General features: G+C 39.8%; 4 protein-coding genes across 4 annotated transcripts in view; 2 read left to right on the plus strand and 2 right to left on the minus strand.

Moving 5' to 3' along the window:
* Nucleotides 1–13668: 13668 nt before the first annotated feature.
* Nucleotides 13669–88640, minus strand: pgbd5 (piggyBac transposable element derived 5). The gene is made up of 7 exons (XM_034184688.1): nt 88161–88640; nt 71867–72297; nt 66358–66492; nt 51237–51411; nt 17693–17890; nt 15710–15815; nt 13669–14149 (listed from the first exon to the last, which is right to left on the minus strand). The coding sequence occupies exons 1-7, from the start codon at nt 88516–88518 to the stop codon at nt 13954–13956; spliced, it is 1599 nt and encodes a 532-aa protein (XP_034040579.1). The 5' UTR covers nt 88519–88640; the 3' UTR covers nt 13669–13953.
* A 5769-nt stretch (nt 88641–94409) lies between these two features.
* Nucleotides 94410–112301, plus strand: cog2 (component of oligomeric golgi complex 2). Its single transcript, XM_034184866.1, has 18 exons — nt 94410–94565; nt 96688–96849; nt 99330–99395; nt 99486–99566; nt 100858–100961; nt 101408–101516; nt 102344–102523; nt 103427–103551; nt 103854–103980; nt 104088–104227; nt 105686–105747; nt 105820–105971; nt 106129–106314; nt 106503–106575; nt 108281–108423; nt 110732–110871; nt 111160–111343; nt 111562–112301. Exons 1-18 carry the CDS (start codon nt 94509–94511, stop codon nt 111658–111660), a joined length of 2190 nt encoding a protein of 729 aa, XP_034040757.1. The 5' UTR covers nt 94410–94508; the 3' UTR covers nt 111661–112301.
* A 1053-nt stretch (nt 112302–113354) lies between these two features.
* On the minus strand, nt 113355–120404 carry agt (angiotensinogen). Its single transcript, XM_034185558.1, has 7 exons — nt 120289–120404; nt 118348–118815; nt 117825–118191; nt 117623–117747; nt 117292–117443; nt 113922–114078; nt 113355–113835 (listed from the first exon to the last, which is right to left on the minus strand). The coding sequence occupies exons 2-7, from the start codon at nt 118780–118782 to the stop codon at nt 113659–113661; spliced, it is 1413 nt and encodes a 470-aa protein (XP_034041449.1). The 5' UTR covers nt 118783–118815; nt 120289–120404; the 3' UTR covers nt 113355–113658.
* Nucleotides 120405–125279: 4875 nt separating this feature from the next.
* cuzd1.2 (CUB and zona pellucida-like domains 1, tandem duplicate 2) overlaps nt 125280–138058 on the plus strand; it is a 47251-nt gene continuing 34472 nt past the window's right edge. The window contains exons 1-6 of the mRNA XM_034185480.1: nt 125280–125373; nt 127542–127583; nt 128979–129020; nt 129550–129648; nt 129746–129793; nt 137811–137909. Of these exons, the coding sequence (XP_034041371.1) occupies nt 125322–125373; nt 127542–127583; nt 128979–129020; nt 129550–129648; nt 129746–129793; nt 137811–137909 (382 nt within the window). The 5' untranslated portion in view covers nt 125280–125321. The remainder of the gene's footprint in view (nt 125374–127541; nt 127584–128978; nt 129021–129549; nt 129649–129745; nt 129794–137810; nt 137910–138058) is intronic.

Here is a 138058-nt window from a genome sequence, read left to right on the forward strand (position 1 = left end):
GCACAAAAAAAAAAACAAAAACAAAGAATCGGTGGTTAATCATTCAACATCCTCAAGAATCAGACATGTTCTTTGCCAAATAAATTATATATATATAAAAAAAGCTTTTTTCAAGACACAACAGTGTGTGATTTAGAACAATGAGGCGTCGCTGCAGGTGATGCTTCATGACAGAGGAGCTAATAGGTCGATATTAAAAGAAAATCTTAAATATAATCATTAGTGGAGTTGCTGAGAGTGCTGATTACAACATAATGACATACAGAAGAGGTGTGTGTGTGTGTGGGCTGAGAATGTCATAATGACCTTGTACACATGGGTGGAGACTGCAGACATTGTGGAGACACACATGATAAAGCTGGGTAAGACTTTTGTCACGGAACACCATTGTGAGTCCGCTTTTATATTCATGATGACTAAAGTTTTACAGTGAAAACTGTTAAGTAAGTGCAAAGAACACTCATGCTCATGGTTCACTGTAAAATTTATCTTCAGTCAGTCATCAATCAGATGAGACTTGTTTTTATTTAAAAAAAAATCTGAATAAAAGTAATAAAAAAAAATGACTACACATTAGAGGATTCTGGGACCATTGTAGAGCTAACATTAGGGGCACGTGACAGTGTCTGTTTAACCAGTAACTTAAGTCATGTGATCACTACTGGAATATATATATATATATATATCTATATCTATATATATATATATATATACACACACACACACACACACACACACAGTACTGTGCAGATGTTTTAAGCACATTAATGCATCATAAAAGCATTAGAAATATGAAAACATGATGAATATTCATAAATAAATGAAATGTGTGATGAATTTCAACTTTAATCCATTTTGCCCCACTGGCACCAATTGTTGCCGAAGTGTATAACGGTCATTTTCTACTCACAATAAAAAAATCTCAAAGGTACTAATGCAACTTTTTCCACTTATAGAAAAAAAAAAAAAAAAAAAAAAAAAGAATCGGGGCAGAAATGGGTTAATCACAATCGATATAAAAATTGGATTCTATTTACATGTGATTTTTCGTTATAGTATATAAATCGCAGGATCGCAAAAACTATTTTAAGGCAACATGACTTAATGTATGAGTATTTATGTTTTACAATCATTTTAATATTGCATGATCCTTTGCATCTGTTTGTGTGGTATTCCACTGGCCAGTACACTTACAAATAAATTATTGTTGGAACTGATTTCGTGTTGCACAGTACTGTATATTTTGAGTTACAAAAGTATGTTTTTGGATAAAATGTATTTGTTTTTTTATTTGTCACTATTAAAAAGCTTAAAATGGCAAACATGTTAGGTGAAACAGCAGTCTGTTAGAAGATTTGAAGCATTTTAAATTTCCAAATGCTTTGATTGCACCATGGAACCGCCCTAAATCCCTATAGTCTAGGACCTAGCTTTGGCTGACTCGACTGATCCAGACTAAAATGACCTCAATGAAAAACTTGGGATATGTGCCAAAATCTCTGTCCAGGATGACCAGCCCGGAAATGACCACACCCTTTTTTGTCCCGAGTGTTACTTCAAATACAGCTGTATTTTTTTAAACTGCAGGTATTCAATATGTTCAGAATAACCAGCACATACTTAGAAGGGTCATAGAAGAGTGTAAAAGTTGTAATTTGATATTTCAAGAGAAAACCGCTAGAAAACATTAGGGCAAATGTCCTACATTCAGTACGGAATCGCCACATATTTAGTAACTTAAACTTTCTGGGCTTATTGGCTGTTGGGAAATTTCTTTGATAATCTTTAGAACATTTAAGGTCTCTAGATACTGCTGTCTGCTAAAGAAACAAGTTTTGTTTTGTATTTTCACTTTAAATCAATATCCATTGATAACAGTATGACTGAAAATAAAATGTCATATTTGGAAAATGTTAATTTTCTTTCAATGTGCAATAATAAGTTGACCCACTTATTTTAGCCATTTTTTCTTAAAATATCAAACTAATAATTTTACACTTTTCTATGACCCTCCCAAACATGTACTGGTCATTCTGAACATTTTGAATACTTTGGAAAATCTATAGCTGTTGCAGTTTAGAAAATACAGCTGTTTTTGAAGTAACATTCAGGACAGAAAAGGGTGTGGTCATTTTCGGGTTGTTTGTCTCGGATAGGGATTTTGGCACATATCCCAAATTGCTCATTGGGGTCAACGTAATGTAAAGTGTTGCCACTGTGCATGTGAACATAACATCAATAGGAGCTGTGAAGTTGGCAAGAGAGAAAGGAATACTCTGCGTGTTCCGAGAGGGGCCAGAAGTGCAGTGACCTCGCCCACTGTGATGTCACAAAGCAACAAGGTGTATATTAGAGGTATAAGAAGATGAAGGAGGATACATAGCTGATCTGCTGTCATCCTGTTCTTTGCTGAAGACGTTATCGACTGTTCTGCTGAAATGGACAGCAAAAAAGCATAACAGAGCCTTGGAATTAGAGGAATGATCTCTGACACAGTGGTGACTACACTGGGTGGGTGGCGGGGAAGCGGGGGAGACAGCTGATGAGCAGTTGCCCTTAAGCAGTGGGACTCTTTATTTCTACCATACTGTATTCTTATTTTAGACTTCTCAACTTCATAGATATTATTCATCACTAATGTTCAAAAACTTTATTCAAGTTTTTCTAATTCCTTAAGCTCAAATCAGACGAAAAAAATTGGATGGTAAATTTCCAACCATAACATACGGGATGGATGGCAGGTCAACTATCTCTGTGTAAATATACTCAAGCTCTGACCAAAAGACTATTATACCAACATTAATAGTAAATGTACATCAGGTGGAGATATTGCTCCATTTCATGAACCTTGAGTACAGCCTGCTGTGGGCCACAACCTGTTGCTTATAGTAGTAAATATGCTGCAAACACATTTTTTTAATTACACAAGTGAAAACAAACTATTCAGAAAGTCAAACCTCATGACTTAAGAAGGTCAGTCATTTCAGTTAAATAAAGTAAGCACGGTTTAAATTTCAACATCAAGTATTCAGCTACTGGTATACAGTATTTCCAATTGACTGGTTTCACAGTACTACAGGTTGGTAAAGATAGGGCAAAATATGCAGAGCATCATGGGAAATTGAACTGTTGTGATGTGTTTACTGTGTACAGAAAAGTCACAGCTGCAGTTCCAACAAAGTACCAGACATTTATACATATTCGTATTTAGACAATTTTCATACTTTTTTGAAAAATGATGGAATAGTTTCCATTTGCAAATCGGCTCATTGTTAATTCTAGTTGTCTCACGTACTCTCTCTGTCTTTGCAAACCATGGTAATGCCAGCGTTGACACCCAAAGTGTCTCTCACGAAGGACCACCAATGGTGCACTCTATTGTTAATCTTCTGAATTATGGCAATGATGCACTTCCATACACACCTGGATGCATTATCCGCACCCCTCAAACCTCCACACATACATACACTCGGACCTCACAAAGTCTGAGTGAGTGTAATTACTTCTACTTCTTCTCAAGGGCACCATCTCCACTTCCCAAATGTATCCATATATCTGCTGCTATGATATGCACGTGTCAGCTTGACCTTCTCCAGCTGCTGGGATCCTCAGCACTGATGCACCTGTGTGTTGGATCATATTCGGAGAAAGACGCCATGGCCACAGTGTGGTAGCTGATGTTTGACACAAAGGGTTTGCCTGCAGGCTAGCTGTGACATCCAGCAACTTGTCCTGCAGGACATCCTGATCAACCAAATAAAATGCTTAGCAAAAGACAAGAGCCTGCAAAGAAGCACTGCACCTGCATTCAGAAAATACAGAGGACGAGGTCGACTGTTGACCTCTTGTGGTGAAGCTGCTTTAGTTACGTTTCACAGAAAAAGGTGGAATACTGAGTGGTGATTTAGAAAAAGAAAAGCGTTTATGACACTCATGAATTTTGAATATTTTCCCCATCAGGAAATGATTAGGCTTCATATAGTGAACAGAAGCAGATTTGCAGAATGACATTTTGTTAAATTGTTTTGTTAAAAGTTCTCACTCTGTTACGGTGAAAATCTCCAATATGGTTCCAGAATAATAAAATTATTTAATCTTATTTTGGTGCTGAAAATTTTTATAGGGCAGCACAGTGACTTAGTGGTTAGCACTGTTGCCTCACAGCAAGAAAGTCATGGGTTCACTTCCCACCTGGCCCTTTCTTTGTGGAGTTTGCATGTTCGCCCCATTATTGTGTGGGTTCTCTCTGGGTGCTCCGCTTTCCTCCCACATCCAAAGACATCCAGGTTAGGTTAATTGGAAACTTGTCCATGGGTGTGTGTGCGAGGTGTGAACGTATTCGTTTGTGTATATGTCGAGGTTGTACCCTACCTCACGCCCTATGACTGCTGGGTACAATCCAGCTCCCCCTCGTGAAACCTTCACCTAAGCAGGTATAGAAACTAGATGGATTCTTTTCAAATCTGTTTATCCATTATGTGTGATCAATAAACTGACAGCGACTTCCATGTGTAGAATTATGCTGCCCTCTGTTGGTTATCTCTTCTATAACAGCCATATTTCCTTTTTGAGACACAGTACACAGGACTGTCAAAGTGCTGTCATTCCAAGTCATGACTCTGATTAGCTTTGCCTACTTAACAATTATGATATCTCAAAAAAGTGCCGAATTATCTCCTGTTAGATTTTTTTTTTCTTCAGTTACCTAAAGGTTGGAGAAGCTGTTTTGTAGTCAGAAGGATGTAGGTTCGAGCCTTTGACCAGAAAGGCACTGTCAACATGGGGTCCTTGAAAAGACCTAGAAGTAATTCCAATATAAGCCCTGAGGTCCACTGGTTCCGGTGCACGTTCCAGAATTCCATATTATGAAGCAGATAAAAGTCTATCCATGTGTCCAAATACTAGGTGCTTAACACCAGTTACCATATACTACTCAGTCATTACTGTAGTACTTACTAGAAGTAACCAAGTAGGGACACAATTCGGACGTACTATGCTGCCTCCATCGTACCTGTCCGATGCATTTACCCACATATACTGTAAGAAATGCCTATTTTGCAGTGGTCGACTTTTTTGATATGGCTCCTGATTTGCCCAGCACCACAGTCTGTTGGATGCTGCTACCATTTTCATGCATTGTCGTTCAATTTTCCTGGGAATTTCTTCTTCTTTGGTTATAAATCTCCAGCTGCATCATGGGATAAAATGGTGTCAGAATCAGTGGTTGCTCCCCTATACAATGTCTACTGGATTGCTGCTAAAAATCTTGAGAACCCTAATTTTTGTGAAATTTAGGATCATACAAGGGAGCATGAATTCCCGTCAGCAAAGAAATGAAAATATGAAGAAGCAAAACTGTGAATGGACACAATGCAGTCTGCAACCTAACCACTAGATGGCACTAAATTCTGCACACTGTAGCTATAATGGTTGAACTGATATTAATATCAATGCAGACAAGGTACAGTTTGTTTAATTTCTTATGCAATTCGTTTTACTTGTTGGAAAGTACAGATCTTCCTTTCAGGATATCAACAACTGAAATATGACACAAAACGGCACCATAGAAGCATCTGTGACTGATCAATACAACAGGCTGAACACAATTATAATCAATAAAATATCAACACTTTGGATTTTTGCTCCTATTTTTGACAAGTTGAAGTAAGACTTCTTCTATGCACACAAAAAGTTTATTTTCCTCAAAATGTATGAACAAATGTCATTTTGGCAGACCAAGACCAGTCCTGTGCAATAATCATGCTGCTTAATCAGCATGTTGACATGCCACACCTGCCAAGTGGATAAATTAGAAAATTCCACAAGACTGTCACGTCTGTTGCTGCTTTCAGTGATCTTGTTGTGATGTAGAAACGTCTTATTCTGAGTAGGATGAAGAAATAATGGACAAGCCATAATTCTCTGGGACAGCTAGATCACAGCAGGGTCACTGAAAGCACTAAAGGATGTAACAGTCTGATGGATTTGCCAAACTATATTAGCACAGTTGTAGTGCTCACAAAGAAAGATTTTAAAAAATTTGTGGACAAAAATTGATCTTTACCTTCAAAGCATGAAAAATAGGAAGGTCACCCTCAGCCCTCCTCTTTTGATAACTGATCAAAAGGGAGGCCACGTAGAGCTGATTCTCCTCAGATCCAACTGAGGTTGTAATAAAATTGGCAAGAGGGCAGAAAATCTTAAATTCTTCCTCACATTTCATGTGTTGACCTCGCAGTGTGTGATTTTCTCTCATTTGTGGTCTGGGCCAAGAGATATGAATGCTTCAGAACCCCGACAGGTGTTTGGGACACTTGCTTCAATCCATCAAAGAATAAATTGAATAGACATCGTGTAATGCAGTCCATCAGGCTATTAAATGCAGGATTTAATTTTCTGTCATATTTGGTGTCTGTCAGCCTGTTTCATGTATTTTTGCTTCAGTCAGCAGTAACTGCATCCACGACCCTTACCCACACTGCAACATGCCTTACAGCCGCCTCAAGCTGAAACCTGCTGAGGTTAGACATAGGGGATGGTTTTTATTCCCGATATTAAAATGAACTGTTACAGTGATACAGTAGAGTGGATTTTCCCTTATAACAGTACAGAGGTTAAGGGGCAGAACAGCTTTCTGTCATGGCTAAAGGCAGGGGCATAAGAGAAATACATTTTAGGAGGGTCCCACTGTCCACCAAATGTTGCAAAGTACTTCAAAACTGAAGCGAACAGTGAAGATTATGGTAACACCCTCAAGTATTTCCAAACAATCATTTTTCAGATGCAATAGAGGCACTTGAGTTTTTCAGCTTTTCAAATGAGTAAATCATTTTCTGAAGCAAAACATTTTGTTTTTCGAGCCTTTCAACCCTGAATCATGTTCAGAAGTATTTTGTGTCGAGTGTTTCCAGACAGATTTTTCAAGAGTGATTTTTCTTTTTTGGGTGTTTATTTTAAAATGGTAAATTATTGTCTGAATCAAATGGGTTTTGGAATTCTCAAAATGGTGAATAATTTACTAAACTAGGGTGATAACACTATTATTTACTTTTTAAAATTAAAATGGTGAATCATTTTTCTGAAGCATTTAGTGTTATGAGTGTTTCAAGAAACTGAATTATTTTTTATACCAACAGTTTCGTTCACTGTTTAAAGCGTTTCAGACACAAACTTTTACTGAACTAGGAAATCCTGCCATCTAATAGTTGTCACCAATCAATTGCATTTTGAAAACCTTTTGAAAAGCACTTGGTTCATTTAGTGTTCAAACGCATCAAAATGGTGAATTGTTTTCTAAAGCATTTAGTGTGAGTCGTGTTTCAAGAAACATTTTTAAAGAAACCCTCTCTACTACGTCATCACTGAACTGCCCAAGCATTACAAAACTCTGAATCATTTTCTAAAGCAAATGGTTCATGCAGTATTTCAAATTATTTCACAACAAGCACTACAGTGTTACCACTTCTTGTGAATGTTTTTTTAAGCAACTGTTTCACTCTACTATTTTGAACATTGCGAGCTAATTTTTTTTTTTTTTTTTTGTATTTTCTAGGCATTTAAAAACTGAAACATTGCCATTATTATGTTTGGAGAATTCCAAAACACTGAACTGTTTTCTAAAGGACTCGTTAAAAAGTGACTGATTTTGTAAAAGTAACTGTTTTGAGCATTTTGAAATAGTTACTTTTTTAAAACAATTGTTTCATTTTGTTCTGGGATCATTTCAAAAGTGAACCAAGAAATCCCCATGCCACCAGTAATTACAGCGCTCATAGGCTTTCAAAACACAGAATCACATTCTAAAGCAAGTGGTTCATTGTGTTTCAAAATTTTCAGAAGTTTTTACTATTTTGACCACTGCTGATTAATGAATTACTTTCGGAAGCAATGGTTTCAGATAATTTTTAAAAGCATTTCAAAACTGAAATAAGATATTTCCACATCACCATTATAGTGTTTGGAGCATTTCAAAACACTGAATTGTTTTCTAAAGGAATAGTTTCAAAACAGTGAATTATCTTCCAAAGCTTTTACTGGTTTGAACGTTTTGAGAATTAGGTTAATTTTGCTAAAGTTTTGAAAGATTTATTCACTGCTTTGAACCATTCAAGAGTTGTTTTTCCTAAACAATTGTTTCATTTTGTTTTTAGTGTGACCAGAGGACGTATCTTTGTGGCCGGGACGGCGATGGGATCGAACACCAGACTGCTCGAACTGAAGACCAAAACTCTGCCAGGTCAGTCAAAGGGGAATTCCCCTGTTAGCCAAGCTAGCAGGAACATCTTTTTAATCTGGACTTCACCTTGCTACATTAGGAACCTTTCAAAATGGTCCATTTTTTTAAGCAATTGGTTCATATGGTTGATAGTATCAAAAGGTCATTTCTGCAATCGGTAAGTGTGGAGGATGGATTTAAATCAAACTCCACCTTTGGCCATAGATCTTCATGTCAATAACACCACCCAGTCATTTTCATACTCATGTGTCCATTATTAATATAAAATGTTGTATTAAAAAGAGGTGCCGACAATTACATGGCATGACAGGAGCATTTCCTGAAATCAGCAGTGTTATTAGAAGTGAACACATGGCGAGAACATTCCGTGGTTAACACACACTATGACAGCATGAATGTTTTGGATTATTGAAGAAAAAAAAAAAAAGCTCACAATTCTGCGTCTCAGTGACAAAGTGATTATGTTCATACAGTCATCTGTAAACAAAATATACACACCTACATATATTACACATCAACTGCACTGTGAAAACATTTTCTGCTTTACTTATCATTTTCTTAGTTCATATTTATATAGAATCCATTTATTTTCTATATGTATATATTTACACATTTTATGCTTATTTATTTTATTGAATTGGTTTTAACACTAAAAGGCTCATACAAACGTGGCGCTGACTTTACAAATTTCCTCAAAGTGCAAGACTGCAGCGAGGAAAAGTGCCTGAGTCCTCAACAAATCTGGAAATACATAAAGAAATCACCATACAGGTTGTGTTATTTTTTTTTTTTTCCTTTTCACACATTGAGCACAAAAAGACAAAGAATGTGATTCCAACATGTCAGGAATGCAAGCGGGTAACACGTTAAGTGATCATTTTTAAGGGTCGGACAGGCGGTGACGGTGACAATACCAAAACCCCCCAAAATAAAAGCTCTCAGGGAGTACTTACCACCAAATGAACACAACGTTTTAGACAAAACTCCCCATCTGTGACCTTGGCAGAGGTCAAAATGACCAAAACATAAAATTTGATGTGACAAAAATGCAGAATGCTATTTTAAGTAATATTATCTCTCCAAGCAAAATTATTCAGTCATCAATTGTATAAAACTAAATATTCCAATTTTAATACTCATAGTGTGGAGAATTAAGGGTGTAAGGATGGCACTCAAATCAAACCCCCCCCCCCCCCCCCCCACACACACACACACGTTGGTGTTTTTGAGAACCCTCTGTGTGAAGCGTCCTTATCTTCTCAACCTAATTGCTTGTTGCATAAGAAAAATTTAAAGGGATTGGCCACTAGGGGGTCTGGTTAGGTTTATAACGCCAGCTTTTGCTGGCTTCTGTTATTCTTCTCTACAAGAGTCAAAACAGAAGTCAGACTACCAGAGCAAGAATTTTAGCTGAGGAAGCTTCTGCGATTAGAAGCGAAACGTCCTCGCGTCAAGCAACCCAGTCCAGTCGAAGATTCAAGCTTCTCTACTGTGGAAACCACCTGGACAACTGAGAGCCTACACAGAAACAAAACTCAGACTGTATATTGGTGCGGCTGGGTACACGCCCCTTGCGGCGAAGTAGCAAATCCGAAGGGAAGAATTCGTACTTCCGCGGCTGGCCACTCGGTGAAAACAGGCTTGCATTGTATGCTGTTCTACTGAAACCAGCTGGTTCTGTTTTGTCTCTAACTTGCTTCTATCAGCCAGCTGATAGGAACAATGAGATTTATACACCAAGCTGACCTGAAATGAACCAATGTACATTAAATTGACTTTACTGATGAGTCTGATGCCTTTGAAAAGTGACCAAATTAAATTAATTTCTACTGAGTTAGGCGATGTTTTCACTGACCATAAATGGCCACCAGAGGGCGCTGAGGTAACTGGACAAACCATGTGTGATCTCACCCACAGGTTTTTTTTTTTTTTTTTTTTCTTTACAGAGACCCGGAACAGCCGATATGAACCCTGTATCTGGGTGGGGCCATATTGGTAGCATTGGCAGTACTGATTCTGGGTATGTCATGATGAACCCATAAATGGATAGAGGTGGAGTGTGTCTGTGTGTGACAGAAGCCTGAACACACCGCTCTCTTTGAGTCCGAACCAGCTAAGCTAACAGGCTAACCTCAATTGGGTGTTAGCTAAATCATATCTTTGGGGATTGTGATTTTCATGACTGTTTGCTGTGGTGGCACAAAAAGTTATGACCTGCTTATTTTAAAGGAACTTAATGGATCAGGCTATCGATAGCTGCTAAAAGTGCTAACAATTATTATGCAGCATTAAATAAAATGAGGCTATATTGCGGCAGGAACATCTTAGATGATCTATTATTACATTTCACCACACAACAAGTCATATTATTCCAGGTATTCGTCATAAAATGCTCAAAACAACAACACGCAGCCCTCCACAACAGTTAGCTGCCACATTGAGTAGACCATGAGTTACTGACATCATGAGAGTCACCATCAACTCAGCAGATGGCACTCAAAGCAATTATACATCACTTTATGGATTAAAGAATCTTAAACTAAAAAGTAAGTGAAAATTCACCCGTACAGTTGTCACAGAGGAGAACATTATCTATAGAGTCTGGAACATGTTTATTTCTGCTATGGACTTTAAAAGGAATCTGCTTGGTTTTGGATCCAGCCTCAAGTGGCCAGTCAAGGAACTGCAACTTTTTCTTCTTGGTGGGCTTCATCTGATCCCATTGAAGCTTACTGCTTGCCAGAAGTGCACTGTCTGTGTATTTTGGTGTTAGTGGCACGCACCAGGTGGCATGGCGCGATATAACCACTCCCAACTTCACCTCTTACAAGTTTCAAACATTCCATTAAAAATAATATGTCAAAGTTAAAAATCATTAAAGATAAATGAGACAGACTTTTCAACTGCAGCTATATATACACATATATATGTGTGTGTAAGGTTGTGGTTCACTGGGCAGCACCAAAGTACACTAATAAATAATGCATGTTTGTTCAATTTTGGAACCCCCTCTTGGCCACTGTGTTTAACGCACCAAGTTTTTTTTTTTTTTTTCCCAGATTGTTTTCTTCTCTCTGTTTGAGGTGCGGCTGCATCCAGAGATGGGTGTGGTGTCTGCTTTGGAAAACCTGATGTCCTGTGCACATTTCCTAGATATTGTATTGTGAATTGTTTTGTAATTTGTGTCTGTAGCATTGCCCAAGCAGAGGGTCACCCCTTTGAGTCTGGTCTGTTTAAGGTTTCTTCCTCAGAGGGAGTTTTTCCTCACCACTGTCACCTGTGCTTGCTCTGGGGGTTGGTAAGGTTAGACCTTACTTGTGTAAAGCGCATGAGGCAACTTTGTTGTGATTTGTTTTTTGGATGCAACCTTTGTCCAGGTCACCACTGGGAACTGAGTCCCAAACTTTATGTATGCTAATTAGGTGGGAGGTACTTCCTGTGACCCCAGGTTTGAGGTGCTCACTGACACAGTCTAATGCAGTGTTGGACATTAGGGGGGGGGGGGGGGGGGGGCTCTTAATAAAGCCACAAACAGCAGTGTAGACTATAGCAGCTGTAAGTGCATTTTGCTGGAGACAAATGTACTAATTTCCACTTTCTGGACAAGAGACGGCAGTTTTCAAACCTGGCAAGTGTCCAAAATGTGTTCACGCTTCCATTTGCAATTAAGAATATTCCTAAACACACTGTAGATACCATAAATGCTCTCAATAGTCACCTTTTCCAAATTAATTCAATTTTAGGTAGTTTTGTTCACAGATAACAGATGGTAGTGTTTGCTTTAGGGGTTGTCATGACTGCATGGAAGAACAGGAGAATGTGAGAAAGTAATAATCAGACTTCTCTGAAGCTCTGCGTCTGCAATAAGCCGCGTTACAACATTTACACTTCTGAGAGATTTACAAGCCACCAGTGATTCAGTTTATTCTTTCCGGGAATAAATCTCGCCAACAAGTATGATGATATTAAAAATATTATTGCACACTGGTCAAAAACGTGGCAAGGACATCTGGGACATATTTTGCCTTGCAAAGCCAAAGCAACTGAATATATGGAAACATATTTGTGTCTCCATTCTGAATCTCACAAACACATTTACTGGACAAAACAATTTTGCTTGTTTGATTGGTAATGCCAATTAATTACAATTTCTCTGCAAAATTTAATTCATGTACACGCACAAACACCCTTTTGCTATGTGCAAAATGTCTCCCACACTCCGACATGAGGCACAAATTTAACTCCACAGATGTGTGGGCGGGGCCATACTGCTGGGTGTGGCTTTAAGTCATAGTGAGAATGCAGCAACACACGTGGGTCACAACAGGCGCACATTTACATCCTCAGCGTTCACATCACACATCAAATGGCAGTTTTTCTTGCTAAGTATACACACACACACACACACACACACACACACACACACACACACACACACACACACACACACACACACACACACACACACACACACACACACACACACACACACACACACACACACACACACACACACACACACACACACACACACACACACACACACAGCAGTAATTTCAAAACCCACCTAGAGCAGAAATCATGTTCACATTAGACAAGAGAACATCACAATCCGGATGCTTCGTGCATGCAGAATGTGACATGTGGTTTACTAAGGTTTAGTTCCAGGCTCTCAGAGAACCTAGAAACTGACATCATTTAGGACCAGTTTCCCTGTTTCAAGGACAAACTCACATTTTTAACATTCATAGTCATATTAAAAAGTAGTTCCAGTCAAGTCTCTGAGTGCCAAACATTCCTCTGAAAGGTGTTTAGGAATAACTGAAGCTACGGCAATTACAAAAATCCACTAGATGATCAAATTTTGAAGGAAACTACACAAGCATTATGGTTTCTTTACAGTCGATGTCCTGCATGGATCTTGTGCTGCAAGTATTTTTTTTTTTTTACTTTATCACATACTGATCATGCAGTACTGCAACCAACAGAATAAAACCAAAATCCAGCAATAAAAATAACAGATACAACATAAAATATGTTGGGAAGCTCGCTTGAAATGTGAATACTAGCTTCCTATCAGGCAAACCAGCACAATTAAATACAGCAATGATGTTAAATTTTAATAAGTTAACAGTATGAGTACCACAAGTACGTAATTAGTAATTAATCCATGTAGACCTCCACTGCAGACACCCCATTGGTACCAGGGTTATTTCAGCATTTTGAGGAAAAAAAACTCATTTCTCTCATGATGCAATCGTGAAATGTGTGTGGTGCACTCAGCATCTCAATTGTAATGTTTTTAATATGATTAAGGTTGTAAAAAAGTGAACTTGTCCTTTAATTCTCATTACACTGGGCTTTCTAGACAGCCTGCTTCTCTATTTTTTATTCCAAATAGCTCCTTCTGATGCAATCCTTAGTAAATCTCATCTTTTTTAAAGTTTGCTATAGATGCATGTGAAGTGTCCCATTGCTCATGGTTCTCTGTTGTGTAGTGTGCAGTTGCGTGTTAATGGATATTTACAGCACCACAGCAAACACGTGAGAATGACAAACCTTCCATGCTCCTTTTTTTTGTCACGCAGGATTGGCAGCGCTTCATAACTTCGACACAAACCTCAGTGTTTGCACAATTAGGATGACTTAACAATAATACGTGAGGATTGTGTTGCATGTGTTGTGTACTCCCGCTGTCTTCTTCCTCCTCCTCCTCCTCACTGAGTGGGAGAGCAGTCATCCAGATCCAGCAGCTCTCTAACAAGTCTCTCTCCAAACTGCGCCCGGCTGTAGCGTTTGACTGTGTAGGCGTCGGACATCTTGTAGAGGATGTACGCGTTGTTGATTGCAATGCTGATGCTCAGCCAGAACACCTGTTGCCAGGTTTTATTTGGTTTATGAAAGATAAAGTACCTAAAAGACAGAAATATTGATTGCAGGTTATTTATTTCATGTTTTTCTCAGTTGCTGGAATCAGTGAGGTTATGCTTAAAGGGGTCGTACTGCACACCCACTATTTGTGTCCACCGTTTTGAGCTACATATGAGTGGGGTTTCATGTTAAATGCCCCCAAAGTCTCACAAATTTATGACTTTGCATGTTGAAATTTTTCAGTTTTAAAGCATAATTTACACTTGAAATTGCTTGTTTAAGACTTCTGCGACATATGTTACAGAAGTCCATATCTGGACTTCATGAATGCCGTGTGAGTCGGCCTGTGCTCTGTATGACACACCCACAAATTCTGCAGGAGAGAGCGGCAATCAGCAGATTTTCAATTTAAAGCAACAGATACAGAAACAGACTTTAGGAGATCTGAAAAATCGTAGTGTGCGTCATGCAACCATAAGATGGGGCATTTTTGCTGACAAGCTTTAATATCTATTTTTAAGCCACCTGGGTGGAAATCATATTATAATTTGAAAAATGTTTTTCTCTGTTTGTTCCCTTACTTCCTCCCAAGTCCAATGGCCAAATTCCATCAAACCTTATATGCGGATGAAGGTCCACAAATGACGGAGTCAAATGGCAAAACTTTAGACTATCATTCTGATGTCCACCAAACTTTGTCCATATAATGTATGAGGGTGGGTTCTGGAATTGCCCAGGCAAGATCAAATTTACTAAATGTCAATCACTGAGGCATTGGCGTCAATGCCAAAATTGAGGTTTTTCACTCTCATTTGCACCAAACATGACACATATGGAGGTGAGTTAAGGAATGGACCAAAAAGGTAAAAATTGCTAAAGGTCAACCATTAGGATCATGGTTATGTCTGCCTGTTTGTTGGCCAGTCCTCACAGGTCCCTTTACTAATTTCTGTCAAACTTGGTATGTCCATAAGGGTTGACTAATTTAGGCAAAAGTCAAGGTTAAGGAATTTGACTGCCAGCACAATTTGGGTCGGATATGACACACACTTAAGTGGATTCTCGAACTGACCTGGCAAAGTCATACACCGGTTTGTCATTAGGGGTTAAATGTCACTAGCCGTTACTGCCTTCATGCTTTCGACTACTATTACTTAGAGGTGTATAATATGAGCTCTTTCAAGATAAGCAACAGGGTCCAATACAAGGATGTGAAGCTAAAATTATCCAGAGGCCACTGGTTAGATTGTTTTCTAATACAGAAGAACCTTATACATAATAATAATAAATAACATGAAATAAATAAAACAATCTTGCCATCTGTTTCAGGTCAACTTTCAGTTACAGATGCTGCTGATTATAGCAAATCAGCTTAGAGCCCCTTTTTCCACAAAAAACTGGCTGAATTTATTGAGAAAACTATCTGGCAAATGTCAATTGTAACAGGTTGCAACAGGCTTCTCAAAAAAGACTTTGAGTTTGTCCAAATATACATATGTGCAAACCTTTCTGTCAAGTTATATCCCACTAAACAGGAATTGATTAAAACCAGCAGAACATAAAATGTGAGGCGATTGTCATCGTGTCATGTGTAGCACGTACTTGCTGTATTTATCGTCGTATTTGCAGATGTAGCTCAGGTGTGCAGCAAAGGCCTCAACAGCCAAAGGACATGGAATCTCCCCACTCTTCCTCTTAATGATCAGACCTGCCACATACACACATGCAGTAATCTGAGTGAGAGAATGGCACTGAATGGAAATGAGTTTTGAATGGACTTGAGTGTTATTGACAGCCAGTGCAGAGGTCTGCCAGACTCAGCAGAAACTAAGTTGATGAAAGTCGGGCAACGCTGAGGTCAGTCATGATCCTAGAAAATTTTTCAACATGCTTAAAATCTTTGTTATTCATATTAAAATGCTGGCAAGAGTTGAGCTCCACTACCACTGTCACCTTGGCTAGAACATTTGCATGGCTAATGTTTTCTTATGAATTAGTGGTCTCCCAGTGACATGCAAAGTTTGACATCTGGATGACAATCTAAATGATTATCACTTACAGTAGTGTTCAGAATAATAGTAGTGCTATGTGACTAAAAAGATTAATCCAGGTTTTGAGTATATTTCTTATTGTTACATGGGAAACAAGGTACCAGTAGATTCTCACAAATCCAACAAGACCAAGCATTCATGATATGCACACTCTTAAGGCTATGAAATTGGGCTATTAGTAAAAAAAACATAGAAAAGGGGGTGTTCACAATAATAGTAGCATCTGCTGTTGACGCTACAAACTCAAAACTTATGTTCAAACTGCTTTTTTAGCAATCCTGTGAATCACTAAACTAGTATTTAGTTGTATAACCACAGTTTTTCATGATTTCTTCACATCTGCGAGGCATTAATTTTGTTGGTTTGGAACCAAGATTTTGCTCATTTACTAGTGTGCTTGGGGTCACTGTCTTGTTGAAACACACATTTCAAGGCATGTTCTCTTCAGCATCAGGCAACATGACCTCTTCAAGTATTTTGACATATCCAAACTGATCCATGATACCTGGTATGTGATATATAGGCCCAACACCATAGTAGGAGAAACATGCCCATATCATGATGCTTGCACCACCGTGCTTCACTGTCTTCACTGTGAACTGTGGCTTGAATTCAGAGTTTGGGGGTCATCTGTCAAACTGTCTGTGGCCCTTGGACCCAAAAGAACAATTTTACTCTCATCAGTCCACGAAATATTCCTCATTTCTCTTTAGGCCAGTTGATGTGTTCTTTGGCAAATTGTAACCTCTTCTGCACGTCTTTTATTTAACAGAGGGATTTTGCGGGGGATTCTTGCAAATAAATTAACTTCACACAGGTGTCTTCTGTCACAGCACTTACAGGTAACTCCAGACTGTCTTTGATCATCCTGGAGCTGATCAATGGGTGAGCCTTTGCCATTCTGGTTATTCTTCTATCCATTTTGATGGTTGTTTTCCATTTTCTTCCACACGTCTCTGTTTTTGTCCATTTTAAAGCATTGGAGATCAATGTAGATGAACAGCCTATAATTTTTTTCACCTGCGTATACGTTTTCCCTCTCCAATCAACTTTTTAATCAAACTACGCTGTTCTTCTGAACAATGTCTTGAATGTCCCATTTTCCTCAGACTTTCAAAGAGAAAAGTATGTTCAACAGGTGCTGGCTTCATCCTTAAATAGGGGACACCTGATTCACACCTGTTTGTTCCACAAAATTGACGAACTCACTGACTGAATGCCACGCTACTATTATTGTGAACACCCCCTTTTCTACTTTTTTACTAATAGCCCAATTTCATAGCCTTAAGAGTGTGCATATCATGAATGCTTGGTCTTGTTGGATTTGTGAGAATCTACTGAATCTACTGGTACCTTGTTTCCCATGTAACATTAAGAAACATACTCAAAACCTGGATTAAACTTTTTAGTCACATAGCACTACTATTATTCTGAACACTACTGTATTTGCCCCACTGTGACTGAAGTGCAAACATTTGCAATCAGCAAATAACTCAAAGTAAAAAAGATCCCGGTGAATCACAGCATGATTTACCTTGTTTTGTTGGAGTGTAAGCATTGGTAAGGAACCTAAAGTGTCCCTTATTGTACCAGCTGATCAGGGACATGCTGCCTTTCATCATGACTCGTGACTGGCCGCGCTGTGCTGGCGTAGAGCTACAGACCAGCATGCACTGGGGTAGACCTGTACAATCGCTTTTCCTGGTGCTCAGCAGGCCACAACAGTAGATATCTGGAAACATCAGGTTGAGGATAAATAAATAAATAAATCTTTTTTTAAAAGATCTTTTTTACACTTTCCATTAGCTTTGAAAACAGTTGCTTAATCTACACAGCAAAATAAAGAAACTATTTTCATGAGCTTATTAGATGTTCTGTGAATACTTTCATACTTATAGTATTAGTATTTGGACAGTGACCGCTGACAATGACCATTTTTGTAATTTTGCCTCTTTACATCGCAACGGATTTGAAATAAAACAATCAAGATGTGCTTGCAGGTCATGTGTCATTGTAGAGTTCTGGCAGTATCTTACCTGTGTAACGCTCATCGCCGGTGCGTCCACACCATTGTGTCTTTTTCTTTCTAGACTCCAAAGGTTCAATCAATGGAACATTCAAATTTCATCAGGGGTGTCTCATGTGGACTAGAAGGTGCAACACAAGCGTCACGTTGATGTTTGCACTAATTGGCATACCGATTTTGGAACTACATGATTATTTGTGAACCCGTAGAAATGAAGTGTGAAAAGTTCAGATTTATACGATGTGTATCTGATGTGGAATATATGTTTCAACATGAAAGCTTCTATGCTGTTTCTTAAATTTATATACTAACCAGGGGAGCTTAATGTTGTTCTCTGGCAATATCTGTTACGTAGCAGTCTAAAGATCAATCCACATTTGTATTTTGTAGTTGTATCGTGGTATGGATTCATTTTTGCCTTCCATACACTAATACCTCAAACTATCATAACCAATAACACCACTGTACTCCCATGGAAAACATGCACATTTCTGGAAATCACTCATCTTGTTGAGATGCTTTGCAGCCCAAGTGCCTTAGTTTACATTTGTGTACCTTTCTTTCTTTATTTCTTATCTATGTGAGTGCAAAAGAAACACTGATACAGCTGACTGCTGCTGATCTGGTGCTGCTCTCGATTTAGATAATATTTTAACAATGTGTGTGCACACTGTTATTTCTGCAGATAAGTGCAGAGCAACTCTGCTAATTAGTCCAGCATGATGAGTTGAATAAGAAACAATAGACAATGTTTTCACACGTTTGGCGCAGTGTTTCTTTTTTCCAGATGAATTCCTCCCTGATTTACAATCAGGATATACGAATATACTACGGATATACTCGTACTCACAGTGTCTTTGGGCCAGTATGTTTTTCACACATTTCTGACTTACTGTAAAAGCGTTTGCTATAAAGAGAACAGTAAATCCTGTCGGCTGCTCTCTTGTTTCAGGGTCTCCACAGCAGAACCTAGGCGGATCTGCATGTTGATTTGGCACAAGTTTTACAGCGGATGCCCTCGGTGATGCAACTCCATATTACGCGGGTTTTAAACTGGGAGCCTTCCACACTGGAAACAAGCGCGCTTAACCACTCAGCCACCACCCCTGCACTTGTTATAAACAGTACAAAAGTTTTTTTTTTTTAATTTTCCAAGCTGTAGTTATAACTAAATCCCTTCGGCTGCCCCCTTGTTTTCACTCGGGGTAGCCACAGCAAATGCGAGGTGAATCTGCATGCTGAATTGACACAAGTTTTAAATTGGATGCCCTTCCTGATGCAACTCCACACTACATGGAGAAACATGGCAGGGGTGGGATTTGACTGTGGTCGTGTGGTCACTTTGGTCTGACGAAGGGCATCTGCCCGAAATGTAACACTTTATTTTTTCTGTTAAATAAAACTTTTTCTGACTGAGAGCACTGTGGCTGTGCGGATCATTTGGATTTTTCATTGTGATATGCTGTTGATCCTACACGCTCCTTCAGATGCTTTGGATGTGCGTGTCTCCACTGCATTAGGGGTGAGATTTGAACCAGGAACCTTTGGCAATGAAACCTAGTCCGACAACCGGCCCGGCTATGAACTGGGCCAGATACTGGCCTCCATCTTGCAGTGGGATTTCCCACTCCTAAACGACCAATAGGAAAGCAGTGCTGGAATTCCCACTCCTGAACGACCAATAGGAGCGCAGCACTCACGCCACATCAATGTGAGGCTGATGCATGGGCTGACATCAGCATCTTGGCCGCCAACCAATCACAGGCTAGGAGAGATGCCAGTATCTGACCCAATTCAGCCCCGGTTGTCGGGCAAAATGAAACCAAGCGCACTAACCACTTGGCCACCACCCCTCTGAGTGTACTAATAATGATGACTATTTTTCAACCCTGCATCCATGGTGTCAATCTTAAAGAACACGACCACATTGTCCGTATGTACAATTGTCTAAAAAAAAAAAAAAAAACACAGGTCACTGATGGAAACTCCAAAGTGACTCAACCTGCAACAACTTCGTCACTCTTTCTTTTCAAACACTGAATCACAGAGTTGCTGCTCTGAGGCAAATCACTGGAGACAGAAACCAACATGCAGAAAATAGCCATCTGTTAACCTGACATTAACATGTGTCTTGTATCCAGATTGTGCCTCTGTATGAATTTAACCTGATTACACTGACACCTGGCACATGTGTCTGCAGTGACCACAATGAAATATGATTAAGATTTGGAGGTCTGGCGGCTCACATCACACCTCCGCTGGCTTTTGTGTGGGCGGAAAAAAAAATAGATGGTGATTGCGTTATTGTGGTTTCAGCTTTTGAAAGTGGGGTAGAAGCTGATATCAACCGCGGGAAGAAGAGTGCGCTGATTTAGGCAGCTGCGTTAGAGGACAATCGGGATGCACATGCAAAAGGACGAGGGCGGTTTTCACAAACCTGCATATGCGCTGGCAAACTTTCTTGTTTTTTTAAATTGTGGAAGACTACTTTTGATGGCATCCAGAAGAGACACAACATACACAGAAAAACCCAAAGGGTGCAGTGGCCATTTTCAATCCCGACCATGCAGTTGTTAGAAGTGTATTGAAAACACATTTTAATTTACGCTGCTGTTCAATATGGTCACACTGTGTCACTGACCACTTCCGGAGGTGATTTTGGCGACTGGATCACTTCAAGCACTATCTGCCTGTAATCCGATCACCAAAATCGCACTTTAATGCCCAGTGTAAAAGGGGTCAGAGGTGAAGAGTTCTTAACCTTTCTTCCAGCCTGGACTGTCCTGGATATAATGTAAAAAGATATTAATCTAATTTCTTTTGTCATCTCCCATTTTGCTGAGGGTTGTCGCAGCACGCCTTGATGTGGAAGAACAATTAAGGCAGAAGTTCCTGACCATTCCAAATGTATAAGGAGAATAACAGCAGGCCACAGCTGGCCTTGAACTGGGGACCTTCTTGTTGGGAGGCAAGTGTGACAACCACATGCAGCACGGTGCTGCCTACAACTCCACCAAAAACCTAACAAAAAGTTAACAACAAGCAAGAAAACCTGGTTGGAAATTGTCAGTCTTTTAAAGCATTTCCGAGTAAGCATTCACTTTGAGGCATATTGATTTTTTTCTGGCGTTACCAGGCTAAAAACTCCCCACTGAATCCCACATGATAATGTGAAAAGAGAAAGTCTATCGCTGCACAGCTCAGTGTTGTTGGTTCATGAACAACACCAACAACAAAAAACCTCCCCTTCCCTTTGACATGACTCATTTCACTCATTCTCCATGTCCTGTTTTTCTTAAAACAGGAAGAACAATCATCATTCTATTTGTATTCATTGGAGTATTGTTTTTTTTTTAACTATAAAAAGGATTTCCTTTCATATGGCTATAATTCTGATCACTAGTATTCAAATAAAGGTTACATAATCTCATATTGCCTGTATGATCAAAATTACCCTGATGTGGAACCAATTTAGAATTTTGACCCAGTTGAGTTAAAATACAGCAAAGAGACACCATGACACACTTTCTGTAGTGATGTCAGTGATGACATGGGGGTAATGTCATAGATGATGCAGGGAGGGGTGGGGGTCCTTCCCCTCTAAAGGCATGCTGGGAAGCGATGCCATTCAATGGTTGAATGGCACTGCTACAATAGGCATGATAGCATTAAAATCATGGAGCCAAACAAAATGTAGTAGACTTTCAACTGTGACTGAACGTGCCAAAAAAAGATGTCAAATTGAAGCCTGAAGAGAACAACTGACACAGCTAGTAAACATAGGCAACTAGCGAGCCAACTGGGAAGAAATCATCATTAAAACCGGACATGCGTGACAAAAATATTTGGCTGGATATCTGCTGGACAGGTATCACAACACTCACACGTCTAGTGTGCCAACATAATTTCATTAGACATTTTCACATTTTCCATTAATATAACATGAACTTCAAACCTTGCGAATGTGTGTCATCTGCAAACTGCAAAATATTTGCAGTTGAATCGCCTCCAAATAAATACTTTACCAGGAACAAAAATTAGCTGTAATTTTGCCATATAGTACCACAGAAATAATGGTACTTTTAATTAATAGTAGAGACGCTTGAATCTTCGACTGGACTGGGTTGCTTGACGCGAGGACGTTCCACTTCTAATCGCAGAAGCTTCCTCAGCTAAAATTCTTACTTTGGTAGTCTGACTTGTCTTGACTCTTGACTCTTCTCTACAAGAGTCAAGACACAAGTCAGATTACCAGAGCAAGAATTTTAGCTGAGGAAGTTTCTGCGATTAGAAGTGTAACGTCCTCGCGTCAAGCAACCCAGTCCAGTCGAAGATTCAAGCTTCTCTACTGTGGAAATCACCTGGACAACTGAGAGCCTTCACAGAAACAAAACTCAGACTGTATATTGGTGCGGCAATTCATTACGCATGCTCAGAGGCAAGTCCCCTCCGGTGCGCACTTTTTTTGGGGGGGGGGGGCCAACCCCGCCCCCTGTGATAAACTCATCGCCCCTTAATATTTTTTTTCTGGCGCCGGGTCTGGTTCCGGGTTCAAATCCCACCCCTGCCACATTTCTCCATGTAATGTGGAGTTTTGTCAGGAAGGGCATCCGGCGTAAAACCTGTGCCAATTCAACATGCAGATCCACCTTGGATTTGCTGTGGCGACCCCGAGTACAAACAAGGGAGCAGCCGAAGGGGCTTACAGTAGAGTCAGAAGCTGGGGACCTCCGGCTAAGAGTCACAGCAGCACTCAACAGTGCTAAGCCTCCTCCTTCCAACATCACAGGAGAAGAACGGAAAGCTTTGTCAGCACTGCAGAAGGACCAAAGCATCATTATCCTGCCAGCGGATAAAGGCAGACGCACGGTGGTCCTGAACACATCGGACTACGAGGCCAAGGTCAACAACTTGCTCAGTGACTCCAATATGTACAAGCGTCTGAAGAGAGACCCCACAAGCGGCTATAAGAAGAAAATCATTAACTACCTCCAAAACCTGGAGAAAGAGGGACTCATCGATAGGCAGGCGTACTACAGACTGTACCCTGGGGACGCCACTCCATGGATCTATGGCAGGGGTGGCCAAGTTCGGTCCTCGAGAGCCACATTCCTGACACTCTTAGTTGTCTCCCTGCTCCAACACACCTGAATCCAATGAAAGACTCATTAGCAGAGTTTTAATGAGCCTTTCATTGGATTCAGGTGTGTTGGAGCAGGGAGACAACTAAGAGTGTCAGGATTGTGGCTCTCGAGGACCGAACTTGGCCACCCCTGATCTATGGGATGCCCAAAATCCACAAACAGGATGTGCCACTCAGGCCTATTGTATGTAGCACAGATTCCATCACTTACAATTTGGCCAAACACCTCAAGTGGATTTTGGCTCCTCTAGTGGGTAACTCAGACCACCATGTGGAGAACACACAAGATTTTGTGAATAAGATCAAGGACCTTCAGCTGGAGGCAGATGAAACTATGGTGTCATTCGATGTGACATCATTGTTCACCTGCATCCCCACTGCTGAGGCCGTCACAACTGTGGAGCAGAGGCTGCTGGAGGACGCGTCTCTCCTTGTAAGGACCAAATTTACACCAGACCACATCTTCCAAGTCTTGGAGATCTGTCTTAACACCATGTATTTCCTGTTTAGGGGGTATTACTACAGGCAGATCCATGGTTGTGCGATGGAGTCTCCGGTATCCACCATTGTGGCCAATCTGTACATGGAGCTAGTGGAGAAGAGAGCCTTGGCGTCATTCATGGGCATCTCTCCCAGTCACTGGTTCAGATATGTTGATGACACATGGGTTAAAATCAAGCAACAGGAAGTGGAGGCCTTTACAGAGCACATCAACTCGGTGGACTCCAATATCAAATTCACACGTGAGGATGCCAGAAACAACCATTTAGCCTTCTTGGACTGTGATGTTACGATTGGAGAGAACACGCAGCTCCAGACAGGGGTTTACAGAAAACCCACTCACACTGACCAATATCTGCTCTTTGGCTCAAACCACCCCTTGAACACAAGCTCGGGGTGATCAGGACTCTTCAACACAGACCCCTACAGGTGCCCACAACTACAGAGGGAAGGGCTAAAGAACAACAACATGTATGGAAAGCCCTCACAGTATGTGGGTACCCACGATGGTCCCTGGATAAAGTGCAGAAGTCCCAAAGAACAAAGAGACCAGACAGACAGGAGACAGAACCAAGAGGAAGAGGAGTGTCTCTCCCTTATTTAGGAGGAGTAGGGGAAAAACTACAGAGGATCTTCAGACAACAGAAAATCCCAGTTTACTTTAAACCTGTTAACACCTTGAGACATAAATTAGTTCACCCTAAGGACAGGATCCCTAGTTACAAACAGAGCAATGTAGTGTATTCTATCAGATGTCAGGAAAACTGTAACGAACACTACATAGGTGAGACTAAGCAGCCGTTGCACAAAAGGCTATACCAGCACCACAGAGAAGGCGTCGGTAGACCTCAGTCTGCAGTTCATCTCCACCTTAAAGACACTAACCGCACGTTTGAGGACAAGGGAGTTAAAATCTTAGCCAGAGAAAAGAAATGGTTTGAGAGGTGAGTGAAAGAAGCATTGTATGTGAAACACTTGAAACCCAGCCTTAACCAGGGAGGTAGTCTGAGACATGCTTTGTCCCCTGTTTACAATGGGGTACTCAGGTCAAAGCAGTTTCAGTCTTTTGTTCATGGTAATCAGTCATTCACGTTGTCTGGAAAGTCATCAGGAGAGTTGTCAGGAGAGGCGTCAGTCCCATCGTTAGGAGGGACAGCTACCCTGTCATTAGGAGGGTGCTAACTAGCGAACAATAGGTGCTAATTAGACGAATTGTTAGTCACTAGCCAATAGCAGTCTGTCTCTCGGTAGGAGGGGTCTGGGTAGGTTTAAAACTTCAGCCTTTGCTGGTTTCTGTTATTCCTCTCTACAAGAGTTAAGACACAAGTCAGACTACAAGAGCAAGAATTTTAGCTGAGGAAGCTTCTGCAATTAGAAGTGAAGCATCCTCGCGTCAAGCAACCCAGTCCAATTGAAGATTCAAGCTTCTCTACTATATTTAACAGTTTAGTTACAACTAAATTTCATCCATATGCACTTTTTTCCCCATTTAATTACAGTGCATCTGGAAAGTATGCACAGAACTTGACTTTTTCCACATTTTGTTATGTTACAGCCTTATTCCAAAATGGATGAAATTAATTTTTGCTCCTCAAAATTCTACACACAATACCCCATAATGACCATGTGAAAAATGCTTTGAGATTTTTGCAAATTTATTAAAATAAAAAAAAAAAACTAAGAAATCACATGTACATAAGTATTCACAGCCTGTTTCCACTGATCATCCTTGAGATGTTTCTATAACTTAACTGGAGTCCACATGGGGTAAATTCAGTTTATTGGACATGATTTGGAAAGGCACACACCTGTCTACATATAAGGTCCCACAGTTGATAGTGCATGTCAGAGCACAAACCAAGCAAGAAGTCAAAGGAATTGTCTGCAGACTTCCAAGACCAGACTGTCTCAAGGCACAAATCTGGGGAAGGGTACAGAAACATTTCTGCTGCTTTGAAGGTCCCAATGAGCACAGTGGCCTCCATCATCTGTCACGGAAGATGTTTGGATCCATCAGGACTCTTCCTATAGCTGGCCACATGTCTAAACTGAGCAATCAGGGGAGAAGGGCCTTAGTCAGGGAGATGACCAAGAAGCTGATAGTCACTCTGTCAGAGCTCCAGCATTCCTCTGCAGAGAGAGGAGAACCGTCCAGAAGGACAACCACCTCTGCAGCAATCCAACAATCAGGCCTGTGTGGTAGAGTGGCCAGACAGAAGCCACTCCTTAGTAAAAGGCACATGCCAGCCCGCCTGGAGTTTACCAAAAGGCACCTGAAGGACTCTCAGACTATGAGAAACAAAATTCTCTGGTCTGATGAGACATATATTGAACTCTTTGGTGTAAGTGCCAGGCGTCATGTCTGGAGGAAAACAGAAACCATTTCTATAGGTTCATACAGCCGAGGAAGTACTAAGATGGCGCCAGCAGTGTGCACAGCGAAGTGTCTCCCAGCTGTACTTGGAGTTTTATTTGGCATTTTACTTATTTGTTGTAACAGTGTTTTGCCACTTATCATTTATGATCACCAGTCACTACTTGATATCTGTGCATCACTAGACAAACTTCAGCTGAATCTTAACTTTGAGTATTCATCCTCTGACCTGCCTCCCCTGTTGCACTCTGCTATACCGGTGTGTTTCTGTGCAGAGAGCCTTTCCTTGGGAAGAAAAGCCCAAGGAAAAGAGGAAAGCGAGGTGGCCTTTTGGTTAAACAAAGGACTTACCAGCAAGCATGTGGATCCTGTCGTGGCTTTTCTGTTGGAGTTCACCTGAGGGATCGATGGATCTTTCCCATGCCCATGTCTGGTCTCTGCGGCAGTGTGGATCAGCTGCTGCCTCCGGTGTGGTGCCTTCAAACCAGCTGGCAGCGCGGAGTGGACAGGAGGAACATTCGCCAGCTAGCATGTTGCCGTATTTTGCATACTAACGTCACAATTCTTTGCCTTGCGCTGATAAACACCAGATCGCTTGCCAACAAGACTTTTTTGCTCAATGACTTCTTTACTTCTCACAAGCTGGATTTCATGTTTATGACAGAGACATGGCTATGTCCCGATGAGTCAACTGTGCTTTCTGAACTTCTCCCTCCCAACTGTGCTCTTCAAAGCTCTCCTCGTACTTCAGGAAAAGGTGGTGGAGTAGTGTCCGTATTTAAATCCTGTTTTCACTGCAGACAGCTTCCTTCAGCCATATATTCCAGCTTTGAGCTGCAGCCGTTTGAAGTGCAGTTGTCTTTGCCAATGCTGTGCGCCATAACATACCGCCCTCGTAAGTTTAATAAAAACTTTATTAAGGAATTCTCAAACCTTATGGTAGAGATTGTGCCTATCGCTGATCGACTTTTAATAGTAGGTGACTTTAGAATTCATTTGTGTTGTGAGGCTAAACCTCTGGTCAGTGACTTCTTAAATCTAACTGATGGTTTTAACCTTACGCAATGGATATGTGGAGTCACCCACGAGAAAGGACACTTATTGGATATCGTCTTAACGTTTGCATTGACGAAATGTGTCAGACTAGCATCTCTGATCATATGCCGGTTATTTTCAGTCCAACTCTGCCGCCTTCTCAACCTAAACGGCTGCTCCTCCACAGCATAAGCGCGCGCTCTTGGCTCAACTACTGCGGCACTATTCACTGAGGCCTTTAATGCGCCGATGAACTAACAAATTTGCTACATTTAAAGTGTACCGACATCCTGGATTCTTTTGCTCCTTTCAAGACTGTTTGAGATAAGCCGTTGGCTGAACCCTGGCTCAATGAAACTACTCGCGCGCTAAGATGTGACTGTAGGTGTGCTGAAAGGACATGGAAAAAGGACAAGCTTCATGTCTCACTGAAAATTCTTAGAAACTGTTTAGCAACATATCAAAGTGTAGTCAAGACTGCTAAAGCGCAGTATCTTTCCAACATTGTTTCTAATAACAGTCATAGGCCTTGGGTCCTTTTTACTTTTTTAAATCCTGTTGAGTCTCCCAGCACTGTGTTGTCACATGTACTGTGTGTAAATTTTTTAAACGTTTTTGTGCACAAAATATCTGGTATTAGCGCATCAACTGACATTCCCTCTAATGTTGTTTTATCATTCATCAGTTTGTGTTCTGCAACTTTCAATGAATTTGACCCCTGTATCACTTACTGAACTGAGCACTGTCATGCAACACTTGAAACCGTCTGATTATCCATTAGATGGCATCCCTTCCAAGCTTCTTAAAAATGTGTTTGACACTGTTGAGTCTCACCTGCTGAAGGTCTTAAATGTTTCTTTGTCTTCTAGTTGTGTCCTGGCTGCCTTCAAGCATGATGTTGTGCAGCCTCTCCTCAAAAAGTATAATCTGCAGTCTTGTCTAATTATAGGCCCATATTGAAGCTGCCTTTTTTTTTTTAAATCTAAAATTCTTGAAAAACTTGCCTATGTTCAACTGCACGCTTAAGGCCCCCTGACACGAGCATGTCTTTGATTCACGCACTAGCACACACGTCGTCATGATGATCCCACTCGCTGTGTTCCCAGATGGACGCCGTTCTTTGTTCTACCGGCTGCCACGTGCTCTGCGCTATACACTGTGTATCTAAAATATTTATTTCACATCGGATTAATCATTTTCTCTGCAAATTGGCCATTGAAAACGTCTGTAATTGCTTTTTGAATCACAGCGGGCTGCCCCAGCTTCAGCTGTTCGCGCGCGCCTAACAAGCTGCAGAAAGCATTTTGAGCCATGTAAAAAGGTAATTATTTGTCATGGCTTGGTAAAACAGTTGTGCGCACTTTCCTTCTTGTCTGCAGCTGTTAATGTATGTTTAACAGATTTAACTTGTTATAATCGTTCAGACGAGCTGCGCTCTGATGCGATCCACTGACATCACAACTCGCTCTGTTCACTTCTTCTTTACTCCACTTGATGAGCTGCACATCGTGTTAGCGATTAGATCACACCACGTAACAAGACATTTATGCGTGAAGGATTTTTTGAACATTTCAAAATTCTCTGTGTGCAATAGCACGCACCAGTGCCCCTCTCGTGTCCTGTCTGCGCTCATTAAAGACAAGTCCACTCTCCAGCACGACACAGGTTGTGCTAGTGTGTGAGTCAAAGGCATGCTCCTGTCAGGGGGCCTTTACCTTGATGATAACGGCATCTTCGAAAAATTCCAATTTGGCTTCAAAGCACTGCATAGCACGGAAACTGCCCTCTTAATAGTTTTAATGATCTCCTTTTAACAGTTGATTCAGGCCACTCTGCATCCTCTCTAAATGTTTTTAAATCACTGAAGACCAATTTCTTTGCACAGGCCTTCAATACCTAAGCGGAGTTGGACTTTTGTATTAAAATGTTATTGTATTTGTTAACGCTTGGATTCTGTATTTTGTATTATTGTATTTTTTATACTTTTTTATTCTGTACCTGTGACACACTTTGGGCAGCTTTGGGTTGTTGTAAATGTGCTATATAAATAAACTTGACTACAGTGAAGCATGGTGGTGGCAGCATCATGCTGTGGGGATATTTTCAGTAGCAGGAACTGGGAGACTAGTCAGGATTGAGGGAAAGATGAATGCAGCAATGTACAGAGACATCCTGGATGAAAACCTGCTACAGAGCGCGGTTGACCTCAGACTGGGGCGATGGTTCATCTTTCAGCAGGAAAATGACTAAGCACACAGCCAAGATATCAAAGCAGCGACTTCAGGACAACTCTGTGAATGTCCTTGATTGGCCCAGATTGAACACCTCTGGAGAGATCTGAAAATGGCTGTGCACTGACGCTCCCCATCCAACCTGATGGAGCTTGAGAAGTGCTGCAAGAAATGGGAAAAACTGCCCAAAGACAGGTGCACCAAGCTTGTGGCCTCATATTCAAGAAGGCTTGAGGCTGTAATTGCTGCCAAAGGTGCATCAACAAAATATTGAGTAAAGGCTGTTAATACTTACGTACATGCGATTTGTTAGTTTTTTTTAAATAAATTTACAAAAAAAAATTTTTTTTTTCATGTTGTCATTATGGGGTTCTGTGAGTATAATTTTGAGGGAAAAAATAATTTACTCCATTCTGGAATAAGGATGTAACATAACAAAATGTGGGAAAAGTGAAGCGCTGTGAATACTTTCCAGATGAACTGTATAATAAACTCAATGATAGAAACATCTGTATTAACACATTTGAACAAAGTTAAACAGTTTCCACATGAGGTTTATGATATTCAGAACGGGCTGGAAGTCAGTACTGCAGAGTTGTGTAGTTTAAATATTAAACACTTTGTCTTCCTCTCCGTGTTGTGTAGCCTGGAGATGTTATGTGAAACAGTAACAAAACAGCACAAAGCGACTGAGATAAGATGAAGAGGGCGATTGTGAGCTGCACATAAAAGGAGAACAGGGTGGAGGACAGCCTGGAGACGACAGAGGAGGAGTCGGTACAATGAAGCATGACGACACAGCAAAACGTAAATGAAAACAGAAGCTGAGGTGTTTTTGTGACAATGACAAGACTCGAAGAGTGACAGAGGCAACACTGATAAAAGAACAACAGTTTTCTGCTCTTGCAGCTGGTGTACACACCTTGTTTGCTGAATTCTGTGAAGAGGCTGAGGCTGGTGATGGATGGCCCTGTGAAGATGATGGCGTTCTTGCCAGAGATGTTCTGGCAGAGCTGTTTTGCCACCAGGCTGTGCAGCTGAGGCTTGTTTTTCAAGGCGGCCAAGCCGTCCGTCCCTTCCTTCAGATGGACTGAGATCTGCAGTGTGGGGAAAGCAGGTAGAGATGAATGCAGTCGCCAAAATCAACGTTAAGACCAGGAGAACAAAATGTACAACACTTACATGATCCTGTTCTTTTTGGGGGTGGGGGGGAATTGTTTCCTCCCCCTCGATAAATAGAAATCAGCGGAAAAAAAAGCACAAAGAAATATTTTGTACATAATCTTCAGATAAAACAAGGCAAAACTTAATCTTACCGTGTACTGTACGGTTTATAACTGGACAGAGAATTGCAGAGCTGTCTGTTCCTTCTTCTAAATCTACAATGTTCTAAACCCAGACTTTAACATCAAATAAATAATACATCTTCAAAAAAAAAAAAAATGCCCGTTTTAAACGTTCAACCTCAGTGATCTCCCCTTTTGCTGTATCTGTCTAACTACTGAAGGTAGACAGCTGCTGCTGGTCACAAACTATTCTGATAACCCGAGTTTGGAAGCTTTTCCCCAAAATTTAAGCTTTTTTCCCCCCCAAAACCCCAAATTACAGAGCATTTTTCTGCACAGGCTTGCAATTTTAGAAGAATTTGTCAAAATGATATATATGTGTGTGTGTCCTCTGTAGAGAATAATAGTTTAGTAAATGAAGTCAAGCCTAATGAAATGGTGCCTGCAAGTAGAAATATTTATGCACCAGTAGAGTAAAGACATCACGAGCAAACTTAATGATGATGTGGCCTTTAGTTATATTCTAGTGATGAACAAGGCAGACTGAGCATCAACGCAATTAGCCAAACTCTACATCAGGCCTGCAGCTATTACTATAAGTGGTCAGTGTGTGTCTATGTGCTGCCTAATGGATCTTCATCCATTCACTCCGTTAGCTTATTTTATTTCTCAGTTTTGGTTTCCCTGCCTTGACATGCTTCATTGACAGAGGGATTATGTCAAACTGGACACACCTCGGCAGTAGTATGGAAAATAGCGAGAGGCTAACAATGTGTATCATCAGTGTGAATGCTCATTTGTGAATGAGTAGGGGTGTCATAACGCATCATGAATCGTGATAATCCTATCATAAAGTCTGTATGAAACAGTAATTTTTTTCAGAAATTAGTATCATCATACAGTGTAAAGTCAACTACTGCATGAAAGAAATGACAAGCTATTGCAGGAGAATCGTAAATGATTTATGAAATATACAAATAAACGGACAACAGCATGGATTACAATTTGTCTAATTATTACTTCAAAATTATTAGTTTCTTTAAAGTTAAAGCATTCACCACAGATTACTTTCTACATAATTAGTGGGAACAGTGATGTGATTATGTATCGAATTGTGATAGGTGTATTATGATATGCATCGTATCGTGGTGCTAACGTATTATTACATCCCTACAAATGAAATGGAATAACAAACTTTAACTAATACTTTCTAGTTATGCCAACAAGTTGGAGGAGGTTATGTTATCTCCCCTGTTTGTTTGTCTGTGAACAGCCTGGAGCCCAGAATTTGTCATATATCATTATGCCATTTTTACTGAAGATTCATATCCTGATAGAAGTGATTAAAATTTCTAGGTCAAAAGGGCAAATCCCTATCTTTAACACTGAACGAATTTTCAAAAATTCATAACTCAAAAACAAAAAGATCACATTTCTTTCATATTTGACAACATTATGTGGAATGGTATCCATTATCGACTGACAAAGTCTGATCTGGATCTGATCCAGATTACAGATTTTGTGGCCATTTAAATTTCAATCAGTCAATCAATTTTATTTATATAGCGCCAAATCACAACAAACAGTTGCCCCAAGGTGCTTTATATTGTAAGGCAAGGCCATACAATAATTACGTAAAAACCCCAATGGTCAAAACGACCCCCTGTGAGCAAGCACTTGGCAACAGTGGGAAGGAAAAACTCCCTTTTAACAGGAAGAAACCTCCAGCAGAACCAGGCTCAGGGAGGGGGCATTCTTCTGCTGGGACTGGTTGGGGCTGAGGGAGAGAACCAGGAAAAAGACATGCTGTGGAGGGGAGCAGAGATCAATCACTAATGATTAAATGCAGAGTGGTGCATACAGAGCAAAAAGAGAAAGAAACACTCAGTGCATCATGGGAACCCCCCAGCAGTCTAAGTCTATAGCAGCATAACTAAGGGATGGTTCAGGGTCACCTGATCCAGCCCTAACTATAAGCTTTAGCAAAAAGGAAAGTTTTAAGCCTAATCTTAAAAGTAGAGAGGGTGTCTGTCTCCCTGATCCGAATTGGGAGCTGGTTCCACAGGAGACGAGCCTGAAAGCTGAAGGCTCTGCCTCCCATTCTACTCTTACAAACCCTAGGAACTACAAGTAAGCCTGCAGTCTGAGAGCGAAGCGCTCTATTGGGGTGATATGGTACTATGAGGTCCCTAAGATAAGATGGGACCTGATTATTCAAAACCTTATAAGTAAGAAGAAGAATTTTAAATTCTATTCTAGAATTAACAGGAAGCCAATGAAGAGAGGCCAATATGGGTGAGATATGCTCTCTCCTTCTAGTCCCCGTCAGTACTCTAACTGCAGCATTTTGAATTAACTGAAGGCTTTTCAGGGAACTTTTAGGACAACCTGATAATAATGAATTACAATAGTCCAGCCTAGAGGAAATAAATGCATGAATTAGTTTTTCAGCATCACTCTGAGACAAGACCTTTCTAATTTTAGCGATATTGCGTAAATGCAAAAAAAGCAGTCCTACATATTTGTTTAATATGCGCTTTGAATGACATATCCTGATCAAAAATGACTCCAAGATTTCTCACAGTATTACTAGAGGTCAGGGTAATGCCATCCAGAGTAAGGATCTGGTTAGACACCATGTTTCTAAGATTTGTGGGGCCAAGTACAATAACTTCAGTTTTATCTGAGTTTAATAGCAGGAAATTAGAGGTCATCCATGTCTTCATGTCTGTAAGACAATCCTGCAGTTTAGCTAATTGGTGTGTGTCCTCTGGCTTCATGGATAGATAAAGCTGGGTATCATCTGCGTAACAATGAAAATTTAAGCAATGCCGTCTAATAATACTGCCTAAGGGAAGCATGTATAAAGTGAATAAAATTGGTCCTAGCACAGAACCTTGTGGAACTCCATAATTAACCTTAGTCTGTGAAGAAGATTCCCCATTTACATGAACAAATTGTAATCTATTAGATAAATATGATTCAAACCACCGCAGCGCAGTGCCTTTAATACCTATGGCATGCTCTAATCTCTGTAATAAAATTTTATGGTCAACAGTATCAAAAGCAGCACTGAGGTCTAACAGAACAAGCACAGAGATGAGTCCACTGTCTGAGGCCATAAGAAGATCATTTGTAACCTTCACTAATGCTGTTTTGTACTATGATGAATTCTAAAACCTGACTGAAACTCTTCAAATAGACCATTCCTCTGCAGATGATCAGTTAGCTGTTTTACAACTACCCTTTCAAGAATTTTTGAGAGAAAAGGAAGGTTGGAGATTGGCCTATAATTAGCTAAGATAGCTGGGTCAAGTGATGGCTTTTTAAGTAATGTTTTAATTACTGCCACCTTAAAAGCCTGTGGTACATAGCCAACTAATAAAGATAGATTGATCATATTTAAGATCGAAGCATTAAATAATGGTAGGGCTTCCTTGAGCAGCCAGGTAGGAATGGGGTCTAATAGACATGATGATGGTTTGGATGAAGTAACTGATGAAAATAACTCAGACAGAACAATCTGAGAGAAAGAGTCTAACCAAATACCGGCATCACTGAAAGCAGCCAAAGATAACGATATGTCTTTGGGATGGTTATGAGTAATTGTTTCTCTAATAGTTAAAATTTTATTAGCAAAGAAAGTCATGAAGTCATTACTAGTTAAAGTTAAAGGAATACTCGGCTCAATAGAACTCTGACTCTTTGTCAGCCTGGCTACAGTGCTGAAAAGAAACCTGGGATTGTTCTTATTTTCTTCAATTAGTGATGAGTAGTAAGATGTCCTAGCTTTACGGAGGGCTTTTTTATAGAGCAACAGACTCTTTTTCCAGGCTAAGTGAAGATCTTCTAAATTAGTGAGACGCCATTTCCTCTCCAACTTACGGGTTATCTGCTTTAAGCTGCGAGTTTGTGAGTTATACCACGGAGTCAGGCACTTCTGATTTAAAGCTCTCTTTTTCAGAGGAGCTACAGCATCCAAAGTTGTCTTCAATGAGGATGTAAAACTACTGACGAGATACTCTATCTCACTTACAGAGTTTAGGTAGCTACTCTGCACTGTGTTGGTATATGGCATTAGAGAACATAAAGAAGGAATCATATCCTTAAACTTAGTTACAGCGCTTTCTGAAAGACTTCTAGTGTAATGAACTTATTCCCCACTGCTGGGTAGTCCATCAGAGTAAATGTAAATGTTATTAAGAAATGATCAGACAGAAGGGAGTTTTCAGGGAATACTGTTAAGTCTTCAATTTCCATACCATAAGTCAGAACAAGATCTACGATATGATTAAAGTGGTGGGTGGACTCATTTACATTTTGAGCAAAGCCAATTGAGTCTAATAATAGATTAAATGCAGTGTTGAGGCTGTCATTCTCAGCATCTGTGTGGATGTTAAAATCGCCCACTATAATTATCTGAGCTAAGCACTAAGTCAGACAAAAGTTCTGAAAATTCACAGAGAGCCTCACAGTAACAACCAGGAGGACGATAGATAACAACAAATAAAACTGTTTTTTGGGACTTCCAATTTGGATGGACAAGACTAAGAGTCAAGCTTTCAAATGAATTAAAGCTCTGTCTGGGTTTTTGATTAATTAATAAGCTGGAATGGAAGATTGCTGCTAATCCTCCGCCTCGGCCCGTGCTACGAGCGTTCTGGCAGTTAGTGTGACTCGGGGGTGTTGACTCATTTAAACTAACATATTCATCCTGCTGTAACCAGGTTTCTGTAAGGCAGAATAAATAAATATGTTTATCAATTATTATATCATTTACTAACAGGGACTTAGAAGAGAGAGACCTAATGTTTAATAGACCACATTTAACTGTTTTAGTCTGTGGTGCAGTTGAAGGTGCTATATTATTTTTTCTTTTTGAATTTTTATGCTTAAATAGATTTTTGCTGGTTATTGGTGGTCTAGGAGCAGGCACCGTCTCTACGGGGATGGGGTAATGAGGGGATGGCAGGGGGAGAGAAGCTGCAGAGAGGTGTGTAAGACTACAACTCTGCTTCCTGGTCCCAACCCTGGATAGTCACGGTTTGAAGGATTTAAGAAAATTGGCCAGATTTCTAGAAATGAGAGCTGCTCCATCCAAAGTGGGATGGATGCCGTCTCTCCTAACAAGACCAGGTTTTCCCCAGAAGCTTTGCCAATTATCTATGAAGCCCACCTCATTTTTTGTACACCACTCAGACAGCCAGCAATTCAAGGAGAACATGCGGCTAAACATGTCACTCCCGGTCCGATTGGGGAGGGGCCCAGAGAAAACTACAGAGTCCGATATTGTTTTTGCAAAGTTACACACCGATTCAATGTTAATTTTAGTGACCTCCAATTGGCATAACCGGGTGTCATTACTGCCAACGTGAATTACAGTCTTACCAAATTTACGCTTAGCCTTAGCCAGCAGTTTCAAATTCCTTCAATGTCGCCTGCTCTGGCCCCCGGAAGACAATTGACTATGGTTGCTGGTGTCGCTAACTTCACATTTCTCAAAACAGAGTCGCCAATAACCAGAGTTTGATCCTCGGCGGGTGTGTCGCCGAGTGGGGAAAAACGGTTAGAAATGTGAACGGGTTGGCGGTGTACACGGGGCTTCTGTTTAGGGCTACGCTTCCTCCTCACAGTCACCCAGTCAGCCTGCTTTCCCGGCTGCTCGGGATCTGCCAGAGGGAAACTAACGGCGGCTAAGCTACCTTGGTCCGCACCGACTACAGGGGCCTGGCTAGCTGTAGAATTTTCCACGGTGCGGAGCCGAGTCTCCAATTCGTCCAGCCTGGCCTCCAAAGCTACGAATAAGCTACACTTATTACAAGTACCATTACTGCTAAAGGAGGCAGAGGAATAACTAAACATTTCACACCCAGAGCAGAAAAGTGCAGGAGAGACAGGAGAAGCCACCATGCTAAACCGGTTAAGAGCTAGTAGCTGCGCTAAGCTAGCGGATTCCTAAAAACACACAAAGTGAATAATGTGTAAATAATTTAGAGGTGATTCAGCAGAGGGAGTGCTTTAGTTAAGGCACGTGAAGATTACACTGTGAAACAAATCATTATCTAGTTAACTAGATCAATCTAACTGCGCAGATTAAACAGCTAACAGATACAGCAAACACTGCTGTGCTCCGGAACAGGGAGTGATACAATACCGCAGTGAGAGCCAACCACCATTTGAAATTAATATTGAAAAGGCTATTGGTGTATAATTTGTATTATATCTCAATCAAAAGTGCCCGAATCACTCTCATTTGTGACAAAGAGGTGTAAACTGGCACTTTCAATGAATAGACTAAGACCACATCTGAGTCATATTGCAGATTTAACGAATATTTGATTCTTTTTAACATCAAAAAGCCCTTGTTTTGACCCATATTTTGTATAAAATTTTAGCTTATGAAAAGCCACTTCTAACAGGACGATGACCTTGAAAATTTTTTCCAAGGTTAAAATTTGTGGAATTGGAAACTAGTGTTGGCCGAGGTTTGCGCTCTATGAGCGCAGTCCTCTAGTTAAAATTTGCTATTCTATATACTGTATGACGAGTCATACACAATGTTATTCTATGTGATGCAAACTGATGGAACTGATTGTTCCTCTCAACTCTAAAATAATTTTGGACAACACCAAAACTACAGAAAAACTACAGGAGAGTTTGTTGACTAAAATCTTATGATATTTAATTGACTGAAACTAAAATAATTCCGATGACTAAAAATAAAGATTAGGAATAAATATGCTGTTAAAATTAATATGACTGGTCACTTCTCCAGCTAAGCCCAGTATCCATTTCCAACCGGGTGGCTTGACACAATGCAGAATAGGTTTCATGACCAGGAACATAGGCAGGTAGTGTGACTAGGAATCAAAGCTAGTTCTACATACCCTCTTAAGCACCAAATTGAAAATGCACTCAAGGAAAACATGTATTTTGGAAAGAAAAACTCAAATGTTACAAATGGCAAGTGGTTCTTCAGGCAAACTGAAAAAGTGTAATGAAAACACTTCTTTTGTTTCTGCTATTACAGGTGACATGATGTACAGTCTGCGTCATATGACATTCTATAATACACGGTGTGGTACGTGTGGCTGAAGTAAGAGACGACCAGCTTGTTAAATGTTCTAAGAAATGATGATAAGCAATATTGGAAGACAATACTTGACAGTACTGACCCCTCCATTACCATGACTCTTGGAACTGCAGTTCTTGTTAAAGCCTTGCTTGAATGACAGTTATATTATTACAAGAAGAAAAACCCAGCAATCACATTCCATCAGTGAATGGAAACGCTATCATTTCACTATTGTGCTTTGTCAACATTCTGAAAACATTGCTCAACTTTCTCCAAAATCTGTAACAGAAACCCAGGAGCAGACAGAGGTGATTTAAGTTTTAGACCTCCTTAGTGAGGACAGTGGTGGGCCGTGAGGATGTTCCTCCCTTTGTCAAAGGATCACTTGAGGATTAATGCTTCACTTTAGCAGAACTGAATGATGTCATTGTGCGGCTTCACAAGAAATATATTTGTGCATCTGCCCATATATGTGATAGAGGACATACTATCCCCATATTTATACGGCGTCAAAATAATCATTTAAACAGATGCATTGTTCAGGAAGAAGGATGGCACAAATAGTGCCAACTTAAAAAGGTTCACCGAGCAACAAAACAAAATTTAAGAAAATGCACCACTTAGGACTGGAGAGACATTTACTTGAAGAAAAAAAACCAATGCTTTTCTGAATTTTTCAGTTAACGAGATGACACATATTTCTGCTTTAGATACTTGAGAGCTCAGTATCGTGTAAGGAAACAAACATGTCCCACCTGTTTATTTCAATTCGGTTTCATCAGAAAAGCTCAAGTCAAAGTAATATAAATGCTGGTGTTATTAGTCTGTCAACCGCAGGTCCTCATCTGACAAAGTCTCGCTCTGATGACCACTGTGCCATCAGTCATGGTATGAGACGCATGAGGCCAGGCAGACAGCACAGTGGCTGCTACTAGTTTGTCCACTGTGCAGGCATCTCAGGCTGTACAAGTAAGGGAGTACAATACATTTACCGAAGATCAAAATTACCGTACCCTTTTTTCAGAATTTTATTTTTTCCTTTTGGGGGGGTGGGGGGGGGGGGGATTAATGAAAAACTAAAAATCCTGCAAGAAGCTTCTGCAATGTCCAGTAGAAGAGAAAGCTCCTCCCCTCGGCACACAATATATATTAAATCAATTGAATTTTTTTGTGCAGTGCTAAAGCACAGCAGAAGTTGCTCAAGGTGCATCACAAGCATAAGATCCAACCCAGTGGTTCCCAAACATTTTTTGCAGGGCCCTTTTTGTAAATGAGAATAATTTCAACCCCCCCCCCCCCCCCCCCCCCCACACACACACACAATGTGTTTCTTAATTTATTTTTTTCCCCATTTATTTCTTATAACCTTGTCCATATATGTTAGCAGTGCTCAAGCATGATCATCAAAAAGCTGTTAAAAACATCAAAACACACCCAAATACATAACTATGAAATATTAGTTATTTAATATATGAATACTACATTTATATTTTAACTAAATATACATGAATATTTTTACTGTCCCAGTTGCTTAGTGTATCATAAAAAGCAATTGAACCAAAGCAAATATAAAAATCTTACAGTGACAAAACCGTTTATTTGACCATTTCTTTGTCATGTATTTTACACTATAATGTGCCAAATGTGCATATCAATGATGCTCAAGAGCTTTCAACATGCATCATATTATCTACAGTGAGGAAAATAAGTATTTCAACACCCTGCGATTTTGCAAGTTCTCCCACTTAGAAGTCATGGAGGGGTCTGAAATTTTCATCTTAGGTGCATGTCCACTGTGAGAGACATAATCTAAAAAAAAAAAAAAAAAAATCTGGAAATCACAATGTACAATTTTTTAATAATTTATTTGTATGTTACTGCTGCAAATAAGCATTTGAACACCTGCCAACCAGCAAGAATTCTGGCTCTCACAGACCTGTTAATTTTTCTTTAAGAAGCCCTCTTATTCTGCACTCTTTATCTGTATTAATTGCACCTGTTTGAACTTGTTACCTGTATAAAGACACCTGTTCACACACTCAATCAATCACACTCCAACCTGTCCACCATAGCCAAGACCAAAGAGCTGTCTAAGGACACCAGGGACAAACTGTAGACCTGCACAAGGCTGGGATGGACTACAGGACAACAGGCAAGCAGCTTGGTAGAAGACAACAACTGTTATGATTATTTATTAGAAAGTGGAAGAAACAAGATGACTGTCAATCTCCCTTGGTCTGGGATTCCATGCAGGATCTCACTTTGTGGGGTAAGGATGATTCTGAGAAAGCTCAGAACTACACAGCAGGACCTGGTCAATGACCTGAAGAGAACTGGGACCACAGTAACAAAGATTACATTAGTAACACATGACTGCTGTCATGGTTTAAAATCCTGCAGGGCAGCAAGGTCCCCCTGCTCAAGCCAGCACATGTCCAGGCCCATTTGAAGTTCACCAGTGACCATCTGGATGATCCAGAGGAGGCATGGGAGAAGGTCATGTGGTCAGATGAGACCAGAACATAGCTTTTCGGAATCAACTCCACTTACCATGTTTAGAGGATGAGAACAACTCCAAGAAAACCATCCCAACCGTGAAGGATGGGGTGGAAACATCATACTCTGGGGGTGCTCTTCTGCAAAGGGGACAAGACGACTGCACCGTATTGAAGGGAGGATGGATGGGGTCATGTATTGTGAGATTTTGGCAAACAACCTCCTTCCCTCAGTAAGCGCATTGAAGATGGGTCATGGATGGGTCTTCCAGCATGACAATGACCCCAAACACACAGCCAGGACAACTAAGGAGGGGCTCCGTAAGAAGCATTTCAAGGTCCTGGAGTGGCCTGGCCAGTCTCCAGACCTGAACTCAATAGAAAATCTTTGGAGGGAGCTGAAACTCCAAACCTGAAGATTTGGAGAAGATCTGTATGGAGGAGTGGACCAAAATCCCTGCTGCAGTGTGTGCAAACCTGGTTAAAAACTACAGGAAACATTTGACCTCTGTAATTGCAAACAAAGGCTACTGTACCAAATATTAACATTTATTTTCACAGGTGTTGAATACGTATTTGCAGCAGTAATATACAAATAAATTATTAAAAATAATCATACATTGTGATTTCCAGATTTTTTTTTGTTTTTTTTAGATTGTCTCTCACAGTGCACATGCACCTAAGATGAAAATTTTAGACCCTTCCATGATTTCTAAGTGGGAGAACTTGCAAAATTGCAGGGTGTTCAAATACTTATTTTCCTCACTGTATCGGTTGTGTCAGCGGACGGAGTTGTAAGCATAAAGGCTTTCTGGCAACAAACTACAACCCCAATTCCAATGAAGATCGGACATTGTGTAAAATGTAAATAAACAGAATACAATGATTTGCAAATCCTCTTCAACCTATATTCAATTGAATACACCACAAAGACAAGATATTTAATGTTCAAACTGGTAAACTTTATTGTTTTTGTGCAAATATTTGCTCATTTTGAAATGGATGTCTGCAACACGTTTCAAAAAAGCTGGGACAGTGATATGTTTACCACTGTGTTACATCACCTTTCCTTCTAACAACACTCAATAAGTGTTTGGGAACTGAGGACACTAATTGTGAGTGTCATGATTGGGTATAAAAGGAGCATCCCCAAAAATCTCAGCTGTTCACAAGCAAAGATGGGGTGAGGATCACCACTTTGTGAACAAGTGCATGAAAAAAATAGTCCAACAGTTTAAGAACAATGTTTCTCAATGTTCAATTGCAAGGAATTTAGGGATTCCATCATCTACAGTCCATAATATAATCAGAAGATTCAGAGAATCTGGAGAACTTTCTGCATATAAGCGGCAAGGCCGAAAACCAACATTGAATGCACGTGACCTTTGATCCCTCAGGCGGCACTGCATTAAAAGCTGACATTATTGTGTAAAGGATCTTACCAAGTGGGCTCAGGAACACTTCAGAAAACCGTTGTCAGTTAACACAGTTCGTCACTACATCTACAAGTGCAAGTTAAAACTCTACCATGCGAAGCGAAAGCCATACATCAACAACATCCAGAAACACTGCCATCTTCTCTGGGCCCAAGCTCATTTAAAATGGACAGATGCAAAGTGGAAAAGTGTGCTGTGGTCTGAGTCCACATTTCAAATTGTTTTTGGAAATCATGGATGTCGTGTCCTCTGGACAAAAGAGGAAAAAGACCGTCCAGACTGTTACCAGCGCAAAGTTCAAAAGCAGCATCTCTGATGGTATGGGGGTGTGTTAGTGCCCATGGCATGGGCGACTTACACATCTGTGATGGCGCCATCAATGCTGAAAGGTACATCCAGGTTTTGGAGCAACACATGCTACCATCCAAGCAACGTCTTTTTCAGAGAGCGTCCCTGCTTATTTTAGCAGCACAATGCCAAGCCACATTCTGTACGTGTTACAACAGTGTGCCTTCATAGTAAAAGAGTGCGGGTACTAGACTGGCCTGCCTGCAGTCCAGACCTGTCGCCCATTGAAAATGTGTGGCGCATTATGAAGCGCAAATACGACAACGGAGACCCCTGACTGTTGAACAACTGAAGTCGTACATCAAGCAAGAATGGGAAAGAATTCCACCTACAAAGCTTCAACAATTAGTGTCCTCAGTTCCCAAACGCTTATTGAGTGTTGTTAGAAGGAAGGTGATGTAACACAGTGGTAAACATACCACTGTCCCAGCTTTTTGAAACGTGTTGCAGGCATCCATTTCAAAATGAGCAAATATCTGCACAAAATAAAGTTCATCAGTTTGAACATTAAATATCTTGTCTTTGTGGTGTATTCAATTAAATATAGGCTGAAGAGGATTTGCAAATCATTGTATTCTGTTTTTATTTACATTTTACACAATGTACCAACTTCATTGGAATTGGGGTTATAAATCAATGCTGGTGTCGCAGACCGAACGGTCTTCCCCTAAAAATCGGTCCGCCTTTTGTATCTGTGCATGCGTCATTTCGGACCACAGCAGCACATCTGAGACGGAGTCTCTTCACCCAAAGCAATCAAATGGGTTAATGGGATTATTAACCATCAAATGATAAAGGTAAAACCTCTTAAATCATTCTAAAGTCAGTTTTAAAGCAGAAATGAGGCCATTTAAGCAGAAACTCTGCGAAATTCCGTGATGCTTTGAAATGACCGACGCGCAGTGAACGCATCAGCGAGCAGCTCGTTTAACCACAGTGCTCTGATCACTTCCTCCGTCTTTTATGATGAAATAATGCTGAATTTATGTGGAAATGGTTGTTGTACAAAAGCTTCAGATATCTGTCGCTGAGATAGACGATGACTGGTGTGCAGTTTGAAGCAGAAACAAGGTGTTAATCTGTGAACCGCAGTCATCAGGGGGGACAGATGTTTAGGGGGACCCTTCGGTCGGCCGACACCAGGTGTCAGACAGGACAAGTCTGCTGGGGGAGGTCACTCACCTCGACTTGTATAGCATGTGTGTGTAACAAATTACTGGTGAAGAGATGGTTTTTGGAGCAAAATTAAGGAACCGAGTGGGTTCAGTTGCCCCCTTCCCTTGATGCTCCCACCCCATCCCCCGCCACCCCAATATCTCCCAATGTATCAAACTAAATCAAAATAAAACTAAACCAGTTGGTGTATGAAAGCTTCCTTCCATGAAACTGACTTCTCAAGTAAAGTAATGAGAGCTTCTTGCCAGATTTTGAGTTTTCTCGTCTTTCAAAAATTCAGAATTACAGAAACGCAGGTGGCGCGAGATGATTTTCTTTCTAATAGTGAGGGCCGGGCAGGCTTTTCATATATCAGCCCCCTGCAAGGAAGTGAAGGTTACAGCAAGGACACAGTCAGAGACAGTGAGACGTGACACTGGTCCAGTTTACAGATATTAGCTTATGCACATAAAAAACATCCTTCAACAGATATCCTGAAAACAAACTTTATTTAGCCATAATGTAAAATTCAGTGTAACTGATGTTCGCTTTCTAGTGAATATAAAAAATTGCATTAACAGACTGAGAATAAGATTTTAAGTTTGAATTCAATTAAAATATCATTTGTTGCTAACAGCTGCCACATCCTTTAAATTATTTTTATAGCAGCTAATCATTCAACTAACTGTGAAGACACTGAAAGAAACTCCTGGAATATTTAAAGAAAAAAAATGTTTTGAGTAGGAAAACAAACAAACCATACAATTTGAAGAATAAACATTACAAAAAAGAGCTCATATCACATTATGCATAAGGTCATAAGATTAAAAGTAAAAATGTGCCTTTCTATATAAAGGTCATTATGTGAAAAAAATTTTAGGAATGAAACTAATCTTTGCTAGAGCTTAAAAATGGGAGTAAACTGTAATGATTTAATAAAAACACTCATATCAAGACAACTTTAAAGCTATAGAAGAAAAATCTGGACCACTTACCACTTACGCACTGTCACACTGTGTACAGAAACATTTCATAGCCAGAAAACCTCTCACTTATGAGTCCAACATCTGAACACCAAAGCACCAGATACTGATGCACTTATAGTAATGACAAGGACAGGTAATGATACACTTGGTTTATTTCACATTAGGCTCACTACATGCTGATGACTAATTAATGGGGGGGGGGGGGTGCAATTAACCAATATGAATCACAAGTCATACAGCCACATGGATACACAGACATATGGCTAGATTTACAGTAAATGTACTACGAAAGACTGAGTTTTTAAAGTTACGAGTTGGTACAGTGAACGTGCTACTTCTCCACAGCATCTTCAAACTCTTGTAGAAGTTCAAAGGTGAGCACAATGAAACATAAAATCAATATTTTAGAAGGGAGCTGGATTATAACAGAAGGATGCAAATTTGGACAAAAGTCTGGCAGTTTGCAAAACTGTGAGTAACAGCACTTTGGTACTGCAGTGTCCCAACAAATCTTAATATTCACTTTGTAAGACAGCATGGTGAAACGTGCAGACCACAAGGAATCTGCTAAAACTAAAACTAGCAAGGACACGCGGACAAACACGCGAAGATAAACATTTTTTCCAACCACAAATTGGCCACCAGATGGACTTATTTAAACGAACTGTATCTTATCACACCAAACTGAACTGAACCAAATCATTCCATCATAAAAAGCCTCATCCCTGAATTGTATCGTAGCCCATGTATCTAGATACGCTTCTTTTATTTAGGAAGAAATGTTTTCTCCTCCTCATTAAGTGACTAAATCCAGCCCCTGTGCACTACTTTTCACTCAGATTACACACAGTGTTCACAGCAATGTGGAGCTTGACATGCCTGAACAGCACTAGAGTTATGCAGTTTAGACTGTGCACCACAGATCATCAAGATAGGGCCCTGCATGTTGACTTTCATGCTGAATGTAATTATAACAGTTTCTGCTCCTGCAAGTTCTGTGCTTAAAATTGAAAATTTAACAGTTTATAATTTTCCAGAAGAATCTGAAGTCAGATTTTTTTTTGGGGGGGGGGGCTAAGGCATCTTCATACTGACTTCAGGCACTGGGAGAACATTAAATAACCAAACAGCACCGATGACACATGTGACTAAATGTTAAAATCATCATCAAACAGTTTCCCCAAAGCAGTAGAAACAATGGTGAAACAGATGTGGCTGTCACTGCATTAATTACCACTGCGGTGCTGATTGAGCAGCTGTGGTTTGTGTTGCTACCTGACAGATGAATCCAGTGGAGGTGCACTGCCGAACCCAGAGGCTGAACTTTCTTTCTTCCTCTTCCTCAGCTCTCTTTCTGTACAGGTGGTGATGAAGATGGGGTCTTCATCTATCAGTGGCTCATGAAGAAACCTGGAGCAGACAAACAGTCGATGTTAAAATGTGCATTTGTCTGAGTGCACAAAGTTCAACACAAAGGCACTGAGATCATATGGATCAGCAGAGAAGTGATTACATCAGTGAGTGATTATGGCTGAATGTAATGAGGCAAATGGAAAGTTTCAGATGTAATTTAACATCACGGTGATGAGTTAAGGAAGGACAGTGATCAACTGATGTTTTATGTGTGTGTGTGACTGTGCATGCTCAAACTGGCATTAATCCTTTGTGGTCCATGGACTCACTAGCGTGTCCAAATCCAAACAGATGGTTCCATCATTAGCTGGTAATATTTCAATCTGTGTGTTTTTTCAGATGCTGTTTAGATATTTATGGAGCATGTTCATGTCCGACTTGGGCTTTCTAATTGTTTTTTTTAAGTTGTAACAAATGTGATACTCATTCCGGACTGATTGTCATGGTAACTGGTCTGATATTTTCCCATATCAGACCGGAAATCAGCGAGGCACATAGTGTCGCAGCCATACAATAAATGTGTATATACACAATACACACACTGGCCACTTTATTAGGGACAATTTGCTAGTACCAGGTTGGACCCACTTTTGCCTTCAGAACTGCTTTAATTCTTCATGGTATAGATTCAACAAGGTGTTAGAAACATTCCTCAGAGATTTGGCCTATGATATGATACATGATAGCATCAAGCAGCCACAAATTCAACCTGTCTGCCCTTTCTCCTCTGGCCCCTTACATCACAAGACACTTTGGTCCATACAGCTGCCGCTCACTGGATATCTTCTCTTTTTCGGACCATTCTCTGTAAACCCTATGGCTGGCCTGAAAATCCCAGTTGATCAGCGGTTTCTGAAATACTCAGACCAACCCGTCTGGCACCAACAACCATGTCACATTCAAATTCAAATAATTTCCATTTCTTTCCCATTCTGTCAGTCTGAACTCCAGGAAGTCATCTTCACCAAGTCTAGATGCCTAAATGCATTGAGTTGTTGCCATGTGACTGGCTGATTAGCTATTTGTGTTAACAGGCAACTGAACAAGTGCATATACTAGCTGGCCACATGTCTAAACTGAGCAATCAGGGAGAAGGCCTTAGTCAGGGAGATGACCAAGACGCTGATAGTCACTCTCTGTCAGAGCTCCAGCATTCCTCTGCAGAGAGAGGAGAACCGTCCAGAAGGACAACCACCTCTCGCAGCATCCAACAATCAGGCCTGTGTGGTAGAGTGGCCAGACAGAAGCCACTCCTTAGTAAAAGGCACATGCCAGCCCGCCTGGAGTTTACCAAAAGGCACCTGAAGGACTCTCAGACTATGAGAAACAAAATTCTCTGGTCTGATGAGACATATATTGAACTCTTTGGTGTAAGTGCCAGGCGTCATGTCTGGAGGAAAACAGAAACCATTTCTATAGGTTCATACAGCCGAGGAAAGTACTAAGATGGCGCCAGCAGTGTGCACAGCGAAGTGTCTCCCAGCTGTACTTGGAGTTTTATTTGGCATTTTACTTATTTGTTGTAACAGTGTTTTGCCACTTATCATTTATGATCACCAGTCACTACTTGATATCTGTGCATCACTAGACAAACTTCAGCTGAATCTTAACTTTGAGTATTCATCCTCTGACCTGCCTCCCCTGTTGCACTCTGCTATACCGTGTGTTTCTGTGCAGAGAGCCTTTCCTTGGGAAGAAAAGCCCAAGGAAAAGAGGAAAGCGAGGTGGCCTTTTGGTTAACAAAGGACTTACCAGCAAGCATGTGGATCCTGTCGTGGCTTTTCTGTTGGAGTTCACCTGAGGGATCGATGGATCTTTCCCATGCCCATGTCTGGTCTCTGCGGCAGTGTGGATCAGCTGCTGCCTCCGGTGTGGTGCCTTCAAACCAGCTGGCAGCGCGGAGTGGACAGGAGGAACATTCGCCAGCTAGCATGTTGCCGTATTTTGCATACTAACGTCACAATTCTTTGCCTTGCGCTGATAAACACCAGATCGCTTGCCAACAAGACTTTTTTGCTCAATGACTTCTTTACTTCTCACAAGCTGGATTTCATGTTTATGACAGAGACATGGCTATGTCCCGATGAGTCAACTGTGCTTTCTGAACTTCTCCCCCCAACTGTGCTCTTCAAAGCTCTCCTCGTACTTCAGGAAAAGGTGGTGGAGTAGTGTCCGTATTTAAATCCTGTTTTCACTGCAGACAGCTTCCTTCAGCCTATATTCCAGCTTTGAGCTGCAGCCGTTTGAAGTGCAGTTGTCTTTGCCAATGCTGTGCGCCATAACATACCGCCCTCGTAAGTTTAATAAAAACTTTATTAAGGAATTCTCAAACCTTATGGTAGAGATTGTGCCTATCGCTGATCGACTTTTAATAGTAGGTGACTTTAGAATTCATTTGTGTTGTGAGGCTAAACCTCTGGTCAGTGACTTCTTAAATCTAACTGATGGTTTTAACCTTACGCAATGGATATGTGGAGTCACCCACGAGAAAGGACACTTATTGGATATCGTCTTAACGTTTGCATTGACGAAATGTGTCAGACTAGCATCTCTGATCATATGCCGGTTATTTTCAGTCCAACTCTGCCGCCTTCTCAACCTAAACGCTGCTCCTCCACAGCATAAGCGCGCGCTCTTGGCTCAACTACTGCGGCACTATTCACTGAGGCCTTTAATGCGCCGATGAACTAACAAATTTGCTACATTTAAAGTGTACCGACATCCTGGATTCTTTTGCTCCTTTCAAGACTGTTTGAGATAAGCCGTTGGCTGAACCCTGGCTCAATGAAACTACTCGCGCGCTAAGATGTGACTGTAGGTGTGCTGAAAGGACATGGAAAAAGGACAAGCTTCATGTCTCACTGAAAATTCTTAGAAACTGTTTAGCAACATATCAAAGTGTAGTCAAGACTGCTAAAGCGCAGTATCTTTCCAACATTGTTTCTAATAACAGTCATAGGCCTTGGGTCCTTTTTACTTTTTTAAATCCTGTTGAGTCTCCCAGCACTGTGTTGTCACATGTACTGTGTGTAAATTTTTTAAACGTTTTTGTGCACAAATATCTGGTATTAGCGCATCAACTGACATTCCCTCTAATGTTGTTTTTATCATTCATCAGTTTGTGTTCTGCAACTTTCAATGAATTTGACCCCTGTATCACTTACTGAACTGAGCACTGTCATGCAACACTTGAAACCGTCTGATTATCCATTAGATGGCATCCCTTCCAAGCTTCTTAAAAATGTGTTTGACACTGTTGAGTCTCACCTGCTGAAGGTCTTAAATGTTTCTTTGTCTTCTAGTTGTGTCCTGGCTGCCTTCAAGCATGATGTTGTGCAGCCCTCCTCAAAAAGTATAATCTGCAGTCTTGTCTATTATAGGCCCATATTGAAGCTGCCTTTTTTTTTTAAATCTAAAATTCTTGAAAAACTTGCCTATGTTCAACTGCACGCTTAAGGCCCCCTGACACGAGCATGTCTTTGATTCACGCACTAGCACACACCGTCGTCATGATGATCCCACTCGCTGTGTTCCCAGATGGACGCCGTTCTTTGTTCTACCGGCTGCCACGTGCTCTGCGCTATACACTGTGTATCTAAAATATTTATTTCACATCGGATTAATCATTTTCTCTGCAAATTGGCCATTGAAAACGTCTGTAATTGCTTTTTGAATCACAGCGGGCTGCCCCAGCTTCAGCTGTTCGCGCGCGCCTAACAAGCTGCAGAAAGCATTTTGAGCCATGTAAAAGGTAATTATTTGTCATGGCTTGGTAAAACAGTTGTGCGCACTTTCCTTCTTGTCTGCAGCTGTTAATGTATGTTTAACAGATTTAACTTGTTATAATCGTTCAGACGAGCTGCGCTCTGATGCGATCCACTGACATCACAACTCGCTCTGTTCACTTCTTCTTTACTCCACTTGATGAGCTGCACATCGTGTTAGCGATTAGATCACACCACGTAACAAGACATTTATGCGTGAAGGATTTTTTGAACATTTCAAAATTCTCTGTGTGCAATAGCACGCACCAGTGCCCCTCTCGTGTCCTGTCTGCGCTCATTAAAGACAAGTCCACTCTCCAGCACGACACAGGTTGTGCTAGTGTGTGAGTCAAAGGCATGCTCCTGTCAGGGGGCCTTTACCTTGATGATAACGGCATCTTCGAAAAATTCCAATTTGGCTTCAAAGCACTGCATAGCACGGAAACTGCCCTCTTAATAGTTTTTAATGATCTCCTTTTAACAGTTGATTCAGGCCACTCTGCATCCTCTCTAAATGTTTTTAAATCACTGAAGACCAATTTCTTTGCACAGGCCTTCAATACCTAAGCGGAGTTGGACTTTTGTATTAAAATGTTATTGTATTTGTTAACGCTTGGATTCTGTATTTTGTATTATTGTATTTTTTATACTTTTTTATTCTGTACCTGTGACACACTTTGGGCAGCTTTGGGTTGTTGTAAATGTGCTATATAAATAAACTTGACTACAGTGAAGCATGGTGGTGGCAGCATCATGCTGTGGGGATATTTTCAGTAGCAGGAACTGGGAGACTAGTCAGGATTGAGGGAAAGATGAATGCAGCAATGTACAGAGACATCCTGGATGAAAACCTGCTACAGAGCGCGGTTGACCTCAGACTGGGGCGATGGTTCATCTTTCAGCAGGAAAATGACTAAGACAGCCAAGATATCAAAGCAGCGACTTCAGGACAACTCTGTGAATGTCCTTGATTGGCCCAGATTGAACACCTCTGGAGAGATCTGAAAATGGCTGTGCACTGACGCTCCCCATCCAACCTGATGGAGCTTGAGAAGTGCTGCAGAAATGGGAAAAACTGCCCAAAGACAGGTGCACCAAGCTTGTGGCCTCATATTCAAGAAGGCTTGAGGCTGTAATTGCTGCCAAAGGTGCATCAACAAAATATTGAGTAAAGGCTGTTAATACTTACGTACATGCGATTTGTTAGTTTTTTTTAAATAAATTTACAAAAAAAAATTTTTTTTTTCATGTTGTCATTATGGGGTTCTGTGAGTATAATTTTGAGGGAAAAAATAATTACTCCATTCTGGAATAAGGATGTAACATAACAAAATGTGGGAAAAGTGAAGCGCTGTGAATACTTTCCAGATGAACTGTATAATAAACTCAATGATAGAAACATCTGTATTAACACATTTGAACAAAGTTAAACAGTTTCCACATGAGGTTTATGATATTCAGAACGGGCTGGAAGTCAGTACTGCAGAGTTGTGTAGTTTAAATATTAAACACTTTGTCTTCCTCTCCGTGTTGTGTAGCCTGGAGATGTTATGTGAAACAGTAACAAAACAGCACAAAGCGACTGAGATAAGAAAGAGGGCGATTGTGAGCTGCACATAAAAGGAGAACAGGGTGAGGACAGCCTGGAGACGACAGAGGAGGAGTCGGTACAATGAAGCATGACGACACAGCAAAACGTAAATGAAAACAGAAGCTGAGTGTTTTTGTGACAATGACAAGACTCGAAGAGTGACAGAGGCAACACTGATAAAGAACAACAGTTTTCTGCTCTTGCAGCTGGTGTACACACCTTGTTTGCTGAATTCTGTGAAGAGGCTGAGGCTGGTGATGGATGGCCCTGTGAAGATGATGGCGTTCTTGCCAGAGATGTTCTGGCAGAGCTGTTTTGCCACCAGGCTGTGCAGCTGAGGCTTGTTTTTCAAGGCGGCCAAGCCGTCCGTCCCTTCCTTCAGATGGACTGAGATCTGCAGTGTGGGGAAAGCAGGTAGAGATGAATGCAGTCGCCAAAATCAACGTTAAGACCAGGAGAACAAAATGTACAACACTTACATGATCCTGTTCTTTTTGGGGGTGGGGGGGAATTGTTTCCTCCCCCTCGATAAATAGAAATCAGCGGAAAAAAAAGCACAAAGAAATATTTTGTACATAATCTTCAGATAAAACAAGGCAAAACTTAATCTTACCGTGTACTGTACGGTTTATAACTGGACAGAGAATTGCAGAGCTGTCTGTTCCTTCTTCTAAATCTACAATGTTCTAAACCCAGACTTTAACATCAAATAAATAATACATCTTCAAAAAAAAAAAAATGCCCGTTTTAAACGTTCAACCTCAGTGATCTCCCCTTTTGCTGTATCTGTCTAACTACTGAAGGTAGACAGCTGCTGCTGGTCACAAACTATTCTGATAACCCGAGTTTGGAAGCTTTTCCCCAAAATTTAAGCTTTTTTCCCCCCCAAAACCCCAAATTACAGAGCATTTTTCTGCACAGGCTTGCAATTTTAGAAGAATTTGTCAAAATGATATATGTGTGTGTGTCCTCTGTAGAGAATAATAGTTTAGTAAATGAAGTCAAGCCTAATGAAATGGTGCCTGCAAGTAGAAATATTATGCACCAGTAGAGTAAAGACATCACGAGCAAACTTAATGATGATGTGGCCTTTAGTTATATTCTAGTGATGAACAAGGCAGACTGAGCATCAACGCAATTAGCCAAACTCTACATCAGGCCTGCAGCTATTACTATAAGTGGTCAGTGTGTGTCTATGTGCTGCCTAATGGATCTTCATCCATTCACTCCGTTAGCTTATTTATTTCTCAGTTTTGGTTTCCCTGCCTTGACATGCTTCATTGACAGAGGGATTATGTCAAACTGGACACACCTCGGCAGTAGTATGGAAAATAGCGAGAGGCTAACAATGTGTATCATCATGTGAATGCTCATTGTGAATGAGTAGGGGTGTCATAACGCATCATGAATCGTGATAATCCTATCATAAAGTCTGTATGAAACAGTAATTTTTTTCAGAAATTAGTATCATCATACAGTGTAAAGTCAACTACTGCATGAAAAGAAATGACAAGACTATTGCGGAGAATCGTAAATGATTTATGAAATATACAAATAAACGGACAACAGCATGGATTACAATTTGTCTAATTATTACTTCCAAAATTATTAGTTTCTTTAAAGTTAAAGCATTCACCACAGATTACTTTCTACATAATTAGTGGGAACAGTGATGTGATTATGTATCGAATTGTGATAGGTTGTATTATGATATGCATCGTATCGTGGTGCTAACGTATTAGTACATCCCTACAAATGAAATGGAATAACAAACTTTAACTAATACTTCCTAGTTATGCCAACAAGTTGGAGGAGGTTATGTTATCTCCCCTGTTGTTTGTCTGTGAACAGCCTGGAGCCCAGATTTGTCATATATCATTATGCCATTTTTACTGAAGATTCATATCCTGATAGAAGTGATTAAAATTTCTAGGTCAAAAGGGCAAATCCCTATCTTTAACACTGAACGAATTTTCAAAAAATTCATAACTCAAAAACAAAAAGATCACATTTCTTTCATATTTGACAACATTATGTGGAATGGTATCCATTATCGACTGACAAAGTCTGATCTGGATCTGATCCAGATTACAGATTTTGTGGCCATTTAAATTCAATCAGTCAATCAATTTTATTTATATAGCGCCAATCACAACAAACAGTTGCCCCAAGGTGCTTTATATTGTAAGGCAAGGCCATACAATAATTACGTAAAAACCCCATGGTCAAAACGACCCCTGTGAGCAAGCACTTGGCAACAGTGGGAAGGAAACAACTCCCTTTTAACAGGAAGAAACCTCCAGCAGAACCAGGCTCAGGGAGGGGGCATTCTTCTGCTGGGACTGGTTTGGGGCTGAGGGAGAGAACCAGAAAAAAGACATGCCTGTGGAGGGGAGCAGAGATCAATCACTAATGATTAAATGCAGAGTGGTGCATACAGAGCAAAAAGAGAAGAAAACACTCAGTGCATCATGGGACCCCCCAGCAGTCTAAGTCTATAGCAGCATAACTAAGGATGTTCAGGGTCATCCTGATCCAGCCCTAACTATAAGCTTTAGCAAAAAGGAAGTTTTAAGCCTAATCTTAAAAAGTAGAGAGGGTGTATGTCTCCCTGATCCGAATTGGGAGCTGGTTCCACAGGAGACGAGCCTGAAAGCTGAAGGCTCTGCCTCCCATTCTACTCTTACAAACCCTAGAACTACAAGTAAGCCTGCAGTCTGAGAGCGAAGCGCTCTATTGGGGTGAATGGTACTATGAGGTCCCTAGATAAGATTGGGACCTGATTATTCAAAACCTTATAAGTAAGAAGAAGAATTTTAAATTCTATTCTAGAATTAACAGGAGCCAATGAAGAGAGGCCCAATATGGGTGAGATATGCTCTCTCCTTCTAGTCCCCGTCAGTACTCTAACTGCAGCATTTTGATTAACTGAAGGCGTTTTCAGGGAACTTTTAGACAACCTGAAATAATGAAGTTACAATAGCCCAAGCCTAGAGGAAATAAATGCATGAATTAGTTTTTAGCAATCACTCCTGAGACAAGACCTTCTAATTTTAGCGATATTGCGTAAATGCAAAAAAAGCAGTCCCTACATATTTGTTTAATATGCGCTTTGATGACATATCCTGATTCAAAAATGACTCCAAGATTTCTCACAGTATTAATAGAGGGCAGGGTAATGCCATCCAGAGTAAGGATCCTGGTTAGACAACCATGTTTCTAAGATTTGGTGGGCCCAAGTACAATAACTTCAGTTTATCTGAGTTAATAGCAGGAAATTAGAGGTCATCCATGTCTTCATGTCTGTAAGACAATCCTGCAGTTTAGCTATTGTTGTGTTGTCCTCTGGCTTCATGGATAGATAAAGCTGGGTCATCATCTGCGTAACAATGAAATTTAAGCAATGCCGTCTAATAATACTGCCTAAGGGAAGATGTATAAGTGAATAAAATTGGTCCTAGCACAGAACCTTGTGGAACTCCATAATTAACCTTAGTCTGTGAAGAAGATTCCCCATTTACATGAACAAATTGTAATCTATTAGATAAATATGATTCAAACCACCGCAGCGCAGTGCCTTTAATACCTATGGCATGCTCTAATCTCTGTAATAAAATTTTATGGTCAACAGTATCAAAAGCAGCACTGAGGTCTAACAGAACAAGCACAGAGATGAGTCCACTGTCTGAGGCCATAAGAAGATCATTGTAACCTTCACTAATGCTGTTTTGTACTATGATGAATTCTAAAACCTGACTGAAACTCTTCAAATAGACCATTCCTCTGCAGATGATCAGTTAGCTGTTTTACAACTACCCTTTCAAGAATTTTTGAGAGAAAGGAAGGTTGGAGATTGGCCTATATTAGCTAAGATAGCTGGGTCAAGTGATGGCTTTTTAAGTAATGTTTTAATTACTGCCACCTTAAAAGCCTGTGGTACCTAGCCAACTAATAAAGATAGATTGATCATATTTAAGATCGAAGCATTAAATAATGGTAGGGGCTTCCTTGAGCAGCCAGGTAGGAATGGGGTCTAATAGACATGATGATGGTTTGGATGAAGTAACTGATGAAAATAACTCAGACAGAACAATCTGAGAGAAAGAGTCTAACCAAATACCGGCATCACTGAAAGCAGCCAAAGATAACGATATGTCTTTGGGATGGTTATGAGTAATTGTTTCTCTAATAGTTAAAATTTTATTAGCAAAGAAAGTCATGAAGTCATTACTAGTTAAAGTTAAAGGAATACTCGGCTCAATAGAACTCTGACTCTTGTCAGCCTGGCTACAGTGCTGAAAAGAAACCTGGGATTGTTCTTATTTTCTTCAATTAGTGATGAGTAGTAAGATGTCCTAGCTTTACGGAGGGCCTTTTTTATAGAGCAACAGACTCTTTTTCCAGGCTAAGTGAAGATCTTCTAAATTAGTGAGACGCCATTTCCTCTCCAACTTACGGGTTATCTGCTTTAAGCTGCGAGTTTGTGAGTTATACCACGGAGTCAGGCACTTCTGATTTAAAGCTCTCTTTTTCAGAGGAGCTACAGCATCCAAAGTTGTCTTCAATGAGGATGTAAACTACTGACGAGATACTCTATCTCACTTACAGAGTTTAGGTAGCTACTCTGCACTGTGTTGGTATATGGCATTAGAGAACATAAAGAAGGAATCATATCCTTAAACTTAGTTACAGCGCTTTCTGAAGACTTCTAGTGTAATGAAACTTATTCCCACTGCTGGGTAGTCCATCAGAGTAAATGTAAATGTTATTAAGAAATGATCAGACAGAAGGGAGTTTTCAGGGAATACTGTTAAGTCTTCAATTTCCATACCATAAGTCAGAACAAGATCTAAGATATGATTAAAGTGGTGGGTGGACTCATTTACATTTTGAGCAAAGCCAATTGAGTCTAATAATAGATTAAATGCAGTGTTGAGGCTGTCATTCTCAGCATCTGTGTGGATGTTAAAATCGCCCACTATAATTATCTGAGCTAAGCACTAAGTCAGACAAAAGTTCTGAAAATTCACAGAGAGCCTCACAGTAACAACCAGGAGGACGATAGATAACAACAAATAAAACTGTTTTTTGGGACTTCCAATTTGGATGGACAAGACTAAGAGTCAAGCTTTCAAATGAATTAAAGCTCTGTCTGGGTTTTTGATTAATTAATAAGCTGGAATGGAAGATTGCTGCTAATCCTCCGCCTCGGCCCGTGCTACGAGCGTTCTGGCAGTTAGTGTGACTCGGGGGTGTTGACTCATTTAAACTAACATATTCATCCTGCTGTAACCAGGTTTCTGTAAGGCAGAATAAATAAATATGTTTATCAATTATTATATCATTTACTAACAGGGACTTAGAAGAGAGAGACCTAATGTTTAATAGACCACATTTAACTGTTTTAGTCTGTGGTGCAGTTGAAGGTGCTATATTATTTTTTCTTTTTGAATTTTTATGCTTAAATAGATTTTTGCTGGTTATTGGTGGTCTAGGAGCAGGCACCGTCTCTACGGGATGGGGGTAATGAGGGGATGGCAGGGGAGAGAAGCTGCAGAGAGGTGTGTAAGACTACAACTCTGCTTCCTGGTCCCAACCCTGATAGTCACGGTTTTGAAGGATTTAAGAAAATTGGCCAGATTTCTAGAAATGAGAGCTGCTCCATCCAAAGTGGGATGGATGCCGTCTCTCCTAACAAGACCAGGTTTTCCCCAGAAGCTTTGCCAATTATCTATGAAGCCCACCCTCATTTTTTGTACACCACTCAGACCAGCCAGCAATTCAAGGAGAACATGCGGCTAAACATGTCACTCCCGGTCCGATTGGGGAGGGGCCCAGAGAAAACTACAGAGTCCGATATTGTTTTTGCAAAGTTACACACCGATTCAATGTTAATTTTAGTGACCTCCAATTGGCATAACCGGGTGTCATTACTGCCAACGTGAATTACAGTCTTACCAAATTTACGCTTAGCCTTAGCCAGCAGTTTTCAAATTTCCTTCAATGTCGCCTGCTCTGGCCCCCGGAAGACAATTGACTATGGTTGCTGGTGTCGCTAACTTCACATTTCTCAAAACAGAGTCGCCAATAACCAGAGTTTGATCCTCGGCGGGTGTGTCGCCGAGTGGGGAAAAACGGTTAGAAATGTGAACGGTTGGCGGTGTACACGGGGCTTCTGTTTAGGGCTACGCTTCCTCCTCACAGTCACCCAGTCAGCCTGCTTTCCCGGCTGCTCGGGATCTGCCCAGAGGAAACTAACGGCGGCTAAGCTTACCTTGGTCCTCACCGACTACAGGGGCCTGGCTAGCTGTAGAATTTTCCACGGTGCGGAGCCGAGTCTCCAATTCGTCCAGCCTGGCCTCCAAAGCTACGAATAAGCTACACTTATTACAAGTACCATTACTGCTAAAGGAGGCAGAGGAATAACTAAACATTTCACACCCAGAGCAGAAAAGTGCAGGAGAGACAGGAGAAGCCACCATGCTAAACCGGTTAAGAGCTAGTAGCTGCGCTAAGCTAGCGGATTCCTAAAAACACACAAAGTGAATAATGTGTAAATAATTTAGAGGTGATTCAGCAGAGGGAGTGCTTTAGTTAAGGCACGTGAAGATTACACTGTGAAACAAATCATTATCTAGTTAACTAGATCAATCTAACTGCGCAGATTAAACAGCTAACAGATACAGCAAAACACTGCTGTGCTCCGGAACAGGGAGTGATACAATACCGCAGTGAGAGCCAACCACCATTTGAAATTAATATTGAAAAGGCTATTTGGTGTATAATTTGTATTATATCTCAATCAAAAGTGCCCGAATCACTCTCATTTGTGACAAAGAGGTGTAAACTGGCACTTTCAATGAATAGACTAAGACCACATCTGAGTCATATTGCAGATTTAACGAATATTTGATTCTTTTTAACATCAAAAAGCCCTTGTTTTGACCCATATTTTGTATAAAATTTTAGCTTATGAAAAGCCACTTCTAACAGGACGATGACCTTGAAAATTTTTTCCAAGGTTAAAATTTGTGGAATTGGAAACTAGTGTTGGCCGAGGTTTGCGCTCTATGAGCGCAGTCCTCTAGTTAAAATTTGCTATTCTATATACTGTATGACGAGTCATACACAATGTTATTCTATGTGATGCAAACTGATGGAACTGATTGTTCCTCTCAACTCTAAAATAATTTTGGACAACACCAAAACTACAGAAAAACTACAGGAGAGTTTGTTGACTAAAATCTTATGATATTTAATTGACTGAAACTAAATAATTCCGATGACTAAAAATAAAGATTAGGAATAAATATGCTGTTAAAATTAATATGACTGGTCACTTCTCCAGCTAAGCCCAGTATCCATTTCCAACCAGGGTGGCTTGACACAATGCAGAATAGGTTTCATGACCAGGAACATAGGCAGGTAGTGTGACTAGAATCAAAGCTAGTTCTACATACCCTCTTAAGCACCAAATTGAAAATGCACTCAAGGAAAACATGTATTTTGGAAAGAAAAACTCAAATGTTACAAATGGCAAGTGGTTCTTCAGGCAAACTGAAAAAGTGTAATGAAAACACTTCTTTTGTTTCTGCTATTACAGGTGACATGATGTACAGTCTGCGTCATATGACATTCTATAATACACGGTGTGGTACGTGTGGCTGAAGTAAGAGACGACCAGCTTGTTAAATGTTCTAAGAAATGATGATAAGCAATATTGGAAGACAATACTTGACAGTACTGACCCCTCCATACCATGACTCTTGGAACTGCAGTTCTTGTTAAAGCCTTGCTTGAATGACAGTTATATTATACAAGAAGAAAACCCAGCAATCACATTCCATCAGTGAATGGAAACGCTATCATTTCACTATTGTGCTTTGTCAACATTCTGAAAACATTGCTCAACTTTCTCCAAAATCTGTAACAGAAACCCAGGAGCAGACAGAGGTGATTTAAGTTTTAGACCTCCTTAGTGAGGACAGTGGTGGGCCCGTGAGGATGTTCCTCCCTTTGTCAAAGGATCACTTGAGGATTAATGCTTTCACTTTAGCAGAACTGAATGATGTCATTGTGCGGCTTCACAAGAAAATATATTTGTGCATCTGCCCATATATGTGATAGAGGACATACTATCCCCATATTTATACGGCGTCAAAATAATCATTTAAACAGATGCATTGTTCAGGAGAAGGATGGCACAAATAGTGCCAACCTTAAAAGGTTCACCGAGCAACAAAACAAAATTTAAGAAAATGCACCACTTAGGACTGGAGAGACATTTACTTGAAGAAAAAAAACCAATGCCTTTTCTGAATTTTTCAGTTAACGAGATGACACATATTTCTGCTTTAGATACTTGAGAGCTCAGTATCGTGTAAGGAAACAAACATGTCCCACTGTTTATTTCAATTCGGTTTCATCAGAAAAGCTCAAGTCAAGTAATATAAATGCTGGTGTTATTAGTCTGTCAACCGCAGGTCCTCATCTGACAAGTCTCGCTCTGATGACCACTGTGCCATCAGTCATGGTATGAGACGCATGAGGCCAGGCAGACAGCACAGTGGCTGCTACTAGTTTGTCCACTGTGCAGGCATCTCAGGCTGTACAAGTAAGGGAGTACAATACATTTACCGAAGATCAAAATTACCGTACCCTTTTTTCAGAATTTTATTTTTTCCTTTTGGGGGGTGGGGGGGGGGGGGATTAATGAAAAACTAAAAATCCTGCAAGAAGCTTCTGCAATGTCCAGTAGAAGAGAAAGCTCCTCCCCTCGGCACACAATATATTAAATCAATTGAATTTTTTTGTGCAGTGCTAAAGCACAGCAGAAGTTGCTCAAGGTGCATCACCAAGCATAAGATCCAACCCAGTGGTTCCCAAACATTTTTTGCAGGGCCCTTTTTGTAAATGAGAATAATTCAACCCCCCCCCCCCCCCCCCCCCACACACACACAATGTGTTTCTTAATTTATTTTTTCCCCCATTTATTTCTTATAACCTTGTCCATATATGTAGCAGTGCTCCAAGCATGATCATCAAAAAGCTGTTAAAAACATCAAAACACACCCAAATACATAACTATGAAATATTAGTTATTTAATATATGAATACTACATTATATTTTAACTAAATATACATGAATATTTTTAACTGTCCCAGTTGCTTAGTGTATCATAAAAAGCAATTGAACCAAAGCAAATATAAAAATCTTACAGTGACAAAACCGTGTTATTTGACCATTTCTTTGTCATGTATTTTACACTATAATTGTGCCAAATGTGCATATCCATGATGCTCAAGAGCTTTCAACTGCATCATATTATCTACAGTGAGGAAAATAAGTATTTCAACACCCTGCGATTTTGCAAGTTCTCCCACTTAGAAGTCATGGAGGGGTCTGAAATTTTCATCTTAGGTGCATGTCCACTGTGAGAGACATAATCTAAAAAAAAAAAAAAAAAAAATCTGGAAATCACAATGTACAATTTTTTAATAATTTATTGTATGTTACTGCTGCAATAAGCATTTGAACACCTGCCAACCAGCAAGAATTCTGGCTCTCACAGACCTGTTAATTTTTCTTTAAGAAGCCCTCTTATTCTGCACTCTTTATCTGTATTAATTGCACCTGTTTGAACTTGTTACCTGTATAAAAGACACCTGTTCACACACTCAATCAATCACACTCCAACCTGTCCACCATAGCCAAGACCAAAGAGCTGTCTAAGGACACCAGGGACAAAACTGTAGACCTGCACAAGGCTGGGATGGACTACAGGACAACAGGCAAGCAGCTTGGTAGAAGACAACAACTGTTATGATTATTTATTAGAAAGTGGAAGAAACAAGATGACTGTCAATCTCCCTTGGTCTGGGATTCCATGCAGGATCTCACTTTGTGGGGTAAGGATGATTCTGAGAAAGCTCAGAACTACACAGCAGGACCTGGTCAATGACCTGAAGAGAACTGGGACCACAGTAACAAAGATTACATTAGTAACACATGATGCTGTCATGGTTTAAAATCCTGCAGGGCAGCAAGGTCCCCCTGCTCAAGCCAGCACATGTCCAGGCCCATTTGAAGTTCACCAGTGACCATCTGGATGATCCAGAGGAGGCATGGGAGAAGGTCATGTGGTCAGATGAGACCAGAACATAGCTTTTCGGAATCAACTCCACTTACCATGTTTAGAGGATGAGAACAACTCCAAGAAAACCATCCCAACCGTGAAGGATGGGGGTGGAAACATCATACTCTGGGGGTGCTCTTCTGCAAAGGGGACAAGACGACTGCACCGTATTGAAGGGAGGATGGATGGGGTCATGTATTGTGAGATTTTGGCAAACAACCTCCTTCCCTCAGTAAGCGCATTGAAGATGGGTCATGGATGGGTCTTCCAGCATGACAATGACCCCAAACACACAGCCAGGACAACTAAGGAGGGGCTCCGTAAGAAGCATTTCAAGGTCCTGGAGTGGCCTGGCCAGTCTCCAGACCTGAACTCAATAGAAAATCTTTGGAGGGAGCTGAAACTCCAAACCTGAAAGATTTGGAGAAGATCTGTATGGAGGAGTGGACCAAAATCCCTGCTGCAGTGTGTGCAAACCTGGTTAAAAACTACAGGAAACATTTGACCTCTGTAATTGCAAACAAAGGCTACTGTACCAAATATTAACATTTATTTTCACAGGTGTTGAAATACGTATTTGCAGCAGTAATATACAAATAAATTATTAAAAATAATCATACATTGTGATTTCCAGATTTTTTTTTGTTTTTTTAGATTGTCTCTCACAGTGCACATGCACCTAAGATGAAAATTTTAGACCCTTCCATGATTTCTAAGTGGGAGAACTTGCAAAATTGCAGGGTGTTCAAATACTTATTTTCCTCACTGTATCGGTTGTGTCAGCGGACGGAGTTGTAAGCATAAAGGCTTTCTGGCAACAAACTACAACCCCAATTCCAATGAAGATCGGACATTGTGTAAAATGTAAATAAAACAGAATACAATGATTTGCAAATCCTCTTCAACCTATATTCAATTGAATACACCACAAAGACAAGATATTTAATGTTCAAACTGGTAAACTTTAATGTTTTTGTGCAAATATTTGCTCATTTTGAAATGGATGTCTGCAACACGTTTCAAAAAAGCTGGGACAGTGATATGTTTACCACTGTGTTACATCACCTTTCCTTATAACAACACTCAATAAGTGTTTGGGAACTGAGGACACTAATTGTGAGTGTCATGATTGGGTATAAAAGGAGCATCCCCAAAAATCTCAGCTGTTCACAAGCAAAGATGGGGTGAGGATCACCACTTTGTGAACAAGTGCATGAAAAAAATAGTCCAACAGTTTAAGAACAATGTTTCTCAATGTTCAATTGCAAGGAATTTAGGGATTCCATCATCTACAGTCCATAATATAATCAGAAGATTCAGAGAATCTGGAGAACTTTCTGCATATAAGCGGCAAGGCCGAAAACCAACATTGAATGCACGTGACCTTTGATCCCTCAGGCGGCACTGCATTAAAAGCTGACATTATTGTGTAAAGGATCTTACCAAGTGGGCTCAGGAACACTTCAGAAAACCGTTGTCAGTTAACACAGTTCGTCACTACATCTACAAGTGCAAGTTAAAACTCTACCATGCGAAGCGAAAGCCATACATCAACAACATCCAGAAACACTGCCATCTTCTCTGGGCCCAAGCTCATTTAAAATGGACAGATGCAAAGTGGAAAAGTGTGCTGTGGTCTGAGTCCACATTTCAAATTGTTTTTGGAAATCATGGATGTCGTGTCCTCTGGACAAAAGAGGAAAAAGACCGTCCAGACTGTTACCAGCGCAAAGTTCAAAAGCAGCATCTCTGATGGTATGGGGGTGTGTTAGTGCCCATGGCATGGGCGACTTACACATCTGTGATGGCGCCATCAATGCTGAAAGGTACATCCAGGTTTTGGAGCAACACATGCTACCATCCAAGCAACGTCTTTTTCAGAGACGTCCCTGCTTATTTTAGCAGCACAATGCCAAGCCACATTCTGTACGTGTTACAACAGTGTGCCTTCATAGTAAAAGAGTGCGGGTACTAGACTGGCCTGCCTGCAGTCCAGACCTGTCGCCCATTGAAAATGTGTGGCGCATTATGAAGCGCAAAATACGACAACGGAGACCCCTGACTGTTGAACAACTGAAGTCGTACATCAAGCAAGAATGGGAAAGAATTCCACCTACAAAGCTTCAACAATTAGTGTCCTCAGTTCCCAAACGCTTATTGAGTGTTGTTAGAAGGAAAGGTGATGTAACACAGTGGTAAACATACCACTGTCCCAGCTTTTTTGAAACGTGTTGCAGGCATCCATTTCAAAATGAGCAAATATCTGCACAAAATAAAGTTCATCAGTTTGAACATTAAATATCTTGTCTTTGTGGTGTATTCAATTAAATATAGGCTGAAGAGGATTTGCAAATCATTGTATTCTGTTTTTATTTACATTTTACACAATGTACCAACTTCATTGGAATTGGGGTTATAAATCAATGCTGGTGTCGCAGACCGAACGGTCTTCCCCTAAAAATCGGTCCGCCTTTTGTATCTGTGCATGCGTCATTTCGGACCACAGCAGCACATCTGAGACGGAGTCTCTTCACCCAAAGCAATCAAATGGGTTAATGGGATTATTAACCATCAAATGATAAAGGTAAAACCTCTTAAATCATTCTAAAGTCAGTTTTAAGCAGAAATGAGGCCATTTTAAGCAGAAACTCTGCGAAATTCCGTGATGCTTTGAAATGACCGACGCGCAGTGAACGCATCAGCGAGCAGCTCGTTTAACCACAGTGCTCTGATCACTTCCTCCGTCTTTTATGATGAAATAATGCTGAATTTATGTGGAAATGGTTGTTGTACAAAAGCTTCAGATATCTGTCGCTGAGATAGACGATGACTGGTGTGCAGTTTGAAGCAGAAACAAGGTGTTAATCTGTGAACCGCAGTCATCAGGGGGGACAGATGTTTAGGGGGACCCTTCGGTCGGCGACACCAGGTGTCAGACAGGACAAGTCTGCTGGGGGAGGTCACTCACCTCGACTTGTATAGCATGTGTGTGTAACAAATTACTGGTGAAGAGATGGTTTTTGGAGCAAAATTAAGGAACCGAGTGGGTTCAGTTGCCCCCTTCCCTTGATGCTCCCACCCCATCCCCCGCCACCCCAATATCTCCCAATGTATCAAACTAAATCAAAATAAAACTAAACCAGTTGGTGTATGAAAGCTTCCTTCCATGAAACTGACTTCTCAAGTAAAGTAATGAGAGCTTCTTGCCAGATTTTGAGTTTTCTCGTCTTTCAAAAAATTCAGAATTACAGAAACGCAGGTGGCGCGAGATGATTTTCTTTCTAATAGTGAGGGCCGGGCAGGCTTTTCATATATCAGCCCCCTGCAAGGAAGTGAAGGTTACAGCAAGGACACAGTCAGAGACAGTGAGACGTGACACTGGTCCAGTTTACAGATATTAGCTTATGCACATAAAAACATCCTTCAACAGATATCCTGAAAACAAACTTTATTTAGCCATAATGTAAAATTCAGTGTAACTGATGTTCGCTTTCTAGTGAATATAAAAAATTGCATTAACAGACTGAGAATAAGATTTTAAGTTTGAATTCAATTAAAATATCATTTGTTGCTAACAGCTGCCACATCCTTTAAATTATTTTTATAGCAGCTAATCATTCAACTAACTGTGAAGACACTGAAAGAAACTCCTGGAATATTTAAAGAAAAAAAATGTTTTGAGTAGGAAAACAAACAAAACCATACAATTTGAAGAATAAACATTACAAAAAAGAGCTCATATCACATTATGCATAAGGTCATAAGATTAAAAGTAAAAATGTGCCTTTCTATATAAAGGTCATTATGTGAAAACCATTTTAGGAATGAAACTAATCTTTGCTTGAGCTTAAAAAATGGGAGTAAAACTGTAATGATTTAAATAACAACACTCATATCAAGACAACTTTAAAGCTATAGAAGAAAAATCTGGACCACTTACCACTTACGCACTGTCACACTGTGTACAGAAACATTTCATAGCCAGAAAACCTCTCACTTATGAGTCCAACATCTGAACACCAAAGCACCAGATACTGATGCACTTATAGTAATGACAAGGACAGGTAATGATACACTTGGTTTATTTCACATTAGGCTCACTACATGCTGATGACTAATTAATGGGGGGGGGGGTGCAATTAACCAATATGAATCACAAGTCATACAGCCACATGGATACACAGACATATGGATAGATTTACAGTAAATGTACTACGAAAGACTGAGTTTTTAAAGTTACGAGTTGGTACAGTGAACGTGCTACTTCTCCACAGCATCTTCAAACTCTTGTAGAAGTTCAAAGGTGAGCACAATGAAACATAAAATCAATATTTTAGAAGGGAGCTGGATTATAACAGAAGGATGCAAATTTGGACAAAAGTCTGGCAGTTTGCAAAACTGTGAGTAACAGCACTTTGGTACTGCAGTGTCCCAACAAATCTTAATATTCACTTTGTAAGACAGCATGGTGAAACGTGCAGACCACAAGGAATCTGCTAAAACTAAAACTAGCAAGGACACGCGGACAAACACGCGAAGATAAACATTTTTTCCAACCACAAATTGGCCACCAGATGGACTTATTTAAACGAACTGTATCTTATCACACCAAACTGAACTGAACCAAATCATTCCATCATAAAAAGCCTCATCCCTGAATTGTATCGTAGCCCATGTATCTAGATACGCTTCTTTTATTTAGGAAGAAATGTTTTCTCCTCCTCATTAAGTGACTAAATCCAGCCCCTGTGCACTACTTTTCACTCAGATTACACACAGTGTTCACAGCAATGTGGAGCTTGACATGCCTGAACAGCACTAGAGTTATGCAGTTTAGACTGTGCACCACAGATCATCAAGATAGGGCCCTGCATGTTGACTTTCATGCTGAATGTAATTATAACAGTTTCTGCTCCTGCAAGTTCTGTGCTTAAAATTGAAAATTTAACAGTTTATAATTTTCCAGAAGAATCTGAAGTCAGATTTTTTTTTGGGGGGGGGGCTAAGGCATCTTCATACTGACTTCAGGCACTGGGAGAACATTAAATAACCAAACAGCACCGATGACACATGTGACTAAATGTTAAAAATCATCATCAAACAGTTTCCCCAAAGCAGTAGAAACAATGGTGAAACAGATGTGGCTGTCACTGCATTAATTACCACTGCGGTGCTGATTGAGCAGCTGTGGTTTGTGTTGCTACCTGACAGATGAATCCAGTGGAGGTGCACTGCCGAACCCAGAGGCTGAACTTTCTCTTCTTCCTCTTCCTCAGCTCTCTTTCTGTACAGGTGGTGATGAAGATGGGGTCTTCATCTATCAGTGGCTCATGAAGAACCTGGAGCAGACAAACAGTCGATGTTAAAATGTGCATTTGTCTGAGTGCACAAAGTTCAACACAAAGGCACTGAGATCATATGGATCAGCAGAGAAGTGATTACATCAGTGAGTGATTATGGCTGAATGTAATGAGGCAAATGGAAAGTTTCAGATGTAATTTAACATCACGGTGATGAGTTAAGGAAGGACAGTGATCAACTGATGTTTTATGTTGTGTGTGACTGTGCATGCTCAAACTGGCATTAATCCTTTGTGGTCCATGGACTCACTAGCGTGTCCAAATCCAAACAGATGGTTCCATCATTAGCTGGTAATATTTCAATCTGTGTGTTTTTTCAGATGCTGTTTAGATATTTATGGAGCATGTTCATGTCCGACTTGGGCTTTCTAATTGTTTTTTTTAAGTTGTAACAAATGTGATACTCATTCCGGACTGATTGTCATGGTAACTGGTCTGATATTTTCCCATATCAGACCGGAAATCAGCCGAGGCACATAGTGTCGCAGCCATACAATAAATGTGTATATACACAATACACACACTGGCCACTTTATTAGGGACAATTTGCTAGTACCAGGTTGGACCCACTTTTGCCTTCAGAACTGCTTTAATTCTTCATGGTATAGATTCAACAAGGTGTTAGAAACATTCCTCAGAGATTTTGGCCTATGATATGATACATGATAGCATCAAGCAGCCACAAATTCAACCTGTCTGCCCTTTCTCCTCTGGCCCCTTACATCAACAAGACACTTTGGTCCATACAGCTGCCGCTCACTGGATATCTTCTCTTTTTCGGACCATTCTCTGTAAACCCTATGGCTGGCCTGAAAATCCCAGTTGATCAGCGGTTTCTGAAATACTCAGACCAACCCGTCTGGCACCAACAACCATGTCACATTCAAATTCAAATAATTTCCATTTCTTTCCCATTCTGTCAGTCTGAACTCCAGGAAGTCATCTTCACCAAGTCTAGATGCCTAAATGCATTGAGTTGTTGCCATGTGACTGGCTGATTAGCTATTTGTGTTAACAGGCAACTGAACAAGTGCATATAATAAATGACTGTGTGTACACATACATATATATACACATACACACATACATATATATACACATACACACATACATATATATACACATACATACATACATATATATACACATACACACACATACACATACACATACACACACATATATATACACATACACATATATACACATACACATACACATATATACACATACACATACACATATATACACATACACATACACATATATACACATACACATATATACACATACACATACACATACATACACATACATATATATACACATACACATATATACACATACACATATATACACATACACATATATACACATACATATATATACACATACATATATATACACATACACATATATACACATACACATACATATATATACATATACGAGGTCTGTCCAAAAAGTATCAGACCTTTTTATTTTTTTCAAAAACCTTATGGATTTGAATCACGTGTGCTTGCATGAGCCAACCTCGAACCTTCGTGCGCATGCGTGATTTTTTTCACGCCTGTCGGTTGCGTCATTCACCTGTGAGTAGGCTTTGAGTGAGCACTGGTCCTCCCCCCTCGTTGGATTTTCATTGTGAGTAAAATGTCTGAACGATTGGAGCAGCGCTGAATCACATTTTTCCAAAAACTGTGAGAGACAGCCAGGTGGAAACCATTCGGAAGATTCAGGTGGCTTTCGGTGGCTTTTCAGTCGAGTGAGTATCCGAGGAATTGTGTAAGAGCTGGACATGTCACAACGTCCTGTGAGACTTCCAACTTTCGCACGTCTTTCATTACAAAATCTCCTGTAACAGTGGAATGTGCCGAAAAAGTGCTGATGTCCACCTCTTCTGCAATTTCTCTGGTAGTCAGACGATGTCCCGGATCAACACAGCGTTCACTTTGGAAATGATCTGGTTGTTTCAGCCTGTCGATGGCCGCTCGGAGCGCGGCGCACCCTCCGCCATTGTGCGCCGTCTTTAAACCGGTTGTAACACTCCTTAATCTGTGTGATGCCCATAGGATCGTCACCAAAAGCCGTCTGAATCTTCCGAATGGTTTCCACCTGGCTGTCTCTCATAGTTTCTGGAAAAATTTGATGCAGCAAAGCTCCAAATCGTTCAGACATTTTCCTTACAATGAAAATCCAACGAGGGGGGAGGACCAGTGCTCACACAAAGCATACTCACAGGCGAATGATGCAACCGATGGGCGTGAAAAAAAAATCACGCATGCGCATGAAGGTTCAAGGTTGGCTCATGCAAGCACACATGATTCAAATCCATATGGTTTTTGAAAAATTAAAAAGGTCTGATACTTTTTGGACAGACATCGTGTGTGTGTATATATATATATATATATATATATATATATATATATATATATATATATATATATATATATATATATATATATATATATATATATATATATATATATATATATATATATATATATATATATGTGTGTGTGTGTGTGTGTGTGTGTGTGTGTATAGCAACAATCCCAAGTGGTTGTGATCAGATGAAAGTCCCTATTGTCATCAATAAACTATAATTTTATAAAAACTGACAATTTAATCAAAACAATTCACCGAAAACCTGCACTATTATTTTCGCAAATATTTCTCAGCCGCTTGTATTTAACACTTGCCTTTCAAATTCTTTTTAGCATTCCGTTCCGCTGGTGTCTTTCCCACCTCCTCCTCCTTCCAATCACATATTTGAATAAACCTGATGTCACATCCCAGTCAAATAGTGAAATGCAGATTATACAAGTCACAAAGTTCATCAGGCTATAAAGCCTTGTGATGGATGGCACTGACTGACATCCTTCTGGCAAACATCTCAAACAGCGGCTGCTGTAGCGTGATCATCGCCTTCAAGCGTGCAAGCTCTGCAACTTTCTGTCTGGCAGAGGGTTTTCTGATAAACACTCATAAGTTTTACTTAAACAGCAATTCAAAGCAACATTAGTTGTCACACTGACAATATGACACACTGCTGTCCATAAACGTTAATGGATTTGGTTACAGAATAGGTAGGTTAGACAAAAATACACACATTTTTCCATTCTGTTTGAACACAAATTCATTCTTTCTTTATTTCGTGACTATTCAAACTTCCTTCCCAGCTACTGTAATCATGAAGATTACATTTCCATGTTCTGTAGAGCAACAGTTTTAGACTCTTTCACTGTATTGGCCCATTCTCTGCCCCTGGCACAGAAAACTATCAGATCAAACTGTCCTAGATACACACAAACCCCAAGACTGCCAATCTCACACACATACACAGCCAGTCCACCCAGCTTCTACTCACTTTTCTACATTTTAGAGCTACAGGGATGGGGAAGATTACTGTAAAACTCAAGGAGTATTTCACCAAACCACTAATTATTTTATAATAAAATACATACACCAGTGTACTTTTAAAATATTCTGGCTTTAAAGTGATATGGCTTTAAGGAGGCTGCAGTGTTCCCAAATGCATCACTTGTCTCGCTGCTGGCAGTGGATTAACATGATGTCCTATCACTGAACTACAGCAAGAAACTCAGACAAGCAATCACACCCCCCCCCCTCCCCCCCCCCCCCCCCCCCCCCCCCAAAAAGAAAAAATTAAGTTTTTAAGATCCCAACACTGACTGCAGGGACGCCAACAGCCCACACTGGACTCTTGTTACCTAAAGTTGAATCAGTGGTGCATCATCTCAAAATATGGTTTAAAGTTATTTCACCTGCATGCATCATTACAGTTTTACAATTTTGTGATGAAAAAAAAAAGGTGTACCCAACTCAAACGAGACTTATACTCCGGTGTAACTTAAGTATATACTGAAAAACCATGCATAAACAAAATAAGCTCAAACAATCAAACTAAACACTCAATACTGAATATTACACTATACCTATGTATGAAAATCCCCAGAAAAATAGTTGATGATACAGAAAAAGGTGCGACTTATAAGAAGGTGCCACTTTTACTCTGGTGCAATTTATTCTCTTTATTCTCCACTGTGATGGGCAATACAGTAATAAGATGTATTATCTAAAGACAAATCCTTACGTTTTAGTGAAATTTTACATGCTAAGTGATTAGATATTTGACAAGAAATTAGATAAATTTAGACAAATTACATCAATTTAGCATTTTTGCAGTGTAAATTTGTGCATAAAACCTGCCTAATTAAAATCAGGAATGGAAGGGTATATATGACAAAATAGCAGCACGGTGTTCCTGATTGGACACTGCCTTGGGTACATCCTTTCTTCATCAATAAAACTGTGGTCTTCCAGACACGTATCTGCATCGTCATGGTCCATCCAGCTGTAACTGGGTACAAGCCTTGGTTGGGGAAGTAACCTGCGTTGGACTGGCGTCCCACCCAGGGGAAGTTATGGACTCATCTGTTTCACACTACAGACCCCAGAACTAAGCAACAACGGGCCCATGTAGGACTTACTTGGTGATCTAGATTTGACATTGTTTCACTTTGAGTAATGGCGTTTTAAAAATAAATAAATAAACTGTATGGAATCAATCAACTTTGAAGCAGGTTTCTCATTAAAAAATGTCAGTGCTGATATTTATCTGCAAAAGTAAGAGTTAGATAACTTCAGGCCTTCCCAAAATAGAGTGCCAAGAATGGTGCCCCACTGACCCAGTTGTGTCAATGTGGAAAGCATACAGGGGAACTGAAAACAAGTTGAAATGAGCCTGCTGGAGTGCAAATCAATGTTCAAAAAGTTCTGAGTGCTTTCGCCAAACACTATCCACATACCTCATTTCCAAAGTAGGGCATCTTATAACTTACACTTATTTTGCATGAGTTCAATGAAGCCTTGTTTCCACTTTACATTCCCTGTCATTTTATATTGCATATTAACAAAATAGATATAAGTTGTCTCAAACAGTATTTACATAGCTATACAATTAAAATATCCCATATTCTGCTTTTCTTATTTCTAATACTACTAGAACTCTTGGCAAAATTCTATTGTACCTGGATTAATGGTAAATGTCCACTAGGTGGAGATATTGCTCCATTTCAAGAACCTTGCGTACAAGCTGCTGTGGGACACAGCACTTTTAGGAGTGTTATTTATTTATTTACAATAAAATGGTTAAATGGTGCTAACTGGGCACAATTAGACAAATAAGTGTCAGCTAATAAAAATTAAAATACATACTCAAACTCCACAGATGCCGTGGCAACAAACCAGTGCGGTAAAATTAATGCAAGGTGATTTGAAAATAGTGTATTTTTTAAGGAAATGCATGTATGGGTGAGCGTGCAAACACCTGTGTTTGTGAGGGCCTGAAGGTACAGCTAAACGCCTGCTGCAGGGAGTCCAGGAAAGGCTGGATCTTGTATAAGCCCTGGTTGCTCCCTTGTGAAGGCCGGAAGGCCACGATGTGGAAGTACTTGAGGATTTTCTCGAAACGTGCCTGACTCATCTTCAGGGCGATGCTCTGGTTGCTGAAGAAGCCTGAGCTCCAGATACTGAGCACGGACTCGCAGCGGTGCACGCTGGTTGAGGTGACAAAGCCCAGGAAGGCCTTCATCTCTTGGGCTGTGACAGGGTGCCAACCCTCGTCGGAGCCAAAGCGTTCCTGGAACTTCTTGGCATACATATTGGTCTGGGTGACCATGTTGTGGATGCAGTTGTCTGGGACAAACAGCTGGAAGAAGTCCAAGGCTGTGGCACTGACTGGCATCTTCTGAGCAGGGCCTGGATCAGAGGTAAAAAAAAAAAAGATAAGCTTTAGGAAAGGATGACAGCAGGGCTTCTCCCACAGACACACAACCAACAACCGCCACCAAGTCAGTGTTTTATTTTGACACAGGCCTTCAAAGTGATTGACTGGACTGAATAAAGGCTTCTCTATAGATTTGGTAAAATGGGATCAAATTTGATTTTGTTGAGCTGTCGCTGTCACGCCTGAGTGTGGGAGGCATATAAATAACTTATTGCTTATACAAGCTACAATTTCATCTGAAAACGGAGCAGCTAACAGAATCCAGGACCGGAGCCATTGATGCAGTCATATAACATACTAATATTAGATATATTTAATGATCAGAATGCTAATTATAATTAAAAATGCAACAAATTTCATAAACCAATATAGTGAGTGAGCTTTGTTGTGAACTAGATAAAGTGACATTTAATGTGAATGTCCTAAGCCCATGAGAGTGACTGCAAATGTTATACAATGGCATGATATTACTACAGTTTCAGGTGGTTTTGGTGTCACATCGTTTTAAGTTTACAGCAGCCAGCGATAAATAGTCCATGAGTCATCAGTTATCTTGCTTCAGCTACCACCTTGGGAAGGCCATGGTACACTGCGGCTGGATTATAAATGTTGTTTAGTACCCACAGGTGGTACCAAAAACCTGTTTGGGCCATGGGCTACAATAAAAATACTTGTTCTGGTGTTGCCAAGAGAGGAGCGATGCATTTATGAAAGGCATCAAATTTTCACTATGAAAGTGTTAACATTTTCATTTAAAGCAAAGTTATGAATGAAATAAATGTATGGACATGCAAATAATTTAAAATAGAAAATTAGAACGGTATTCAGAGTACCTGCCGATTTCAATGACTGATTGTGCATCAATATAATCACTCACGTACTAATGCAGTGTATTCTATTGGGACTCTAACCTTCACCTTCTGGTTGGCTTCTCAATCATCTATCATTGTGAACACTACACTGCATACAGTATGTTTGTTGAGCTGTAACTGCTTCATCTTTGCATTTCCAGACAAATATGTGTTGTACTTTGTTTAAATTTGTTAGAATGGCCAAGCAGATGGTCACCCCACAGAGTCTGGTCTGCTTTAGGTTTCCTCCTATAATAATAATAATAAAAAACATTTCAAGAAGGTTTAGCCGTTACCACTGTTGCCAATGTGCTTGCTCATGAGATGAGTATACGGTTTAGACCTTACTCGCCTTGAAACAGCTTATGAGATCATTTTGTGCTGTATAAATATGCAGATACTTCAAAAAAGGTTCTCAACTTCACTCAAAATGTCACAGGATAAAGATTCTTCTTGCATTATTTTTCAACACAGCCTTCCTTAATGCCAATGCACTTGGTCCACTGACATTCAAGCTTTGCTACCCCTTCTTGGAAGGTCACATTGTGAGCCTCCAGATAGTTTTGTTTAAAGTGAGGCTGAGAACTTTTCTTAAGTACCCTCATAATTTGAAAATGCCTTCAGACAGGCAAAACCAGCCCTTGAACCATTTCAATCCCTACCCAACTAACAAATTTTCAACCAAGATTCAGATCTGCAATAAACAGCACATATTTATAGGCGTTAAAGCTGCTCATATGCATTACTTTTTAAAGTGAGACCCATGCATTATTTCATGAAAAAATAAATTAAAGTTAAATTCCTGGATCTGCCCATGTGCTGGATTTACACCGAACACTGATGGGTTATTTCTTGGTTCACATGCCCATCCTGACACCAACTCAGCCACTAGGTTGTTGAGCAATCCTATAGTGTGGCATGGTGTGTATGTACTCCAGTAGGATTTTCATGCTAAAATTGATTTTGTTGCTGTTTGGGTTTCAATAGGGCCTAGACTGTCAGACAATGACGGGGTTAAAATTTTCAGATCCCTGCTTCTCTTCTGCAAGAGGGCAAACGTTAAGGCAGGGGTAAATTGAAAATCAAGTTAAATGACATTAGAATATACAACATTATATTCATCTTGTTGAGATGATTAAAATAAGGTATAGTTTGTCTAGGATCTGAGCAACAGTTACACAGGTACAAGCACTGGCGGGCACAGCTAACTGAAAAGTTAGCTTCAATAACCATTAAACCGCTAACTGAAAAGTTAACTTTTATAACGCTAAACTGCTAAAAAATGTAGCCGAAGTAACTGCTAACCGCCAACGTTTAGCATTGACTCTGTACAATGTCGGCTACTGATAAGCCATTTTGAATTTAAGCACCGCAGGGGCTGCTGGGTAAATTCAAAGGCAATCACAAACAAAATTAATTCACAAAAAATAAATAAATAAAAAATAAAACCCCAAACACTGTCAGCATCTTTATCAAAAGCAATAAATCGCAGTATTAGAAGTCATAGTTTATCTCTATATTATATATTTATAAACCATTAACAGAGCTGCATTCACAAACATAAAACAAATGCACAGTAAATTAATTAATTAATTAATTAATTAATTAATAAAATCCCCAAAACACATTCATCGTCTTTATAAAAAGCAGTAAATCGCAGTATTAGAAGTCAGTTTCTCTATATTATATATTTATAAACCATTAACAAAGCTGCATTCACAAACACAAAACAAATGCACAAAAAATAAATTAATTAATTAATAAAATCCCCAAAACACGTTCATCGTCTTTATAAAAAGCAATAAATCACAGTATTAATAGTCACAGTTTATCTCTGTATTCTACACTCAACAAAAATATAAACGCAACACTTTTGGTTTTGCTCCCTTTTTGTATGAGATGAACTCAAAGATCTAAAACTTTTTCCACATACACAATATCACCATTTCCCTCAAATATTGTTCACAAACCAGTCTAAATCTGTGATAGTGAGCACTTCCCCTTTGCTGAGATAATCCATCCCACCTCACAGGTGTGCCATACCAAGATGCTGATTAGACACCATGATTAGTGCACAGGTGTGCCTTAGACTGCCCACAATAAAAGGCCACTCTGAAAGGTGCAGTTTTATCACACAGCTCAATGCCACAGATGTCGCAAGATTTGAGGGAGCGTGCAATTGGCATGCTGACAGCAGGAATGTCAACCAGAGCTGTTGCTTGTGTATTGAATGTTCATTTCTCTACCATAAGCCGTCTCCAAAGGCGTTTCAGAGAATTTGGCAGTACATCCAACCAGCCTCACAACCGCAGACCACGTGTAACCACACCAGCCCAGGACCTCCACATCCAGCATGTTCACCTCCAAGATCATCTGAGACCAGTCATATGCATCAACTCAGGTTACCAACTCACATCCTGGCAACATCCTTAAACTTGTGTTCACCTTACTGCCCCCCTCATCTGCTGTCATCTGCAAAGACCCCTTCCCTGTGCCTTACACAGACCACTTTTTCCACAGGATCAGCACACGTGCTCATGCACTTGGACATCCATCCTGGCTAACCACAGGTCAAATTCAAATGTCAAATTCACGTTCAACAAATCATAATCAAATTACAGTAGAAATTTGAATTCAACCAGTAGCAGCAGTTCAATCAGTAGCAAATAAAGACTTTTTTCTGTCAAACAGCAGATGTGAATCTCAAAAGGCAAGAAAAACAAGTTCCAGCTTATTTGAACGCCAAGATCTCATTAACTCTGAACAATGTCGTACAAAGATTCTCTGTTTGTCTCACACTATTTCTGCCCCTCTGTCTACCTTTGGGCAGCTGCAGCGAGAACAATCTGCACGCTGTTAAAGCACTAATTCAGTGTTAAATTATAGATAACGGTGCTGAAGCAACGTGTGAGTGAGGCAGTTAAAGGAAAACATTAAAATTCCAGCAGAAATAGAACTCATTTGCATTTTGGTAGACTTGAAGGCTGGATATAAAATCCGGTGTGACATACTCAGAGGGAGCTACTCCTTGATTTAAAAAAAAAGAAAAGAAAAAAAGAGACATTTATCTGGAAGGTCCAATGAGGTTAAATGACTCAGCTCCTCTCAGGAGTGACCCAAAATAATAACCCAGGGAAGATTTCAGGATTTAAATTATAGAAAATAACTGTTCTGTCTGCTGTTCAGCAAATATGCCATTAAGCACAGGATCTTCATAGGTAAGAGGAAAAATTAATTATGTAACTCTATTGCCTAACCAGCAAGTAACATAACTTTGATGTTCACAGTATTTCACTGTGTTCAAGTCTGTCAAAGTATGATTACCCCAATGGTAAGAGGAAATACAGCATGTGCGGGTGACAGACAAAGAAGAAATTACAGCTCGACATAGACACACATTATATATATATATATATATATATATAGGCAATGAATGATGTAACTGTGGCTGGATGGTTTACAGTTTAAACATAAACTTTATTAAAAATAATAATAGCTACATATATCACGCTGTCGTCACGTTGCCTTCACTCAGATTATTGTTTGTCTCTTGTTGCTGTCAATTGTCCACTCTGATTGAAAATCAATCAATCAATCAATCAACTTTTTTCTTGTATAGCGCCAAATCACAACAAACAGTTGCCCCAAGGCGCTCCACATTGCAAGGCAAGGCCATACAATAATTATGAAACACAGTCTATGTCTAAAGCAACATAACCAAGGGATGGTCCAGGGTCACCCGATCCAGCCCTAACTATAAGCCTTAGCGAAAAGGAAAGTTTTAAGCCTAATCTTAAAAGTAGAGAGGGTATCTGTCTCCCTGATCTGAATTGGGAGCTGGTTCCACAGGAGAGGAGCCTGAAAGCTGAAGGCTCTGCCTCCCATTCTACTCTTACAAACCCTAGGAACTACAAGTAAGCCCGCAGTCTGAGAGCGAAGCGCTCTAATGGGGTAATATGGTACTATGAGGTCCCTAAGATAAGATGGGACCTGATTATTCAAAACCTTATAAGTAAGAAGAAGAATTTTAAATTCTATTCTAGCATTAACAGGAAGCCAATGAAGGGAGGCCAACACGGGTGAGATATGCTCTCTCCTGCTAGTCCCCGTCAGTACTCTAGCTGCAGCATTCTGAACCAACTGAAGGCTTTTTAGGGAACTTTTAGGACAACCTGATAATAATGAATTACAATAGTCCAGCCTAGAGGAAACAAATGCATGAATTAGTTTTTCAGCATCACTCTGAGACAAGACCTTTCTGATTCTAGAGATATTGCGTAAATGCAAAAAGGCAGTCCTACATATTTGTTTAATATGCGCTTTGAATGACATATCCTGATCAAAAATAACTCCAAGATTTCTCACAGTATTACTAGAGATCAGGGAAATGCCATCCAGAGTAACGATCTGGTTAGACACCATGCTTCTAAGATTTGTGGGGCCAAGTACAATAACTTCAGTTTTATCTGAGTTTAAAAGCAGGAAATTAGAGGTCATCCATGTCTTTATGTCTGTAAGACAATCCTGCAGTTTAGCTAATTGGTGCGTATCCTCTGGCTTCATGGATAGATAAAGCTGGGTATCATCTGCATAACAATGAAAATTTAAGCAATACCGTCTAATAATACTGCCCAAGGGAAGCATGTATAAAGTGAATAAAATTGGTCCTAGCACAGAACCTTGTGGAACTCCATAATTAACTTTAGTCTGTGAAGAAGATTCCCCATTTACATGAACAAACTGTAATCTATTAGACAAATATGATTCAAACCACCGCAGCGCAATGCCTTTAATACCTATGACATGCTCTAATCTCTGTAATAAAATTTTATGGTCAACAGTATCAAAAGCAGCACTGAGGTCCAACAGAACAAGCACAGAGATAAGTCCACTGTCCGAAGCCATAAGAAGATCATTTGTAACCTTCACTAATGCTGTTTCTGTACTATGATGAATTCTAAAACCTGACTGAAACTCTTCAAATAGACCATTCCTCTGCAGGTGATCAGTTAGCTGTTTTACAACTACCCTCTCAAGAATCTTTGAGAGAAAAGGAAGGTTGGAGATTGGCCTATAATTAGCTAAGATAGCTGGGTCAAGTGATGGCTTTTTAAGTAATGGTTTAATTACTGCCACCTTAAAGGCCTGTGGTACATAACCAACTAACAAAGATAGATTGATCATATTTAAGATTGAAGCATTAAATAATGGTAGGACTTCCTTGAGCAGCCTGGCAGGAATGGGGTCTAATAAGCATGTTGATGGTTTGGATGAAGTAACTAATGAAAATAACTCAGACAGAACAATCGGAGAGAAAGAGTCTAACCAAATACCGGCATCACTGAAAGCAGCCAAAGATAACGATACATCTTTGGGATGGTTATGAGTATTTTTTTCTCTAATAGTCAAAATTTTGTTAGCAAAGAAAGTCATGAAGTCATTACTAGTTAAAGTTAATGGAATACTCAGCTCAATAGAGCTCTGACTCTTTGTCAGCCTGGCTACAGTGCTGAAAAGAAACCTGGGGTTGTTCTTATTTTCTTCAATTAGTGATGAGTAGAAAGATGTCCTAGCTTCACGAAGGGCTTTCTTATAGAGCAACAAACTCTTTTTCCAGGCTAAGTGAAGATCTTCTAAATTAGTGAGACGCCATTTCCTCTCCAACTTACGGGTTATCTGCTTTAAGCTACGAGTTTGTGAGTTATACCACGGAGTCAGACACTTCTGATTTAAAGCTCTCTTTTTCAGAGGAGCTACAGCATCCAAAGTTGTCTTCAATGAGGATGTAAAACTATTGACAAGATACTCTAACTCCCTTACAGAGTTTAGGTAGCTACTCTGCTCTGTGTTGGTATATGACATTAGAGAACATAAAGAAGGAATCATATCCTTAAACCTAGTTACAGCGCTTTCTGAAAGACTTCTAGTGTAATGAAACTTATTCCCCACTGCAGGGTAGTCCATCAGGGTAAATGTAAATGTTATTAAAAAATGATCAGACAAAAGGGAGTTTTCAGGGAATACTGTTAAGTCTTCTATTTCCATACCATAAGTCAGAACAAGATCTAAAATATGATTAAAGTGGTGGGTGGACTCATTTACTTTTTGAGCAAAGCCGATAGAGTCTAATAATAGATTAAATGAAGTGTTGAGGCTGTCATTCTCAGCATCTGTGTGGATGTTAAAATCGCCCACTATAATTATCTTATCTGAGCTAAGCACTAAGTCAGACAAAAGGTCTGAAAATTCACAGAGAAACTCACAGTAACGACCAGGTGGACGATAGATAATAACAAATAAAACTGGTTTTTGGGACTTCCAATTTGGATGGACAAGACTAAGATACAAGCTTTCAAATGAATTAAAGCTCTGTCTAGGTTTTTGATTAATTAATAAGCTGGAATGGAAGATTGCTGCTAATCCTCCGCCCCGGCCCGTGCTACGAGCATTCTGACAGTTAGTGTGACTCGGGGGTGTTGAATCATTTAAACTAACATATTCATCCTGCTGTAACCAAGTTTCTGTTAGGCAGAATAAATCAATACGTTGATCAATTATTATATCATTTACCAACAGGGACTTAGAAGAAAGAGACCTAATGTTTAATAGACCACATTTAACTGTTTTAGTCTGTGGTGCAATTGAAGGTGCTATATTATTTTTTCTTTTTGAATTTTTATGCTTAAATAGATTTTTGCTGGTTATTGGTGGTCTGGGAGCAGGCACCGTCTCTACGGGGATGGGGTAATGAGGGGATGGCAGGGGGAGAGAAGCTGCAGAGAGGTGTATAAGACCACAGCTCTGCCTCCTGGTCCCAACGCTAGACAGTCACAGTTTGGAGGATCCCAAAAAATTGGCCAGATTTCTAGAAATGAGAGCTGCTCCCTCTAAAGTGGGATGGATGCCGTCTCTCCTAACAAGACCAGGTTTTCCCCAGAAGCTTTGCCAATTATCAATGAAGCCCACCTCATTTTTTGGACACCACTCAGACAGCCAGCAATTCAAGGAGAACATGCGGCTAAACATGTCACTCCCGGTCTGATTGGGGAGGGGCCCAGAGAAAACTACAGAGTCCGACATTGTTTTTGCAAAGTTACACACCGATTCAATGTTAATTTTAGTGACCTCCGATTGGCGTAACCGAGTGTCATTACTGCCGACGTGAATTACAATCTTACCAAATTTACGCTTAGCCTTAGCCAGCAATTTCAAATGTCCTTCGATGTCGCCTGCTCTGGCCCCCGGAAGACAATTGACAATGGTTGCTGGTGTCGCTAACTTCACATTTCTCAAAACAGAGTCGCCAATAACCAGAGTTTGATCCTCGGCGAGTGTATCGTCGAGTGGGGAAAAACGGTTAGAGATGTGAACGGGTTGACGGTGTACACGGGGCTTCTGTTTAGGGCTACGCTTCCTCCTCACAGTCACCCAGTCAGCCTGCCTTCCCGACTGCACGGGGTCTGCCAGGGGGGAACTAACGGCGGCTAAGCTACCTTGGTCCGCACCGACTACAGGGGCCTGGCTAGCTGTAGAATTTTCCACGGTGCGGAGCCGAGCCTCCAATTCGTCCAGCCTGGCCTCCAAAGCTACGAATAAGCTGCACTTATTACATGTATCGTTACTGCTAAAAGAGGCCGAGGAATAACTAAACATTTCACACCCAGAGCAGAAAAGTACGGGAGAGACAGGAGAAGCCGCCATGCTAAAACGGCTAAGAGCTAGTAGCTACGCTAAGCTAGCGGATTCCCAAACAGGGAATCCGACACTAGACAGGCTGTGGAGCAGCACAGGTAACGCACGACAACAGTGCTAAAATAAAATAAAAATCCACTAGACAGGCTGTGGAGCAGCACAGGTAACGCACAACAGTGCTAAAAAATAAAATAAAATAAAAATAAAAATCCACTGGACAGGCTGTGGAGCAGCACAGGCAACGCACGACAACAGTGCTAAAACAAAATAAAAATCCACTAGACAGGCTGTGGAGCAGCACAGGTAACGCACGACAACAGTGCTAAAATAAAATAAAAATCCACTAGACAGGCTGTGGAGCAGCACAGGTAATGCACAACAACAGTGCTAAAAAATAAAAATAAAAATCCACTGGACAGGCTGTGGAGCAGCACAGGTAACGCACAACAACAGTGCTAAAAAATAAAATAAAAATAAAAATCCACTGGACAGGCTGTGGAGCAGCACAGGCAACGCACGACAACAGTGCTAAAACAAAATAAAAATCCACTAGACAGGCTGTGGAGCAGCACAGGTAACGCACGACAACAGTGCTAAAACAAAATAGAAATCCACTAGACAGGCTGTGGAGCAGCACAGGTAACGCACAACAACAGTGCTAAAACAAAATAAAAATCCACTAGACAGGCTGTGGAGCAGCACAGGTAACGCACGACAACAGTGCTAAAACAAAATAAAAATCCACTAGACAGGCTGTGGAGCAGCACAGGTAATGCACAACAACAGTGCTAAAACAAAATAAAAATCCACTGGACAGGCTGTGGAGCAGCACAGGTAACGCACAACAACAGTGCTAAAAACTAAAATAAAATAAAAATCCACTGGACAGGCTGTGGAGCAGCACAGGCAACGCACGACAACAGTGCTAAAACAAAATAAAAATCCACTAGACAGGCTGTGGAGCAGCACAGGTAACGCACGACAACAGCGCTAAATAAAAATCCACTGGACAGGCTGTGGAGCAGCACAGGTAACGCACGACAACAGCGCACAAAAAAATAAAATAAAAATCAAAATCCACTGGACAGGCTGTGGAGCAGCACAGGTAACGCACGACAACAGTGGTAAAAAATAAAATAAAAATCCACTGGACAGGCTGTGGAGCAGCACAGGTAACGCACGACAACAGTGCTAAAAAAAAATAAAAAAAATAAAATAAAATAAAATAATAAAATAAAAATCCACTGGACAGGCTGTGGAGCAGCACAGGTAACACACGACAACAGTGGTAAAAAACAAAACAAAAATCCACTGAACAGGCTGTGGAGCAGCACAGGTAACACACGACAACAGTGGTAAAAAATAAAATAAAAATCCACTGAACAGGCTGTGGAGCAGCACAGGTAACACATGACAACAGTGCTAAAAAAAAAAAAAAAAAAAAAAAAAAAAAAAAAAAATCCACTGAACAGGCTGTGGAGCAGCACAGGTAACGCACGACAACAGCGCCAAAAAATAAAATAAAAATCCACTGAACAGGCTGTGGAGCAGCACAGGTAACACACGACAACAGTGGTAAAAAATAAAATAAAAATCCACTGGACAGGCTGTGGAGCAGCACAGGTAACACACGACAACAGTGGTAAAAAATAAAATAAAAATCCACTGGACAGGCTGTGGAGCAGCACAGGTAACACACGACAACAGTGGTAAAAAATAAAATAAAAATCCACTGGACAGGCTGTGGAGCAGCACAGGTAACACACGACAACAGTGGTAAAAAATAAAATAAAAATCCACTGGACAGGCTGTGGAGCAGCACAGGTAACACACGACAACAGCGCCAAAAAATAAAATAAAAATCCACTGGACAGGCTGTGGAGCAGCACAGGTAACACACGACAACAGTGGTAAAAAATAAAATAAAAATCCACTGGACAGGCTGTGGAGCAGCACAGGTAACACACGACAACAGTGGTAAAAAATAAAATAAAAATCCACTGGACAGGCTGTGGAGCAGCACAGGTAACACACGACAACAGTGGTAAAAAATAAAATAAAAATCCACTGGACAGGCTGTGGAGCAGCACAGGTAACGCACGACAACAGCGCCAAAAATAAAATAAAAATCCACTGGACAGGCTGTGGAGCAGCACAGGTAACGCACGACAACAGTGCTAAAATAAAATAAAAATCCACTAGGCAGGCTGTGGAGCAGCACGACAACAGTGCTAAAAAATAAAATAAAAACGAAAGCGTTAGCAAGCTAGTTAGCTTGCCAACGCTGATGAAGGTTAGCTGATAAAAGAGCTCCGTCGCGATGCTTCGACCGTTAGAGGTCTTCTTTAGGCGTTGGAGCACGGTGAAAAAGTAAAAAAAAGTAAAAAAGTCTTGAAAAAGACTGTTAATTCAAAGAACTCAAACAGCTCAGTTCAAACAGCTAACAGATACAGCAGAACACCGCTGTAAATGAATGGCAGCTGGGTGTTTTACTTCTGTCTCTTGTAGTAAATGTGACCAAGGGGCAATGGGGTCCCAGCCATGCTTGAAAGCATTACAAACAATGCCATAAGTGCACCCTCTGCAGGACAAACTACATAATAACACTCCTCCCAACAGACAAGTTTTTTTTTGGCACCATTTAGTCTGTAAAATAAGTTTTTATATCTGTAAAAGCAATACTGATACCAATATGTTTGTGAAAGGCTCATAGTATTGGCCGATATTTAGGCTCAAGAGGGTAAATTCAGAAACCGTGCCATAAGAGAGAAACAAAGCGAATCTAGAAATAGAGCTGTAATTCCCATCAACATCATGATAAAGTGGTTATATAATCTAAGATGTGCATAATCTGAGTATGATTCATAATCCTCAATTTGCAACCCCTGTGCTGCAAACAGTCTCGCATAGAGAAGATAAGAGAGGATCTCATTTATAAATCAGACCATAGCTAGACTCATTTCTATAACATGTAGTGGTTTTAAAATTCCTGTTTCTTGTTCAAAGCCAGTGATGGTGGTGGTGAAGCCCAAAACAAAACTTGGAGTCATTGTTTTGCATGTGGGAGTTGTGTTGTTTCCTTCAGGTTAAGTTAATGCCTTCTGACAGTAGTGGATGATTTATGTAGGAGGAGTGAAGTGTCCTGGGAGTGGGGCCATCACGACAATGCCGAGTCTGTGTCAGCAAGACACATGGACAGACGGTGGGATGTGCACAGGCAAAACACAGCCGGACTGATGAAAGCAGACATATCAACAGGCTCAGACTGATTAAAAAGTACCACAAAATCCACCGGGGATGGATTTAGTGAAAAAAAATTATCTCAAGCAGTTTTAACAATGAACAGCTCTGGCTAATGGAATCAAATTTGTGTTGAACTTCTGTTTTTGCTGTACAAACAGACACTAGCTTTATTCGACTAAACACGTCTGTTGATGCATGAGGCAGACAGACATACCTCCCTAAACTCAAGACTTTAATGCAACCAAACAACAAACAAGATCTGGATGTGGGAGTAACATTCTTAGTAACAGCTCCTCAAAACACATCCTCCACCTTCATGGAGTAGGTTAAGATAGCTGCTAGAGGTACAAAAGTTTCATTCACCTTGGCTAAAAACTTTCAGGCTCAATTTCAATAATAGTTATAAGGTAAAATTATTCCACTTTTTATTCATTGTGTCAGATTTTTAGAGGGCCAGCAATTTACATAAACAAATATGAATGCCTGTTTAAACAGAATAGAAGATTCCAGAGGATTCCACACATTGATGGAATGATTTGTAAACGCTGATTTCAGGCTAGGCATATGTTTTCACCTCTAAGGAATGGATTCAATTTGGTTTGGTCCCAAATAAAAGGATGAACACCCCCCCCCCCCCAAAAAAAAATGATCTAACAATGGGGCCGAGGTTAAAAAATTCCAGAGTTCCCTTTTACATTCAACCCTCAGTACATTTAACTTTAAAAAGCAGATAATTTATTGCAACTGTCAAAATATTCATCTTAATGTCAATTCAAGTACCCACAAGACACGCGTCAGTTCACACATACAACACCTACAGCTAATGACAGCAACCATTTAGAAAATCATAATCACCCTTCTGAGAAGTCACAAATGTTAATTTACAAAACCTGGAATAAACTACAGCTAGAATAATTAAAAACAAGCAAAAAATAAAATAAATAAGTCTTATCAAAGCCCTGAGGTGCAACAGGACACTGCCTCTTCCTGGATACCATGGCATGGTGCAGATGGGAGCACATCGATGACTCTGCTTCAATGGGATGCCACACCATCTCAGGTTACTCCCCCAGTCAAGGCCGGTACCCATTTACAGGTGGGCAGGACTGCACACATGAAGTGTCTCATCCAATTACAGACAAGTAGCTCAAAGCAAACACCCAGAGACAGTTATATGAAGTTATGTGGACTACACCATAGTCCGAGACTCCCAGGACCCACGGTTATAATTTGGCATCAGCCTAAAAATAACCTTGATATGAGAAGTCTTTAGGTTTCTGAATAGTCTTTCATTAAGGAAAGTCCAAGAGTAAAGTTGTGTATGAAGTACTTGCTGTGCAAATAGTCTGAATTTTCTTGTCCTCTTGTGCATACTCAATGGACCCAGAAACACAATTTATCTTTGTTGTAGTTTTGTTTTCGCAGTCGTCAGTATATATTAGAGGTGGACGATACCAGGAATTTTGGTATTGATCTGATACCAAGTAAATACAGGCCCAGTATTGACGATATCGATGCCGAGCTTCATAGATCCAAAGGATCCAAAAGACCTAGGATAGAATTTCACCAAACATTGTACATGACAACAAAATACTTTATTATTACAATCAACATTTTTGTTTAAAAAAATATCACTCAACCCAACTTAAAACAAAATCTCCTGAGGTAGAGGGCTGACTCGAGGAGAGTGCTGAGTGGGCGGGCCAGACTGAGCCTACACCTGCATGGCTGTTGGCTGGCGCCGCTGAGCCACGTGACGACGCAACAACAAAAGACCAGAGGGGGGGAGGGTGCGCTGCTCCGTGTTGTGTGACACAGCACAGCGCTGATCTTAGAGACAGAGAGTAGAGTCTGATGAATCTGTGCGCGCAGCAGTCAGTGCGTGCGGGAGAGAAAAAAAGCTTGAGTATCGATCGTTTTACACGAGGATCGTTCAATATCAATACCAGCGTTAGTATCGATATTACTGATATTAGAATCGATCCGCCTACCTCTAGTATATATTCTGTGGACATAAAACCTCTCTTTACCCGCAGTGAGTGGAAACGATTTTTAAAGGAAATGAAATGGCAATTTGACCAAACACCAAAATATACACTCTCCTTAGCAACCTGCCGTAATTAAACAGGACAAAAAGGCAAAACAGAGGTTGTTTCTGTATTCTTAGGTTAAAATTTTAGTGTGTTTAAACTAAATACTAGCAGATTCGCGTTTGTGCTATTTAGAGGACATTGCCAGAAACACGCAACACGACGGTGTGACATTGTGGAACCAATACCTAAAGCTTTAATCACAATTTCCCTATTTTTGACCACTGTTAAATTGTGAGGCGTTTTCAAAGATGGAAACAGGAATCTTTCAGCCATCAAACACCTTTTCAGACTAAGCAAGCTTAATACTGCATACATCTTGCTGCATTTTTCAATTAATATACACTGTCAAATGTCCTTTAGTATTATAGCAAGGCTGATAAGATTCAAAGCCCCCCCACCAAAAAAAAACAACTCAAATTTGAGGGATTGGGGGAACCCAATAAAAATCTATAAAAAAAAACAAAAAACAAAACATAAAATAATGTTGCAGACTGCTAGCCAATGGAAGAAATGCCTTGTAGTGTCTCATTGGCTGTAAAAAAATATCTAAAATTTAAATTTTTTACATGCAGTCCTTCGTGGTCAAAAGAAATAGTTAATATTTCCATTTTATTGCATATAATTTCATGTTTTTCTCAGTAAATTGTCATATCCCTGTTATTTTATAGACAGCAGTTTATTAATATTAATAAACTGCTTGATACAATCTGATTGTATCAATCAGAGGTACAATCTAATTGTATCTCTGATTGATCAATCAGAGGTACAATCTAATTGTATCTCTGATTGATCCATCAGAGATACAATCTATTCTACTGGTTAGATTGTATCTCTGATGGATCAATTAATGTAAAAAATCCATTTTTAGGTTTCCAGACAAAACAAAAAGCTAAAATACCATAATTTCTGGACTATTAAATGCTACTTTTTTCACACGCTTTGAACACTGTGGCTTTTACAATGATGCGGCTAATTTATGGATTTTTACAGGCTTTTTCATAAGTCAGCATATGTCATTTAATGCTGTCAATTGATTTCCTGAAAGCTGCGCTTCTCATGCGGTGTAAATTTACATACAGTGTAAATATAAGGTCTTACCTGTTTGTTTTAGTGAGGAAAAGACATCTCTCTGGCACTTTGTACCAGAGTTGGGGCATTGGATCAGTTAGCGGAGCTTAGCCACCCACCCTTCCAAACCGGTTCTCTGTCTTGGCGCAACAAGCCAAAAAAGTCACAGCGCCTCATTAATGTCTCATTTACCACAGACTCCATCTGATCGATCCGATCCTGGCTGCACGCAACGAAAGTTAGTAAAAGAAAAAGTTAAAATTACTCAGTTCTCCGTGTGGAGCAGAGAAACCATGTGCGCGCATTGGATGACGTGCGCGTCAATATTTACTTGTCACCTTCAGGGACAAAAAGCATTTATGATACATATTTAATTAAAAGTTAAAAATCTTTCTGTCTAACATCTTTCTGTGCAAATATCTCATGTTACAACGTGGAGACCCGTGGCTTGTAGACAAGCGCGACTTATGTGCAGTTTCTTTTTTCTTTTTAAAATTCGTGGGTGCGGCTAATATTCAGGTGCCCTTATTTTGTCATTTGGCCACCTGATGAACAGCTGTGGTGAGAAACCTGGAAAGAAAACAAAGGACTATAAATGACGTCAAATTTCTAAAACAGTTATGGCGAGGCTGCTGAAATTCTTGGGGGGGGGCTACAGCCCCACCGAACCCCCTCCTTGTCCCGCCTTTGGATGATTGGACCACCAGCAGCTATTGCACCTGTGTGTTACATCATGCTGACTGTCTCCCTGCACCACCTGCACAGCTTTAACAGCATGTGCACCAGCACCCAGGAGTGATGGATCAAAGATTTTAACTAAGTCATTAAAGCTGCAGCTGCGTGCGAACGGAGACGCGTGCACACAAATTAAAATAAACATACATATACCATATATCTCTTTGTATGGAGGCACCGTGACATCCTGCAGCGTCTCCGTCCAGCCGTCCTCCTCCGCCTGACTGCGGGACAAAGAGCCGGGAGGACCCGCTCCGCAGCTCCCGCCGCCCGCCGCTCCACTCTCCTTATCGCTCAAGTTCCGCTTCTGCTGCGGCGGCGGCTGCTGCTCCTCCTCGGCCGCCTCCGCTATGTAGTTGTCAGAGTCGGAGTCTCCGGAGGTGCTGTAGAAGGGATTGTCGCTGCTGTCGTCCCCGGACTCGCCGAACACGTCGTCGGATATCTGCAGGCTCTCGTACCGGGAACGGGCCGCTTCCAGGAGAGAAAGCGCCTTCCGCCCGCACTCCGCCATCACGCTCTCTCCAGCGATTATCCGCTACCCTTCTCTGGCTTTTTCTCCGGGGAGTAGTCACAATCCTGTTGGAGAAGGGGAGCGTTTAGATTTAATGAAGCGGTGTGTGTGTGTATATATATATATATATATATGAGGATCCACCTGCCAGCGGAGAGAAAAGTGTATGCTGGATCCGGGGAGAACTGTCCTCTCCAAGGATACTGAAATATTTCCCCCCCGGTGCTCCGACAGTGATCACTCAGCATCCGGGTGGGACGACCGGCGGATTCCTCGCTTAAAAAAAAAAAAAAAAAAAAAAAAAAAAAAAAAGATTGTGGCTGCTCCATCACCTGACACCTCAGCTCCGCGCTCATCCAATCAGCTTCTTCCCTGATCCAAACCCAGCCAAACTGCAGGAGAGAGCACAAAATGTCAAGAAAAAATATTTAAAATAAATAAATAAATCACACAAATACATAAGAAAATGGAGAGAGATGCTTTTCATAATCAATTCTTCTGTGACATATTTATTTAATAGGTATTACAATGCAGTGAGTGAGTCCGTCCCCTCCAACCGTAAATGTTATCATCTTCGAAATCAACAAATTAAAAAGGAAAAAAAAAGATATCTAATAATGACAATAAGCTGCAAGGACGACTCGAGCTTCAGAGGGTTGCGGTGGTGGTGGTGTGTGTGTGTGTGTGTGTGTGTGCGTGTGTGATGTGGGGGGGGGGGGGGGTGACTTTAATTTTTCCAGGTCTGTGTAGTCTTTCAGCAGTTTCTTTCTCACAGGTGTTCAGAATTTTTGCTGTGTGCAGCAATTCATTCATTCATTTTCATCCACATATCTGGGTCCGGGTCGCAATTATATCAGCAGCTCAACCCACACTTCCCTATCCTCACTCAAGTCCTGTAACTCTTCCCAGGGGACCCCAAGGTGTTCTCAAGAGAGCAGGGAAATATAATCTCTCCAGCGTGTCCAGGGCCTCCTCCCGGTTGGACGTGCCTGGAAGACCTCCTTAAGGGAGATGGCCGGGGGGCATCTTCACCAGACAACCAGACCACTGCAACTGGCTCCTGTCAATGCAAAAAAGTAGCAAGTCTACACCAAGTCCCTCCTGGATAATCGAGCTTCTCAGGGAGTGCTGCCCCTAGAGGTTGAAGTGGGTCGCTACAAAGGTATCCCTGAAGAGAATACGCTTTGTACCCTTTGTGATTTGAATTTGGTTGAGGATGAATATCATTTTCTGTTTTACTGTCCACTGTATAACAGTCTAAGAGCCGCAATGTTTAAAAAAAATCCAGTGTAAAAATCCTGATTTATTTTGGTTGGCTGAGGGCGACATGTTGGGTTGGCTGTTTGAAAACGAGGTTTTCAGTGTGGCAGTGTTTGTGGATAATGCTTGGACTTTGAGACTGAAAACTCTGTATCCACCTGACCTGTAGCCCAGTTTACTTTATTGTCCTTTTATTGTGCAACAGCTGATGGTCGTTTTCACTTTGTTGTTGTTTCTTTTAGTGTCTTATAAGCCCATGTGGGGTGTGCATGACACTTAAAATTATTAATTCATTCATTCATTCTCACCCTGTCCAGAAGTGGAAGCCCAGATACTCGATCCATGTATCGTGAACTTACTCTTTCAGTCATTACCTAAAGGTCATGAAACTTGGGGCAGTAACTCTCCCCTGACCCAGAGGGCACAATCCACTGTTTTCCGACAGCGGACCATGGTCTCAGACTTGGAGGTGCTGATTCTCCTCAGAAATCGCTTCACACTCGGCCTCAAACCTCTTCAGTGTACATTGGAGGTCACCGCCTGATGAAGCCAACAGAACCACATCATCTGCAAAAAGCAGAGATGTAACTCTGAGGTCATCAAACTGGACACCCACGGTCACTGGTCTGATGACATGATTACAAAATTGATCATCAATGTTTGACTAAGGGCGTTCTGGTACTACATGCACTTATGAACCCTTGTGCTCAAACATGATCGTTTGTTATGGATAATTCATGCCCAGCACAGAATCCATCAATAAAAGAACATTTGGGTTTGGGTGGGTGGGTGGGGTGGGGGCATTACTCCCAGTCACTCCCTGCCAGGTTTCTCCATTGCTGCCCATGTGAGCACAGTCCCCCAGAAGTACTAAGGAGTCTCCAGCAGGCACCTTTTCCAGGATCCCACTAAAAGTCTCCAAGAAGTTCCATAACCTAGTGTCAGTCCGTGTGGGTATTTGCCCCTGTCCACTTCCATAAGAACAGCGCACCAGAACCTCTAGACTCCCTGCAGGTGGTGAAGACACCATTTTGTCTCTTCGGGCTGAGCCCAACTGGATATCACAGTGGTAGACCCATCCACCAGACGCTTGTCGGTGAGCCCCCCCCCCCGCCGCCGCCAGGGCCAGGAGGAGGCCCCGGTATCTCTGTTCAGACAAGGTTACTCCGTCTGTCATAAAGGTTCATAAAGTTGCTCTTTGTCTGTCTCCTCAGCTGGGACCAATTTGCCAAAGGTGGCCCTACCAGGAGCTAATGCTCCAGACAATACAGCTCCCAGGATCACTGGAGCATACAAACCCCTCCACCACAATAAGGTGGCAATTCAGGAAGGGGGCAATAATAAGAGTGGAAAAGACAAATTAGGTATAGTTAAGGAGTTATATGAGCGAAGCGTCATGAAGCTCACTCATGGTACAGGGCGTCCTAAACAGGAAGTGCCAACATTCAAATCCACAGTAAAACAGGAAATGTTCAAATGTCAAACGCTTGCTGGATTGACAGACGAGATCCCATGGAATCTTGCGGGAACTCAGTGGCAAGCTCACACTCAAACAGGAAGTGCCGAATTCTCAGTCACAGTGAAACAGGAAATGTTCAAATGTCAAACACTTCCTGGCATGGGTGGAGCTAGAGTGGAGGCTGGGGTTTCACTGGACTCTCCTGAAATTTGATTGGGCACAAATGATTGACATGTCACGGCACCACATGTCTGGTTGAAAGACCTGCATTTTGAAATTAGTGAGTCACATTGACTGCTAGGTTCCTCCTGTCCAGTAGTTTGTGCTGTGTACCACAAAAAGTTCTAATCCACCTTAGTACTGTAGTAGAAGAAAAATGTTTGCTTCAGATTTGAACTGAACACGTTTGAACTATGGACTTCTCATGACACCAAACTTATATTGGTGAGTAAACTACCACATTTTATACCAGAAATGAGGTCTAGGTTGTTAAAAGTAGCATTTCTCCTTTAATTCGGCTGGCTTATATACACTTGTTTAAGATAACAGACAGCAGCTGGTTCATGCTCTGTTGGCTTATTAGTGCAGCAGATAACTGAAACAATCCTTCAAATGGTGATACAAGCACCAAATTCAGCACAAATACAGCTGGAGCAAAATTAATGGAGCAACTGTAACTTTTGATCCCTGTACAAACTGAAACTGACCTTTGTCACCATTCTTGCTGCTTTTACCTCATATCTCCATAACATTCAGTCACAGATTATCTAAACTATACCTTTTTTGGAATCTTAATAATTAGGCAAATAATGTGGTGTAGTTTTCTATATGATTGGAGCATCGTTTAATTTTTGACCCCTGTGTAATTTTTCAGTTGACCCCTACTTGGCTGCCTATTGAAAATTCAAGTGAACAATCTGTTTTTTTCCCCCCCCAAAGAGTTCATGTCTATGGACTATTAGTGTCAAATTTGATGTTTGTATCACCATTTGCAGGATTCCACTCTAAATATTCTCTTACCTGCTGCACTATATAGGAGATGTAAGATGCTGCTCCTCAGTGTTTCTCAATTGCCCTCAAAAGTATTGGAACACTTGGTATTTCACACATTTTAATTTGTTTATTCCATTTCAAATACATTTTTTTTTCTAAAATTATCTCCCTTAACTCAAACTGAAAGCAGATCTCTACAACTTGATATAACTTAATTAAAAATATAAAATCCAGCTTCCTGATGAAGTGGTGTAGAGGAGGATTTTCTTAAAAAGAAGACCTGAAAGTTCAGCTACAATTAGACAGAAAGTACGTTTCAGATGAAAGCCTAGATTTGATGTTTTGGTGAAAGAAATCTTTGTATTTCTTCATAATTGATGTAAATAAAGTCCAAGACATATTCAGTGACTTTGGAAATGTTCATGTTTCCATCTCCTGACTTGTCTAAAGAAAACTGGCAATAAAACTGATTATTTTTTCAGGTTTTATCAAGTTTTAGAAATTTGCTTTCAGTTTGAGTTTGAGGAAGAAAATTTTAGAAAGTTTTATTCTTTATTTTTGTTGTATTTCTTGTATTTAAAATGGCATAAACAAATTCAAATGTGTTAAATTCCAAGTGTTCCGATACTTTTAGAGGGCACAGTATCCTAACCTTATGATGAGTACGAAATGAGTGTGGTATTATTACTGTTTCGTTTAAGAATGTTTAATTTTCACTGTTGCTGCTCTTTGTGTCAAATCATAATCATATCGTATATCATATTGATATAAAAATTCAGTAAGGTATATCTTCTATCATACATTCCAAATCTAAGGTGGAACTCTACTGGTGTTTACTAAGGTACAAATAAATATAAAAAAAAAAAACAGGAGAGAGAGAGAGAGAGTGGAGCACTTAGGTCCCTGGTCTTGAGAACCAGGGATGGTAGGTTGAGAAGCTTTTTTTATTCCATGGGAACTCTCCCTACCCACCTAAGCAGCTCAAGAATATGGATAGCATGTATATAAGTGACATTTACATGACAATTATATGACAATATTGAGATATGATAATTTGGCCATATTGTACAGCCCTGCTGTCAACTAGATGAAAACTTTGAATATTAATTTACATCTACATTTAAAAAAATGCTTAAAGTGGCAGGGGGTTAAGAGGGCTGTAATGGGGGGGGGGGGGGGGGGGGGTGGCTGAAAAGCAAAAGCAGAAAAATACTTAAAAAGGTGGGGAGTATGGGGGCTAGAGCCCCTCCAGAAGCTGAAAGGCAAAATAAGGAAAATCCTTAAATAGGCGGAGGCGTTGCCCCCCAGAAGCTGAAAGGTTTTAGTCATGGTCATGCTCCCAAGAACCATTCTACTCTGAAGGACCTAAAGGACATGGTTAGGAGGAGCTTTTCCAGGCATGTGAGAGGCAAATAAAGAAACATGCTTAAAAAGGCGGGGGGTCTGAGGGAGTGGAGCTCCACCAGAAGCTGAAAGGTTTTTGCCATGCTAATGCTCCCCTGAAGCATTGACTCAAAATAAAGTCTGAAGGGCCTAAATGACATAGTGAGATGCTGACGAACTTTGCTCATTCATGTCCGTGACATATGCATATTAAAGTTTGTTGGCATTCAGAAATATACAAGTGATTTTTTTTTTTTTTAATTGTTTTTTCAAGAACTGGTCTTTTGCCACCTAAATTTTATGTTAAAGCAGAACGATGCCAAACGTGAGTTGCATTAGGGGTTCCTAAAATACTTTTTTTTTCCTGCATTCCAATGCAACTTGGGAAGCTAAATACTGACTAGTCATCATTTTAATACCCAATGTTTATTTTAATTACCGGGACTGCGCTTCATAAAATAATAAACAATGACAGAATAAATGTAGGTCATCACTGCAGTGGTGTTTCTATCCTGAGGAAATATGGTTAATGGTGATACTTAACTCCAGCAGATGGCGGTAATGTAACACTTTAGACACCAGCTGCTGTTAAAAAAAAAAAAAAAAAGCTTCTGTAACCAAGAAGAAACTTCTTTTTCGAGGTGTTTTTTTTTAAATACTTGACACACTAGAATGTAACCTGAAGTATCTATACGTCCATTGACACATCCGGTACAGTAGGTGGCGGTATGGACCTAAAGTGATAATTGCCACCCGCCAATCAAAGGGGGGAAGGAGGGGAAGAAGAAACTTTTCTTCGTTGGTGTATTTGCCATGTTTGCGGAAGTTGCGTTATTGCCGCTAGCTGAAGTTCATTTGTTCTTGTGTGTGCGTGTTTAATATTTTATAGTTAAACATGAATCTACCAAAAGGTCCAGATTCTCTGTGTTTCGACAAGGATGTATTTATGAAGGTTAGACGCTCTGTTGACACACGTGTTTATGTTGTTATACGAACGAACAAGTCGACGAGGAAGCTAACTGTTAGCCTTACTGTTTACTTAATACAACATTTTGACAAGACAGTGTCCAGTTTTCTATCACAGCCATGTTGACATTTATGATATCACTCACGTTATTGACCATGGCCCCAAAATTTTTGAGCAGCATTCCTCAGCTTGTCAATTTGGACTGTCTGTTTCTAAAGCAGTTTCTCAGAGATGCACTGAAGCTCGGTGTTCTGGGGTTCATGCATTTTATCTTGCCCTTTGTAGTCCTCCTATGTCAGTGTAATAGTCCCACATAATTTCTGGTTTCTGTCAGGTTCATAAGTATTTGAACAGTGGAACAACCATTCTGTCTTTGCCTCGTTACACCATCACAATGGAGTTGAAATGAAACAAGATGTGGTTGTGTAGATTTTTAGTTTTAACTACTCAAGGATGATTAACAAATAGTGTGATTGGATAAACTGCATAGTGCAAGTTTTGTTGTACAGTCAGTCACAGTTTCATGGTGTAGCAGCACAGAGAAGGATTTATATACAAGCAAACAGGCTAAACATCAGATTCAGTCTCCCATTTGCATTCTGGCAAGTTGTAGCTTAAATTGAACATGTTTTAAAGGAAATCTTTCTTTCCACGCTTTCATGAAGGTGGCTGTTCAACTAATGATGCAACAGGCAAAGCTGCATTCTGCACAGTTTTGCTTGTCACAGCCATAGAAGCTTACTATTCCTGGGTTGTCTTGGTGGATTTCCTCACTAGTGTCCTTTCCTTGCACAGTCAGTCGGTTTTTGAAAATTCTTTTCTCCAGACAGACCTACCATGCAGTATCATGCTGTCTGTAACTTCTGATGAATGATGTAAATGAAGTTTGACATATTTGTTTATATATAAAAAGGGCTGTTAATTCCTAAACAGTTGTCACAATATTTTTGTTGCACCCCTTGAATTAAACCTGAAAACCCACACTCCAGGTATACTTTGTTTTATTTCAACTCCATTGTGGTGTTGTATAGAGGTAAAAAAAAAAAAAAAAAGCTTAATGGTGCCCCAACCCATCCTAAACAACATATCAGAAGTCTTGATGAATCCTCCTGGTGCTCACTAAAATCAAGATGATCTCCACAGGTGGTTTTCAAGCTTTAGTTTAGAGGTAGGCAATGAGGGCCAAGGCAGTGCAGGTTTTCCTTGCAGCCAATCACCTCAACAGGTGGGTTTGCTGATGAGTTTCTCCCCTGAACATAAACACCTGATCATCGATGAAATCACCTACTGAGGTGATTAGTAGCAAAGAAAACCTGCAGTGTCTTGGCCCTTCATGGTAAATGATTGCTCACCCCTGCCTTAGTTAGGATAGTCTTATATAGCATGAAAATAGCATGAAAAAGCGGCTTGAGGCAGGACCACTGTACTGTAGAAACATGGGGTATTGTGTGTAGAATTTTGAGGAGAAAAAAAAAAGAATTTCATCCATTTGGGAATAAGGCTGTAACATAACAAAATGTGGAAAAAGTGAAGCGTCGTGCATACTTTCTGGCTGCACTATATCTTATTTGAATTACCTTTAGATGCTTGAGAAGGATCCCTACTCTTCCATAACTTCACTGATTCCATTCTTTGTCATGTTCACAGATGAATAGATTGTAAAATTCTGTCCTGTGTCCACGCACTTGTGAGAATAATGTTGCAAATGTAGTTTGCTCAGTTTTTTATTCTTCAGATCAACGTCACTCTGCATACTCTAGCAGAACCATTCACACTGAAGTTAATCTACTGGCAGCTTAACAAACAAAAAAGAAAATTTCATAGTATGTCTTTCTGCCTTTCTTGTTGAACTGTTGTTCTTGTTTAAACTGTCCTCATAAACATGGCTTGAGAACATTACCTAATGACTTCAAATGACCCCAAGCTAACCTGACTTTGCCATTAGAGACTTAAAGGATCTCCTTTAAGTGTAGGACTTTTTTATTGAATTGTATGAATTTCTTGTTTTTTTGGGTGCAGTCAGGGTTTTTTTTTTATGTTTGTGAATATGGTTTCTAGCCTGCCTGTTTTTTTTAAGCTTACTCTTTTATCTACTCTCTGGGCACAGGATGACTTTGATGTTGATCAGTTCGTGGCGGAGTGTCGAAAGCATGTCCAGCTGGAGGAGATGAGAGAAGACCTGGAGCTCTACTATAAATTGCTCAAAACTGCCATGGTGGAACTTATCAACAAAGACTATGCTGACTTTGTTAACCTATCCACCAACCTGGTCAGTTTTTTGTGTTACCTATAATTGTCACTATTGAACATTAGTTTGACTGCAAAATGGATGAATCATGGTTGTCAAATTTTAATAAACTGGTCATAGGTTGCAAACATTAACTCAGAAACCTTTAATTTGCATATCACTTGATATTCAGCTTGTGAAAAAAACTGAAGGGGTGAAGGTGTGATTCTTTGTGTACCTATATAACATAATTAATATGCTTGTAGGTTGGGATTGTATCATTAAGAAATTTAACTTTAGTTGTACTGCTTATCCACCCAGGACTTGAATAGTGTTCATATTGGTATATGTTTTGAGAAAGACTGCTTTCCCACACACTGCAATAATGGAGTATATCATTGAAAGATTACAAAGTTGAGTCCTATTTTATTCTGATGAGATTAGTTTATATAAGTAGGTGGAGTAATGTGATATTTATTATGACAGAATAGTATTGAATAAGAAAGCTCAATGTAAATGACAGCTTTAAGTAGGCCAAACACACAGTTGAATAAACTAAACAAATAACTAGTTTTCTGCACCTTTTCCTTTGTTTTCAGCTCTTAAAGAATGGATTTGCTGTGCAGTCTTTTCAAAATTTCTGTTAAAATGTTTCACATCATTCTAATTTGAATATTTTGTTTTAATCTCTACACACATACAACACTCTTTGCATGTCTGTGAAAAAAACACTTAAGACTTAGGTTAAGAACGATTTATGAATGGAATTTTATGCAGTGAAAAGTAAACCTGCACAAAAATGAGCACAGTAGCCTAAGAGGAAGAGGGAAGCACCCAGTGCTATGAATAGCTTGCATCTGTGTGAGTGAGTACTCAGTAGAAATAGCTTTCAGCCAATGAAATGGAGTATCTCGCTGCTTATTACTGGCCTCCTTTTGCATCTTGCGGAGGAGGCGAGGACCAGCTAAGCATGCAATAGAGGGAGAGCCACCCTGCACACAGTCTGAGAGCGTGAGGGTGCACGCTTGAACTCTTCTGGAAATTGAATTGAAAAAAATCCATCAATGTATTTCCTTAATTTGTTCTATACTGAAAGCAGCACTGTTAATGTCAGAGTTTATTGATAATCTGGTCATTAGTAATTTTGCCCCAGGGCTTGTTTAATACCAGGTTTAGGTATCCATCCGTCCTGGTAGGCCACCAACAATTGTCAAGGTCAAGGTCAACTTTATTGTCCCATTAGGGAAATTTTTCTTTTGCGTTGCACTGCATTATCGCTTCACAGAGCAGAGAACAATTAAAAAGGACACAAATCACACAAAACAAAAAAATTGAAATCTAGACTAAAATCAGGAAATACATTACAATGACAACACAGAGACATTCAACTATTTAAAGTGCTGAGAAAAGTGCCAGATGCTAAAGTGCTGATGTTTGTTCCACATTGTTCTATTGCACTAGTTACTTGCATTGATTAACAGTTTGATAGAGACTGGAACAAATTATAATTTGAGACAATTTGTTTTACACTTTGGTATACGAAATCTTCTTCCCGATGAGGACAGTGGGTGAGTGGAGTCTGAGCAGATTTTTGTTGCCTGCGTCATAACTGACTGGTTATATAACTTCTCAGTGGACTCATATTTTTTCATACCAGTTATTTTTATTGCTGTTTTGTGCATGTTAGACAAACTGTTTTTGAGTTGAACTGTATGGTTACCAAACCAGGCAGTGATTCCATTTCTAATTAGGCTTTCTAAGATAGCTTTGTAAAAGATTAGCATGATCTGATTGCTAACACCATAAAGCCTCAGTTGTCTCAGAAAATACATTCTTTGCTGCAGTTTGTTGCACAAATGATCAATGTGTGATTTCCAGTTTAGCAAATTATCGATATGGACCCCTAGATATTTATATGTTGCCACCTGATTTATAGTTTGGTCTGAAATGACTACTGGCTTGTGTTGTCACTTGTCTTGGGTCAGAAACCATCTCTTGTGTTTTTGACACATTTAAAATCAGATGGTTTTTGTCACACCACTTAATAAAGGTGTCAGTCTCATTGTAGTAGACAAAAGGGTCCATGTCCTTATGCAAGAGGCTCACGATTGCTGTGTCATCTACAAATTTAAAAATAAAATTATTGGAGTGTACTTTCCTGCAGTCATTAGTATAAATTGTAAGAAGTATTGGTGAAAGCACACAGCCTTGTGGAACTCCTGTATTTTGGCGTGTGTAAGATGTTTTGATAAGTTTTGATTTAGCAAACCAGCCCGATGTTTATTCATCAATATTTTTTGGTTTACAGTGATTTAAAACAGACAAGTTCAACAAATCCTTACTTTTGAGAGACTGAAGTGGTAAATGTTTTGAATAGTTGTTTGATAAATGTGTGATATGCGTTTAATATATGAGCATATTTGTTGGTTTGTTTATTTTTCTCCCTTTTGTTTGTTTCTTCCAATGGTTTGATTAACAAACATATTTTTTGAACATCCCTGAGCTGTGCTTCCCTGTTTTAGGTTGGAATGGACAAAGCCCTCAATCAGCTGTCTGTTCCATTGGGACAGTTACGAGAGGAGGTTATGGTATGTGTTAGTGTTAATTTACAATCCTCATTTCTTTCCAGCCACAGCACACGTGGTCTGAATAATGCATATTGCTGTTATATATTGCAGAGCCTCCGGGCCTGTGTGAGTGAAGTGATTCAGGCGATAGACAACCAGCTTTCTAAACAAGACGACCTGCAGAAAAAAAAGGTTTGACTTCTGGTCATAGTCTCAGGTTCTGATTCAGTTCTGTTTTAAATGTACTTTATTGCTATCATTACAGTGCTGTTAATATATTGTCTTTGTCAAATCAATTTTGGCTGGTTTACAATAGAGGTTAGCTGTATTTTTAAGTATACCAGTATTGCTTTATCTACTTTTATTATAAAGCTTAAAAGGGAGCTGAATTCTAGCAGTAATAATCAGCTTCCTAATTCAGTCTGCGATATGTATCAGAGTATCTTACATTATTATATACCTATAAATGATACGCCAATATGATTGGATAAAACACTAAAGAATAAATAGCAATACACCCTTTTCGCGGACGGGTAATATTTTTCATACCACCCGAGTAATCAGCCAATCCGGACAGCGGAGCGGCAGCACGAAGAAGAGGCGCGGTCAGAGTAACTGTGAAATACTGGGGAGTCACTATTAATAATTTCTTACGTGTCCAACCTCGTAGGTTGATAGTTAAAATAAAATTTGTTAATTCTAAAAGCCATCATAATTATTTATAGGAAAACGTTCAATTTTTTTTCTACTAAGGTTTGAACTTTGAGTGTTTACACAGGAGAGAAAAGTGAGAAAATGTTAATGCCTGTTTGAGAAAAGTGTATAAAGTGTGTAGTGAGGGGTTTTACAGCCTTAAAACATCTATAATAATTGTAAAAAATAACGCTGACTACTTCGCGGATTTTGCCTGTTGCGGATTATTTTTAGAACGTAACTCCCTTTCGCAGCCTCGCAGTTTCGCAGATTTTTTTAGTGCAATTTTGCATGCTGCTTCTTCTTTTTTTTCTTTTTTTTTTACAGCGCATTGTGTTCTGCGTCCTTATCAGGCGGGCGATTGCTCTCACTGCCTCCAATTCACTTACTGAGTGCAGGCTCGGTAAGCGCCACAAGCGGACCACTCATACTGCCCTCCTGTCTGCTGTGCCGAGCTGCATGCAGCAACAGGTCCAGAGACTACGGGCAGCAACAGGTCCAGCGCCCGCTGCCTAGTCTCGGTAACCGCAGCCGCAGAGCTCCGTGGCCATGACTTGGATTCTTTGCGGGTCCCGCAGCCGTACCCCCGGAGGCAGTGAGCGAAGGGAGAGCATGCGCATTGTGTTCTGCATGCATTTATCATTTATAGGTATATGATAAAGTCGTTATCATAAGATTGTTTTCGGCCGAAGGGTGTATGGTTTTCTGAAGGGTGTATAAAGCCATATTCATTGGTGAACAACTTAACTGATAATTCAGATCTACATCTTAATGTCCTCTCTTCTATCAGGTATGTGTATTGAGGCTGATTCAGGTGGTGCGATCAGTGGAGAAAATTGAGAAAATTCTCCATTCCCAAAATGCCAAAGAATCCACTTCTCTGGAAATTAGCAGGTAGAAAACTAACCATCCAATATTCTGACATCACTTAAGAACAAAAACTGTTGCAGTTGAATTTGCATTTTGCAAAATGTCCAGAGTGTGCATCGCCTCTATATTGTATGCTGGAATTGGTGCCATCTCTTGTGGGCCCTTCATAGTAAAGTGGACGATGAGGAATGGTTAAATCCATTTCAACATTTTGTTTAAACTGATTTGACAAACAGCACATCCATCAATAGTGTAAGAAATATGAAATTATTTCTAAAACTTTGCTCGTTAGATGCAATGTTAACATGGATATTTGTTTTTGAGTGTATTTGTTAAAACAGCAAACGGCCAGCAACACTGTCAAAGAAATTGAATAGGCAGATTTCCATTGTTGGCAAGTGATCATTAGAGGAAGGTAGTACTACTCTGTGTTTATGTTTCCAGCTTCATGTCTGTCTCCCACTGTGCAGTCCTCTGTTAGCAGGCCAGATTCTGGAGAGAATAGCTACAGAATTCAACCAGCTGCAGTTCCATGCTGTACAGAGTAAAGGCATGCCCCTATTGGACAAAGTCAGACCTGTAAGTCTTATTATTCAGACAGGTGTTAAATCAGTTGGGTAATCACTTTGTGTGTAATATCTTGCTGTTGTCTGAGAGATAGCAGCTTTTGTTTCTATTTTAAAAGACAGAATGACAAATTGTTGAAAAAACACATAAGCAAATGACACAGACATCCATCCAAAAATGCAAAATCCATTGAAAATACATGGTCTAATCTGGTTTGTGTAAGAAACTCACTTACTTGACTAATCTTTTGATGTTAGTCGTTGCATAAAGCACTTAGTCGGCTAAAGTGTTGTGTTAGCCAGCTAAAGTTTTTAGCCTGCTACAGAAGAGGCTAATCTTATTTTACTTGACAAAACTTCAGTGTCTTACCTCAAACATGGCGGCTGTTGTGTACCAACACTTGATGGAGTAGGAAGGAATGAAGGAGAGCCTTGTGACTGGAGCAGGTTCCTGCACCAGAATAATTCATTGGAGATGTCTACAGACACTGAGGCTGGGAGCACTTCTCTGGTTCCAGCCATGGTTATAGTAGGTGACCAACCCAGAAGTAAAGAAAACTCTTGCGCATTGGAGGTGTTGGTTGGCAGCGGCACTCGCGAGACCTCTGTGCCTGTGAAAATCGTAGACTAATGTTAGACGCTAATTCATAAGTTTAGCTGACGATGTGAAACGGAGATCAGATAGCTAATGTTGGGCGACTAACCTTAGTCGACCAAGTAATTTAGTAGATTAGACCACTTTATGAAACTGGGCCCTGGTTTGTTCTCTGGAATACATTGGGTCATAACTATAATCCTGGCTACTAAACAGCATCTGTGATGAGGTTTTGCCTTTGTCAGCGTATCGCAGGCATCACCTCCATGCTTCAGCATTCTCTTGAGGGTCTGTTGATTGAGGGCTTGCAGACATCCAACGTTGACATGGTGCGTCATTGTCTGAGGACGTATGCCACTATAGACAAGACCCGAGATGCTGAGGCCCTCGTAGGACAGGTGCTCGTCAAACCATACATGGACCAGGTAAGTATACCAAACATTTATTCAGGTAGTTTTGTGGGCATTTTTGCCTCCTTGAAAGCATAAATTGATTGATTTTCTAGATGTGACATGGTGACTAGCAGTCTCTTTTCTCATTAATATTATATGAGATTAGATTGACAAAACAAAATTACTGGAATTAACCACTCTCTTCTGGAAATTTGTATCATATTGTAATGTGACCAAATGTGCTACACACTTACATGGATTACACTATTGCCCTGGCAAGGTCATCCAGAGGTCAGTCCTCAAGGTGAAGGTCAAGGTCCTTGAGGCCAATGTCAGACTGTCTTACACCTTACTGCCTTCATGCCCATTACCAAGTGAAATTAAGACATTAAGACAAATTTTTAACTGAATATTGCCCTTGCTAATGATCAGACTGTGGAGTGTTTTTTTTTCTACAACAGCCAGAAGGTGAGTTGGTTTGATCCCAAGATTGGTCAAAGTTTCAAGGTGTTTTTTAAACAAGAAACTGACCTGAAGGGGACAAAAAACACAAAACTGTTTGTTGACTTTGGGATGTGTTGCCCTCCTTGACCTCATGCACAAAAAAGGGAAGATCAGGATTTATCCAATCTGATATGATGAAACTTTATTAATAACTGAGTGGAAATTCACAGCAGTGGCCAAGCTCAAATTGATTAAAAAAAAAATTTCTTTGCAAAGAAGTAACTGAGCAATGGAATATACACAAACTAGAACATTTAAAAAAATGGAGCTCTGTGCAAAATATTGTGTAAACCTCTAAAAGAGCTGAATTGAAAAAAAACATGGGAGGTGTTCTAAACACAGCATATTATGGAACAGAAAGAAATGGATGATGGGGTCGAGTGAGCGGTATAAAGATAATAAACATCAAACTCTCATCTCGTCCTTTTTTAGGTGATATTAGAGGAGGTTGTGAAGTCTAACCCCAATGGTCTCCAGCTGATGTACTCAAGACTGTTGGATTTTGTTCCTCATCACTGCAGACTGCTTAGAGAGGTGACTGGAGGAGCCATATCCAGGTATCTGAGTTTGCACAGAAGACTCATCAAGCATGCATGAATGAAGTGCTTTTGTACCATGTTTTGAAATTTTCCTGCTTTCCCTGGAAGTATTTTCTATCTGAATCATTGTAGCACTTGAAAAGCATATTGAACTGGCTGTATTGTCCTGTTTCATGGACTTCATCAGTATTATGGCATTTTTTTTTGTCTTGTGGCCTTGTGAAATATTAACTGCCATAAACTGAAACACTATTAGAAACAGCACCTAATGTGGACGATGTAGCACATTCTAAATGTACTGCTGCTCTCTTTCCACTTAGTGACAAAGCGGTTACTGTGCCAGGTTACGATTTCCTGGTCAACTCCGTGTGGCCGGAGATAATCAGAGGAATAGAGGAGAGGATGTCTTACCTCTTTAACCCTGGAAACCCTGATGTGTTTTATGAGGTACAAACAGAGAGGGACTTTTATGGATTTGTGTTTGGGGGTGCTGTTTTATTACTGTTGTAATATGAATATATACAGTCTGTGTGACTCTCCGTCTTGTTTCCTAGCGGTACAACGTGAGTATGGAGTTTGTGAGGAGTTTTGAGCGTCAGTGCAGCTCACAGGCCAGTGTGAAAAGGCTGAGGATTCATCCTTCATACACCAGCTTCCAAAACAAGTGGAACCTTCCTGTGTACTTTCAGCTTCGGTGCATATTACTTTCACACGTTTCACACTCTCCACATGACAGCTCACACCTTACGTCATGTACTATGACTGTAAACCGCATTCTTCACACCTAAATGCTTTGATTCACACCGACTTCAACATGCTATATAAACTTTGGAACATTTAACTGTCTGTTATGTACACCGAGGTGATGATGTTCGTGTCTTAAATAGGATTATCTGCAAATTCATTATTTATAATTGAATGAGGCTCAAATGTTTGTATTTTTGTCCCAAGGGCCATGATCCAGGGGTTTAATAACACTTTCTGCCATAATGTAAAACATTGTGGTGTTTGTTTTTGTCAACAGCTCAGAAATGAATGCAAAATTTTGAAATCTGGAAGTTTAACTTTTAGATTTTGCAGAATTCAGGATGTAGTAGTTGTGAATACAGGCCACATACTGTGTGTCTACAACCCCCCCAATTACTTAAGAGTGGCATTTGAAAAGTGAAACTGTTGGTTGCTGAGGTAGATGACCTGAGTATTCCTCTCATAACTAAAATTCATACACCTCTTATTTTAACCCTATTTACATCATGTAGACTGCATTAATAACACTGAAAAACAGTACTTATGTACCATATATGATACATAAGGAGAGATTCTCAATGCAAAACCTCACAAGTGCAACAAAATGGGATTGAACATACATTTGCATTACAATGTTTGAAATTCCTACGGTACATAGCCCACGAACATGGCTGTGAACCTTTGCTCAGTGGCTATTGATCTGTGTGAAACTACCAGAAGTTGACTTTTGGTGTTTGTCAGCTTCTGTCTCCCCCATAAACACACAATGGAATCGACGTAATGTGCAAATTCTGTACTGAACGTACTGACAGATTTTGGCCCATGTGTGCATTTTGCAATATAAACCCATGCAGTTCCCTGTTTCTCGAAAGTCCAACATTTCAAGCTCACAGACTCATAAGAAAATGGAAATCACAACTGACGCAGAAAATAAAACAAGAAAAGTGGCTTGTTAAAAGTTTCTGCTGATTTTCTATAAGTTGCTGCTGTTTCTGATAATCGTGCATTTTCTCACATATATCAGACTGTTTTTGCAAGCAGTGCAGAGGTGATGGTTTAAAGGTTAAGTGGTAGGGTTAAGAGGAGAAGATCCTCAGTTGAAATTCCAGTCAGAGCCGGAAAGACACTAAGGCTCCTTGGGCAAGATCCATAATCCCTATATTGCTCCCAGTATGCCAGCACCTTGCATAGCAGCACCCTGACATCAGTGTGTGAGTGTGAATGGGTGAATGCCCTGTTTCATTTGAACTAGGTGGTCAATGCATCCATTCACAGCGCTAGAGAAATGCAGTGGATTAACAAAGATTGCGTGTGTGTGGTACATGGTTGGTCACTGTGAACATTTTGAAATGTGCCCTGTACTGTGTCACATCCAGCTGTTTTAGGGCTTCTGTTTGTGTTTCAGGTACAAGGATATAGCAGGAAGTTTGGAGAACGCCATAAGTGACGAATTACAGTCAGCTCCAGGTAGGAATTGATTCTGCCGTCGATGCCAGTGTGTTCCTGTACTTTTCCCTAAACGTCTCTGTTGCTATCCAGTGGGCAGTTCATACCACCTCCAGGTGTCTGAGGTGTTGTGGTCCTGCCTGTTGAAGTGCTGGTCAGATAAGATCTATCTGTCACCTCTGGCCCATCGTTTCTGGAAGCTCACGCTGCAGCTCTACTCTCGATATGCCAAGTTCCTGGATGAGGTAAGCAGCAATATGGCTGTGGTTTTAATATTCTCTCCATCTTAACTGTTATTTTTCAGAAATATCTAATGTAGCCTAATAACAAGTAAGCAGTATTCACACTACTAATGTCACTTTGCTCTTAACATTTTTCATAACTTTTTTGTTGTTTGTTTAGGTGCTGACAAAGACTCCACCCACTGAGGTGCCAAAAGAGCCAACCAGGCCACTGCCCAGTTCAGCCTCATCCACCTCCAGTCGAACATCATTGGACGAGGGCGGTAGTGAGAGTGGGAGTCCCATGTCCCTGTTCACCAAACAGCTGGTCTTTATTGCAGCTGATGTCCAAAAGCTGCAAGAACAGGTGCCTACATACAAATACACTTCCCCATTCAGTTAAATGGGAAAGTGTGCCCAGACTATTGACTGATAATAGACATGTATCATCACCATAAAACTGCCCCACAGCCTCAGTTTTTTTAATGCAAGTTAAACATTTCTGGAGTTTGATCAATTCCTTGATTCTGCATTAATATTTGGCATGTCTCATAGATTCCAGAATTGTCACAGATGGTCCAACAGAGATTGGAATCCATTGGATTTAAAAACTTTGCTATTGTGGAAGGTAAGCTGTTCTTATAATGCAGACAGATGTTATTTTAGATTCTCTCTTTCCTTACTACTTCTGCTTGATTTACAGTGAGGAAAATAAGTATTTGAACACCCTGCGATTTTGCAAGTTCTCCCTTAGAAATCATGGAGGGGTCTGACATTTTCATCTTAGGTGCATGTCCACTGTGAGAGACATAATCTAAAAAAAAAAAAAAATCCGGAAATCACAATGTATGATTTTTTTTAATAATTTATTTGTATGTTACTGCTGCAAATAAGTATTTGATCCCCTACCAACCAGCAAGAATTCTGGCTCACACAGACCTGTTAATTTTTCTTTAAGAAGCCCTCTTATTCTGCACTCGTTACCTGTACTAATTGCACCTGTTTGAACTTGTTATCTGTATAAAAGACACCTGTTCACACACTCAGTCAATCACACTCCAACCTGTCCACCATAGCCAAGACCAAAGAGCTGTCTAAGGACACCAGGGACAAAACTGTAGACCTGCACAAGACTGGGATGGACAAGAGGACAACAGGCAAGCAGCTTGGTAGAAGACAACAACTGTTATGATTATTTATTAGTAAGTGGAAGAAACACAAGATGACTGTCAATCTCCCTCCGTCTGGGAATCCATGCAAGAACTCACTTTGTGGGGTAAGGATGATTCTGAGAAAGCTCAGAACTACACAGGAGGACCTGGTCAATGACCTGAAGAGAGCTGGGACCACAGTCACAAAGATTACATTAGTAACACATGATGCTGTCATGGTTTAAAATCCTGCAGGGCAGCAAGGTCCCCCTGCTCAAGCCAGCACATGTCTAGGCCCGTTTGAAGTTCACCAGTGGCCATCTGGATGATCCAGAGGAGTCATGGGAGAAGGTCATGTGGTCAGAAGAGACCAGAATAGAGCTTTTTGGAATCAACTCCACTTACCATGTTTAGAGGATGAGAACAACCCCAAGAAAACCATCCCAACCGTGAAGCATGGGGGTGGAAATATCATACTCTGGGGGTGCTCTTCTGTAAAGGGGACAGGATGACTGCACCGTATTGAAGGGAGGATGGATGGGGTCATGTACACACAGGTGTTGAAATACTTATTTGCAGCAGTAACATACAAATAAATTATTTAAAAAAATCATACATTGTGATTTCCGGATTTTTTTTTATATTATGTCTGTCACAGTGGACATGCACCTAAGATGAAAATTTCAGACCCCTCCATGATTTCTAAGTGGGAGAACTTGCAAAATAGCAGGGTGTTCAAATACTTATTTTCCTCACTGTATGCTGGACGCAGTCACAAGGAGCTGCATACCCCATATGTCATGGTACTCACTCCTTGTCACTTTTGCTGTTCCACCTCTCCCAGATTTTATAACACAAGGTGATTATGTTGCAGCAAAACAAAGCAAATTTTCACTTTGCGGTTGTTATTTTTGACATAATGGCAGAGACAAAGTATCCTCACAGCAGATTTAAATGCGGACTCACACACACTTGCGCATTCTGTGCAGATTAAAATGCTTGTGCATTCCTTTTTACCTTAACTTTAAATATGCTTAAAATGTTACACATTCTCTTGTGACTCTTGTTGTCATATCCTCTGCCAGATATTTATTTCAGACACCATCTCTTAATAACTGTACTAAATATCTAAGCACAATGCCATTCCATGTGTAGTTGTGTATTTACTGTTTTCCATGACAGACGCTCTAGCAGACTCCAAAGCCTGTCTGTCGAGCAGCGCTCCCACTCTGAACACCAGGATGAATCAGCATCTAACTGAACGTTGCTGTCGCTTCCTGAAGAGTGCCTCTGAGGTTCCACGGCTCTACCGTAGGACAAATAAGGTCAGAGAAGATGTAATGTGTCTAATTTATTTATCTCTTGTTTGGAATCTCTTGTTTTGAATTGGAAGAAATAATATTTCTGTGTAGGCTTGGCTATCGAGAACCGGTTCTTTTTGAGAATCGTTAAGAAATTATTCGATCCACCGACATCAGTAGCCTTTTTGCTTAATGAATTCCTTATCGGTCCTTCAGAGCGGCTTTTGTTTTTCAGGGTGTTTGTCTGGAAAATGATCATTTCTTTACGTTGATTACAGACCCTGCAGTGGGTCTGTAATCAACCACTTCTGCAACACGGCTCCACTTTGAAGCTTGAACCAACAAAGCAGTGCTCTGATCTGCTGCTTTGTTGGTTCTCTGATTCAATTCTTTTCAGAAGCAGCAAGTCCGCTTCTTAACCCCTCTCAAAGCCATTTAAAGATGTCAATCATGAGACACTTTTGTTTGGATTAAAGTCACTAACTGGGACTCTTGTCTTGTTGCAAACAAGAAACGAGAATCATCCTCCGTTCCGTTCACACAGCTCCAAACACTGCATGTTGTCTGCCGAGTAAACTTAGAGTACAGAATTAATAACTTCAAAGTGAATCACTGTTTTAAATCAAATGACATCTCTTTCCAAGCGTTGTAATACAAACAATAAACTAGAATTCACCAAAATGTTTTTTCCTCCCAAAATGAGACGTCCTGCGTTCTTTATGAATTACAATTGATATTGACGTGCAGCCAGCTGAGCTCAGCTCAGCGGTATGGAGTGACATTCATGCCATTAATGTCTGAAAGGAAATGCTTTTGACAAAAACTACAGATTTTGTTTATTTCTATTTATGTCCAGAGATTAAGGATCCACTATGTAGATTTTATTTATGTCCAGAGGTCAAGGGTCCACCATGTAGGGTTTATTTTAGTCCAGAGATCAAGGATCCAATGACCTTGTACAGATTTTATTGATTTTTATTTATGTTCAGAAATCAAGGATCCAGTGACCAATTTCATATTTATTTACTTTAAGACTCAATAAAATGTTGTTGACATAGAAAACCTGTAAAGTCTACTTTTAGTAGACAGAAAAGAGGTATCTTTAAGGAATTGGATTGATAAGCGGACTCAATAATGTCATCAATATCAATAAAATCTTATTGATACCCATCCCTAATTCTGTCTGAGGTTTTGTATGCTTTAATAAATTTGTTGTATGTGTGTTGTTCAGCAATGTGTTGTCACATAAGCGGCACAACGTCTTGTGTTTTTTGGTGATTTAGTTTGATATCAATATGACATAAATTTCATTACCAGCTCAAACTCTGAATATTTTTATCAATAACTGATGGTACAAACACTTCAGTCACTCATGAACACACATTCCAAAGTAATCAAGCTTAACATTTGTTGCTTATTCAATTCCTTTAATTCTGTCTGTCTGCTGATGCTGGAGCCAATATTTCTATTTGTGAATATGACATTGGTATGAACATTGGACACAGAGTGCAGTTTCAAGCCCCCAGTGACCAGAAGTATTGAGTCTATGATTTTTTTTTATTATTATTATTATTATTATTATTATTTAGTTGACTAAAAAAGAAATTGAAATACTCTCTTCAACAGCCAGATGAATCATAAATAAATACGCTCACAGAGCTGTTAGGCACAGGACATTTGGCTGTTTTTGACATTTACTTGCAGCTCATCACAGTAATACACTACACTGTAAATACTTGTGCACTTTACTGTCCTTATTGTTTAATGTCTTGTCCTGCCATCACCAAGGGAAGGTGAGAAATGAAATTTAGATTCCTTATATGTCTAGTACATGTGAAGAATTGACAATAAAGCCGACTTTGACTTTGAGTATGGTTTGGTAATAAATTGTCTTTAGTTTCTTCATGAAGAATAACATAAAATTTAAATCAGTTATTTTGAGAAGCCTTTGAAAGTGAAATCCATAAAGGTTTCACGAGTCATCAAAGCAAAGGCTGCCTCTTTGTTTCTGCTTAACTGTATTTTCAAAAGAAATGCTTAATATTAATGCTCATTTATTTATTTAATGCATCTGACAGTTAAATGGGATTTTTTTTTTCTTTTATTTAGAGAATCTTTTGAATATTTTGCTCTTTTTTTTGGAGAGAAAAGGTCAGAAATGTCATTATCTTGGAGTGATCTCGTCACGTTATCACAGAACCCTTTCAGACTGGATTTGGTCAGCTCATTTTGTCATAAAAACTGACAGCGTGGGCCCACGTGCACATCTGCACTATGAAAAAATTTTTAAGATTTTCTTCTGCTTGTAACATTGTGCATGTTCTCTGGACAGGATCTGCCAGTGCGTGCCTCCGCGTACATGGACAATGCGTTACGTCCGTTACATCAGTTGGTGACTGACTCAGCGGGGCTCGTCACCCCTTCTACAGCACAAGAGTGGCTGCGGGTTTCGCTGTCGGAATGCACACACAGGTGAGCTATGAACAGACTCACACACTGCACAACCAGACACACGTCGGTCTCAAAGAAGTTGCAACGTAGTGAGTGAGGACAAAGCCTGTAACTATTGATGCTTGTTTGCTTATTTAGTTATGGTAAATTGACAAAAGGAGAGTCTCATTACTAAAAAGTGTTAGTAGAATATTATTATGTCGTAAGTTTGTGTTTGTCACCCGTGCTCAACCAGAGGACTGCGTTTTTAACTTTTGTAAGATTTAATTCCAGCTTTAACCCAGTAAACTGCAATATTCTTGTATGCAGGTACTATGAAACCATTTCAGAGGTGCTGAGCTCTGTTCGGAAGATGGAGGAGAGCCTGAAGCGATTAAAGCAAGCCAGGAAGACAACAGCCACGTCAGCAACAGCAGGAGCCAACGGGGGACCAACTGATGACACAAAAATCCGTCTGCAACTGGCTCTGGATGTAGAATACCTTGGAGAGCAGGTAGGTGGCAGATGGCGATCATAGAAAGCAAGCATGGAAACAGATGCATCCACATTTACCAAACGTGTTGACAGATATGCTCCATTTCAAAGTTATAAAGTCCTACAACATTATATCAAATGGACTACAAAGTTGTTTTTCCCTCCTACAAACTCCAGTTTAATCTAAAATGGTTTGGATTGGTCTGTGACACTTCATTCTCCTATTTTGTGACTCAGATTGAGAAAATGGGTCTGCAGCCAAGCGACATCTCCATGTTCTCGACTTTGTTGGACTTGGTAAAAGAGGCAAGAGAGCTTGCCGAGCAGAACCAGTAGAAGGATGACACCGCTACAACACAAACCAAGTAACATTACTGGAATCACTTCTGAAGTTCCCTGAGACCTGTACTAAAAAAATCCACAATATACTTGGTCTTATACTGGCAGGTGATGGTGCATATCATTCCAGTCTATAAATGTGTCTTACAGTACAAGAGGAGAAGTTTAAATTTTTACATAAATAAATAGAGGGTCTATAAGGAGTTTCTTCAGTCTAAACAATGATAATTTTTTAAAGCTTGTAATGATAAGACCTCAAGTCTCAGTTTTGTCTGATTAAAAAGTGCATAAGATTTTGTGAAGATCTCATGATCCTCTTACTGTATGTGAGGCGGGATCATCACTGGATCTGGTGTAGACCTTGTTAGTTAACTGAACAATGGTATTTCTGTTGCATTTCATCAGTGGGGAGTGTGGTCAGGAAACATTTTTATAAAAAAACAAAACAGTGATAATGAATGCTGTACACTGTTCACATCAAACTGCTGTACTGCTGACGTATTTGTTCAGGTTGTTTGGTAATGTTCTGGAAATCTAAAATCTGTTGTAAAGAAAATGTAAAACAGCACTCATGCAGTATGTTTATTTTGTCTGAAGGATGGAGTAGAAATAAAATAAGCATAATTGTGAGTATTTGATTGAATTCAGAGATGTTTAATAATCATTTGGGAATAAAATAGCCAATTATGGATACAACATTTATTGCATAGTGGAAGAACCAGGAAGTAGCCAGAATTGTCCCTACAACACAACTGTCACTCCTTTGAGTGGGTTGGCAGCTATGCTAAGAGTGCAGCTTTCCCTGTTTTCACACACACTCAGCCACACATGTAAGGTGCTTTATATAAGAAAGATAATGACTCGGAAAAGATCCACCTTTATATATGGGAAGGATCGTGATTCACAAATACACCTTGCGCTGAAAGGTGTATTTAAAAAGTAAAACACCTGCTGTATTGGGCCTCATACCATATTATGAGATTAAACTAATTGTTGATTTTCAGTTGGTGTCAAAGAATAACACCTTTAAATGTGCATGTTACATCAGAGTAAAGAGACCAATTTAAAAAAACACTCCTGAGGTTTGAAATTTATATTCCGTCGCCATCATTGTGTATTTCATTCAGCGCAATGTTATATTATGGAGTGGGTCATAAAATAAAATGAAACGTTTGAAAAAGCTGTCAGAATTATTATTATTTAAAATCATTCCAAATATTATTTTGGAGGGGGATTCTATATTGTAATACATACATTCCATTGGGAAAAGAATCACACACGTACATTTATGCATGAGAAACAAAATAATGTTTTATTTCATTAATCATAAATTGCAACACAGCAGAAAAATAAACTTAGTTATAATACACAAGTGACCTGTGGCTACTTTACCGACACTACTAATACTGTACAGAATTCTATTAATAACTGTTACAGAAGGTAACAGTTATTTTAACAGTTGGGAGGAGGCCCCGGGGAAGACCCAGGACATGTTGGAGGGACTACGTCTCTCGGCTCGATTGGGAACGCCTCGGGGTTCCCCCGGAGGAGCTGGGGGAGGTGTGTGTGGATCGGGAGGTCTGGGCTGCTTTGCTTGAACTGCTGCCCCCGCGACCCGACTCTGGATAAAGCGGAAGAAAATGGATGGATGGGTGGACTGTTACAAAAGGGTTTTTTTTTTTTTTTTTTTTTTTTTTAGGATTTTATCTGTTTGCTTCAATTCTACTTTTCAAGTTCACATTAAAAAGTCCATAAATACTGTGATGGGAATACCGACTGTCAACCACAAGATTAGTAAACTAGTGAAAGGTGACTAATTTTGCAGAATTTTTAGATCATACATCTACAGAATATGACTCAATTATGCTGAAAAATGACATTATGTCAACAGAGTGACTGATATCAGCCGCTGCAGCATGTTGGCTTTGGTGGATGAAGCACAGTGTGAAGTCACGGGGCTCCTACAAGATATTTGTCAGAAGCTTTTGTTGGTGTTTAGAGTGCAGGATTGCTGATCTTGCCCAGCATGAGAATGGCATTAGAATGTCCTTCAAAGACAGAAAAAAAGAACGGCCGGTTGAAGGACAGCGTCAGAGGAACTCCTTCTTCATGGATCTTCTCCTCATGTTCGACTTCTTCCCCTGACATCTCAAATAGGACTATGTTGACCGCCTTAGAGGAAGAATGAAGGTCAGTTAATAATACTGCAATGAATAGTAGTTTTATAATTCCACAAGCTGACTGCTCATCCATTTCACCTTATCAATAGTAAAAGCTGTGGAGTTGCTCAGCTGGCTGAACTTGGCCTGAGATCCCAAAAGTTTGGTCTCTACTTTTGGATTCATGTTGGTGAGCAAGTCATGCAGATCAGTCACAGAGGACAAGGAGAACGTCGGTATTGACAGCTCCAACAAACTGGACAGAGGTAGACAGTTTAACAAAAAAGTATTTTCTCTAAACATTTGAACTGAATTGTGGACTTTCTCCATGAAGAATCTGAAGTTGAACACAAATGTTCTACTTTGACATGATAACCAAATATTTATTGATTAAAAGTGAAGTCCACTTTTATTATTTTACCATTCAAGTCATTTAAAGGATTTTCTAAAGCACTACAATAATTTTCATCTTTAGTAATCAAATAAAGGATTTACAATGTTATATAGCAAATATCAAAATCTTTGTTTAGAAACCGTTTAAGATTTTGACCCATATGGGTTAAACAATGGCAATACACACTGACAAACTTTCTGTGGCGACATGATGTTGAGGGAGATTTTCAAACCCTCAAATGGCTAACTTTGTCAGTGTCTGTATCATGGAACTAAAGATAGAAGTTAGGCTTTCAATTGTAACTGAGAGTGCCCCCCCCCCCCCCCCAAAAAAAAAACAAAACATAAAACAATGATCTGGAAGCAGAAAGACAGCAACAGACACATCTTGTGACCAGAGGTCCTACTGGGAAGAACTCAGGATGACAGCTGGACATATTTCACACAATTGTTTTGCTGGATATCGGTTGGACAGGTAAGGCAGGACTCACACAGGTCTGCTTTGTTACCAAAACTACGCCTAGTTGTAAAGTTTCAGTTTCCAGTTTGAGAACTTCAAACCTTGTGCATAGGCACGTGCATCCTCCTCTATGTGGTCTGTAAAATCTCACTGAGCAAACTCACTATTTGCTGCGGAATCTCACCAAAATAAATACTTTACTAGCGATGAAATTAGCTGCAATTTTTTGACATACCGCAAAAATAAAGGTGCTTTGTAACAACTAGATTTCATCAAAAGGAAATTTTTGGCAATTTTGCACATACAGTGAGGAAAATAAGTATTTGAACACCCTGCGATTTTGCAAGTTCTCCCACTTAGAAATCATGGAGGGGTCTGACATTTTCATTTTAGGGGCATGTCCACCGTGAGAGACATAATCTAAAAAAAAAAAAAAAATCCGGAAATCACAATGTATGATTTTTTTAATTATTTGTATGTTACTGCTGCAAATAAGTGTTTGATCCCCTACCAACCAGCAAGAATTCTGGCTCACACAGACCTGTTAATTTTTCTTTAAGAAGCCCTCTTATTCTGCACTCTTTACCTGTACTAATTGCACCTGTTTGAACTTGTTACCTGTATAAAAGACACCTGTTCACACACTCAGTCAATCACACTCCAACCTGTCCACCATAGCCAAGACCAAAGAGCTGTCTAAGGACACCAGGGACAAAACTGTAGACCTGCACAAGGCTGGGATGGACAAGAGGACAACAGGCAAGCAGCTTAGTAGAAGACAACAACTGTTACGATTATTTATTAGAAAGTGGAAAAAACACAAGATGACTGTCAGTCTCCCTCGGTCTGGGATTCCATGCAAGATCTCACTTTGTGGGGTAAGGATGATTCTGAGGAAGCTCAGAACTACACAGGAGGACCTGGTCAATGACCTGAAGAGAACTGGGACCACAGTCACAAAGATTACATTAGTAACACATGATGCTGTCATGGTTTAAGATCCTGCAGGGCAGCAAGGTCCCCCTGCTCAAGCCAGCACATGTCCGGGCCTGTTTGAAGTTCACCAGTGACCATCTGGATGATCCAGAGGAGGCATGGGAGAAGGTCATGTTTTCAGATGAGACCAGAATAGAGCTTTTTGGAATCAACTCCACTTAACATGTTTAGAGGATGAGAACAACCCCAAGAAAACCATCCCAACCGTGAAGCATGGTGCTGGAAACATCATACTCTGGGCGTGCTCTGCTGCAAAGGGGACAGGACGACTGCACCGTATTGAAGGGTTGATGGATGGGGTCATGTATTGTGAGATTTTGGAAAACAACCTCCTTCCCTCAGTAAGAGCATTGAAGATGGGTCATGGATGGGTCTTCCAGCATGACAGTGACCCCAAACACACAGCCAGGGCAACTAAGGAGGGGCTCCGTAAGAAACATTTCAAGGTCCTGGAGTGACCTGGCCAGTCTCCAGACCTGAACTCAATAGAAAATCTTTGGAGGGAGCTGAAACTCCAAACCTGAAAGATTTGGAGAAGATCTGTATGAAAGAGTGGACCAAAATCCCTGCTGGAGTGTGTGAAAACCTGGTGAAAAACTACAGGAAACATATGACCTCTGTAATTGCAAACAAAGGCTACTGTAACAAATATTAACATTGATTTTCACAGGTGTTGAAATACTTATTTGCAGCAGTAACATACAAATAAATTATTTTAAAAAAAAATACATTGTGATTTCCGGATTTTTTTAAAAAAATTTTTTAAGATTATGTCTCTCACAGTGGACATGCACCTAAGATGAAAATTTCGCAGGGTGTTCAAATACTTACTTTCCTCACTGTATGCTGGACGCAGTCACAAGGAGCTGCATACTCCATATGTCATGGTACTCACTCCTTGTCACTTTTGCTGTTCCACCTCTCCCAGATTTTATAACACAAGGTGATTACGTTGCAGCAAAACAGCAAATTTTCACTTTGCGGTTGTTATTTTTGACATAATGGCAGAGACAAAGTATCCTCACAGCAGATTTAAATGTGGACTTATTTTCCTCACTGTAGCTCAAGGGTCTACACCTTTAAGTATCAAACAGTAAACCCATTACCATTAAAATAAATACTGAAGTTACAGAAGTTAAATAAATGCATTTTAAACAAAACGGGTAGTCAGTCACTAGAGTGCATTCTTTAACCAAGCACCAAAATTCTGCCTATTATAATAATTTTGGAAATATATATGTATGTATTGTCTCATTTGAAGCAACAAAACACATCTGTCTTAAGTGGGTTATATTACAGACCACATTCAATGGGTTTTACAAAACTCATTATTGCTTATAGTTCTAATAAATCAACCAACAAAAAAGCCTGTAGGTTAAAAAAAGGTTCAACTGAAAAAAATTAAGGAAAACCACTGATCAAATACTATCGTAAAAATGGAACTCATTAGCTTGATAGTTGAACTTAAAAACATTTTAGTTGACCATTGAAGTTGAATCCCAGATTATGAGGGTTCAGCTTCACGCTCTGTTATCTTGTGATAACAACAGGTGAGCTGCACATTTATCGTGGTACACAGTGTGAATTAGTGTTAATGTTTCGAAAACACAGAATTCTCACCCTTCCTTGAGACTCTGGTGCCAGTCGAACATGATGTTACTATGCAGTTCGGACTCGATGCCATCAAGTTTGGCTCCTTTGTGGGGGAGGACCAACAACATGTAGAGGTATCGCTTGCTTAGAGGCAGCTTCACAACAATGCACTGGCGTACCTTCACGTAATACAAGATGTGTGCAATCATTAACATATGAGCAAAATCCACAACTTCTTATGTTTTTTTTCCTGTAATATATTTGAGGATTTTCAGAGGTAAATACAAGATGCACCAAAGAGTTTTAACAATTCAACAGCAGCAGCAATGAAAATCAGGTGTCCTTAATGAAGATTTACCTTATCATTCAAATAGTAGTATCGACCTGTGTGGGTCATCTGGGTAGCCATTACTGTGGTTGTTTCATCCACGTGAAACTCCTGCAAGGAGGTCTTTTGTGGTTGGAAAGCTGTTTTCCAGCTGCCTAAGAAGACAGAAGACAAAGAATGTAAGGTGGCAGTCACAAGTATGATCACAATAATCATTAAAGAAAAATCAGACCTTGGAAGTTGAAAGAACTAATGAACAGAAGATCTGTGCTGGAGTTCAGATTTTTGAAGAGGTTGTTCAACTTCCCAGCTGATGTCTTCTCCACAAAGCTGTTCACTAAGTCCTTTGCTGCTTGAGGATTTGAGAAATCCACGCTTCGGATAAAGGAGGCATCGGAGAAGTCGTGTGTGCCTTGAATAAATTCTTCAGACAGCTGAACATCCTGCCGAGTGAAGGCCCAGACCTGGGTGGTGATTTCATCTTTGGGTCCATCATCCGCCAAAGAGTTTATGCTCTGTAGGGTCTTGAGAACCTTGTGCCCATCCACTAGTGACACACAGTCCTCACGATCGGTGTCACTGCTCAGGCCCAGAAGAAACTGGAAGAAAAGGAGTGTGTTGGAGAAAAAAGTTGAATGTCTGAGACATACAATTGGATGAGAACCTCTTAATGCAATTTCCCATTCCCTAATTCTAACATCCTTCCTGCCTAACATGCTTGTGGAACTATTCCACGAGAACAAAACAACAAAGACCTGGAATAAGCTTGCTGTCTTCTTGGAGGCTCCCAAGCAGAAAGTAACAAGGGATCCGTAGGTGTTGATCGGAGAGAGGAAGGTGTTGGTGCTGTGCTGGTTGCTACTAAGAGCGTGGTACATCCTAAGACCTATAGCGTTTGACAGTGCGGCCAGAACAGATGTTCTCTCTGTGATGTTCTGCTTTTGCACACTCTCTTCTGATGGGCCCCTGCTGCTAGGTGTGAGGACTTCAATGTCGAGAGGTGCCACAGGAAGTGTGGCCACAGGAGTCTCCAAATGCTTGTTGCTTTGGGTCTGCAGAGTCTCACAGGTGACATTTTCGGCCGCAAAGAGGTGGAACGGGTGGATGTAGACACGGTTGCCTTGACTTGCTGAGATGCGGCAGTATAACAAAGTGAGGAGTAGTCGGAGAATGGTCTGTAGCGTCTGCATTTTGCCTTTTGTTGGTTGTCAAGTTAATTCCGTCTGTGGAAAAGACAAATTTTTAAAAATGTGGGTAGACCAACAGTTTGAATGTAAATTCTGTTTTGAAACTTGGTGAGTTCTGGAAATCAGAGGATTTGGAAGCCTACGAATGGTGAATCTGGTCCAGTCTGGTTTTCCTTCTGTGAAAGGCTTATCTGCCAGGGACATTGGACATAGAACAACATGATTGATTGTTTGACCTTTGTGTGCTCTTCCTCTTCTGGCTCAGTGAATAAGAGCAGCTACGTGGGTGGGCTTGCTCAATACATTCAAATACAATTGTGAAATTTTTGTTGTCACTTTGGATTTCTGTTAACTGTATAACAAAAATACTGCTTATTGAAACGTGACCCCCATGGGAAACTGATCTTTTCTATTGTAGTTTTCTGACACCCCCACCCTGCATGGGAAAGGGACCCACTCCCATTAAATCATAAAAAAGAACAAATATATAAAAATTTTATTTGCGCAAATAAATATGAATGAGAATAAATATTTTTATGAACATACAGTATTTCATTGTTTGCACTGAATTACTTGCCCAATGTATTTCTATATCATAACATAATTTAACATTTATTTGAGATACCTATGTATATTATTTTTTATAATGTATACCATATTACCGTACCATAAAAAATTAAAATAGCATGTGTTGTGTTTTTTTACCATTAAATTGAGTAGGTGGGTACAGAAAATGGATGGTATGTGTTGTTTTTTTTTAAAGCATGCAATATGATGTAGTATTGGTTTCTTTGAACATTTGATATGAAGTAAAAGATCAGATAATATACATGAACTGCTGGGATAGACCCCCCCCCCCCCGACGCCTAATTGGGATAAGCTGGTTTAGAAGATGGATGGATGGATGGATGCAGCTTATGATATATAAAAAAGTGCTATTTCTATTATATAACTATTAGTAGTATAGTAGTAGTATATAACTATAGTCAGTTTTCCAATCTCAAAACAATGAGCCACGATTCAGTTTTCCTACTAGAAAATTCACCCGAAGGCGAGTGGGGTCAGAAATCTACTGTGAACATGATTGATGATTTTGGAGTTCTTTTATTGTAAACTTGAGGACTTTATCCTTCGTGTTCAATCAGCAGGAGCCTGAACTGATGGACTTTTGGAAGAGGTGTGCAAACACAAGATTTTCCTGTGTTTGGACACGTACCACAGGACATGGCCTTGGTCCCTGATCAATAAAAAGCATGCACTTAAATGTGCTTCTATAAACTAACACCCAGACACGGTCAACCTGCAGACTTTAAAATGAATGAATGAGTGAGTGTCGGTAAAAGTGAATAAGTCCTTTTAAAAGTTGTTAATTGATTTATTTTATTATTTTATGTGTTTATTTTCTGCTAATCAAGAGTATACTGAGCTGCTGCTAAATAGTTTCATCTATATTGTAGATCAGTCTGACTATGAAGCAGTTACTAAAATATAATGAAAGTTTGCTCTTACCGTATCTGCTGCAGCTGAGCGAGGTGTTTGTTTCATGAACTCCCAGTTCTCTGCTGCCTTTCTTAAACTTGTTCAGCACCCATTCTAGTTACTGATTACCCAATTCAGTATTGATTCAGGGCTCCATGACTCAGGGAGAAGGAAGACCACCCAGTGTCCCTCTGCATGTTGATTTTAAGAGGATGATGAAAGAAAAGAAAAGAAATTGACATCTGCTGACGAGGGGAAAGTGCATTGTTTTTGTGTTTGCCCTCAATTTAGAGGGATTCACTGAAATATGAGCGGATAGTACGGATGTTTACTTGTCGCTGCCTGTTAATTACATATTCTTTGACATTTTGCTCAACCATGTGCAAAGTCCACGAATGAACGTGGAAAAATACATACATTTTTCTGTTGCCAATTATTCAGTTGGACTGTAAAAAGAAAAAAAATTTTTTTTTTTTTTTTAATTGACCAGCAGGTTGCGTATTATTATTTTTTTAATTGATGCCTTCTGTCATACAGAGTGACATAAAACATCCCAAAAAATAATTTTGGTCAAAAGTAAAAATTAAATAATGATGCACATCTTTTTGTGTCTTTAGTTTCTTTTTGTGGGCACATTCTGTCATACAAAGTGTTTTCAACAAGCCATAAAGTGTAATAAGAAAAAAGTCTGTTTTTTTTCTCAGAAAAACAATAAGATGAAGACCAGTCAAAGAAAAACCACACACACTCCCCTTGGAGTGGCGACTCTCGGTACAAGAGCCACACCACCTGACAGATCCATTCTGCACCTGCACACATTTATGTGCGTGACACATTTAAACAGTCTATTTTGATGAGAAATATTAACTGAGACAACGTGGTACTAGTTATTTCCAATCCCACACTATCTGTGCATGCACAGAACATGTCAGACAGACAGTACACAGGGGCAAATCTAAATTTGGGGTGGTGTGACTTGATTAAGTTTACACCCCTACTAGAGTGGTCCAGGGGCATGCTTCCCCCACTCCCTCAGAAATTTTTGTAAAATAAATTTTTTGTATAATTTTCCTTGCATTCTAAGGCAATTTGGGAACCTAAATACTGACTATCTAGTCTTCATTTTGAATGCACTTTTTAAAAATTTGTAACGCTGGAAGTCTTATCAATCAGCCTTTGTTTATGCAAGACATTTACCACATTTTGTCACATATTTGGTCTACATCCGCCGCTGTTATGGATCTGGTACTGATGAGGGCATTTCTTTCTATTTTCGACTCAAACTACATGGGTGGGCTGCACAGCATGGAGGTCAGCTCTTTGGGTGCGTCTCACAGATTAAATAGAGGGGCCAGATTTTAATTTGCATTCCATATGTCACAGAAGTCTAAAACGGGCCATTTCATGTCAAATTTTGCTTGTACCAAGAAATGTTTTATGAGTTTGGGGATGTTTAGCTCATTTATGCCCAGATTTCTTTTTTTTTTTTTTTTTTTTTAATAAGTGTAATAAGTTGCATTAGTACCTTTTAAGATTTTTTATTGAGTAGACAATGACAGTGATACACTTCGGTTGTTGCCAGTGGGGCAAAACAGTTAACATGGAACCTCAATCGTACTTAAATGTAAAATTCAGGTAGAGGACAGTCTTGCACAAGATGACCCTTTATTCATTCTGATACACACTGGACTTTGTCTCAGAGATAGTTTGTCTAACTGCACAGTTGGATGAAATCTGTCAGCTTGCGTCATTCATTTTGAACTTAATAGAAACTCACTGTGGATGGCAACACAAAGTTTCACTGCAAAGTTGTAAAGTTACACAACAGAAGAAGAAAAAGTACTCTTTGTACAGTCAGCATGGGTACTTTTTTCTCCTCCTGGTAAACAACAGTCAGCGTGACATCACTGATGTCAAACATTAGACTGCACCAGTATGTTTGCTCGTGATCACTCAACAGAGCAATTTTTAAAAATCTGATTACGTACAACTCTGTTTTCTTATAACTGGCAGAATATTGCTTAAATATATGTTTTTTTCTCACCTAAAACAAATTTTGTATTTTTTAAAAGTGAAAAATAGTCACATGTACTAATTAATATCAATAATTTTATAATATTTATTTATAAATATTAGCTATTTAGTAGGCTTATTTTTCTTGAACAATACGGGACCCACAAGGATATTGCCAGTTGCTCACATTATCCATTTCATGGCATTAATTAAGCTTAAAAAACTCATTATATAGTAATTATGTATCTGAATTACTTCTACTTACGGTAATTCCTTTCTAAGTAGAGGTACACAGTCAACTATTATCACCAGTCTTATCCTCCTGCATTGTTAACAAACTCAAAGTATTTAATGCCAATATTTAGGGAGCTCATGAGCCGGATGTGCCCTGGGAAAAACAAAAAGGTAGCAACTGTTCTTTATAGGCATCAGGTTTATTTGGTATCAATTGCAAAATGTGACATCCGCAAATATTAAGGTGAAATTCACACACACCTGATTCAACAAATGAGCACACATCTGGAACAGAAACCATATACGTGACGTAGTTTTGGGTCCTGTTCTTATCATATCTTAACATTATTGTAGGGATAAAAAGACTGTGTGTGGGGGGGGGGGGGGGGGGGGGAAGTCTACTTTAAGTGTTTACTTTGGATTATGATATTGTGGGGATAGTATGCAGAGCTGCATTAACTTCTAATAGGACTTTGTCAGTCATTCAAATTATGTTAGTTAACAAGGCATTTTCACATTTGAGAACTGCCAGCAGTGAACAATGGATATTTATTTTTTACATTGAGCATTATTTCTTTAAAGGGGACTAAAAGATAATGGAAAAAATAATGAAAGCCTTCAAATAATTTATTATAAAGGATGCTAAGCATTAAAGTCTAACCAAAATAAACACGTGACTAGCATTTTTTTTCCCATTGAAATGTTTTAAGTGAACTTTTTCACGGTTTTACCAGAGTAGATGTTTCCAAGTTAATTATTCATTGTTTACTGTACGTATATCCTGTTTTTTTGCTTTTATTAGTACAAAAAGATCTGGTACTTTCTTCAAAGTACAACCCCAAATCAGCAAAGTTGGGATGGTGAAGAAATTGGGAGGGGTAGTACGAACTCAAATTATTTTTGTGTGTGTGTGTTTTTTGTGGCCTAATTAATTAAATTTGTTAATATACATCCATTCCTGCATTTAAGACCTGCAACACATTCCAAAAACTGAGGTCAAATAAATGTTATTTCAAACAGGTAATGTCAACAGGTGATTGTGTTCATGATTTTATACAAAAGGCTTCATCTTTGAACAGCAAAGATTGGCAGAGGATCTCCAGTCTGTCAACAAATGTGTGAGAAAATTGTTATAATGTTTAAAAATGATGTTCCTCAAATGAAGACGGGAAAGAAATTCTATATTTGTCTCTCTACAGTGAGAGACAAACAGAGATTCAAGAAATCTGGAAGACAGACAAGGGCACAATCCTAAGATGACCACCTCAGATGGCACTGCATCAAGAAGTGTCATTAATCAATAGCTGATATAATCACATGGGCAAGAGATTACTTTGGGAAACCTTTGTCAAACTCTACAATAGAGACTTATATTCACAAATGCCATTTAAGATTTAAATAAGCAAAAATTAAGCCTTATGTTGACCTGTCCAGAATGTGTGTGATATCTAAGTTGGATCATCAGACAATGGAAATGTGTACTATGGTCAGATCAATCTATATTTCAGATATTTTTTGGAAGAAATGGACACAGTGTGCTCCTGGCCAAAAACAAAAAGGACTGTTATCAGCAACAAGTCCAAAAGCTAGGGTCTGTCATGGTATGGTTTTGTATTAGTGCCCTTGGCAAAGGTCATATACACGTCTGTGATGGCAGCATTAATGCAGAAAAGTACACTGAAATTTTAGAACAACATACACTGCCTTCATGATGACTTATTTTCCAGAGAAGTCCATGCATTCTTCAATATAACAATGCAAAACCATATCCTGCACATGCTACAAAGGCATGGCTGCAGAAGAAGAAGATATCAATATTGGAGTGGCCCACTTGCAGTCGTCCACAATAGAGAATGTGGCCCCATATGGTTGCACATTGTAAGATGTGGTTGCAGGAAGAATAGGATAAAATAACACCTGAAACATTTTGTTGTTTGGTATCCTCAATGCCAAAATCTCTTTGGAGTCTTAAAGAGAAACACTCGACAATATTACAAAGTAGTAAATACTTCGGCACCCCACATTTTTCTTTTTTCTTTCTTCTTTTTCTTTTTGAATGTGTTGCAGGCCTGAAATGCAGGAAACAGAATTAAGTTGACAAAAAATTAACGTTTTGGGTTCATACGGTCTGGAATGAAATAAAAGCCAAAGTAAATGTAAGAATTACTACTTTTTCAGTTAACATTTGGAACTATTTAGTGGCTAAAACACATTTATACAGAAACACTGCAGTGCTTTGTTCAGTACTATATGAAAACTGTAAAAGTAGAGAATGCAGCATAATTTTGTAAAGTCTTATCATTGACGTTGCAACAACTATGCAGTGACAATTCTCTGAGACTTATAAGAAAATCATAAGAAAATGATTGAAACATTGACTTTAATTAATTTGTCAACAGGTTCCACAAAATTTTCTTAGAGTAAAAAACATTGAGTTCTTTTTACTTCATGAACTTGGAATTACACGAGGTTTAAGTCACCTGAAAACAAAAAGTTGATATAGTGTCCACAACCCACTTGACTTTTTTGAGTGAAAGAGTAAAATTCTATGGTGTGTCTAACTTCATCAAAACTTCATCAAGTCTGACCATATGCGTTATGCACACAGCTTTAAAACACATCCTCATTCCTGAGGTGAACAAACTCTCCTGATACTTTATGATACTTGGACAAGTGTGTGGTTCTCAAGCTCATGACTGACTGAGCTGCACTTGACTGACATCAAACTTTATGGCTGCTGTATCGAATCCTGTCAGTAAGTATATAAGCGGTACTCTTCTGCATTCAGGGCATGTTGGAGGGTGAAACATTTCACCATGTGGACTCTCCTGGTTCTGTGCAGCCTGATCGCCTCTCGTGGTTTCTGCGGTATGGTTCATTATTGTCTTGATATTGTTTTTCTTTGTGACTATAACTGCATTGATTTTTTTCTTCTTTTAAAGCTGATCTTTATTGGAGGTTCAGAGTAGTACTAATCAACATTGTGTTAATCATCTGAAATGTAGTTTATTCCACACTTTTTTATGAGACACTTCATATATGTGTGCATGTATAAATGTATTTATGGTGCATCCAGAAAGTATTCACAGCGCTTCACTTTTCCGCATTTTGTTATGTTACAACCTTTTTCCCACAATGGAGGGTTTTGTTTGTTTGTTTGTTAGCAAATTTATTAAAAAACAAGAGCAATCAGAGATTTCTGACGTCCACCAATCCGGCTCTGGATCACCTCCAAAATTTAATGGAGTCTTCCATAATGTCTATTGGTGGTGCAAATTTGGTGAGAATCTGTTAAGTAGTTTTGAAGAAATCCCTCAAAGCCTGTATAAAGTGAAATCTTGATCCAGAATCCAGATCTGGATCACCTCCAAAATTTAATGGAGTCTTCCATGCCCTAATGTCTATCTGTGGTGCAAATTTGGTGAGAATCTGTGAAGTAGTGGACATAATCCTTCAAAGCATATATAAAGTGAAATCTTGATCCAAAATCCAGATTCGGATCCGGATCACCTCCAAATTTTAATGGAGTCTTCCATGGCCTAATATGGGTCTGTGTTGAGAATTTCGTCAAAATCCGTGAAGTAGTTTTGACGTAATCCTTCAAAGCATATATAAAGTGACATCTTGATCAAGAATCCAAATTTGGATCCAGATCCTCACTTTTCTTACTTTCCTCACTCTTCTCCTTCTTGCACAGTCACTCAGTTTTTGAGAACTGTCTACTCCACACAGATTTACCATAGAGTGTCATACTGTTTGTATTTCTTCATAACTGATGTAAATAAAGTTCAAGACATATTCATTGACTTGGAAATGTTCATGTATCCATCCCCTGACTTGTCTGAAGAAAACTGGCAATTAAACTGATTATTTACGGGTATTATACCAAAGGGGCTGATTACTTATGCAACCCATCATCTTGGCTTTTATATTTTTAATTAATTGATATCAAGTTGTAGAGATTTGCTTTGAGTTTGAGTCTAAGGAAGATAATTTTAGAAATTTTTATATTGAGAAGCCTGATTTACTTTTTGTATTTGAAATGCCATAAACAAATTTAACAGCGTGAAATATCAAGGGGCTGAATACTTTTGCCAGCCACTGTATCTGTGTTGAAATTTGGTGAGAATCCATGAAGTAGTTTTGATGTGATCCTTTAAAGCATATATAAAGTGAAATTTTGATCCAGAATCTGGATTCAGATCCAGATCACTTCCAAAATTTAATGGAGTCTTGCATGGCCTAATATGTATCCGTGGTGAAAATTTGGTGAGAATCCGTGAAGTAATTTTGACGCAGTCCTTCAAAGAATATATAAAGGAATGCTGGAGCACTGACAGAGTGACCATCAGGTTCTTGGTCACCTCCCTGACTAAGGTCCTTCTCCCCGATCGCTCAGTTTAGACAGGCAGCCACCTCTAGCTAGAGTCCTGTTGAAACTTCTTCTAGTTAGAGATGATGGATGCCACTGTGATCATTGGGACCTTCAAAGCAGCAGAAATGTTTCTGTACCTTTCCCCAGTTTTGTGCCTGTAGACAATCCTGTCTCAGACATCTAAAGACAATTCCTTTGAATTCATGCTTGGTTTGTGCTCTGACATGCACTGTCAACTGTGGGACCTTATATATAGACAGGTGTGTGTCTTTCCAAATCATGTACAATCAACTGAAGTTACCCCAGGTGGACTCCAATTAAGCTGTAGAAACATCTCAAGGGTGATCAGTGGAAACAGGATGCACCTGAGCTCAATTTTGAGCTTTATGGCAAATGCTGTGAATATTTATGTACATGTGATTTCTTTGTTTGTTTGTTTTTTTACTTTTAATAAATTTGAAAAAATAAAAAAGCCCCTTTTCACATTGTCATTATGGGGTACTGTATGTAGAATTTTGAGAAAAAAAAATGAATTTCATCCATTTTGGAATAAGGCTGTAACATAACAAAATGTGGAAAAAGTGAAGCGCTGTGAATACTTTTCAGATGCACTGTATGTCCCACCAATTATCTGAGTATTTCTTTTGTTTTTGTCTATCAGGTGATGCTGATGCCCCACCAGCAGACGGAAAAGATCCAGCAGGTACCATTAAATAAAATAACATAAATCCAATAATGCACCTAGGGTTTAATTTTAAGCTTCCCAGGATACAGATATATTTTTTGTTTTTGTTAACTGACTAATCATTTTGTGTTGAAGATAAATGTCTTTTCACTTGTGTCAAAGCTTTTATTTCCCACAAATTTTCATAAAAATGTAAATTTAGTGGCTGGTTATGGACATCACTGGATCAATAGAAATCAAATTTGAAATATCCGAGCTGTCTAAAAAAATATAGCATCAAAGGCACTAATAAGTTAAGTTTCAAAGCCCAATTGAAAGAAAAAAGAAAAGAAAGAAAGAAAGAAAAAGGCTCGATGCACACTGGGCAAGTTTGTGGCCGAGTGTGAAGCATCTGGGATGAGAATCAGAAACCTCAAAATCTGAGACCATGATCATCTTTAGGAAAACAATGGATTGTCCACTCTGGGTTAGGGGAGAGTTATTGCCCCAAGTATCTCAGGGCCTTGTTCATGAGGGGGGGATAAATTTCAGCTCGAGATCAATACACTGATTGGGAAGGCATCTGCTTCTGTTCTGTTGCATCTGTTTTACGGACACTGTAGCGGACCGTCGTGGTGAGGAAAGAGGTGAGCCAGGAAGCAAGACCCTCAATTTACCAGTCAATTTACGCCCCTATTCTCACCTATGCTCATGTAATTTGGGTAATTAACGAAAGAACAATGTTGTGGATACAAGCAGCAGAAATGAGATTCCTTCTTTGGATACCTGGGCTTACACTTCAGGATAGGGTGAGAAGCTCAACTAGGGAGGGACTCTGAGTAGAGCCGCTGCTTCTTCACGTCAAAAGGGGCCAGCTGTGGTGGTTCGGGCATCTGGTGAGGATGCTCCCTAGGTCTGCCAGGCACATCCGACTGAGAGAAGACCCAGGACACACTGGAGGGATTATATTTTCCAGCTGGCTTGGGAACGCCTCAGGATCCCCCAGGAAGTGTTAGAAAGGCTGGATGATGGGGACAACCAAGAGAAAATAATCAAATTAATTAATGTTTGAATAAAAAGAAGTTATTTATTTTGTGTCCCTGCAATAGACTACTGTCTCTGAATGTGTGTGTCTGTCTCTATGTGGCTCAGGGGTGTCCTGTCCAAGGTGTGCCCCGAATCTCGCCCTATGACTGCTGGGGCCGGCTCCAGCTGCCCCACGACCCTTAAATTGAATACGTAAATGAGGCTTGAAAATGTTTGTATTTATTTTGTTGTTGTAGTACCCGGTATATGACAAGACAAAAACAGTTGCCATTAACTCAACTAAAAATAGTTAAAAACCAAAAAAAAAAAAAAACAAACAAACAATTTGATTTCAATCATGTAAAGTCACGCCACTTATCTGACAATTTATTTTGTTTTGCCCAACAGGAGATTCTCAAGCTGCAGCAGCTGATGCAATAAATCCAGCAGGTACAAAAATTTAAAATTAAAGAAAAAAAAAAAACATTAAAGAAACTAACCAATTATCAAGTTAGAAGAGTAGAAATAAATTCTCAAAACCTGCACTGATGCCCATTGGTGTCGAACAAGTGTGGCTTCAAGGGGTTTCTATCGAAAATTCTTATTGTTTCTTTTTACGTTATTGCCTGTCAAGGCAAAAACAGTCTGAAGGAAGCAAAGCAGCAATGTGCAACAAATATGAAATGTGAGTTATGTGCATTGTAGCGTTTAATTAATCAAAATTCTAAATCACAAAGGATTTTCCAATAAGCTTGAAACTAGGCATCTTCTTAGGATATTTTTGGAAAAGGCTTATTTTATGCAGAAGAGATGATCATCATCCATCACAATGGATTCAGTTTGAAATTTCATAAAGAATTTGACTTGAAAATGTGTTCTTATCCAAGCATTACAATTCTCTATGTAGTACTATTGTTATTACTTCATATTCAGCAGTTGTATGTCTAAAGTCGGTAATGTCGGTGTTTATGTTTGCCAGCCCAGCCTTCATGTCGTGGCAGATGTGGCGGGGACCTGGGGAGCTGCTCCTGCACAAGCTCTTGCCAAAACAGCGGCAACTGTTGCCATGACTACAGCAGTGAGTGCCACATCTCAAAAATCCACGCCGTTAACCGCTTCTGCATCCCTCAGACAGTAACGCTGATCACTTCATTCTCATCTCTCTCATCATGCAGCTTACTGCCCCATGATCAAGGCCGCACCACAGCGATGGTACACCTCAGGTATAACAGTCGTCCACAAACCGCGGGTGACAGAATAAACTGGAATATTCTTTTTTCTGGCCAATTTAAAGGTTGCTCTAATAATGTTATGTGTTCCCATGTCTCTCAACTCGGCCCTCGTGTTGTTACATTTGTGGCTGGGACATGAGACGCTCCTCCTGCACAAGCTCGTGTCAGTACTGTGGAAACTGTCACCATGACAACTACTGTAAGTGCCATGTTGAACAGTACAGGAATTGTTACATCTTCAAAAATTTGATTCAGCTCAGGGCATTTAGCAACACTCAAATGGTTTAATTTACAAATACATATTAATGATAATGTGCCTGTGTTTGTAATATATTTAACAAAATTTGATTGGAAATGAAATATAACCCATTATAATGTGTTGCCCTCTATGTGGGGGAATAACACAGGAAGATTGTCAACTGCTGATTTAAACTAAAAATTTAAAAATAAAAAACACTGACATGCAGAAAATGATATTTTGGTTTCAAAATTATTAGGAAGAAATATCTGATATACAGAATATGTGCAAAAGTTTTCAGTTCCCTGTAGAATTTTTTTTTGAAAAAAATCAAACATAGCATTTGGTAAATACACTTTTTTTAAGCATGTATATTTTTAACAGGGGTAATGGCCAAGCAGTTAAATTCATTTGTTTCCAGAGCAGAAGGTTATGGGTTCAAGGCCCCCCTTCCCATTCTTCATGTAATGTAGAGTTACATCAAGAAGGGCATCCGGCGTAAAACCTGTGCCAAATCAACATGCAGATACCTCAGATCTGCTGTGGCAACTCTGAGTGAAACAAGGGAGATGCTGAAGAAACGTACTTTCTCTTATATTTTTCATTTTTACAGAGATTAAAAAAATCAAACAGACACAAATAAATGAAATAAATGACGTTTTAAATGTTCAAATGATGGCAGCACGGTGGATTAGTGGTTAGCACTGTTGCCTCACAGCGAGAAGGTCATGGGTTCAATTCCCACCTGTGACCTTTCTGTGTGGAGTTAGCATGTTCTCCCCGTGTTTGTGTGGGTTCCCTCCGGGTGCTCCGGCTTCCTCCCACATCCAAAGAGACACAGGTTAGGTGGATTGGAAACTTTAAATTGTCCATAGATGCATGTGCGGGTGTGAATGTGTTTGTTTGTCTATATGTGGCCCTGCGACAGACTGGCGTCCTGTCCAGGGTGTACACCACCTCACACCCTATGACTGCTGGAATAGGCTCCAGCCCCCTGCGACCCTTAATTGGACTAAGCGGTTGAAGATGTGTGTGTGTTCAAATGATTCAAACAAAATTAAAATAGGATTTTCTTAAAAGTAACAAACATCATGTTGGAACAACACCAACAACATAAAAAATAAATCATTTGATTTACTTCTAGGTGTAGTCCCTGATACAAAACACAGACAATTACCAGTGATCAATCAACAATAGACTGAAATAAATCAAAGCAATTTAATCTGATTTTCTTATAAATTCTATAAGAACACTCCTCCAAAAATTATGTGGCTTTATTGCCTAAAAAAGATAAACCTTTAAAGGTGTGAGATGATCATACAACCCCAATTCCAATGAAGTTGGGACATTGTGTGAAATGTAAATTAAAAACAGAATACAATGATTTGCAAATCCTCTTCAACCTATATTCAACTGAATACACCACAAAGACAAGATATTTAATGTTCAAACTGATAAACTTTTTTGTTTTTGTGCAAATATTTGCTCATTTTGAAATGGATGCCTGCAACATGTTTCAAAAAAGCTGGGACAGGGGCAACAAAAGAATGGGAAAGCTGATGAATGCTCAAAGAACACCTGTTTAGAACATTCCACAGGTGAACAGGTTAACTGTAACCAGGTGAGTGTCAAGATTGGGTATAAAAGGAGCATCCCCAAAAGGTTCAGCCATTCACAAGCAAAGATGGGGCAAGGATCACCACTTGTGAACAACTGCGTGGAAAAAATAGTCCAACAGTTTAAGAACAGTGTTTCTAAATGTTCAATTGCAAGGAATTTAGGGATTCCATCATCTACAGTCCATAATACAATCAGAAAATTCAAAGAATCTGGAGAACTTTGTACACGTAAGCGGCAAGGCTGAAAACCAGCATTGAATGCCCGTGACCTTCGATCCCTCAGGTGGCACTGCATTAAAAACTGACATCATTGTGTAAAGGATCTTACCGCGTGGGCTCAGGAACACTTCAGAAAACCTTTGTCAGTTAACACAGTTCATTGCTACATCTGCAAGTGCAAGTTAAAACTCTACCATGCAAAGTGAAAGCCAGACATCAACATCCAGAAACGCCGCCGCCTTCTCTGGGCCCGAGCTCATTTGAAATGGAGAGACGCTAAGTGGAAAAGTGTGCTGTGGTCTGATGAGTCCACATTTCAATTTATTTTTGGAAATCATGGATGTCGTGTCCTCCGGACAAAAGAGGAAAAAGGCCATCCAGATTGTTACCAGCATTAAAAGCAGCATCTGTGATGGTATGGGGGTGTGTTAGTGCCTATGGCATGGGCAACTTACACATCTGTGATGGCACCATCAATGCTGAAAGGTACATCCAGGTTTTGTAGCAACACATGCTGCCATCCAAACAACGTCTTTTTCAGGGACGTTCTGCACGTGTTACAACAGCGTGGTTTCATAGTAAAAGAGTGCGGGTACTAGACTGGCCTGCCTGCAGTCCAGACCTGTCGACCACTGAAAATGTGGCACATTAGGAAGCGCAAAATACGACAACGGAGACCCCGGACTGTTGAACAACTGAAGTCGTACATAAAGCAAGAATGGGAAAGAATTCCACCTACAAAGCTTCAACAATTAGTGTCCTCGGTTCCCAAATGCTTATTGAGTGTTGTTGGAAGGAAAGCTGATGTAACACAGTGGTAAACATACCACTGTCCCAGCTTTTTTGAAACATGTTGCAGGTATCCATTTCAAAATGAGCAAATATTTGCACAAAAACAATAAAGTTTATCAGTTTGAACATTAAATATCTTGTCTTTGTGGTGTATTCAATTGAATATAGGTTGAAGAGGATTTGCAAATCATTGTGTTCTGTTTTTAATTTACATTTTACACAACGTCCCAACTTCATTGGAATTGGGGTTGTAGAATATGTACTGTAACATTTATTTACAAATATGAGCTATTTTAAAACTGGTCCAAAAGTTTCAGGGACACTCTGCCTAAAACATTTGCACAGTAGTTTTTTTTTATTTGATGAAGGTTACCTTTAGTACAAAATTGCAACATCAAACAAAACATAGTTTAAATGCACTCCGGAGTAAACATTGTCATTACTGTGGTACTTGCATTGACAATGTTATACATTTATTTTGGGTGAAAATACAGAAAATTATTAGTTTTGTCATGAATATTAGAATGAATATTAGAATGCACTAAAAATCAGTATTACTGTCTGTATGTGAGGAAAGGTAGTCCTGTTGTTTTGAACGATTTGGATTTTCTGGGGAAAAAGTTGATTTTTGAAGTTAGGAAACTGCTAAATTAATCCATTGTGTTATCAAAGCCTTTATTAAATAATTAGAGGTTTAAAAAATAATCACTTCTTGCTTTATTCTCATCTCTTTCCCCGTGCAGCTTACTGTTACAGCACCACCCTCATGCCGTCACAACTGTGGCTTTTACATGGGAAGCTGCTCCTGCTCAAGCTCTTGTTGGTACAATGGAAACTGTTGCCATGACTACAACTGTAAGTCGAACAAATCGACAACAGGCTCTGGATCCCTCTCTTGAATCACTGTCTACCAAATGCCTCAGTTCTTCTGTACATAATGCCTGATTCTATTTTTGTTCACAGTTTGACCATGAGTAGTCACGTATGATCTATAAAGGACAGTTATCACTTTTTTTTTCTCTCTGTGTTGTGTAGATTACTGCAGCTCCAGCATGACCCTGCCAACTGAAACTGCCACATCAGGTATTTAAAAATCTCAACAACATATGGAGCCCTGTGCAAAGGTTTTAGTCACACTTCATTTCAACAGTGCATCAACAAAACAGTTTATTCAAAACATCCAAGCATTCCTTTTCAAACAAAAATAAACATACCTCCATTTCAAGAAAAAAGCCAAATGCCATGTACTTATTGCTTTTATGTTATTTATGCAGCACTTTAAGCAGAAAATTTTACAAGTGTTCAACATATCAAATCAGCAAGACACAACAATAAAATCAAAGCTCAGGTACAGTAGTGTTCAGAATAATAGTAGTGCTATGTGACTAAAAAGATTAATCCAGGTTTTGAGTATGTTTCTTATTGTTACATGGGAAACAAGGTACCAGTAGATTCAGTAGATTCTCACAAATCCAACAAGACCAAGCATTCATGATATGCACACTCTTAAGGCTATGAAATTGGGCTATTAGTAAAAAAAAAGTAGAAAAGGGGGTGTTCACAATAATAGTAGCATCTGCTGTTGACGCTACAAACTCAAAACTATTATGTTCAAACTGCTTTTTTAGCAATCCTGTGAATCACTAAACTAGTATTTAGTTGTATAACCACAGTTTTTCATGATTTCTTCACATCTGTGAGGCATGGAGTCAACCGACTTGTGGCACCTTTCAGCTGTTATTCCACTCCAAAATTCTTTAACAACATTCCACAATTCATTCACATTTCTTGGTTTTGCTTCAGAAACAGCTTTTTTGATGTCACCCCACAAGTTCTCAATTGGATTTAGGTCCAGGGATTGGGCAGGCCACTCCAAAACATTAATTTTGTTGGTTTGGAACCAAGATTTTGCTCGTTTACTAGTGTGCTTGGGGTCATTGTCTTGTTGAAACACCCATTTCAAGGGCATGTCCTCTTCAGCATAAGGCAACATGACCTCTTCAAGTATTTTGACATATCCAAACTGATCCATGATACCTGGTATGAGATATATAGGCCCAACACCATAGTAGGAGAAACATGCCCATATCATGATGCTTGCACCACCATGCTTCACTGTCTTCACTGTGAACTGTGGCTTGAATTCAGAGTTTGGGGGTCGTCTCACAAACTGTCTGCGGCCCTTGGACCCAAAAAGAACAATTTTACTCTCATCAGTCCACAAAATATTCCTCCATTTCTCTTTAGGCCAGTTGATGTCTTCTTTGGCAAATTGGAACCTCTTCTGCACATCTTTTATTTAACAGAGGGACTTTGCGAGGGATTCTTGCACATAAATTAGCTTCACACAGGCGTCTTCTAACTGTCACAGCACTTACAGGTAACTCCAGACTGTCTTTGATCATCCTGGAGCTGATCAATGGGTGAGCCTTTGCTATTCTGGTTATTCTTCTGTCCATTTTGATGGTTGTTTTCCATTTTCTTCCACGCATCTCTGGTTTTTTTGTCCATTTTAAAGCATTGGAGATCACTGTAGATGAACAGCCTATAATTTTTTGCATCTGCGTATAAGTTTTCCCCTCTCCAATCAACTTTTTAATCAAACTACACTGTTCTTCTGAACAATGTCTTGAACGTCCCATTTTTCTCAGGCCTTCAAAAAGAAAAGCATGTTCAACAGGTGCTGGCTTCATCCTTACATAGGGGACACCTGATTCACACCTGTTTGTTCCACAAAATTGACAAACTCACTGACTGAATGCCACACTACTATTATTGTGAACACCCCCTTTTCTACTTTTTTTTTACTAATAGCCCAATTTCCTAGCCTTAAGAGTGTGCATATCATGAATGCTTGGTCTTGTTGGATTTGTGAGAATCTACTGAATCTACTGCTACCTTGTTTCCCATGTAACAATAAGGAATATACTCAAAACCTGGATTAATCTTTTTAGTCACATAGCACTACTATTATTCTGAACACTACTGTATATCCATAACAACAGTTAACATTAATATTTCAAGTGCAAATAAAACACACAGATGGGCAGATGTAATAACTGAGCTAAAACCATAAAGCCAGTGATAGACAAAGAAAAATGTTTTAATATTAACTTTTAAGACAATCAATCAAAGTGGACAATCTAATAAAGGCAGCCTGTTCCACAAAGACATCTGGTTCAGTGGTAATCTGAATACATCTTAATCTCATATTGAATCTCATACTTTTAAGTTGTCATCTTTAAAAAACAACAAAAACAAACCCCCCCCCCCCCTTGGCTCAAAGGTCACACCAAGATTTTCGGCTTTTTCACTGTGATGAATCACACAGTCACTTTGACACAGTGTTGACTGATATCACATTAACAATGAGACTGAGACTTCGCTACATGCAAAAGCTGGAAACTAGAAGATATCAGTTTTTTCACTGCAACTACAAGCCTCCACCTTTACAACCTGAGATCTATATGTACTGTAACATACATAGACACATCAGAAGGCCATCAGTATAACAGTGAAAATCAGTTCCATGGCTCTGTATAATCAGACCATGATGAGCTACATAAAGATAAAACAACTGTGGTCCCAGGATAGAACCCTGAGGTACCCTATATTTCATAGATGAGAACTGAGAGAACTGAGATATGATGCTGTTATAATGAGCACACTGCTGTCGACATGGCAAATAAGATCTCAGCCGTGAAAGCATGTGTCCAGAAATGGCAAAGTAAATCTCAGTTCTCTCCAACTAAATACAGTGATCCACTCTATCAAAAGCTGCTTGCAGATCCAACAGCAACATCACAATCTTCATCCACAGCAATCAACAAATCGTTCTCCACTTTAGTGAATACAGTGTCTGTGGAATGATGAGTGGTAACTGACTGTAAAGGTGTCAAATGATTACTCTCTGACAGATAGGCAAGATGTTGCTGAGCAACCACCTTTTCCAGCATGTTCAAGAAAAAAAGACAAATTGGAAATAGTTGTATAATTTTTTAACAGCCCAGAATCCAAATTGGGTTTCTTAAGAAGATATTTTATTACAGCACGCACACACAGACACATGCAGTGTGCCTAAAATTTTGCTCAGTGTGGCATGTAAAAAGGAATGAACTGGTCTACGTTTTATCACAGTAAAGTTATCTAAAATAACTCCTGTGTCTCCAAGGCCGGCCCTCATGTCGTTACAACTGTGGCTATAACATGGGAAGCTGCTCCTGCTCAAGCTCTTGTCGGTACTACGGAAATTGTTGCTATGACTACAACTGTAAGTACTAAGGGGAACAAATAAACAGTTTTGCAATGTAAAAGTGAGATATAACTATTCTTCTCTCTTTGTCATACAGATTATTGCTACAACACTAGCCCTTCACCCCCAACAGGTATTTAAAAACCAAGCTATGCAAAGGTTTTAGACACCCCAGAATTTGAAATGTCCAAGCGTTGCTTTCCCCACAAAGCTCAGTATGGTGCTTTTATTTATTTTTCATCCTATTTTCTAAGGTTTGGAAATACCCAGATATATACCCTGTAAAATGCAGCGGGTGAATGTGGAGATCATTAAATTGATAGCTGGGACTCATCTATCTATATTAAACACAATAAACAATCTTGTAGCTTGGCAAACGAAGAGGGAATATAATGAAGATAAACTGAATAAATTTAGAATTAATTTGATCCACGAGATCAAAAAGTTTGTTTTCACTCATTATTAATATAGTGCATAGTACCTGTCTGGTGGCCAGCAAGGTCCTCACTGCTTGTTTATTCAAGACTTTAATGAATTATCTTGTTGTAAATCTCCCTTAACCTCCAAAAAACTAAACCTGTGGTTTCTAAGACAGTTACTGATGATCATTCAATGATAACAAAATTGCTAATAAAAAAACTAAAAGAAAAAAAAAACAAAAAACACAGCAACAAAATTCCCTGGATAAATACAGCTTGATTTTCTTTTAAATTTTAGGGGTCCACCTAAAATAAAGTGGTCACACATTTATTGTTAAATATTAATTAATTAGTAGTCTTTTAGTTTTTATTCTTAAGTGTCTTTTCTGCAGTAAAACATAAAAGAAGAATGAACTGGTTTGCTGTTTATCTCAGTGAAGCTATCTGAAATAACTCCTGTGTCTCCCAGCTTCACGTTCATGTCGTTACAACTGTGGCTACCACCTGGGAAGTTGCTCCTGCTCAAGCTCTTGTCGGTACAATGGAAACTGTTGCCGTGACTACAGCTGTAAGTCGAACAAATCAGCATCATAAACAGGCTCTGGATTCCTCTTTTCAATCACTCAAACTGCCAAATGCCTCAGTTCTTCTGCACATAATGACTGATTGTTCGCAGTTTGACAGTAAGCAGTACACGTATGGACTGCAAAAGACAGT

This window comes from Thalassophryne amazonica, chromosome 13, assembly GCF_902500255.1.
Source record: "Thalassophryne amazonica chromosome 13, fThaAma1.1, whole genome shotgun sequence".
NCBI classification, from domain to species: domain Eukaryota; kingdom Metazoa; phylum Chordata; class Actinopteri; order Batrachoidiformes; family Batrachoididae; genus Thalassophryne; species Thalassophryne amazonica.

Excerpts from the sequence above, each read along its gene's own strand:
- agt (XM_034185558.1), bottom strand. The coding sequence starts at position 118,782 with ATGCAGACGCTACAGACCATTCTCCGACTACTCCTCACTTTGTTATAC. Across the intron at positions 117,748-117,824 it reads TAGTTCTTTCAACTTCCAAG|GCAGCTGGAAAACAGCTTTC; the intron begins GTCTGATTTTTC and ends CTGTCTTCTTAG. Across the intron at positions 113,836-113,921 it reads CAGCTTTTACTATTGATAAG|GCGGTCAACATAGTCCTATT; the intron begins GTGAAATGGATG and ends TCTTCCTCTAAG.
- cog2 (XM_034184866.1), top strand. The coding sequence starts at position 94,509 with ATGAATCTACCAAAAGGTCCAGATTCTCTGTGTTTCGACAAGGATGTA. Across the intron at positions 99,396-99,485 it reads AGTTACGAGAGGAGGTTATG|AGCCTCCGGGCCTGTGTGAG; the intron begins GTATGTGTTAGT and ends TATATATTGCAG. Across the intron at positions 103,552-103,853 it reads ACTGGAGGAGCCATATCCAG|TGACAAAGCGGTTACTGTGC; the intron begins GTATCTGAGTTT and ends CTTTCCACTTAG.
- pgbd5 (XM_034184688.1), bottom strand. The coding sequence starts at position 88,518 with ATGGCGGAGTGCGGGCGGAAGGCGCTTTCTCTCCTGGAAGCGGCCCGT. Across the intron at positions 51,412-66,357 it reads CCACTGGATTCATCTGTCAG|ATCTCAGTCCATCTGAAGGA; the intron begins GTAGCAACACAA and ends CCCACACTGCAG. Across the intron at positions 17,891-51,236 it reads CACAGAATTCAGCAAACAAG|ATATCTACTGTTGTGGCCTG; the intron begins GTGTGTACACCA and ends TGATGTTTCCAG.